The sequence below is a fragment of the Canis lupus genome, chromosome 24 (assembly GCF_003254725.2).
Source record: "Canis lupus dingo isolate Sandy chromosome 24, ASM325472v2, whole genome shotgun sequence".
Lineage (NCBI taxonomy): Eukaryota > Metazoa > Chordata > Mammalia > Carnivora > Canidae > Canis > Canis lupus.
In genome coordinates, this window is record NC_064266.1 from 27,353,133 (window position 1) to 27,478,749 (window position 125,617).

The 125,617-nt window shown below is 46.2% G+C and overlaps 2 protein-coding genes across 6 annotated transcripts; both read left to right on the top strand.

The window, feature by feature from the left end:
- The first annotated feature begins 725 nt into the window (after positions 1 to 725).
- On the top strand, positions 726 to 22,043 carry FAM83D (family with sequence similarity 83 member D). Its single transcript, XM_025470064.3, has 4 exons — positions 726 to 1,233; positions 13,060 to 13,227; positions 18,152 to 18,276; positions 20,629 to 22,043. Exons 1-4 carry the CDS (start codon positions 757 to 759, stop codon positions 21,611 to 21,613), a joined length of 1,755 nt encoding a protein of 584 aa, XP_025325849.1. The 5' UTR covers positions 726 to 756; the 3' UTR covers positions 21,614 to 22,043.
- Positions 22,044 to 27,643: 5,600 nt separating this feature from the next.
- DHX35 (DEAH-box helicase 35) lies at positions 27,644 to 92,585 on the top strand. Of its 5 annotated transcripts, none has more exons than XR_004808962.2 (22): positions 27,644 to 27,795; positions 32,250 to 32,383; positions 36,681 to 36,773; positions 43,915 to 43,992; positions 49,805 to 49,909; positions 51,994 to 52,055; positions 52,849 to 52,918; positions 55,083 to 55,142; positions 61,214 to 61,326; positions 62,258 to 62,354; positions 63,228 to 63,386; positions 65,060 to 65,270; positions 69,441 to 69,565; positions 72,302 to 72,356; positions 75,566 to 75,661; positions 77,331 to 77,425; positions 79,573 to 79,650; positions 81,020 to 81,149; positions 84,337 to 84,418; positions 86,298 to 86,369; positions 87,272 to 87,428; positions 87,603 to 87,714. XR_004808962.2 is itself a non-coding variant. In XM_025470066.3 (22 exons), the coding sequence occupies exons 1-22, from the start codon at positions 27,756 to 27,758 to the stop codon at positions 91,419 to 91,421; spliced, it is 2,112 nt and encodes a 703-aa protein (XP_025325851.1). In that variant the 5' UTR covers positions 27,644 to 27,755; the 3' UTR covers positions 91,422 to 92,585. The 5 variants fall into 5 exon arrangements, 4 of the variants coding, with proteins under 4 accessions (XP_025325851.1, XP_048956747.1, XP_048956746.1 ...); XM_025470066.3 differs by lacking the exon at positions 87,272 to 87,428 and adding an exon at positions 91,377 to 92,585; XM_049100790.1 differs by lacking the exon at positions 87,272 to 87,428 and adding an exon at positions 88,587 to 91,370.
- Positions 92,586 to 125,617: the final 33,032 nt, after the last annotated feature.

The following is a 125,617-nucleotide window of genomic DNA, read 5'->3' on the forward strand; positions in this document are numbered from 1 at the left end:
AAGTTAGGTGCTCCCTCAACCGCTGATCTTTAATTTTTTTTAATAGTTTTACATATTTCAGGCGTCCCTGAGGTCGTGAATTCAAGGCACAGATGGCATGGTTGCATTTTCTTTCCCCCAGCACTCGACAGTGGCCCAGATGCACGTGGAGAGTGGGGTTTAGGCGGGGTTGCGGGTATTGCCAGGCCAAAAACCTGATGGAATGAGAAAAGGGAAAGCTACCTGAAGGTGTGATCAGAGGAGAAGGTTTTAGGACGGGCGGGTATTTTCGGAAGGGGTTTCCAAATGACGAAAACGCGGGGGATGCGGCTCCGGGGCGGGGCACACACCCAAGCTCCGAGGGCCCAGGAGCCGCGCGGCCAGCAGGGGGCGCGCTAGGAGGGCGGGGGCCGGGCTCTCCGGCTTCCGTCCCGCCGCCCTGGGCAGCGCCGCCCCTGGGGCTCGGCTGACCCTGCAGAGCTCGGCTCCCCGCGGGCCCGCGGCGGGAACTACTGACGGAGACGGGGCGGGGTCTCCACGTTTCAATCCCACGCGGCGATTCACGCTCGAGAGCCGCCGCCGCCGCCGCCGCCGCCGCCGCCGCCGAGGCGGGGGCGGGGCCAGGCCGCGGGGCAGCCAATGGCAGGTCAGGGGGCGGGGCCGCCGGCACCGACAGCCAATGGGAGGGCCGGGCCGCGGGCCGGTTGGATTCAAAGGCGCGTATAAGGCGGCCCGCGGCCGGCGCCCGCCGACCCCGCGCATCCGTCCCGGGCCGCGATGGCTCAGCGCCGCGAGGGCCTGGACGAGCTGCCCGCCAGCTGCCTGTCGCCCTGCGGGCCGCCCAACCCGGCCGAGCTGTACAGCGAGGCGCGGCGCCTGGCGCTCGAGGAGCTGCTGGCGGGCGGCCCCGACGCCTTCGAGGCCTTCCTGCGGCGCGAGCGCCTCGGCCGCTTCCTGAGCCGCGAGGAGGTGCGCGCGGTCCTGCGGGCGGCCGAGGGGCCGGGCCGGGGCGGCGCGGCGGCGGGGCCCGAGGACTCCTTCGGCTCGTCGCTCGACTGCTCGTCCGGCACCTACTTCCCGGAGCAGTCGGACCTGGAGCCGCCGCCGCTGGAGCTCGGCTGGCCCGCCTTCTACCGGGGCGCCTACCGCGGCGCCACGCGCGTCGAGGCGCACTTCCAGCCCCGCGGCGCGGGCTCGGGCGGCCCCCACGGCTGCAAGGACGCGCTGCGCCAGCAGCTCCGCGCCGCGCGGGAGGTGAGCGCCCGCCTCGGGCCCCGGCGCGGGGGGCCCTCTCGGGGGCCCCCGACTCGACCCCGCCCCTTGGCTCACAGGGACATGGGGGAAGCCTCAGCCCGCAGGGACGGGAGCGGCGTCCGAGGTCCAGCTCCCGAGAGCCACATCCCGGGGGGCGGGGGGTGGGGGGGACTAGAACTACTCCCAGTTCTGCATTTCAGTTAAAACCGGAGACCGGATTGCTAATTTTCCTGGCCGGCAGCCAACGCCGGATCCCAGCTCCTAAGAGTTGCGTTCCCCAGGGAAGAAGTCCAGAAAGGTCGCACTCAGGACAACCGCGGCGGGCGTTGGCGTTGTCGCCAGCCACAGCTCCGGGTCCTACCCTGTAGAAAGCACACACGTTCCAGCGCTAACCTGAGAAGCCTGCCTCTTTCCCTCCGGCCGTAGGCCAGAGGAGGAATGGCCCTCTCTGTGAACGAGGGGGGCTGCCCCGGTTGGTGGTCTCCTAAAAAGCAGATAACCCTGCTTTGGGTCATCTCTCTTCACAGTGGGTTTTGGTGCTGTTGTCTGGAGTCTTACTGTGGGTGGGGTGGGCGGTCTGACTGCAGCAGGGTGCTGGGGACCCAGGGATCTGGGGGAAAGCGTGCAGCACGCGACGGTGGGGGGGGGGGCAGGGTGGGTGTGGCCGCAGCGCCTTAGTCCAGAGCCCTGTTCGCTGCCGCCCAGCTTGGCTGCCCACTGGCAGCGCCCATCTTCCTGGCTGTCAGCTGTGCCAGGGACACACGGGCAGGTAAAGCCCCAGGCCCCGGGCCTTGGTTACACTCAGCAGGGCACCTGCGGCTTAGGATCTCTGCATCCGGTCCGGGAACAAGCCCTGACTCTCACCAGGGTTCTGTGCTTTTCCTGACGGGGTTGCATTGGGTAGAAGGTAGCCTGGCTTAGTGCCTTGCCTTTGAGGGAGTAGGTGTGGTGGGTAGGCTGAAGGTCCTTTTGACATCGCAGATGCTTGACAAGATTAAAAAGATGGAGAAAGGCACGATGGTGGGGTGAATTTCTAGAGCTCGCTTCCAGGAGGAAAATTTGGGCACTTGGAAGTTAAAAGAATTATGAACAGATCTCCCCGTGAAAGAAGGAGGAATTGCCTTAACCTCTGGCCTAGCTCTACTTTTTATTGGCGGCAAAGGGGCCCTGGGGCTGAGGCCAGAGGGAAAACTCAACTCACGTGCTGGCCTTGGAAGGGGCTCGAGGCTGGTGCTCAGCCTCCCTTTGTTCTGAGGGCATTCTATAATACTGGCATTCCAGGTTAGGACCTCCTGCCCTGTTCTGTGCCGTAGTCTAGCGACATACTCATATCTTTAAGATTCTGTATTTGGAACCTGGGCGATTTTAGTGGAGAAAGGTGGTACGTTACCTTTAAATCTGATTGATACTGATATTTTCAGCATCTCTGCCAGGTGCCACACTGCTTGCTCATTCAGCACCTACTGGGTGTCGGATGCTGTGCCAGGGGCTGGGGCCACAGGTGAAGGGCATGATGCTTGCACTTGAGAGTTGACAGTCTGCTGATGGAATGGGTAAGGAAGTTGCTACAGACGGAAAGAAAGTGTCAGGTGAGGCGGTAACCTTGGAGTTGGGTCTAGAAGGATGCTGGGGGCTTGCCAGGCCAGAGGATAGAGACTGGCCCAGAAGGGTGAAAGGACACAGCAGCCAGGTTCCTCACAGCTGGAGCAGAGAGTATGTGAGCGTTAGTGGTAGAAGAGGAGGCTGAAGGGAGACCAGAGCCAGGGTTTGCCTGCTAAAGAGCAATGGGGAGCCACTGAAGGTTTTGACAGAGGAGTGTCATTAGATTGGTGTCCCTGAACAGTAATTCTGGTGGGGGCATGAGGGAGGATGGGTTAGAGAGGGCTGAGGCTGGTGTCTGGGGTGCTTGTAGGGAAGAGGGCACAAGGACCTACTGATAAGAGGGGGGTGCTAAGGCAGTGCTGGGCGGTTGGGTAGGGGAACAGTTTTAATAACAGGACTTGATCATTCAGTAGCCTGGGAGGGTGTTGAGGAATGGGGTAGGAGAATAGGCAAGGAGAAGACGGGAGAGGCAGAGTTGGGGAGGAGAGAGGTTTTTTAGCTTGGGTGGGCAGCGAGGCCACCAAGTTAGTCTACAGGAGAGAGCGAGACTGAGAGTTGGGACCAGGAGAGGAGTTGGCTTTGAGACATGCTAACCTTGAGGCCTCAGAGACCATCTCCTCTCTGCTCTCTAAATGCTCTCTGCTAAACAATGTTCCAAATAATTCCAGGGTAGGTGCACTTATCTCCACTCCACAGGCGATGGAGCCGAGGCATAGAGAAGTTGCCCCAAGGTCACAAAGCTAGGGAGAGACAGAGCCCGGATGCAAACTGAGGAACGGCAGCCCTTAGCCACTGACAGCCCCCACTTTCCGCCTTGTGCCAAGTGGAGATAAGGCACTGTCTCTGTCCTCAGGTGGACAGGCCCTATGGGGGTCAGAGGTAACTGCTAATCTGGTGGCTCGGCCAGTACTGCAGCTCTGGGTAGAGCTGTGCTTTGTGGACACAGGAGTGGCGCCGTCACTCTGGCCACATCCTTTGATGTACCTGTGGCAGCAAGGACAGTGAGGATGCAGGTCTTAGGCTGGTTCAGGATGAGACGAGAAGCCATTAGGCATCCGTGTCCTGATGGTGAAGGCACCTGCTGGTAGGATTGAGCACTTCTAGTGGGTCAATTTCTGTGCTAACCCCTTTACCAGGATTCTCCCATTTACCCTCTCGCCGCTAGGAGGAGGCCACATTAAGAAGAGACCCGGCAGTTAACTTGCCCAAGATCACAGGATTAGTAGGGGACAGATCTGGGCTCCAGCCTGCCTGCCTAGCTCTGGAGTCCGTGCTCATAACCACTGCTCCACACGGACTCCCTGCCATGCGGGAGGATTGGCACCTTGACAAGTTTCATGGCACCCTGACAAGTTTCAACAGGCCGAAGCTTCTTAGCAGTTTCTGAAGATCTGGACATTTTGTTTCCGCGATGCATGTCCTATAATCGGCAAAACGACTAGGGCAGTACTACTACTTCTGCACTTGTGGGGAAGAAGCCTGGAGTGGTCAGGATGCAGGCACTTGGGAAATGGTAGTGTCTAATCCTAGCTTTGCAGCCCGGACGGCCAGTTTTTGGATCCGTTTCGTCCTCACCCAGCACTCCTGCTGCATGTGGGGTGTCTGGCACAGTTGGCGGGGAGGGGAGAGGCGGGACAGAAGATGGCAAAACCGTTTGGGCGATTCCACCTGCCTTTCCACTCGGCGAGTTCTCGTCCCAGAGTAGGTGTGACTGGGGCTGTGAGTCGGCCAGGCCCTCCATTGGCTCAGTTTCTGTGCGCCTTTCAAAGTTTGGGCATTCCGCCACATGAGTGAGACACGGCGTTTAAAACACGCACGATGTATGTGCAGCGTGGCTTCTGAATGCAGGCTGACTACTGACCCGGTGCTCACTTGAGCTTCACCAAAGCTGGAGGAAATACTGCTTTGCATTTGAGAGCCAAGAGGTTGGCTTCCTAAGGAACGTTTAGAATAATTTGGAGCCGAACAAGATTTTTCCCTGACACACCTACTCTGGAGTCTTTCCCTGTACTCTACTGTGTTAGTTGATGAATCATTTTGTTCTTTGTCTCTGCTGCCATGTGAATTGGTGTGTGGCTGGACTCTGGCCCCTGTGAATCAGGTTGGAGTAGAGACTTTCCCTGGAAGTGCTGCATGCCCTCGATGGGCGATGGGTTTCTGCAGTGGTCCTTGAGGGGTATTTCTGGTTTTGAATGGGAGTTCCTGGGCAAAGCTCATCCTGCCAGGAGGTTCCACACCCCTCAGAGGCACGGTTCTTACCAGCTGCCTGTGTTCCAAAGAGGCCCTTGTGCAATGAGGCACCCTTGGGCATCCATTTGATAACCTGAGCATTAGTAGAAGCAGTGCGTGACGAAGCGTCCTGTCAGGAGGAGTAGCCGCTGAGAAATCTGTTGGAGGCCCCTGGTGTGCATGCGGATGTATCAGAATTTGGGCCCTCCTGATCTTGCTTAATGCTCCTCTGAGTTCCAGTAGAATCTGTCCGGTGTGATCAGTTCCTGTTCTGGATGCCCCAGTCAGCCCAGAGCAGGATTTCTCAATATTACTACTGTTGATATTTTGGATCAGATAATTCTTTGTCCTGGAGGGCTGTCCTGTGCATTGGATCCTGAGCAGCATCCCCGGCTGCTACCCACTAGATGCTGGAAACGCCATCCCCCGCCAATAGTCAGGATATTCAAGAAGTCTCCCTCCCAAGGAGGGATAGGGACCTATTGCTTAAAGGTTACAGAGTTTCTGTTTGGGGTGATGAAAAGGTTTTGGAAGCAGACCTGGTGATTGCACATGTTGTGAATGTAACTAATGCCACTGAAAATACCCTGAAAATCATGAGCATGGCAGATCTATCATATATTTTACCACAATTTAAAGAAATTGCCAAATGTCCCCTAGGGAAGGAAATTGCCCCTGGTTAAGAACCACTGGCCTGGAAAGTCTATCAGAGGCACAAATGTAGGATGTACCCCAGCAGACAGCATTGCTACTTTTTATCTCTTCTTTTGATTTTATGTATCAGGTGAAGGATTTTGGAATTGATGGCTTTCTTTCTTTCTTTCTTTCTTTCTTTCTTTTTCTTTCTTTCTTTCTTTCTCTTTCTTTCAAGTCTGGTGGTGGTAAAATACACCAAATTTACTATTTTTACCATGAAGTGGCATTAATTGTAGTCACATCTTTGCAGCCATGGCCACTGTCCACCTCAGGACTGTCATCTTCCCGTACTGAAGCTCTGTCTCCATTGCACAGTGACTCCCACCCCCTTCCCCTCAGCAGTGCAGCCACCCTTCTGCTCTGTCTGCTGTTATTCCTTCGTTCTTTTCTGATGTCTGTCACATAGCAGAGAAGCTGCAGGATCATCCTGGGTCCTTTGTGGATATGGGATCAGTTCTCTCACCCAAAAAAGTACTGAGTATGCAGGCTTTTGTAAAAATCCTGATGCAAGTGGTAGAGCCCGTGGAGGGGAATTTGGGAATATCCAGGAACATTTCAGTTGCATTTACCCATCGACTCTGCACCTGTGTGTCTGGTCCAGAGACACACCGGCAGAAGCATGAATAGACACGTGCAATAGGCTTTTTGTTTGTGGCACTATTTACAACAGTGAGAGACTGGAGGAGTGGAAGTAGAGGAGCAGGGAGTAAACTGACCCATCTGCGGGGTGGCCCTAGGAAAGGAGCTGTTCTATTTACTGTGACTGAGTGTCTAGAGCTGCAACAACCATTGACATCCCCATTGGCCATCTGTAGCTATTTCAATTTATATGAATTCAAATGAAATATGAAAAATCCGGTTCCTGTGTATCTTAGTTGTATTTCAAGCATTCAGTCTCTGCTGGTAGCTAGTGGCTACCGTGTGGATGGCACAGACAGAACATTTCTGTGGTCCCAGAAGGTTCTGTTGATCAGCACTGCTCTAGAATGTGGTGTATCACATGCTGCCTTTTACCTGCAGGGGGGACATGAACACACACATGTGTATACGTAATACACATCGTTGATGGTAAAGTACGTGTGTACATACGTAGGCATACTTATTTATATTTAGCAAAATGCAAGACCATCTAAGGACAGATCAAAGTCACTATCGTGATGGAGAAAGGAGGCACAGGGATGAGGATGGGGGGTAGGTGACTCTGGAAACACCCTGTTTTGTAGATCGGAGTTTGGAACCAGGTAAGTGCTTTCCATAAATAGAACATAAAGAGAACTCAGAACAATAGCCCCCTGAGTCCCCCCAACCCCTCTGGATGCTGCTGCTTTCTAAAAGCCTAGCTGGCCTAAGTACTTCATGCTGGAACACGCCGGAGGAGATGCAGCTGCCGGTGGGTCCGCGAGGGCAGGCGCTGCTCCCTGCCTGTCTGGAGAGGCGCGGTGCACACTGCGGACCTGGGCCATGCCAGCGCCTCCGTCCCGGTGCTTCTGTGGTTAGTTGTACGACTGCGGGGAAACACCACCCACACGCTAATTCCGGGTCGTGGTGGACATTTACTTTGTCACTTTGTTTCTAAACCCTGAAGATAATACCGAGTCACTTACACACTTTTCAAGAAATTTCAAGGAGGTGATATCTGTTCTATTTAAAACCTGTAATGAATGGGGAGAGCACGAGGGTGTCCAGAAGCATAGGTGGCAAGGGCACCGGGGGACCGAGGGAACTGGGTCTGAGTGGCACGTGGTCAGTGTGAAGTTCAGCAGCTGGGCTGTCGCCGGGCAGGCCGAGGCTCTCCGAGTGTGCACAGACCTGGGGTAGAACTCCACACATGTGGCTCACGTGCCCGTGCTTTCCGGCTGCGGTGGGAGGGGGGGAGACAGGTGTGGGAAGAAGGGGTGATGGACGGGAACTTCCCGCTTCTGGCAGAGGGAGAGCTGGAACGAGGGGCCCTACACCACCCAGCTAGAGGGCGCTGATCTCAGGGAGAACCACCTGCCTGGGGATAGTGGCAAAACTGGGGATCAGACTCACAAGCTGCCGTGTGAGGGCTTCCTGTGTGCTGGGGGCCGGCCGGGGTTCTCTCTGGGCTGAACCCGCGGCAGAGCCTCCAGAACAGGCTGTAGTATTTGCAGACAACAGAAGGAAGCAGAACTTAAGTATCTTGCCGGAGGGTCCATGGTGCTGGAAGGTGGAGGAGCCAGCACCCAAGTCTAGGTCCGCCTCTGCAGCCCGTTCACCCAATGCCTGTGTTCCCCAGGTTTCCTGATGAAGTGCATTCTCCGTTACTCGGCAGTACCACCTGCAGAGAGAAGGGGCTTCCCTTCTAGGGCTGGGGCTTCCAGGCTTCCTTAACATTCCTTCTGTGAACTATTTCGTGTCATTTGTCATCGTCTCCTGATGGGATCCATCCCATGTCCTTTGTGAAATACGGTACTGATCCTTTCAGGATGTATTCCGAGCTCTCAACCCCTTGGACACTAAACCTTAGACTTGTTTAGAATCCTATGTAATCTAACACTCTTAATAGGTGGCTCTGGAGTCGCCCAGACCTGGGCTGGGATTCCAGCTCCCGCCTTTGCTTAAGTGTGTCACTGTGAACAAGTTACCTAACCGCTCCAAGCTTTATTTTTCTCATCAGGAAACCAGAGATAATTACTGGGGTTTTGAAATCCCGAGATATCTCTTTAGAGCTTTTATGCAAGAAAGCCGATGGAAAAGCTTCCCAGATCATGTGAAAATGAACAGAAATGGTTTGTGCTCATCCCGAAGACTGAAAATAGCACGGTAGTTGCTGCTGTATAGCCGTGGATCACTGGGTCCCTTGGTTTAAATCACCAAGGGGTAGTTGGAGTGACCGGATGAGGGTTGTTACCTGTGAGCATGCTGTGGGACTTGACACAGGTGTGGCTGCTCTAGATGTGGCCGGAGAAGTGCCGGAACTGTAGGGTACTGGGTGACAGCTTCTGGCAGTGGGATGTTTCCTCCTTGCATATTACATAGTGACTGATTCGCACCGAGTTGCCAATGGGGATTGACCTTGAATAGACACTCAGAAGCCCCCCTTTTTAGAGCTTTCTAACCCTTAGAGGTTGGGCAGGCCCTTTACAGCACAGGCTGGGATAGTGACTGGGGTGGGGGGAAGGGCTTGATGGGCATGGGATGCCCACTTTCCAGATGTGTCTCTCCCTTGTCCATCCCATGTGATGTGTCAGGGAGTGGGAGCAATGGCTGGTTCCAAGTCCAGGTGTCCTTCCAGGGCCCAGCGACCTGCAGCAGGAAAGTAGCACCTAGGACACGAGTCTAGCCTTGGAAAGCAGGCACTCAGCTGGCCTGTGAATGAGTCCAGGCTGTTGCTGAGCTTGGTGGAGAGAGTGTCCGTTCAGAGGTTTGAGGGACCTCAGGTCTAGTGTAGTCTACGGGACTTGACTGCACGGGGCTGGAGTGGGGAGGTGATGGGGGAGTGGGGTGGGCTCTTCTCTGTTGCAAGCCTTCTGCTCTGGTAAGACAGGAGGGGATGGGTACAGGGAAGGTATGGAGAGAAATACCTCCATCCACCCTCTAAACACCTAGCGTTCAAATCCAATTATTTTCAACACGTACAGGAAAGGCTGGGCCTTTAAAACCAAACAAACCAATAGCTAATTGGATACGTACTCACCACCTAACAAAGGCGGTGTTTGTACATTTGTTTTGATAAGTGGTGAATCAAAGTCCAGTTTAGTAGGCGCCTTACTCTCTGGGCCCTGCTCCTGGGTCCCGGTTTCTAAGCCGGCCAGCTGGGCAGGGTTTCTCGGTCCCTTCCATGGGCAAGCTGGGTGCACGACCACCAGCCCCATGAGACTGGGCGTCCTCTGTGTCCCTCATCGGCCTGGCTTTCTTGAGGTCAGTGAATGAGCCTTGGCTCTGTCTTCCCTGAGCTTTGTCTTGTGAGCTCTGCACACAATCCTGTATGAGTACGTTCAGTCCTCTGAAGGTTTTACTGCTGCTCCCGATGCCTTCCATAGCCTTTCTCTCAGGCCTGTTGGGTGTTTTCTGTTTATGTGGAGATGAGTGTGCCTCTACCTCCCCCCAGCATACCCCCCCTCGCCTCCAGCCTGCATAGTCCGCTGCCGGGCTCTTTGCATGGGCTCCTTCCCTTCTCTGCAGCCCTTGTTGCTTCCTGCCTGGCCTGTCATGGAAGCCTCTACCACTGATTTTTCTTCCTTCAGCTGTGAGTCCTCCTAAACATTGCTGAATCTGAAAAATGAAAATATCTGAGTGCCTTCTGGGTTGTAGGAGATGGGGCCAGACCTCCAGCCTGCACCAACCTATCTTCTAGTAGCCACTACTGTTGGGTTCACCACTTCAAACTCCTTACTCTTTTTGGGGGGGTAGGATGGGGAGGGGCAGACGGAGAAAGAGAATCTTTGTGGAGCCTGACCCGGGGCTTGATCTCACAATCCTGAGATCATGACCTGAGCCGAAACCAAGAGTCAGGTGTTTGAGCCACCCAGGTGCCCCTGGAGCCCCTTACTCTTACATTTTTAAAAGATTTTTTATTCATTTGAGAGAGTGCATGAAAACACAAGCAGGGGGAAAGGGGAGAGGGAGACGCTGCTGAGCAGGGGGCCTGACGCAGGGCCCTGGGACCATGACCTGAGCCCAAGGCAGGTGCTTCACCGACTGAGCCCCCCATGCACCCCTCTTTACTCTTTTTTTTTTAAAGATGTATTTATTCATGAGAGACAGAGAGAGGCAGAGACACAGGCAGAGGGAGAAGCAGGCTCCCCACCAAGGGAGCCCAATGCAGGACTGGATCCCAGGATCACACCCTCAGCTGCGGAGCCACCCAGGCGTCCTCCTCTGCCCCCCCTCCCTTTTCTCTTTTTAAACCTCCCCCTCCATTGCCTGTTTGGTGATGACTCTGGTTGGCACTCAGGCCCTCCACCATCTGGCTCACCTGAAGGCCCCTCAGCCAGATCCTGCTGTTCCCTCTCACACATGTTCTCTGTTCTGGCCACACTGGCCCCTACCCCATCATTTCCTGCCTCTCCCTCTGCTGCCACATGGTTTTCTGCTCCATTGCCCTCCTCTTCACTTCTTCAGCTGTGAGTCCTCCTAAACATTGCTGAATCTGAAAAATAAAAATGTCCAAATTGGGTCCTTATTTGTGATTCAGCTCAAAGGCCCTCTTCTCCAGGAATCCTTCTTTGCTCTGGTAGACAATTGAGTACCTGTAGCACCTGCACCACAGCAAGGGAGGGGCCTCACTGTCTCCTCCTGTCCTCAAGTTCCCCTGATGAAATTGCCTCATTTTGCCTGCCTGCACCCCTTGTCCCCCCTTTGCAGATAAGTCTGGTATCTGTCAGATTCTTTATAGCTGTTTTTCTGCCTAGCCCGGGGTTTGGCTCACAGCAGACTCTGAAGAGGTGCTGGCTGCTTGATGGAGCACCTGCGTTATGCCTGAGCTAAGCCCTTTTCGTCTTTGTCTCATGTAATCCTCACGACAGCCCTTAGACGTAGATGCTGTTATTATCCATCTCTTCCAGAGGAGGAAACTGAGGCTCAGACAGCTGAAGAACTTGCCTAGGGTCACACAGCTAGTGTGCTCCAGAGCTTGGATTGATGCCCAGGCCTTTCTACCTTTGTCCACTATGTTAGATGACCTGGATACAACTCTGCATGGGGTGCCTAAAACCACATGGGAGGATGTAAACTTCTTTTAACGATTTAATTATTCATGAGAGACACAGAGAGAAGCAGAGACATAGGCAGAGGGAGAAGCAGACTCCTTGTGGGGAGCCTGTTGTGGAACTCCATCCCAGAACCCAGGATCACACCGTGAGCCTAAGGCAGGTGCTCAACCGCTGAGCTACCCAGACATCCCACGGAGGATGTAAACTTCTGATGATGCCACCAATTCAGAGAGAACACTGATTTTCAGGGCACCTGGCTGGGTTAGTCTGCAGAGTGTGCAACTCTCAATCTCAGGGTTGTGAGTTCAAGCCCCGTGGTGGGCATGGAGCCTACTTTAAAAAACAAAAAACAAAAAACACTTACTTTAAAAAATTGTGTCCGGGGGTTTTAGCCAAACCCTTCCCCAATAATAGCTCAACAGTTGGGGCTTCATCAACACTGGGGGGTGGGTGGGGTGGTGGGAAGCCGTGGGGAAGGCAGCCATAGAGAGAAATTGGTCTTTCCAGACTCCTCATAGCAGTGACTTTCCGGAAGCTGGCATTTCATGGTCCCTCATCCTGGTAGTGAGACTAGGATGTTGGAGAAAGACCAGAGAATCTCCTGTTTGTCTCTGTGTTGGTTCTTGAACACTCCCCTCCTTAAGGGATCATGGCTATCAGGTGCTGTCCTGAGTCCTCTGGGGGACACAGAGCTGAATCCATCCCATTCCAGGGCCTCCATTCCAGTAGGAGACGCGAGACCCATAAATAAATGCCTTAACGTTCAGAAAAGGAGTTAATGTCTGAAGACACACAAGTTTTCACTGTTGAAGTGAGGAGGAGGGAGACCCCCCTTCCAGCCCAGGCTGCTCCTAATGCTGGCTCAGGGAGCTGTCTCCTTGGCTCCAGGCCTTGGCTCAGGCCCTGGCTCTGGCTTGGTTTTCAGGGACTTGTACTAAGCCTACACACCACAGCCCTGCCAGGACTTCACTGAACGCCCCACTCTTAAACCTGCAGAGGGCATGATGAGAGGCTTGGCCCCTGGAGCAGCCTGTTCCCAGCAAGGAAAGCCAGGAGCTGGCAAATGCCTCCTGTGTTGAACTGTCTGGACGGCTCCTACCCTGGACTGGTGAAAGGAATCAATGAACAGATACTTGAGGGATCTTTTGTACCTTGCGCTTTATGTAACATAGTCATTTAATTCTGACCGTACACTTAGTTTGCAGACTCAGGGCCAGACGTTGGAAATAACTGTAATCTGCCTAGGGCTGCATGGCTCAGGCAGCTGTGAACTGTAGTCTGATGCTGAGTGTGGAAGATTGAGCAACAGGCATGAATGGAGATATGGTGTTAGGGACAAGAAAGGACTGGTCCGAGGCAGTGTGGAGGACAGTGGCTGGGAGGTGGTCCGGGGGTTAAGTTGAGCCAAGTCTGGATGTATAGGGTATGGTGGCCTGAGTGTCTTTGGAGATGGATGTATCCATGGTTGGGGACAAACCAGTAGTGCAGAAGGTGGGCAGGGGTGCTGTAGGGCAGGGGGTCTTTCCCGGCTCTGGGTTGGGCTCCAGAGTCTGGTCAGTAAGCTGTAAGCTGGTGTTCCCATGAGCTGACAGCTTGCTCTTCCCTATGTTGCCTCACTCTGTAGGTGATTGCGGTGGTGATGGATGTTTTCACGGACATTGACATCTTCAAGGACCTGCAGGAAATAAGTCGGAAACAGGGAGTCGCTGTCTACATCCTTCTGGACCAGGCTCTGCTCTCGCAGTTTTTGGATATGTGCATGGATCTGAAAGTGCATCCTGAGCAGGAGAAGGTTTGTGTTACACATTTCTAGTCTCCCCACAATCAGCAGTGACGACTGAATGTCTGAGACCTACACGGTCTATACGGTGGTGGGTGGGGGATCTCCATTCCAGAAGAGGCAGCTGAGGCCACGAGCAAAACCATATGCCTGAAATCTCACAGAAAAGAAACCCTAGGGTATGCAAGCTGGTGCAGCCACTCTGGAAAACAGTATGGAGGTTCCTAAAGAAGTTAAAAGTAGAGTTACCTTATGATCCAGCAATTACACTACTAGGGATTTACCCCAAAGATACAAATATAGTGATCTGAAGGGGCACCTGCACCCCAATGTTTATAGCAACAATGTCCACAATAGCCAAACTACGGAAAGAGCCCAGCTGTCCATCGACAGATGAATGGATAAGGAAGATGATATATATACAATGAAATATTACTTAGCCATCAAAAAAAAAAAAAGAAAAGAAATCTTGCCATTTGCAACAATGTGGTTGGAACTAGAGGGCATTATATAAGCGAAATAAGTCAGAGAAAGACAACTATCACATGATTTCACTTGTGGAATTTAAGAAACAAAACAGGAACATATGGGAAGGGAGGGAAAAATGATTAAATCAGACAGGAAGACACCATAAGAGATTATTTTTTTTAAGATTTTATTTATTCATTCATGAGAGACACAGAGAAAGAGGCAGAGATATAGGCAGAGGGAGAAGCAGCCTCCCTGCAAAGAGCCCAATGCAGGATTCGATCCGAGGACCCCAGGATCCTGGGGGATCCCAGGATCCCTGAGCCAAAGGCAGGTGCTCAACCACTGAGCCACCCAGAGGCCCCTATAAGAGACTTAATCATAGGAAACAAACTTAGAGTTGCTGGAGAGGAGGGGGTGGAGGGATATGTAACTGGGTGATGGGAATTAAGGAGGACATGTGATGTTATGAGCACTGGGTGTTATATGAGATGATGAATCACTGACCTCTATCTCTGAAACTAATAATATGCTATGTGTTGATTAAATTTAAATAAATTAAAAAAAATTACCACCACGACTAGGAAAAAAAAAGAAACCACAGAGTCAGGACTCAAACCTTGCCTTGCCCCTCGTGTCGTGCTCCCGCCTAACCAGGAGCTCAGTTCTTGGCAGCGTGAGGTGCCTGAAACATGCTGCTTTTGACAGAAGCAGGGGCAGGGCCACCACTGATAGAGCCCCTGCTTTGTTCTTGGCACTGTCCTAGGCTCCTGACAAATGCTCTGTGACTTAGTCCTCACGGCCACTCTGTTGGGGAAGTGGTGGCACAGAGAGTCCAGTGTCTATAATGAGAAAGGAGTGGGATAGGGTGGGTGGACCTGCCTGCCTCTAGTGCCACTGTTCCTGACCATGTCAGGTGCTGCCTGTCGGTTCTTGTTATTCCAAAATTAGGCTTAGGGCACCTGGGTGGCTCAGTCGGCTAAGCATCTGCTATAGCTTGGGTCAAGGTCCCCTGGTCCTGGGATAGAGCCGCTTGTGGGCCTTCTTGATGGGCCAGGAACCTGCTTCTCCTTCTCCCTGTCTCCCCCCTCATGCTATCTCTCTCAAATAAATAAATAAAATCTTAAAAAAAAAAAAAGGCTTTCTATGTCCTTTGCTCTGAGCATGAAAGTAATTTGAATTTAAGTAGTTAAATGTAAGCTTACATAAGTCAGCTAGCTTGTTCTCTGTAGTGGAAAGAGGCAAGAAAAATTATCATATTTGTTCTTCATCTTTTTAAATCAGGTATCTTAATGTGAGCCCTGATTTTGGGGCTTAATTCATCATTGGTTCGTCACCTTCTCTGAGCCACTTAAGTGTTCTGGAAATAAAGCAGTAAACAAACCAAACTAAGAATTTGGGCTTTGGCCACTGGCTACTTGCATAGTGGATGTCAGCCTGCCACCTTGGTATTATCAAGTAACTTGGTCTACAAAATTTGGCCATTTAACTTCTCCAAGAGTTTTTGGGGGTGGTTTTCCCTAATGAGGAACCTAAGGATTGGATTTAATTAGGTAGTTACTTGATGCTGCTGCTACAAAGCAAATTCATGGTGAAGGTAGAATTAGAGCTTGGAGCCAGAATGAAATGAGCCAGCCGTGTGACCCAGCAGTAGTTGAAACCAAAGGCCAGGTGGACTCCAGGAAAATGCACGTGAGCACAGAAAAAGCACATTATCATCCAGACTGTGACTGCTCTTACCCAGAGCCAGGGAAAGCAATGCAGGATGCCACCGTGGAACCCCGAGGCTCCCTGTCTGAAACTAAGGCTGTGTGTGCTATGTGTGCTAGCAGTGGGAAAATCACGGAGCGTCTCTGGCCACAGTTCTGATCGGGAGACTGGCTCCGAACCGTCTACTTGGCAGAAATCTAGCATTACCTACCGACTCAGTTGCACACTATTGATTGCTGCCCTCGGGAAGAGTCGAAGCAGGGTCTGTACCATTGGACTCAGTAATATTCATAGTGTCTTAACTACTTCCTAGAGAAGCACCGTCTTCTCTGGTGCTTCTCTCACTGGAGTATGTCTGCTGGGGAATCTGTACCCTCATCCAGGGGGGCTGACCTCCGCTGTGCCCCTGGCTCTGCAACTGGTTCTGAATGTCGAGTGTCCTGTCTGTAGGAACTTGGTCACATATTTGTGTGTAGACATGCAAAAGTGCTTTGGCCACAATCACAGAGGCCTGTACTATATTCAGGTAAGTGCCAAAGGGAAAGATGTACACAACCATGCCTAGCTACCCCCATAGTGATATTTTTTAATGCTTATAAAGCTTGGATCAGGAATCAGCCTCTCCTCCAGGAAGCCCCTCACCTTGCCCTCGCCTGCTCCAGTGTGTACCTCTATGGAAGTTCCTAGTTTGTTTAATTTTATTTTAAAATAATTTGATTGACAAAGGAGTTACAAATATAAGGAATTCCTTTTTTAAAAATTTGTTTTTTAAGTAGACACTATGTCCAACATGGGACTTGAACTCAACAACCCTGAGATCAAGAGTCACATGCTCTATCAACTGAGCCAGCCAGGTGCCCCCAAATATAGGGAATTTCCTGAATACTCTTTGCCCAAACTGTCTAAATATTAACATATTAACAAGCCTTCGTGTGAATTTCAAAATTGAGAAATAAATTTGATCTAATACTATTATCTCCTCTACAGACCTTACTGATCTCACTGATCATTCCACGAATACCCTTTATCTTGTCCAGGATCCAACCCAGGACCATATCCCCCATTGGGTTGTCATGTCTCCTTAGCATCCTCTCATCTGGAACTATTCCTCTGTCTTCCTTTGTCTTTTAGGGTGTTGATGCTCTTGAAGAACACTAGCCAGTGTTCTATAAAATTTGGGTTTGTCTGACATTGCCTCATGGCCAATTTCAGATTATTTGTTTTGATAAGACCACAGAAGTGATGTTATGTCATAGCATAGTGTTTTTGTTTTGTCTTTTGTTTGCATTTTGAAATAATGACAGATTCACTGAAGCTGCAAAGGTGATTGAGGTTTCCATGTTTCCTTCATCCAGTTTTCCCCAGCGGTTACATCTTATGTACCATAATACAAAATCAAAGGCTGGAAATTGGCATTGGTACAATGTGTGCCTAAAGTTCCATGCCATTTTATCACCTGTGGACATATGTGTACCACAATGCAGAACTGTTCTATCACAGTGATCTCCCTCTTGCTTCCATTATGGTCGCATCTCCTCCTCTCTCTGTGCCCTCCCCCCCATTTTTAACCCCTGGCAACTAGTAGTTTGTTCCTCATCTATAATTTTGTCATTTAGAGAATGTCCTCTAAATGGAATCATACAGTATGTGAGGTTTTTTTTTCAAGACATTTATTTTAGAGAGTGTACGTGTGCAAGAGGGGAAAGGGGCAGAAAGAGGAGAGAGAGAATCTGAAGCAGATTCTGTGTTGAGCACAGAGGTTGACATGGAGCTTGATCTCTCGATCCTGAGATCATGACCTGAGTCAAAACCAAGAGTCAGATGCTTAACCGACCGTACCACCCAGGCGCCCCTGTATGTGACCTTTGTAGATAGGCTTTCTTCATCCTGCACAGTACCTTGAGATCTACCCAAATTGTTGTGTGTATAGTAGCTTGTTGTTTCTACTGCTGAGTCGATACATGTGGTATGGTGGTAGCACACTTTGTTTAACCAGTCACTCACTGAAGGATTTGAGAGAATTAAATGAAAAATTTTAACATTTCCTTTGGATCATGTAGGATTTCTAAAGGTATATAGTTCCTATGGTACTGATTTGCTCCAAAGAATGCAGATGGTCTTGATATTTTACATACCATTGGATATAAGTTTCTGTGCATCCTTTGACGAGGGTAATTATGCCTACAGAGGCCCCGTGGGGCCCCAATGTATTGGTGCCCTTTTGGTAAACTTGTTCTTATAAGAGATGTGATATTGCTAATTAAGCCATGTGTGCTATGAGTGTTCAGCCTCGGAAGTCTTGTGTTAGGGCTTGTCCTGTTCTGTGGGGTACCTGGGGATGGGCTGTTATTCATTAACTGATGCTGTTAAATAAAAGGGCAGGGGAAATACCAGCTTAGCTTCTTTAAGCCTTTGTTAAAATGATACTTATTACTAGCATGTTTTCTTTGAGGATTTTATTCCCCACATTTTGTTTCAGAATCACTTCTTGGATTCTCTTGTGTCCTTTCCTCAAAAGTGAGTCTTCTATTGTGAGTCTCAAAAATCAATGTAAGCCAAGGGCACACAAGACAGACTCAGCCAAGTCGCATTACTGGGGTCACAAGCATGCCTGCTAGTGTGCCGGGTAGGCTGTTACTGAAGGGGACTGGGGGCCGCTCCTTTGCCAACGAGCGTGTCTGTTCAGGAATTGTAAACCAAGCCCTCTTAATCATTTGCTCACTGGATTGTTTCTTTTTCTCCCATTCCCTGCTGACAGCTGATGACTGTTCGGACCATTACTGGAAATACATACTATGCGAGGTCAGGAACTAAGATAGTTGGGCAGGTTCATGAAAAGTTCACGCTGATTGATGGCATTCGAGTGGCTACGGGCTCCTATAGGTAAGTCTCTAGCCTGCCCATGCTTGCTACTCTAACCTTTGGAGGAGGTATGTGCTATATAAAGGTAAAAATGGCTTTTCCCTCTCAATGGGAGCCTTTGTGGCCAAGCATTCTGATAGGTGTGTATCTGCGGGTGTTGAGTACATGAGTCAGAGCCTCCTCTTGCAGAAGGTGGTCTGGGTGTGGGGTCACCTGCCCTGCCCTATGGGCCACAAAACTAAAGTACAGACGTTGAAACTTGCCTGGAGACCCCCAGTGAACGAGTCCTTGATTCCAGCCTTGGTCAGGCCTATAGTGGGAGTCACTGGGGGTCACCAGTGACAGGAGCGGTCTCAAATTCTGTTCCTTGGGGCCTTTGACCATCCCCTACCCCTTGTCCCTGCTCACTTGTAGGTAGGGGCAGTCGCAGGCCTCGGCATCAGTGTGGAGGACAGCCGAAGCTGTCACCTTACCCTTAAATCCTTCACCTTCCTTCAAGCCTGGTAACCTAGTGCTTGGGTTTCAAAAGTCCTGGTCCCTGTTTCTGGCCCTACCTTTGAAGTCTCTCCTTGGCAGTAGCACTTTACAGCAGGGTGCTGGGAAGTTGAAGAGGGAGGAGATGAATGGTTAACACTGATCTCCAGAAGTGAAGACATACCATGTTTTCTTATGTGGTTCTGATGGTGGTGTGTCTGTGAGTGAGATTGGTGGAGTGCATGAGGTATGTCTTGAGTTTATAAAAGAAAAACTCCTTTAAAAAAACATGCATCTCTGGGTTATGATTATGTGTCAGCCCTGGGTAAAGGCAGACACGAAAAGAGTTGTGGAAGCTGAGACGGTTGGATCAAGAAACTTGCAATGCCTGTCTTTTCAGACAGTACTGTTGTTGCTCAGAGCAAAATTCACACTCTTCCTTGAGACCTCCTTTCATAAGACGTTTATAAATAACTGGAGGAAACTAGATTTTCACCCAAAATAGGCTTTATCTATGTTATGCAAACTTAGTCTTGAATGGTTTTTGGCTATTCTAAAATATATAAAAATTACATTACTCTCTATAAAAGAAATATGCTACCTATGAGGATGAGGATGGTAGCTTCTATTTGTTGAGAGCATTTCATGATCCTGGTGTTGGGTAGGTGTCTTGTTTGCATGATTGAGGGTTTTCAATTTCAACCCTCACTGAGGGTTTCCAAAAGAGTGTTTCTTCTAAGGCTTCGAAGGTCATTCTCAAGGTAGAATTGCATTAGCAGGGATCCTTGGTTGCCAGAGACAGAGATGATGCTATATTCTATGATCTCTCATTTAAAACATCCTATTCTTAATACAAACTTTTTTATCACTGGGGTGATTGCAAGTGTAGAAAGCTAGTTTGAACTACTTTATGCAAAGTAAAATTTATTGAGTCCCATAACTTGGAAGTGTAGAAAGGTGCAGTTGGTTTTCAGCTCGTCTTGACCTGGAGGGCATACATTTATCAGAATATTGTCCCCTGGCTCTGCTTTTCTCTAGCTGATCTTTATTCTCAGTCAGGCTATCCCTTTGAAGGCAAAGATCCAGGCTTACTTACATAGCCATTAGTAGCTATCTCCCAAAGAGAGAGACTTTCTTTCTGTTTGCATTGTCATCAGTCCTTGAAAAATTAGTTGGGGTGGGTAGGGTTTTGGTACTAGAGGAAGGAGAAGGGATGCTGGACAGGCAGGACCACTAATTCTGAATCAACAGTGTCATCCTTAGAAGGACAATATCATCTCCCTTTGGAAGTAGCAGTATTGGAGGAGCACTCTACTAGCCATTCTTTTTTTTTTTTTTTTTCTTAAGATTTAATTTATTTATTCAGGAGACACACACACACACACAGAGAGAGAGAGAGAGAAAGGCAGAGACACAGGCAGAGGGAGAAGCAGGCTCCATGCAGGGAGCCTAACGTGGACGATTCCGGGTCCCCAGGATCATACCCTGGGCTGAAGGTGGTGCTAAACCACTGAGCCACCAGGGCTGCTCTATGCTAGCCATTCTTAATGACTGGGGTCTAGTCTAGGGTCTACCACTAGCTTCCCATTGTGACATCACTAGCTAGTTTCCTCACTTCTAGTCCTTTCTAGTTTTTAGAAATCCTGAGGCTGAGGAGGTGTAGGTCTTAGTGTGTTGGTTAAACAGCTGGCCTTTTAACTTCTCTTAGTGCATACCTATGTTGTATACTGGAGTGAGGCCAGTTGGATTTACACTGCATGGTAGGTGTGCGCTGTCACCCAGCTGTGACTCCTGGAGCAGGATACCTGGGGTTTATTGTTCAGTTTGACAGTAAGTAAACCTAAAGAGATTGCTCATCCTTACCAGCTTCTCTTTGTTTGTTTTTAATCCTTAATTAAGTTTTACGTGGACAGATGGCAAATTAAATAGCAGTAACTTGGTCATCCTGTCTGGCCAAGTGGTTGAACACTTTGATCTGGAGTTCCGAATCCTGTACGCAGAGTCGAAGCCCATCAGCTCCAAGCTGCTCTCTGACTTCCAGATCAGTGGCAGGTTCGACCATCTAGTCGACCGGAAGCCCCTGGCTAAGGAGCTCACGTTGGGCGGCCTGCTGCGCCTGCGGCTGGCCCGGCTCTCAAGCACCCCCAAGAAGGCCGAGCTGGGGTATGAGGCGCCTGCTGAAGGCAAGGCAGAGGCCAGGCGCCATGATTCCGAGTCCTCTACTGTCAGTGACGAGGACCTCAATGGCCTCAGGGACAAACCAGAGGGCAGGAGGATGACCGAGGCCGCCACTCAGACGGAGCCAGGAGAGGAGGCACCAGCAGTGAGCAGGAGTGATGTGGCGACCCAGGCCAGCATGGCCACGGCGTGTGCGGGGACCCAGACCATGGTCACCACCAGGGCCGCGACCTCCCAAACCGTGGTTCGGTCCACGTCAGCCACCACCCAGACTGACGTGGACGAGAATGTTCTCTTTTCTCAGGGCACCCAGTCTAAAGAAGGATCACCAGTATCCAGGATGTCTGTGTCCAGATCTTCCAGCCTGAGGTCTTCCTCCTCTGTGTCTTCCCAGGGCTCAGTGGCCAGCTCACTGGGCTCCCAAGCATCCAGCAGAGCTGCTGACCTCGTCCCCTCTGGACATGCCAAGTTCTGGGGCACCCCTCACTTGGATCTGTGCTTACGAGACTCCTTTAGGAACTTGAATCAAGAGCGCCAGTTTCACTTTGCTGGCATCAGGTCCCGGCTCAACAACATGCTGTCCATGCTCTCCAGGAGAACCTTCCTGACTGAGAACTACCTTGGTTTTCATTCCGGAAATGTTACCAGAGCGTCGGTGAATCTGCTGGCTGTGAGAGATATCGCGTTGTATCCCACCTACCAGTGAAAGCTCAGCGTTCAGCCCTCTGGGTCCTCCAGGCACCCACCTTGACAGCTTGTTCCCTCGACCTTTGGTCACTCCGATGTTCTCTGAGTTCTATAAACTGCACATTATTTTACATGTTTTTATCCTATTTTTGTCACGTATAAACCAGGTGTTGGTTTTATGGTTGAAACACTATGGGTTTTCAGTTTCTTTGCACTATGATATTGATAACTCTTAAAGGGAGTGTTTAGGGTTCTCAGGTTAATTCAGGTAAGAGAGAAGATATGTTTTGTTTTGTTTTTTCTAGATTTGTGTGCTCTTCTGTTTTAGAGATTTGAACACCAATTTTTGTGATCAAAATCCTGCTTAGAAGACACCATATTGTCTGTCTTTTCTTTAAGATATCTATGTTCTTAGCATTAAATAAATATAAACAACCTTTGTGTGGTGACTGCTCGAGTATTATTTTTCCCATCTGATACTTTTCCCTTTAACCCTGGGGGTGTCACAAGTAAATGCATGAAATAGCTATTTTTGCAGGGTTTTTTTTTTTTAAATAGTGTTGGGATGGGGAAGAAGTAGATGATCCAAAGTGCTGAAAGAGAAAATACCCACCTAAAAGTTAGAAGACATAAAATTAAGTGTCAGGGTCGTGCCTTCCTTAGTGATAGGAATGTCAGTGTTACTGTTTAGTTCGAAGGAGGGAACTTGCCAGGAACTGCAGGTCTTTTCATGTGCTCTGCTTGTCTTTTCTTCAAGGAAAAACCTTGAGCTATTTAGACAAGAACCTTGGTTCTCTGCTTTTCTGTCCAAGGCGGCCTCATGTGCATTCCTGGATTCATCCCTGATATTAATTCTAGTGGCCCCATGGGCCTCATTTCATCAGATGGGTGTATTGACAATGATTTAGCAATCTAATATCCTGGAGCAGGGGCAGAAGAGGACACTGACAATTATCCCAGATTCCTGGTCCGGTGGCAGGCCATGCAACTGGTTTCTACACCCTGCTAATCAGGATCGGTATGGCTGGGGAATCCTGTTTTTGCCCAGTCTTGTTGGTGTGGACAGACCAAAGCACGAGAATTAAACGGTAGCTTCCTCCTCCTGATTTGGCCAAAGCAAAAGAGATCTGTAACAGGGAAGGGTGTTGTCTGCCACATAGGCACATGCTAATGCACCCAATTGTGAGCATGCCTGTGGGTTTTCATGTGTGCACCAGGCCTCCATTATGGTCACCAGGTTATTTGCTGGGTTCATGCCTTAATCTGGGCTGAGGCTGGCCAGACAACCGGTTCATGTCTGGGTGTAAACAACTTGGGCCTAAGCCTCACACAGGCATATTGTTGGTTGAAACCATTTGCAGATTGAAATAATTTCCTATGTTCTGTCTTTGACCTCACAGCAAAGTATCACTGGATAGCTGTTATTCCCGATAACCAGGCAAAGAAACTGAAGCTCAAATGAAGCGGCATATACTAGGTCACAAGGCTGATTAACAGTGATGCAGGCATTGAACACAGGTTTTCAGATTGTGAGTCCAGTACTTGGTTGTATGACTGTCTGTCTGCAGGGAGTGTGGAGGCATTACCGGGTGTACCTTGAGAAATGGCAGTTAATACACTGATGAACTGAGACATTGGGTGTAGAGATTTAAATAAACTTGGAAAAAAAATAAAGATGACCCTGTGAAGTATTCAGACAGAAACCTGATGATAAACCCTATGACGTTTCTCTGATGTGTGCCCAGACACTGATCCACCAGGACAGGTGTCTAAAGCTATGAATGAGTTTATATTAGGAATACTCTGTGATCATGGACCATGTACCTTATGTCAAATATATTCACATAAGCATTATTACACTAGTTTCACTGGTGCCTCATGCCTGGAAAGATACCCTAGTTTGCCAGGCAGAGTTTCAGTTTATGCCTGTGAGATCCCCCTTTCGGTCAGAGATATGTCCAGTTTGAACAGTTAAGCATACTATCATTCTACCTTGAAAGCACCTGGCAGGTCTGAACCCTCCCCAACTCATCCCAACTGTATAGATAGGCATTGTCTCTCCGACCAACATACAGAGACTCCCTGGTAGCCAAGTCTCTTTCCTGGTGGACCTCCATACCTCTATACTCAGTCCTTGCGGCTAAGTTACACTTTTGCTTATGCTAATACATGTGTGAACTTGCTCGTTTGTGTGTAAGCCAACAAACCAGACAGGTTTGCAGATGTTACAAGTTGCAGAGGGCTACACCTAGACCCAGGGGGGAAATCCCAGTGTCTTGTAATTCTGCAAAGGACTATTTCTTTTCAGGCTCGGGTAGAGCTCTCTCTGATCTGGCTTCATGGAGGAGATCCAAGGGCAGTTAGGATTCTTCTTAGGAAGTCAAGAGTCCTAGCGCAGAATTGAGCGGTGGTGTAATGGACATCTGTTATTTTTGCTTCCTTCATTGCATCTTTGCTAATTTCACTCTGAGATTTCCCTCTGAGGAACCTTCTGTTTGTAACTCTGGGTCTGTGTGGTTCCGGTGAAGCTGACCACACCTGACTTGGGGTGGAATGTGTGACCTAGGTTTAAGCCAGTCAGTATGTCCTATCCCACAGCCCTGGTGATTGGTTCAGGGATGGATATACGGTCAGTCAGATACTTTGGCTAGGGATTTTTCAGAAAGAGGCTTGATGCTAGGGATGTCAGCTGACGTAGCCATGTGACACTCATGTCAGTAGAAGGCAGAATGTTAATGTTCAGAAATGAGTCTTGATTATGTCCTATCTCTCCCGATGCAGCTGTGTCTCAGCTGTGAACTACTCTTGGACTTTTTAAATTGTACGAGCCATTTTTGCACAAGAGAGAACAGATTGGGTTTTCTATCACTTGTTATATAAAAGCCTTAATGGATATAAGGATGAAAACCCCTAAATCCTGTGCCTCCTAAAACATGGCCAACATGGTCAGACTGGAAATGTTTCAAAGCAGAAAGGAACAATTAACTACCATAGACACAGAGAAACTTCTTTAATGTATCCATGCAACATGATTTTGGGGAATATTATCTTTCATGAAAAACCAATTATCATTCTGAAGTTGTAAAATATACCCCCATGTAACAAAATGATCAGACTTTCAAGGACTTGTTTGCAATGAAGTGAGTAAATTCTGGATGCCATCTCAAGAAACAAGTTTTAATTTTAGAGTAGTTATTTTAGGTCAGTCTTTCTGAAAATAGTTAAGAAGGATAAGAGTCTATTAAGACCACTCCTAGTTTGTGACAATACAACCACCCTATCAGCATCTAGGTTACTAGGTGTTTTCTCTATAAAAGTCTGTGAGAGCAAAACAACCCTTTAAGGACCAGCCAAGCCCTGAGAATTTTCTGAGTCCAATGAACTAATTCTCATCTAGGACAGCTAAGCTCTGATGGTTTTAAATGGCCCATGTGGGTGAAAAACCACTGGCTTGGAGATTAGAAAGCCTGAATTCTAGTTTCAGTTCTGATATGAAACTTAGCTCATTGAGTCTGACCAAGTCCTTTTAAACTCCCTTTTAATGAGCCAAAGGGTTGTTTTTTTTTTTCTATAAAAAAGAATTTAGGCTAGACATTGACTAAAGTCTCCTCCAGCTTTTAAGATTATGATCCAGTAATTTGGGCATGGCCAATCTGCTGTCTCTTTAAAAGTAGGAAGACTTCTTCACATAAGTCAGAGTAATTTATAAGATATAGAAATAATAAAAAGTGGCATTCATTTCATTTTCCCTTGTATTCATGAATAAACCTCATTTTTTATACTTAAGCTGTTAGTGAAAAAAAAATATAGCCAGGGAGGATCAGTGTCATGAAGAATTAAAAATAATATATAAACCATGGTGTTCACATATACATTACTCAACAGGTACCAAATTTGTTATTGGGCTCTGAGTATGAATGTGACATGATCTTTGTCCTTAAGCTCCCCCACGCTAATAGTGGAGGCAGATGTAACTATAGTTCAACTAAAAGTTACCACAAAGGTGAGCACACAGGCCCTGAGTCTACAGAGGGGGAAGCCAGTGAATTTAGAGTATTCTTAGAGCTGCCCATGTAAGGGTATTTTAAGGATGAATGAAGATTTCCTGTCAGAGAGGTTATGTATTGAGCCCTATTATTATTATTTATTATTTATTATGGAAATAAAGGGGATATTTGGAAAATGAATGTATGCATGTAAATTCTGATCCCCCCCCGCCCCCATCCCGTGGATTTGCTGTATTTGAGTTAACCAGAGCCAACGTTGACTGAATGCTTATGTCATACCCTGTTAGGTATTTTACATGTGATCTCATTTAACAGAACCTTTGAAGACATTTTACAACTAAGATTAGATGACAGGTAGGCTCCAGGAAATGGCAGTTAGGATTCCAAATCATGTCTGCTTATCCCCAAAGCCCTTGATCTTTCCATAACTGTGCCATTACTCCTAAAGAATGCGGAGTTTTCTTCACAGCTGTAAAAAATGCATAAATTCTGAAGTGTCTCCCTTCTTTCCAAATGAGTTGTCTACCCATACAATATTTCCTCCCTTCTTTGGATTAGTGGAATCTTTCTCTAGCTTGTTGATTGGAAGAACCACCTGTGGAGCTTCCTACAAAATGCAGGTCTTGCATGCGCCTGGAGATTCTGACTCGGGATTGGATCAGGGTGTAAAATCTGTACTTTTTTTTTTTTTAAGGGTTTTATTTATTTATTTATTTATGAGAGACGCAGAGAGAGAGAGAGAGAGAGAGAGAGAGGCAGAGACAGAAGCAGGCTCCCTGGGGGAACCCGATGTGGGACTGGATCCCAAGACCCCAGGATCACGACCTGAGTCCAAGGCAGACGCTCAACCACTGGGCCACCCAGGTGCCTCTAGAATCTATTTTTAGAGTCCAGGGTGCTAAGCATGACACGATGGACCGCGGGGACACCTGCACCGCGATGTTTCTAGCAGCGATGTCCACAGCAGCCAAACTGTGGAAGGAGCCTCGGTGCCCATCGAAAGATGAATGGATAAAGAAGCTGTGGTCTATGTATACAATGGAATATTACTCAGCTATTAGAAACGACAAATGCCCACCATTTGCTTCAACGTGGATGGACCTGGAGGGTATTACGCTGAGTGAAGTAAGTCAATCGGAGAAGGACAAACATCATATGGTCTCATTCATTTGGGGAATATAAAAAATTAGTGAAAGGGAATAAAGGGAAAGGAGATAAAATGAGTGAAAATATCGGTGAGGGAGACAGAACACGAGAGACTCCTAACTCTGGGAAACGAACAAGGGGTGGTGGAAGGGGAGGTGGGCGGGGGGTGGGGGTGACTGGGGGACGGGCACTGAGGGGGGCACTTGGCGGGATGAGCCCTGGGGGTTATGCTCTATGTTGGCAAATCGAACTCCAATAAAAAATAAATAAATAATTTAAAAAAAAGAATCTATTTTTAGCAAGCACTGGGATCCTGGGCGCGGACTGGAGGAAACACCGGGTTAACGCCCTAGCCTAACTGGTGCGCCCATTTCCAGGCCTCCTACTCCCCCCCGTTTCTTCCCAGCTGATTTTCAGCATTCCCCTTAAGGCTCCGGGAGACTTCCATCCCCCTTCCCGCTGCTTTATTCGCTGCTAATAATAAACACTGCGGGTCATGGAGCACGCATGCATTCCCTCATTCTTCACCCTCGCCTCGGACAGGAGCTGCGGGAAGGGGCTGAACCTGCAGCACCGGGCGAACCCTGGGCCCCCGATAATCATTTGCTGGACCAGCAAACCCACGAGGTGGTTCCTATTCACCTTCATTTGCAAATAGGGAGATATGCAAAAAGGCGACAGTAAAGCTGGGACAGCCTGTAACGCAATCGGTATTTAGCGGTTAATCCGGGACGCCGCGGGCAGGCGCAGGACCCCCGCGCCCCCGAGGCTCGCCCCTCCGAGGTGCAGGGGCGCCCCGGGGAAGACCGCCGGGAACCCTGACGTCACACTATCCCCCCCAACATGGCGGGCGGTCACGTGGGCCAGGGGCGGGGCCGCAGCGCTCCGGGAGAGCCGGCGTAGGTCACGTGGCTCGGGGGACGCCGCCTCGCGGGCCACGCCCCCTGCCCCTCCGGGTGCTCCCGCGCCGCGGAGGGGTGGAGTCTCCTCGTGACCTTTCACCCCAGCATGGCTGCGCCCGTGGGACCGGTGAGGTTCTGGCGACCCGGTAAGGCCCCCTGGCCCACGCTGGGCAGATGCGGCGGCCTGACTCTGGTCCTGGCCCCGCCGCCGGCGCCCTGGGGCCTGCGGACCTGCCTGCGGGCCTGACCTCAGCGGGCTGCCCCCGCCGCCCGGACTGGTGGGCGGGCTCCGCGGCTCGGGCGCCCTCGGTGGTCGCGGCGGACTGCGGCGTGCGCACCCCGCCTGCGCGGGAACCCGTGGCCCGCGGCGTCGGCTCCCCCGGCCTCGTTTTCCTCCCTCGGGCTGCCGGCCCTGCCGGACGCTGGGAAAGCGCCGGGCGCCCGCGCGGGTCCGGTTCCCGCCGCTCGAGCCGCGCAGTCGGCGCTGCCTGGGTTCGACTCTGCGGCTCTGCCCTCCGAGGGAGCGGGGTTCCTTCGGGCAAGCCGCCTGGTTCTCGTGAGCCTTAGTCTCCTCACCTGTGAAATGGGTAGACTAAGAAGTGTCGTGTGGGCCTGGGAAGCGAACACGGCGCCTTGTCGGACCCAGAGAAAGCGCTCATGAAACGGGAAAGTATCTTACGTTGTTTTAGGGTGATTCTTGCCCATCCTGGGTGTCCGCCGGAAAATGACCACCCTCCTTCGTATGGGCTGCCGCCCACTTTCCCTCCGTCTGGCAAACACGAACGTTAGTCAAAACGCTTTGCCTGATTTAATTTCCCCATTAATCAGGATTTTATTGAATGTGTACTTACCAGGTCCTGTTAGATGCCTTACTTCCTCCCCTCCCCTGTGAAAACCCTTACGTTTCTTACCAGTTAACCAGCTTACCTTCTTCCACCACTTGCACTTCTGCAGACCTGGATGTGCAAAGTACATTGCAGCAAAAAATGAAATGAGACAGAGAAGGTAATACAAGGAAACCTTTTATTTATTTATTTTTAAAAATATTTTATTTATATATTTATTATTTCATCAGATACAGAGAGAGAGAGAGAGGCAGAGACCCAGGCAGAGGGAGAAGCAGGCTCCATGCAGGGAGCCCGATGCAGGACTCGATCCCGGGACCCCAGGACCACGACGAGGGCGGGAGGCAGATGCTAAACCGCTGAGCCATCCAGGCTGCCCCAAGGAAAACTTTTAAAGAGTATTTTAGAGTGATGCCCTGAATGCTAACCATACATATAAGTGATGTGGGAGATAAGCCAAAGCAAGGGATGCGTTCATTCTTTTTAAAAATCTGTAGTTTTCCACTTCATGACCGTTCTACTCAGTATTCCAGATTGTCAGCCAGGTATCCATGCTGAATTTTATTTACAGCCGGAACTAAGATCCCATTAGGTGATGAGATACTCTCTATTTTATTTATTCGAGCCTTTAATAACAGGTCAAAGTGTTAAGTATAATAAAGGCCTGAATGAATTGTTGCAAATTAGGACAGGGTACTATTTTGGTTAAAGAGCATGTGGTTACTTGAAGAGTTCTATTTAATTATTTAGTTCATTTGTTGAGGGTGTACTTAACTGAACACCTAACCTTGTGATCGAGAGGCAAATAGAGATGATCAGGCTGGGGCTCCGCTCTCAATATTTATTCTCTTTCTCAGTTTTAATGTGAATTTAGATGTCCTTGAGCTATTAAAACAAGGCAGAAAGAAGTGGTGGTAAGGAAGATAGGTTTATGAGTCAGACTGTAAAGCTGTCCTTGACTGCCATTTACTAACCTGGTGACTTGAGAAAGTCACTTGAGTACTCAGAGTCTCAGTGACCTCATCTGTAAATTGGCATAACAACACCTCCCCAAAGGATTGTTTTGAGGATTAAATGAGAATACATGTAAAGCTCTTAGTACTGGATACATGTTAACTATTAGAATTCCATAGAAGCCAACAGAAGAGAGGGAAAGATTGAATGTATGGATTGGCAATACTTCATAATGGTAGTGATGTTTTTGAGTGAACATTGAAGCACAAATAAGGCCCTGTTCCATGGAGAGGTAGGAGTATGGGATTCTGGGCAAAGGGTGTAGCATGAGCAAGGCAAAGTGGGATGTGTGTCTCGGGAATGTCCAAAAAACCAAAATAATTGAATAGCGAGATGTTGTTAAGTGATAGGGTATATTTTGGGGCAAAGCAGGCGATAACATTATTCTATTTCTATTTCATTATTTTAAAAAATGGTGATCATGATCCCACTACATTCACTTCATAATCCACTAATAGGGCAGCAGTTAAACTGAAAAACCGAGCTGAAAAAAATGAAAGTAGAAGGAATGCTGGGTGGGGGTGGTTGGGGAGTACAGCTGTCAGCCTTGTTTTGTAGATGGAGAAATGAAGGCATTACGGTTTGCAAGATTGCAAACTTGTTACTCCCTTAAGTATAGAGACTACTCCTGAGGGAAAGGGAACACTGGGCAATCAGAATGGATGGTGGGATGTAGTAGAGGGAAGCAGTACTGGTTTGGCTGAATGAAGTCTTATAAGGAGGAGACATGCTCTTTATTGACTGACAGTAGCTCTTGTAAAACATCTTATAACAAAATATACTGAGGTGGACTTGGCTGTAGGTTACAGACAGGGAGGGGTGGGGTAGTGAAGAAGACACCTGGATGTATTAAACCCTGGTGTGGGAGGAAGGAAGAGACCTTGCAGGAGTAATGCTAACATAGTCCAAACAGACTGTAAAGGTCTAAAACATTTTGGAAAGGAGGGAATTTGTGACAAAAACAGAGCTGATGAGGATGAGCTATTCTTTGCAGTATTTTTCTTGGGGAAGGGTTACAAGTAGTTATTAAGAATTGGCGGTAATAAGGGAAGAAAGAAAAGGAGACTTGCCTCTTTGAGCACAGGCTTTGTTCCAGGTCCTGTTCTATCTTTTATCTTGTTGAAAGGAAGGTCAGCATTTTGGCAAAAACAATACAGCAGTGCCCCACTTACCCGATTTTTGGCAATCTTGGACCTCTGGAACATAACTGTGTTCCTAGAAATAAATGGACAAAGAATCAGAGATCTGTGGCAATGACTAAACTTTGCCCTAGGGGGTCTATGGACCATAGACCTATGGGTCTATGACCATGGTCCATGGACCAATATGTTACATTTTGGTGTATTTTTCAGGAGAGGGAGTCCAGAGCCTTTATTAGATTTGCTGAAGGGATTAGGGACCTCCAAAAATGTAAAAATAAATCATCGGGCTAAAGTTGCTTGTCATAAAGCCCCTGTACTTTCACACGGCATCAGACTCTGAGTGCAGAAGGCCTGGGAGATGATAGTTTGGGGGTAATCATCCCTGTAGTGCCCCCAACAGAAGGCTCTGCAGCCAGTGTTTGAACTTCCAGGGAGGGTTTTTATGATTCACAAAGGCATTACACCCCAGTGCTGAATAGCTCTAGCTTTTGAAAAGCTTGTATCCATTGAATTCCAAGTCCTATATCACTTACTACTCTTAGTTCTGTCCAAGGGGCTACCCAAACCAGTTGGCATGAAAGTTACAGAAGCTGATCATAAAAATTGAACCCACGTTCCTCTGAAGGCATTTTCCTTCTCAGGCTAAAATCCATGGTACCTTAAAGACTTTTATATAATGGGATGTGGCTTCCCTATTCTTCACCATCCTGAGCACCAATTTGTCATTGTTGTTACCAAGCAGCTGTTGTGGAAAGCTCTTGTTTCATCTGCTCAGCACAGTGGTTTCTTGGAATAGTACTTCACACACCAGCGACTCTGGTTCTGTGATTCCAAATGGGGGCCGCTGTCTACTGCATCCCGCTCCACTGGCCATGGTTGGTTGGATCAGGCTGGACATTGGACCTAAGATGGAAGAAGAGAAGCCTTCTTTCCCGGCCTCCAGACCACACACACCCTGCCTCCCTCCCTCAGTCTTTTACTTTCTCCCTGCACTAAACTGTGTTCTTAGGAGGAGAAGTAAAAGAAGCAAGTAAGCGGCCCAAGGGTGTCGCTCTGAGGTATCTCTTGCGCTCTAGTCCTTGCGGATGTGAAGGGATGGTGGGAGGTTGTGAGCCTGAGCGGCCTTGATTCCAGCTCCTACTGAGAAGCCAAACTTAGAGGCGGAGAGGCACTGAGATGAGAAGGAGCAAGCCAAGGCAGCATCTGGGGGCCGGGGCCTTGCTGTCCTGCGGTAGTAGCACTTGTCCTCCACCTCAGCCAATTCCCAGTGGCTTTCTGTCACTTGTATTAGTAGTAATGAGTAGTAATATGTGGGGGCCAGACCTGAAAACTTGGTCCTCTGTAATACACCGTTATGTGCGGCCAACTTGGAGCCCAGTGGGACTCTCCTCTCTGTTCTTGCGGTGAAGCTTTTAGGGAAGATTTTTGTATTCTCCCCAGGTCCTTTCCTAGAGGCTTTCCTGAAGTTGAGTATCTCTTAGTAGTTTGAGGTAAAATGCATTGCTTGTGTTATGTCTTCGCCTTTGAATTTGTAATGTTTGCACATTTTTCTGTCCATTGGTTGCATCAGAGAATCTGAAAAAAGCATTTCTGTTACAGGGACAGAGGGACCAGGTGTCAGCATCTCTGAAGAGAGACAGAGTCTAGCTGAAAACTCTGCGACAACTGTTGTTTACAATCCCTACGCTGCCCTTTCTATAGAGCAGCAGAGGCAGAAGCTGCCTGTGTTCAAGGTACAGAGTGAACATGCGCGGTTGGTCGGCCTGAAGCCCGGTGCGGCGGCCTTAAACTTGGTACTGAAGTGAATAGTGTCTTCTTTACTCTTATCACTTCTGTAGAACACGGTGAGCTCAGAGCTGCCCTTCCGAGGGGATTAACTTCAAAATATGTGTGTGTTACTTAACCATATAAGTAAATCTCGAAAGTCCGTAACATTTTTTTTTGTTGGATGTTATGTATTGAAAAACTGGAAGGGGGATCCCTGGGTGGCGCAGCGGTTTAGCGCCTGCCTTTGGCTCAGGGCGTGATCCTGGAGACCCGGGATCGAATCCCACGTCGGGCTCCTGGTGCATGGAGCCTGCTTCTCCCTCTGCCTGTGTCTCTGCCTCTCTCTCTCTCTCTGTGTGACTATCATAAATAAATGAAAAAAAAATTAAAAAAAAAAAAAAAAAAAAAAAAAAGAAAAACTGGAAGGGATTGAATGTCATTCTTTTACCTCCTCTTTGCTTTCAATTATGGACAAATTTAAACATAGAGAAAAGTAGAGGAAATAGTACAACGAACGTCTATGCCTCCAGCTTCAACAGATTACCAACATTAGCTTGCTTTTTAAAGGCAATTTCTTTAAACAAGACGAATTGGGTAACCAAGGAGGTTTCTGTGGAAGAAGTTAACTCCCACTGGCATAGTGATGGCATTTGGATGCTTCTATATTGCATGCACACCCAGCACTTGATTTTATTGGTCTTATGGAATGGACGTATGTTCATCTCACAAGAGACCAAAGCATAAACTAGAATATGTTCATTTATAGCCGTAGTTCTCCAGTGCAGACGTACATGGTCCATGGACTTGCTTTCTCCCTGTTGCCAAGACCACATGGGAAGCCACATTGGAATCAGGAAGTGAGCTGTAGGCCAAAGGCCATTTAGATAGAGCTGAAGAATGTTTTTTTCATATAGCCCCCAATGAAAGGTAATGCACCTTCCCAGCCTCACGTGATGCCCCTGGAATGACCTCAGTAGGTATGGCCACCAGTACCTATGGCTCTCTCTCTTCTGGCCAGTGCTGGGGAAAAGCTGCCAAGTTCTTACGCTAAGGGAGTCCCTTTGTCTACACCATGTTAATTTCTCTTCTATTAATATGTGCTTTCTCCAAATGGATTTGAAACAGAATCCTTCTTAATTTAGCCAAGTCACCTTGATTAGAGTTTTATGAGGCTCCAGACATTTCAGTCATTCACTGAGTCTGGGTTTTTCCCTCAGGCAATTAGCCTTGTCCAGTATGTGTGAATGTAAACCAGTTTGGCCCTCAGGAGATAAGATTATAGGTTGACCATTGTTGCCTCACTGGTGAGGGACACAGTTTGAACTGTGGTGAAGTATCAAGATTCTGGAGTTAGACTTTAGAGTCCATACCCAAGCTCCGTTGTTTTTGTGCTATGTGACCTTGCTTCACCATCTGAGCTTCTGTGTTATCTCTAATATGGGACTAATAACACGTACCTCAGAGGATCATTAGGAGGCCCAGATGAGATAATCCACGTAGAGCATTTAGCAAGGTACCTGGCATATCGTAAATGTTTAAGTACACAGATAATTATTGTTTACTAAGTATTTAATTTTGGTCCTTTGACTTTTCTTCATCCTCCAACTGAACTTATGAGATACAATAAATGAAACACATGAAAAAGTAATCGAGATTTAACATATTGATGGAAATTAAAATGGTATGGGTTCTTGGTAAAAAGTAAAATGGAATTTAAGCATAGTTAGGCTCTCATGAGATATGAAAGATAAATCTAGAAGACAAAAAGGGTGAAAGTGACCCATTCATCAATCCTTCCTCCATTAAAACTAAAAGTAGCTTTAAAAACAAATTGAAACTAAAGGGGTGATATATATAATGTCAATCCCTGTTCCTTGCTGCCGTCACATGGCGGCCTTCTCCTCGACTGCCTCTGGTAGGCTGGCGTTCTTGCTGGGGCCTGGACACTGCTGTGCAAGGTGGTCCTCACACTCTTACACGCCGCCTCCCTGAAGGTTAGTCCCCTCTGCGCCACCAACCCTCCTCCATTTCCCTGCTGTTCATAGTCTCCAAACTGGAAATGTTGTCATGTCCCTCTTGAATGTCTCACCTTCTCTGTGTGCAGCCCTTTGTATCTAATATGTGAGGTGTGAATTACTGCCTTCAGTCTTCTGCTCAGTCTTGTATGCCACCGCCCGGTTTTCTCACAGCACTGACAGCCCATCCATCCAGACCTTGACTCTGCTTGCACGGCTTTCCATAGAGAAGCCCGGGCTACTCTAACTCATTTCCAAACCGCACCTAGAGCTTTTTGTGGGCTTTTGATGATGCCCCTGGCATAGAGTTTGTACTGTTTGCTTGTTTCCATCTTTCTTTTGCTGATGTCATTTCCCTTTCCTGGAATGCCTTGTCTCTTTCTGTCTGTAATCAGATTGTCTTTCAGGTTTTCCTTGACCATCTACCATCTATCTGTCTATCCATCCACCCACTGGTTGGATCTATCATTCACAGAATACCTGCAAAGATCTCAAACCTTTCACCTTTCCCTACCCAGAATGAAAGAAAGCACCAAGTCCAGGCAGCCTACAAAAAAGGGTTTAGACTGGTCAGCAGACCATCTGCAGCAGGATTTGCTGTGGGGGCTTGAGAAATGCAGGTTCCTGGGCTCCACCCTAATCCTATTGAATCAGAAACCCTGTGGGTAGGGCTAGGAATCTTCATTTTTAGCAAATATTCTAAGAGGGTTTCACACTAAGATGTGAGAACTATATATTTAGACCCCAAATAATGCCAAATTCAAAAACCCAAAGCATCCAACACCTTTATGAGCCAATTAGGCAGCATGTTCACTCTCCCAGTCCTCAGCACATTGTCAGTACCCAGTCAGACAGGCTGAGCAGTAGACAGAGTAAGGGGCCTTGGCAGGGTTTACTTCATCCCAGACCAGGCATTTATGGAATACTTTTATGACTTTCCAGACCGTCCGGTACATCTCTTAGCAAATGTAGGGACAAAAATACACTCTAAAGCTAAGCAGATAGAATGTTGGAATGATCTCTTGAATTTTTCTGCTCACACTAAAAGGGTAAAAAAAGAAGGCTCAGTTGAAATATAGATGTAACCTATAGGTGCTTTATTATGAACTTGGATTTATTTATTTAAAGATTTTATTTATTTGAGAGAGAGAGAGAGAGAGAGAGAACACAAGTTGGGGGAGGGACAGAAGGAGTGGGAGAAGCAGACTTCCCACTGAACAGGGAGTTGGATGTGGGGCTCCATCCCAGGACTCCAGGATCATGGCCTGAGCTGAAGGTAGACACTTAACTGACTGAGCCGCCCAGGTGCCCCTGAAATTAGATTTAGAGGTAGAGGCAACAGCATATTCTTTTGGCTTTTTTATTTTTCCCAGTTAATAAATGAACGACTTTATAATTAGATACAATGCATAATTTGTACAAAATGTAAAGGTCTTCTTCACACTCTTGCTCCTTGGCCACCCTCTTCTGCTCCTGGAAGTGGTACAATGACCAGTTTTTTGTTTTGTTTTATTTTCTGCAAGATAGCTTATACATAGCATATATGTGTCCTTTTTTTGAAAACTCAAATAGTGTATTATTTACTGTTTAGCATCGTACATTCCTCCCTTAACATATCTTGTTGACCATTCCATATCAAATAGACATTCGTTCTTTTTTTAAATTCAATTAATTAACATATAGTATATTATTAGTTTCAGAGGTAGAGTTCAGTGATTCATCAGTCTTATATAATATGCGTTGCTCATTATATCACATGCCCTTCTTAACGTCCATCACACAGCACATCCCCCCACACCCTCTTCTCTCTAGCAACTCTGTTTGTTTCCTATGGACATTTTTTATTTTTATACCTGTGTATATTCCATTAATGGAGTGTTTCATAACTGATTTATCACCCTGTTGATTGACATTTAGACTGAATTATTATAAAGAACACTTCAGTGAGTATGCTTGTATATATACCTCTTTGTTCATATGTATCATTAGTATGTTTGTAGTATAACTTCATATAGGTGAAAGTGTTGAATTAAAGGGTATGTGCATTGTATATTTTGGTAAATTATTGCTCTCAATTGCACTTGTTTCAGCTTATCTGGACACCAGCACTGCAAGTTAGAAATATATTTTGATAGTTCTTTTTAAAATTTACTTTGGAAAACAGCTCATCTCATAATGCTTAAATATCTTTGTTTAGGTCTTTTGAGAAAATGCATGGCTCTTTACAATGTATGGTTCTATTTTTCAGCTTAGGAATCATATATTGTACTTGGTAGAAAACTATCAGACAGTGGTGATTGTTGGAGAGACGGGATGTGGGAAAAGCACGCAGATCCCACAAGTGAGTATATACTTAAATGTGTCTTTGTACTTATATTTGGCTGGAAGGATTTTGTAACTTGAGAACTCTCTTTACTATAATTTGCTTTTTAAAGATCTTTTGTCGTAGAGAAAATATTCAATCCCACTAGATATTTTTTATTCAACTTTTGGTTCTTGTGATTGATTAGCTTCAAAGTAACATTCATTTTTGATTTATTATAATTCCAAAATAATGATTGAATAGCCAAGCTCTGAAAGGAACTGTGGGGATTCCTTCAAAGAGGTATAATGCCTGGTTTTTGTCCTCAAGTAGTCACAGTTGAAGAGGAGGGTGAAATGAATGACTGCTGCTCTAGCTGTAAATAAAAATGGAATACCAAAGAATCACATGGTGCTGTGGAAGGAGCCCCTATTATCAAGCAAACCTCTGCTTGTGTGGACAAATGTGAACAGAAGGATTGGGGGGAAGGGCCTTGTAAAAAAAATGACACTTGAAGTAGACTTTGAACAATCAGTGGGAGCTGGCTGGGAAGATACTCTCATCCAGGCAGTATTGTGGTCAGAGATACTGGGGTATGAGAAGGGTCTGGGACTCAGCAAGAATGGAAAGACAAGGTGAAGTCAAAGTTTGTCTTACGAGGCTTAACTTGGAGAGTGAAGAATGCTGTATAAGTGGTCAGGGATGAGAGTCATTGCAGATTTTTCTTTCCTTTTTAATGTAGATTTTTGCTGAAGTATGAAATGTATATCACAGATTATTTCTATCATAATTGTACAGTGTGATAAACTTTCAACAAGCGAATACATGTTACCAGCGCCCAGATCAAGAAATGGAACAGAACATTACCATAGCCCCAGAAGTCCTCTTGTGTCTCCTTCTGGTCTCTTGCCCTCTCTTTCTGCTTCCTATGCGACACACAAGGGTATCCCTTATTCTGGCTTCTAACACCATAGATTAGTTCTATTTTTGAACTTGTAGAAAGAGATAATATGGCTTCTTCTGCCCAACCCAATAATGGATTTAGGTTGTAGCCAAGACACAGTTATTTCTTAAAAGGTCCCTGGGTTATGTAATGTGCAGCTAGGGAGGGGTATGCAGTGGGAATGGACAGCAGTAGAGAAAGGACAACAGAGCACAGAGTGGCCTGGAGGGAGAACATTTGTGCAGGTGGTATCAAAACCCTAGCCAATTACTTAGCTTCTTGCAGAGACACACAGGACAAGGGCCATGTTGAATTACTGAGAGATTATCAGAGGGCAGTAATAATCATTACCACGATCATCATCAAACGGGTAATAAGTAAGTGCTACATAAAGTTGGCACTTAACACGTATTAATCTATTTAATCCTCAGTGACCCTGCGAGGCAGGTACTGATACTATCTGTTTGACAGTCGAAGATGTTAGAGAGCAGTGATGTGGAGGAGGGAACATAGAAAGTGAAAGATGGGCCATGTGAGGAGAGATGGTCTTAGTTTGTTTAGGAGTAAGTCTGTATGGTTATTCAGTCAGCTCAACATAACTATGTTATGTTAACAAAGAACCTGAAAATCTTGGTGGCATAAGAACACAAGGGTTTATTTCTTTCTCCTACCATGTGATCTTCTTGGGGTGATGACCCAAGATGACTGCTCCATATGGTCACTGAGGATGATGACCCAGCTCTTATCTGGAACTTGGGAGTCTTGGGGTAGATGGCAGGATTAAGAGATGGTTCAAGTTTTAGAGCTTGAGACTAGAAGTGGCACTTTTGCTCATGTTTCATTGGACAATGCTGGTTTCACTGCCAGGCCTGATAGCCTTGGGGTGGTAGTATGTGGAATCCTCCCACAGGGGTGGATGGCAGATATTTGGATCCGCAGTACAGTATAGCATAATGATCTGGTCATTTCCCCCAGCAAGGCTTAGCTGCCAGGGAACAGAGAGGGCCAGCTCAGGGGCAAGTCTAGGCAAAGAATGGCCTGGAGGTGAAAGAACAGGGCCTGAGGATCCAGCCTGGGCAATGTGGCAGCAAACAAAGGTGATTTTTTTTTTTTTTTCAATTTTGGAGGAATATTTAATAGGTTCACATGGTTTATTTTTTCAGAAAGATTTTATTTGTTCATGAGAGACACAGAAGGAGAGGCAGAGACATAGGCAGAGGGAGAAGCAGGCTCCCTACAAGGAGCCTGATACGGCACTTGTTCCTGGACCCTAGGATCATGCCCTCAGCCACAGGCAGACGCTCAACCGCTGAATCACCCAGGCATCCCAGTTCACATGGTTTAAAATCCCAAGAGATGTGAAAGAACATCAAAAGAGAAAGATCTCTCTTCTGCTGTATCTTCTGATGCTCATTTCCCTTATGCGGATATAATTGATGGTACTAGTTTCTCAGAGATTTTTCTCACTGTACTTACAAAAAAGTGTGTGTGTATCTTTTTTTAAAACACAAATAGGTAGCATCTATACATGCTTTAATGTACCTTGTTTTTTCTCCTACTCAGTGTATCATTTTTCAGTTACATAGATTGCACATAATTTATTTTGTTAATTCTTAGTTGATAGGCATTTAGGTTGTTCCCAGTTTTGTATTATCACGCTGATGCAGTGAGTCAATTTGCATATAATTTTGCACATATATGGGTATACTTGCAGAATCAGTACAGTAGTTATGGAGTTGCTGGATCAAAGGGCATATACGTTTGAATTTAATGACTTTTAAGGAACTTTTTTTTTTTTTTATAAGCCCTGTGGGTTTTTTTTTTTAATTTATTTTTTATTGGTGTTCAATTTACTAACATACAGAATAACCCCCAGTGCCCGTCACCCATTCACTCCCACCCCCCGCCCTCCTCCCCTTCTACCACCCCTAGTTCGTTTCCCAGAGTTAGCAGTCTTTACGTTCTGTCTCCCTTTCTGATATTTCCCACACATTTCTTCTCCCTTCCCTTATATTCCCTTTCACTATTATTTATATTCCCCAAATGAATGAGAACATATAATGTTTGTCCTTCTCCGACTGACTTACTTCACTCAGCATAATACCCTCCAGTTCCATCCACGTTGAAGCAAATGGTGGGTATTTGTCATTTCTAACAGCTGAGTAATATTCCATTGTATACATAAACCACATCTTCTTTATCCATTCATCTTTCGTTGGACACCGAGGCTCCTTCCACAGTTTGGCTATCGTGGCCATTGCTGCTATAAACATTGGGGTGCAGGTGTCCCGGCGTTTCACTGCATCTGTATCTTTGGGGTAAATCCCCAACAGTGCAATTGCTGGGTCGTAGGGCAGGTCTATTTTTAACTCTTTGAGGAACCTCCACACAGTTTTCCAGAGTAAGCCCTGTGTTTTTTGAATACATTCATATGGTACAAAATTCAAAAAGCACAGGAGAGTAAATGGTGAAGAGTGAATCTCCTGAGCTTTGCTGGTGAAATGGACTAGGTCATTGTGATAGATGATTATATTATTGGTCCGAATACCAGCCTCATCCTCCTTTCCTCACCACGCAGTTCCTCTTCTCTGAGACCAGCATAACTTCTTGTGACGCTAATTTGAGTTATGGCCTAGGAAAATTGGACAGGCTGAGGAGCTGAAGGTCACGGCAAGAATGTGGAGCAGGTTTTTCTCAACACACTGACTTGCTGGATTTATATAATATCTTTCCTTGGAAAAGTACTGCATGCTGAAGCACCAAACACCAGTTTTGAAATTTCACAAACTATTTGTGGAACCTAGATGATATTTTTTCCTAGAGCTCTGTCAAAACAATGGACTATGAAAATAAGCTCTTTGCTATAATTTTTATTAGTGCTGTTTTTGATGGAGTGCTTCCTTATCCCACTCCTTAATGAGAAGATCAGATTTGGTGACCCTTAAAAAGAGGAAAGATGGAATCCAGCATGACATCCACTGCCTTTTGATAGCAACACTATTCTTGCTTTTGCAGCATCTTTAAATTTCCATATGTCAGCAGTCATCAGCATGCAGGAGTCTGAATCACAGGTGTATCAAGGAGACTGGCTTTATGGGCAGCTTGTTTATTTTATGGGAGTTCTTTTTCTTTCGCTTACCACTGTTACTAAGAGAGTGACTGCAAGTATGTGTGTTTTATTTTGGATGGTAGAATTATGTGTCCTGGTTATGTGGCAGGGCTGTGGTTTGCCAAGCTTAAATCCCAGCTCTTAGATTTTTATCTGTGTCCTTGGACAAGTTATGTGATCTCTTTGCTTATCTCTAAATTGTTGATGATGCTGTTACCTTCCTTATAGGATTTGTTGTGAAGATTAGATGGGATGGGCTTATGCATGCAAGGTGCTCAGCATAGTTCCTAGCACCTAATAATGTCCGTGAATCTTAGCTATTATTTCTTGTAGCTCTGTTTTTGCATTTGTGTTGATTGGCATAGTTGGTAGTGTTTTGTGTATGTATTCAATACAAGAGAGAGAGAAACTTTACAGTTTTTATAGCAAAAAACCTACATCATCTAAAACATGTTGTTCCTTACAGTCATTTTTTTAAACTATTATTTCTAGCTAATTTTAGACTAACAGAAAAGCTGCAAAAATAGCACAGAATTCCCGTAAACCTCTCCCACCACTTCCCCTAGCACAGTAATCAAAAGCAGGGCATCACTATCGCTATAGTGCAGCGGCTGGACTACGGATCATATGCATCTCTTCAGTGTTCTCCCTGATGTCCTTTCATAGTTTTAAGATACTAGACCTCTTGTTGCAGGTTGCTGTTACTTCTCCCTAGTCTTCTCTAGGCTGGGAGAGTTTCCTCATTCTGTCCTCCTCATCTTTCATGACCTTGACGTTTTTGAAGAGTACTGGGCAGTTATTTGATAGGACACGTCTCAGTTTGGATTTGTGTGATATCTTCTCATGGGTAGGGTAGAATGAGCTGGTGCGATTTGAGAGAGAATACCACAGAAGTGGTGTGTCCTTCTCAGTGTACCCTATCACAGGATTTGAGATGCTGATGTCTGATCACTGCTGAGGTTAACCTTGGTTCAGGTGCCAGAATTTGCCTATAAAGTTACTGTCTTTCTCTTTGGAGTTGGTAAGTATCTTGGGTGGAGATATTTTCAGACTGAAGATCCTCCCCTTGCCTTCAAGTTTTTGCCTTCTCATTTTAGCTTTTCTCAGTGGATCTTGTCTGCAGCACTTACTCAGGAGTTTGCTTGATGCTTTTTTTCTTTCCCTTTTTCCTTCATTAAATGGATTCTTCTCTAAGGAAGAACTGTCTTTTCTCTGTCATTTATTTATTATTTATGTACCTCAATGCAGATTCATATATATATATTTTTTGTTCTGTGTGTTAAAATCCAATAATGTCTTTTTCAGTTTGTTTTTTGATCATTAGGAGCTCCTTTTTATTTAGGCTTTGTGTTCTTTCTAAAAGCCTCCATCCTTTTTTGAATGTATCCTTGCTTTCTAGTACTACAGACATTTCAGACTTGTCTTATATTTTCCCTGCACTAGCAGCCCTGGGATCAAACACTTCTCCAAGGAGCCCTGGTTCCTTTATTGGAGAATGGCACTTAGAAATCAAGAATTGGGTGCTAGGGTGCTCATTGCTACTGAAGTGTCATTGCTGTAAGTCTCAGTGGGCAGATTTAGGAAATACATATATATATATATATATAATGATTACTAATCCCTACATAAAAATATCTGTATGTCTATAGCAATCTGTATATGTATTACAAGCCATGAATTTATGCTGGTACTTCTTTTTTTAAAATATTTTATGTATTTATTCATGAGAGAACCACAGAGAGAGGCAGAGATGTAGGCACAGAGAAGCAGGTCTCTGGTGGGGACCTTACTTGGGACTTGATCCTGGGACCCCAGGATAACGCTCTGAGCCAAAGGCAAACGCTCAACCACTGAGCCACCCAGGCATCCCTATGCTGATACTTCTGATTGTAATTCAACACCATAGGGTTCGTTTTAGCCTTTCCTTATTTGTAACTTTTCTCCTACAGTGAGAAACTCAGTCTTCATTATTTACAGTATGTTAACTTAATTGTTGAATTCTAGTATGAACATAAAATAGTTTTAGAATTACCAACCATACCCCCATTTGGCTATTTACCAACATTTTACTAACTAGATCACAGTTCTCTGTCTTTGGCTTTACAGTCTCCAGTCCAGATACTGTTTTCCAGTTGCTTAGGTTCTGTCTCCCCCCAACCCCCTCAGCGTGATCCTGTAATTCATTTGTATTACAGAAAGGGCCATTTGTTAGCGTTTGTATTTTCTCTTGGTTTCTCTTCGCATACATCTTGGTTGGTTTTGCTTATGTTTTGGGCATTTGAAGAGCCGTGAAACACGACTGGCTCTAAGAGTCAGAGCTACCCAAAAACATCTACTCAGAGCATTATCACTTCCTCTTCATCCTCTGCTGCCCTGTTTCCATTTTTCTCCCAATCCTCCATAGACAATCATTCTCTTTAGTTTTTTCCTTTGTTTCTTTTGAATAAATGAGCAGGTACATGTAGTAGCATTTTTAACCTTCTTTTCCTGTTGTAAAATATATATTCATTGTGAAACAATATAGACATTATAAAAACATGTAACACTGATAGCCACTATTATCCACTTTGGATTTTAAAAATGTAACGATCAAATGACTATATAACAAATGAATATATATAGCAAATAAATGCATAAATCAGATAAATACAATTGAATTCTATGTGTATTAATATATGATAGCTATGTAAACATGTACAAAATCTAGTTATTTTTAATTAATCTAAAATGTTTTGTATGGTTGATATAAAACATTGAGTTGTCTCTGTATGTACTTTAAAATTATTCATTCTACAGATTTAGCACTGTTCCCTGTGGCCCATGGATAGTTTTTATTCCTTTAGGCGTCTCTAGTACCTGGAAATTTGTTAAGACTGGGGAGTCAGAATGTTGAATTTGGGCCTTGGATCTTTTGAATATCAGCTCTGATGTGAATGTAAGCAAGTTACCTAACATTTCCAAGCCTTAGATCCCTCATTTGCAAAATAATTTCCAAAATGTCTGCGAGGATAAGAACCATCTGGTACTAACTTTCTCAGGGATTCTAACATAATACAGGGTTATCTTGGGGGAAATTGTTTCTGGAGAAGTGGTGTCAGATGCATAATTAGGTGTGGTTTTATTTGCAGTATCTTGCAGAAGCTGGCTGGACTGCAGAGGGAAGAGTGGTGGGAGTGACCCAGCCTCGAAGAGTGGCTGCTGTTACAGTGAGTTTCTTTTCCATGTTGCAGAAATCTCCATCTGCGTCTTCTGTTTCAGTGACTTATTTTTTCTTGTTTCCTCAAAGCCCCAAGTGAATATGGCATGGCTCCTTAAGTGTTTAATCCTTCAGTTTATAAAGAACTCTGATGTACTTACTTTTGTAAAATCAATACCTGTACATCACAGATTTTTAAGTAGTAATAAAGTACAGAGGAAGTTAAAACAAAAATAATGAGAAAATGAAAATGTTACCAACCCAGCAAAAGCCTTGTGAACATTTGTGAACATCATCCCAAGCTTTACTCTTATATTCACATAAAAGTGAATGGTGCATTGGATGGGTAGTAGTAATTCTACAAAAATGATATGCCAGTGTACATTTGGTTTTGTTGAATTCCACAAAAGGGGAAACTGAAGTGAACAGGAGTAGTTACTGAACTTTGGAGAAATATTTGTTCACCACATGAAACTGTATGGAAGCTTGAAAACTAAGAAACAAGAATACAGAAAGCTTTAGGATGTTACTTGTTTTTGAAACTATTAAAGGTAGTTTCCTGCGGCAAAAGAGCAAAGGCACACTTAATTCTTTCTATATTTTCTCCCTCCATTTGTTATAGATGCAATGGTATGACTTATATTTCAAGGGTTATAAATAAAAGTTCTTTTCTGTAATCAAAACTCTGCAACTGATTAATTTTAGTTACATAGATCCAGTGTTTCTCACTAATTCTCTACCATGGTTTGCTAACCTTGACTGGCTCATCTTGCCTTATTTCTTAATGGACTGAATTTTATATTCAGTGCCTTAGAATGTTTGATTGTGGTCTTTGTTATGAAATTCTTTATTCACACTCTCTTTCCTGGGAGCTGTGCAGACATTGCTCACTGCCTTTTGACATGGAGAATCATATGCAGAAGTCTGAGTTCCAGTGGGCTTTCTCCCCACTTCTTTTCTGGCTCACTTTTCCGGCTTAGATGCTTGTAAGCTTGATTTTGTGCCAGGACATAACTTGATGCTGATTGTTCTGTCTCATTTTTTCCTAAATATGGAAGGACTTTCAGTCTTCAGGTTCTAATCTCAAGTTTTCTTCTGTTACATCTTGGCATATATTTTCTTTTTCCTAAGGACATCAATTGAGTGTGTATTAGATCTCCTTTGTCCGTTTTTAGTATTTATTATCATTTTTGGAATCATTTGCTCTTTCCCAATTTCTTTTCTAAGATGTCTCCAAGCTTGTCTACAATGTCCATGGTTGTTTTTAGGTAAATACATTTACCTATATTGTTTTATTTACCTATCTGTTTTAGTTCCTTTATATCTTTACCAGGGTCTCATAGTCACTTATTTGAGTGTCTTTTTTTTTTTTTAAAGAGAATAACTACAATACATTACAGATTTTAAAAGCTGATAATATTATAAGCATTTAAAAAAATCTAGAAAAAATAACAGCATATTTTATTAACTGCCTGACACATTCTTTTTTTTTTTTTATTTTTATTTTTTTTGATAGTGTGTGAGCAGGGTTTGGGGGGGGTGGAGAGAGAGAATCTTAAGCAGGTTCCATGCTCAGTGCAGAGCCCAATTTGGAGCTCAATTTCATGACCCTGAGATCTTGACCTGTGCCTAAACCAAGAGTTGGACGCTTAACCTACTGAGTCACACAGGTACTCCCTGCCTGACACATTTCTGTAACCTTTTTTTTTTCCTGAATTTGTTGGACTTTCCCATGGGCCCCCTCTTCACATGACAGTGTTTTTCTATTCTTTTCTTATGGAAAGAGTAGAGCAATATTTTAGTTGCCCCAGCTTAGTTGATTTAGATGTGCTTTTTATTCCGCTGTGGAAGAGTTTAACTTTATAACTGGTTGTTTGTAGCATTGTATAAATTTGAGGATTGTTCTCAAATTTGAGAAAAGCCTCTCAGGTGTCTGTCATATCCAAGCTCTGAGATTTGGGGGACCTCTGCAGGCTGGCTTCTGGCCTGTCCATTTCAGACCTTGTTTCTCCTTGACTCTACTTTGACTCTTTCTTCCTTAAACTGTTTATAGCTTAAGCTTGTAGTTTCTTTGAATCTGGATTCCTTTAGCTGAATTGCACTTGTTTCTCTGGAAAAATACTACTAATGTTTCTTTTTAAACTGCTATTTTCCTTGTGTTCCTGTCTTTCTTCTTGGTCAGCTTTACTACAGTGGCCTGGTGTTAGTACTTTGATAATAATTACTCATCTTTGAGTTGGGCCACTGATGGCTACAGCATTGTGAGGTTGTGCCGTATTAGCTAGTACACGGCTTGCTACCAAATCTCTTATCCTTCTTTGCTGGGGCAGGATGAGGATGAGGATCTGGAGGTGTACTCATTAGTGATCGTAGAGGTCTATAATGGCTCATGATACAATTCTTTGGGCTTTTCTTTAGGACTTGATACTTGCTTACTCCCTGCCTCTCCTTCAGTTCTTTCTCCCTTGCGGTTGTTTGCTATCAAAGTGGATCTTTGCAGTATCTTGCAGAAGCTGGCTGGACTGCAGAGGGAAGGGATCTCTTTTGAGACATTTCCTATGTCTTCTGGGCCTGCACACACTGTTGCTTCTTGTCTTCTTCTTTTTTTTTAATTTATTCATGAGACACACACACACACACACACACACACACACACACACACACACACAGAGGCAGAGACACAGGCAGAGGAGAAGCAAGCTCCATGCAGGGAGCCCGACGTGGGACTTGATCCCAGGTCTCCAGGATCAGGCCCTGGGCTGAAGGTGGTGCTAAACTGCTGAGCCACCCAGGCTGCCCTGCTTCTTCTTCTTCTTCTTCTTTTTTTTTTTAATTTATGATAGTCACAGAGAGAGAGAATGGCAGAGACACAGACAGAGGGAGAAGCAGGCTCCATGCACCGGGAGCCCGATGTGGGATTCGATCCGGGGTCTCCAGGATCGCACCCTGGGCCAAAGGCAGGCGCTAAACCGCTGCGCCACCCAGGGATCCCTGCTTCTTGTCTTCTTAAAGATTGTCTGTCCTGGCTGTTAGGGTGGTGATACCTACATTAAGAAAGCCAGAGGAGGCCGGAGCCTCTCTTCTGGAGTCAGACCTCACAGACCTCACAGGCAGCTGTGCTTCCTAGTTTATTGCTTGGGCTTGTGGCTCTTTCCTTCTTTCATTGAAGATGAAGGTTTTAGTCGATAATATTTTTAATTTTAATTTCTTTTCTTGTTTTAAATGAGCTCTCAGAGAGGGGGGGTACCAAAATAGAAATTATTGATAGACGTTATTCTAAGTCTTATGTGCATAAGTAAATATAGAGATAACAGTTGGGAAACTACACTGCAGTGTTTAGATTTAACCTTTTATGTCACCAGAAGATGACTCAGTTACTAAGAAATTAGAGTAATTTTTCCTGTTTGTAGTTGGGAATCTTAGCTCTTAACTTTGCATTTAGCTCCAAATGTGTAGCTATGGATAACATCCATGAAACCCCATGCCTTCTCTTGAAAAGAGCAAAGAGTGTATAAATTAACGGTGGAGTATTAATAGAGCTGTCAAGTTTGAGATGCTACATCTCAAAGAGTACTCTGTATGCAGACTAAACTCTGAAAACTGTCACAGAGCTTAAGAACAGATGGCATGAGACATTGCTTGATCTCCATGAGAGGTGCTTACTAATGAGCATGTTCGCTGGACTCACAGGGTCTAGGTTTGTCTTCCAGACCAGGCCCTTCCTTGACCTGTGACTCAAAACAAGCTCTAAACCTGTCTTATTTCAGTTTCTTTCTTTATAAAAATGAGGGTATCTTGCCTACCTCATGGGCTGCATGCATATTTAGTGAGATACATTTTGTGAAAACTTGGAGCATAGAACCTGCAGGTAGTAAGTGCTCAGTGAGTGGTTTTCTTTTTCTCTTGACCTCCCTCCCTGTAGTTATTTGCTTTGGTCAAATAGATAGTATTTATCCAGTCCAATTGATAAAGTTATGGGAGTAAAACTTAAATAGTAGAGGTAAAAATCTGTTAAATCTGTTAAAAAGCCAATAGATTATGACCTTTCAAGTGTCCAGTAGTGTAATCATACATAAAAAGGTAATAAAAGAGTTTGAAAATAAAATATATTTTATAGCAAATGTATATAAATAGTGAAATCATAAGAATAAATATGTTTGGCTTTTGTCTTACAAACCCATAAAATTTTTATGGAGAGGGTTGGTTCATTGTTACAAGCCTCTTTTCCCATAGCTCCTTGTAGCTCTATGTACACATTTTCTATCTGTACCATTTTCTGAGATTTATAGTATAATGATCCGTAGAGTTGAAATTGAAGCAATAACAAAATTTTTGCAGTGAAATCCTGGTTGGCAGGAAATAGAACCTACAGAGGTAGACCAATAATGTAGGACGAATTTCTGATTTCATAAGGTACTTTTAAAGACTGTGTGGTGTGGATCAGCTTCGTAATAACTGATTCTGTTTTGGCCTACCAGATCTGTGATTTGAGGCTTTTAGACAGAGTCACTTCTCATCCTCCTCTGCTCTTCAGTTTCTTGAACACCAGTGGCCAGATAACTCTTGGTGTGCTTGGCCTGGGAAGCTGAGTGCAGGGAGTCTCTGGGCTCCTGACCCTGGGGCTGTTGCAGCCCATTGGCAGTAGCAGGACAGTGCCTCAGGACACCTCCTGTGCCAGCCCATGTTCCAGACTCTGTGGAGAGGTGACCTCACCTGTGGAAGGGGGAGATCAGCTGCATGCCTCACATCGGGGACAGTGTGTCAGATCCCCAGGAAGCCTCTCTAATATGATTTTCCTTGAGATGTTTTCAGTTAGATAGTTTATGTAATAATGAACGTTAAACTCTATAGTTTCTTTTTACTGCTCTTCCACTTTGGTTTATTCATCATTTCAAATATGTTCTATTAATAAGTTGATAACCTTTGAATAGCCTTCTAGAGGTAGTAGGAGTTCTTGCCATTGGGTTTTGTTTTCTCTTTTTTGTGTTCACTTTTTATTTGTCATATATTGGTAAGTGAAAAATATATCTGTAATTTGTGGTCTTCGTAATATATTACTATGTATTTTGTTTTCTGCTTTTACTTTATTATATTAACTTGGATCCTTCATTAACTTTCTCATTCGTGTACCCCCTCTTTTCCTTTCTTTTATTTTTTAACCTTCATTCTTTTCTTTATGTCCCCTTTAAATGCTTTGGGTAGCTGGGGATCTGTTGCAAATTGTTTTAGGTTATCTGGCTCAGGAAACATCATTATTTTCCCTCCAAAGAGAAGATGACCTTGGCCCAGTATTGAATTTGATCATTTCTGTTCTCCTGCCTTTATGGTCCAGTGGAAGGTACTTTATTTTGAGGCACAAAGATGTGAAAATTTGTCCCCAGTTGGTTTGCTTTACTGGGATGAATCTTGTCATTTCTTTCTCTCTTTGCTTTGGCTGCCAGAAAATGCCGAGCTGAATTTGTGGTTCAACTGAAATAATTTGGCATATCTCTGTTTTAAAATTTTCTTATTGGCTTTGATCTTTTGAATTTTATCTGCCATATCTTTGGTTCTGATCTGTAACATCTTTATGTGATTCCATTCGTGTTGCTTATTGTTATACAATACTTAATTATTAAGTTAATAAGTTGCTCCAAGTCAGTTGTAGAAGGAGTGAGACACAAGTGAATAAGTCATGCTCGTTCTCTAATGACCTACTCTTTTTTTTTCTCATTCTCCACTGTGTTCACATACTTATTTAAAAAATGCTAGATTTTCCATAGTATGTGCTCTGTGCAGTAATTTCTATGTCTCTATTTTCAGCATGATCTTTCTTCCCAAAGGTTGCAGGGAGAGTAGCTGAGGAAAGGGGTGCAGTGCTGGGTCACGAGGTGGGCTACTGCATCCGCTTTGATGACTGCACCGATCCACTGGCCACGAGAATCAAGGTGAAGTGCTCACTCTGCTTTTCCTACCATGAACCAGGAAGATTATTTGGGGAGAATTAAAAACATGCAGCATCACTGCTCACCGGGACTCTGATACCAGGACAGAAAGTGTATGAAATCACCCTGCCCTCAGGGAGTTTAGCGTGAAGGGGAGGTACGGAGCTCTCTCAGAGAGTCCTTGAATTGTAGCCCAGAAGGGACTTTGGAAGGAATGTTGAGCTTTTGGTTCTACAGATGAAGAGGTTGAGGACCTGGAAGGTTGAATGACTTGCCTGAGATATGTGCCCATTGGTGGTAGAACCAAGACCGAAGGCTGTCCTTTCTTATGTGTTTTATGGTTTTTCCACCAATCCACATAGCTGTCAGAATTTAGAAACTTGCCTGTAAAAGACTTAAAAACAGGGACAAGGCAGTATAAATTGATAAAGCGTAGAATTCACAAATATTATTTTCATGAGTTAGAACTTTTCCATGTTTACATGATGGTGGATTTTACTTGGGTGTTCTTTGACCCAGTTGCTACTGTTGGACTGAGTAGTATCAGTAGTTATCAGTATATCATCAGGGGAGTGCCCGCCCTGGAGCGCAGTGCTGGAGTCGTTCTAACTAGATGGTACTGCAAAACAATGGAATGGAAACTGGTTATAAGAATCTCAGTTTCCTCTCAGTTTCCACAGAGGAAAGTTGAAAATAAACAGATGAACCAGACAAGGTAGTGATTTATAAAAATAGGAATCTTATTTTCCAAATTTTTGTATTTTGTTACCTTTGAGATTCATTTTGCTGGGTAAAGGGAATATTCTTCTGTACCATCAAATATCTTTAAAGTAGATAGTTTTTAGTGGCTTATATAACCAAATGGTTGTTTTTGAGTCTTTCACAAAAAGCTTTTGTATTTGATTTGGTCATCATTATAGGCGCTGTGCCCTTAAGTGGTGCCTGTCATTGGTAGCAGGTCCTCCTTCTCACTGCTGTATGTGTGGCAACTGGTACCAGGCCCAAGAACAATGTGATGGAAATGTAACCTGTTCTTAAAAGCGTAACAAAAAGTAGAAACACTAAGCTACAGCTTAGTGTGGGGAAGATGGTTAACATTGTTCAAGTACTGAGTTATTTTGGATGCAGTAATAACATGTTCCTGCTTATTTCTCAAGCATTTTATAAGCATTTATTAATCCTAAATAGTAATAGCTGATACTCCTTTTTTTTTTAAGGTGATTTATTTGAGGGAGAGTGTGCCTGTGCGGGTGAGCAGGAGTTGTGGGGTGGGGCACAGGGAGAGGGTGAGAGAGAATCTCAAGCAGACTGTCCATTGAACACAGAACCCAACATGGGGCTCAGTCCCACGACCCTGATATGAGTTGGCCACCTAACCGGCTGAGCTACCCAGTTGCCCAGCTGATCCTCTTAAATACTGTGTGCCTGGTCTTGTGCTGAACTTTGTATGTACTGTCTCTCTTAATTCCCACAATAACCTGCTGAGGTAGATACTTTTTTATTATTTCCATTTTACAAATGAGGACTCAGGCTCAGAGAGGGTAGGTAACTTGCCCAAGATTCACACAGCTAGTAAGAGGCAGAATGAGGATCTAGGTTCCCAGCCTACTGACACCACGGCCTCTGGTCTTAATCACAGCCCTGTCTGGCCTCCTTAAGATAATAGCAGTCAAAGCTTAAGTTAGGAACTTCAAGAGCTGCAGGTATGCAGTTTTTGAGATATTTTAAGAACAATGATCTCAGACTCATGGCCTTCCTTTGTGCAGATAAGAATTGTCTTCACTGCCTGTTTGTCCACAGTACCAGTAGTATAGGCCCAGAGAAAATGGGCTGAGCCAATGTTCAGATAGTAAATGCAGGTGGAATTCTGCAAAATTTGCAGGCCCCAGCTGAGAACCCCAACATGGAAGTTTTGTTTGTGAACAGTTCCATTGCTTGATCACTAAAGCGTTGGGGCATTTCCTCACAGAATTGTCTCGTCCACACACTGGTGAAGGTTGTATGCATTTGGTTACACTTGAACTTTTTGAAAAAATCATTGTTGTATAGTTGAATTATTTCTAAAATTTTGTGTTTTTGTTTTTTAGTTCCTTACTGATGGAATGTTGGTCAGGGAAATGATGGTTGATCCATTGTTAACAAAATATAGGTAAATGCATTTTTCCAATGATAACTTCCCTGAAGTTCCAAAAAAACCCAAGTAGATTGAGAAGCAGTTGTGTTAATAGCTGGAACTTAATGACTGCCTTCAGCTGCCCTAAAGCTTATCTGTTTATGTGGGCTCTTATGGCCTTTGTTGCTTTCTCAGAATTTACTAATAGTAAAAAATGGATACATTTAAATCCCTGTCATTATTTGAATAATCTGTTGACTTGTCATACTTATCTTTCCTCCGTTATGTCCCAGGATCGATAGTTACTGGACGGTGTTTGTGTAATGTGATATGCAGAGTCCAGATAGTTACTTACACTGTCTCCCTCTTTGTGTGTCATTATTCATGGCATTAACACTGTCCCAAACAGGCTATGTGATATTCTGGGAAAGGATGTTACATTTTTCCCGGGTACACACATGACACAGCTGTTCTCTGATGCTTAACAATCTTTGGAGGGGCCTTGTTCTGATTTTTATGTGCTCTCTGAGGTTATATGTTATATTGTAATTTAAAATCAGGTAATTAAGTCCTATTAGAATCCAACGTGGGTTGTAAAACTCTTTAAAGATAGCAGTAAATGTACTGTTTTCTTCACCAAGATATGTTGATGTCACCATTTTTATTACCTTAATACTTCCCTCCTTATCAAGGAGAAGTTACTTAGCTCTAATTTTAATACAAGGTATATTGCTCAGGGATTAGATATGCAGAAGTCCCTTTGATAATCTGGATGAGATTATGTGGGTGGTTTGTTTGATGCTCACCAAATCTTCCCTTTGATTCTTAGTGCCATCATGCTGGATGAAGCCCATGAGAGGACCTTATACACAGACATTGCCATTGGCTTGCTGAAAAAGGTGTGACTTTGCTGCCCAGACTTTTGTTTTTGTGTTTTTGTTTTATTTTACTGCTTGATTAGGAAAGTAATTGTAGCAATTTGGAAAATCCAATCAAATATGAAGGAAAAAATTAAAATGATCCATAATTCTGCCCATTCAGAGACAATCACTGGTGGAGTGTTGGTGTGTTTCTTCTGTTCTTTTTTTGCCTGTGTTTTTGAGTGTTAAATGCATCTGTTTTGGCTTAATAGGGATTGGACTGTATGTGCTAATTTGTATCTTGTATGTTTCCCTTAATATTAAGATCATTTTTCTGTGTCATTAAATGTTCCTTGAAGACATTATATTTAGTAGTGTCTATATAATCATATGTCTCTACCACAAAGTATTTGACTCCCTTACTGGTAAGCATTCGTATGGCTTCCAGATTTGAAATATTTTATTTTTTTTTAATTTTTAAATTTTTAAAAAAATTTATTTATTTATTTATTTGAGAGACAGAGAATAAGGGGAGGGGCAAAGAATGGGAGACAGAACAAGCAGGCCTTCCACTGAGTGGGGAGTCCAATGTGGGGCTCGATCCCAGGGCCCTGAGGTTGTGGCCTGAGTGGAAATCAAGAGTCAGATGCTTAGCTGACTGAGCCACCCAAGTGCCCCCACATTTGAAGTATTTTAAATAATATTGCAGTGAGCATCTTTGTAATGAAATCTATTGTATTTCTATTTTTTTAAAAATTTTTTTATTCAAACATACTACAGGGTAAGAGAAGGACTTAATGACCCCTCTGTGCCCATCATCTGTATTCAACTATTACAACTCATGGCCAGTCTTGTTTCAGCTGTACCTTTTCCCTTCCTGTATTTTCTGATTGTTTTCTTTGGATATATTCCCAATCACAGGAGTCTAGAATGAGGGGGTAGAGCAGAGTAATTAAAGGCATGGACTCTGGGTCAGAGTGCCTGGGTTCAAAATCTGGCTCTGCTGAGTTTACTCATCTCTAAAATGGGGATGATAGAAGTCTCTACATCTGTGCTAGTATACTTTTCTGTATGGCAGCCACTAGCCACCTATGGCTAGTTAGTTTCAATTAATTAAAGTAGAATAAGATTAAAAATGCAGTTCCTCTGTTGCTTTGGCTAAATTTCAAGAGTTCTGTAACCACACATGGCTAGTGGCTAGTGCACTGGGCAAAACTTCTCCGTCACTGGACTCTCTTGGACAGAGCTACTCTAGATCCTAGTTTTATTATGGGACTCAAATAAGATCACGTAAAATTTTTAGGATGGAACCTAAGGGTCACAAAGAGACTATGAAGTCTCACCTTTGTACAAATTAGAGAAAGATGCCCACACTAGGAGGCTGCCCACAGCCAGGGGAGGGGAGGGTGTTCTGGACTTCAGATGCCTCTGGCCTCTTCAGCCAGGCATCTTTGTGCAGCACATATATGACACAGCTGTATGCGGAGACCAGGGAATGGCACATAACTTAGTGTATGTTAGTTGCCATTGTTCTTGTTGTTTTCATTATTTCATTCTTTGGCCAAAGATTTATACTTTTGATACTTAGGAGGGATTTTCCCACCTGCTTATTATCCTCCCAGGAACAGTCTAATAAGAGGCTTATTTCACTGAATCTTTGCCAGTGTGATAGATGAAAAAGTAATGTCATTTTTATTATATATTTTTGCTATAGTTTATATGATCATTTCTTCTCTGCCTGTTGATCATTTCTTTCTTTGAATAACTGTTAAGATGTTTTGTCAGTATTTCTGTCTCAGTGTTATTATCACTTACTGTTTGTTTGCTTTTAATGTACTTCTCATGCTTCAACTGGGTGTATGTAGATTCTGACTATCCAGAGACCCAGGTATCAGGAAGAAATGGTTTTACTTTTGTTAAATTCAAATTTAATTCTTAAAGCTCCTTTATTCTTTTTATAGAAACATTTTTTTTAGCTTTTTATTTTGGAAAAATTTACTACTTAAACTATTAGAATAGTGTAATGACCCACCTTTTTACCTGTGACTTTAACTTTTGGTCAGTCTTGTTTCATCTATAAGCTCCCTGACTGACCCCTCAAAAACACACACACTAATTTACTCTGAAGTAAATTGCAGGTACCAAACTGTATCTTCTGTACGTATCACCCTGTTTTATTGTTTCCTAATGCCTTCTTTTTTAGATTCAGAGAAAGCGAGGGGATCTTCGACTGCTTGTGGCTTCAGCCACTCTGGATGCAGAGGTACGAGCATTTCCCACTTCACCCGGCTGCCCCCTGTAAGCACTGGAAGTATTGGACATATCCTTGTGACATACCTCTAGCAAGAGCTTATCTCTGACAGAATGGCCTACCTACCTTATGGGGCCATCTGATGTCCTAGATTCCATATGATCAGAGGATACTCCTTTTTAGCTTGTGGGTAGAAATTAGCCTGTAATTAATTGAGTTCATAATTACCTACTTGTCTTGTTTCTCTACATACTGTGTTTCTTCCCACATAGGCAGTTTCCTTTTATTACTTTTTTTCAGTATGTTATATTGCTGAAATTTATTTATGACTGTAGCATTTAGGTTGAGATTTTTTGGTGTGCAATTGAAATTTTCCCTGCATATATAATTTACATGTTATAATTTTCATGGCTCATTTTACATTATTTTTCTCTCTTACCAGTTAATATTTTAGTTCAAAACAGCAGTTCAACTCAAATAATTTTGACTACTTGTTTTATATAAATATGTGTATAAATATAAATATATGAATATATATACATACATGCTCAGTGCCATGCTGGCTACAGGTGATTCATAACCCTCCCTGACTTCTTGGGAAGCAGACACATAAATAGATGTTTACAGATCAGTATGTCAGGGTGCTGAGACAGCCACAGAGGGGTCTGCTTAAGTCTAGCTGGCTGGAGGATGTCTGGGAGCTTTCACAGAGGTCAGATATTCCATTTGGGTTCAAAAGATGCATGGAAGTCTGCCAGTTGTGCAGGGCTGGGAAGGTTGTCCTAAACATGCACCGAGCCACAGGGGTGTGAAACCATGCATCCCAGGGGCTCGGAGGCAAGTGCAGGTGGGAGTCTTACCTTGCTTGCAAGGTGTGTGGGGGACAGTCTCTGCCCTCCAGTCATTTCTCTTGTCACCTCTCTGACTTCATCTACATCCAGTCTCTCCCATGCTGCTTATATTCTAGTCTCACTATTCCTCAGAAAAACCCAAGTACGCTTTTACTCTGGGGAGGACCCTCTCTAGACCCTTATCCCGTATGTTCTCATGGCTCTTCCCTCATTTCAGTGCAGTCCTGACCATGTATTCTCCACTCAGAGAGGCCTTTCCTGACTACCCCCGACTAAAATAGGGCCCTGCTGCCCTGCATCATCTTAGTCTGCTGCTTCTGATGTGGTTAGCACTTACTACTACCTACATTACATGCAGAGCTAGATGTTTGTTCATCGTGTGTCTCCCATCAGTAAAATAGAAGCTCTGTGAAGACTGGGACTTTGAGTGTCTTACTCATTATTTTTTCTTTCACCTAAAACAATGTCTAAACAGTCTAAATCTACTGTCTACCACAGAGTAGATGCTTTTAGGTTCAATGAATTTTGATAGGATGGGAAGCAATGGAAGATTAAAATGGAGAGGTAGGTAGGTGTCAGGTGATAGAAGGCCTTACAGACCATAGAAAGGAGGAAGAATCTACCCTATACCCAGTTGGGAGTGCTGGGATGGCATGAAGTGTAGCAGTGACTTGATCATTTGAGTTCTAGAAAGATCATTCTGGGTGCTGTGTAGAAGAGACGAGAGTAGATGTGGAGATACCAGGCAGCAGGCCATTTCTGTCATCCAGCTGAGATATGAAAAGGGCCTGGCTCCTAGTCTCCCTGTAGGTCTCCGGGGATGCAGAACAACTTGGAAAGAGAAAAAATTCGGCGTGGCTAAGAGGAGTGTCTGTGTGTAGCTTGGTTGGTTTCTTGGACCTTCTCATAGAGCTCTAAGAGTGTGTTGTTTTCTGTTTGCACATGATAACCTTTGGGCCAAAGCTCTTTGCTTGCCTCTTGAATTACTTCTCACCCCCGTAAGCCATGGCACCCGCTGGAACGCTGGTTTGATAGCTATACCTAGCCTCACCTCCCACCATCGCCTCCATGTCCCCGTGGCACAGGGCATCTTCCTCTCTTTTACCTCTTTCATCAAACCTCCCCTCTTTTTTAAAAATTATTTCTAACAGTTTTTATTGTTTGAAAATTATCATGTCCAAGTCTTTTCTTAGAATCATTAATATTTGTCACTTCAAATATCCTTTCATTGTCTTTTGGTGTGGCACAGAGATTTAAAAAAAGGGCTTCTTTCCATGGTATAGATAGACTTTCTGGAAGTAGTAGTTTTTTTCAAGTGGGAAAGTGGAGTGTAGGAAACTTGCTGTGGTCTGTAAGTGCTCTGACGCACAGCATGCTGGGCCTTCAGCAGTCATCAGCTGGGCCTTCACTCCTTCTTCACCCATCCTTGTACACTGCCTCCCCTGGGAGGGGGGAAGTGAGGCCCATGTGTGTATAGGTGTGCATGTGTGTGTGTAGGTGTCCGTGTGTGTGGTGGGGGGACCCAGTGGGCAGGAGTTTGTCCTGTGTGACTGAGGGTATGTGTTGTGGGGGTGGGAGTCCCCACCTGAGAGTAAGAGAGTGAGGGAAAGCAGTGGGCTGAGGTGGGTGAGAGAGGATAGTGGAGATGGCAGGGTGTGGCTTGGGCAGTGTCGGACGTGGAGGCCCAGAAGTGCCACACCCCTTTCCTGGCACCCCAGCTTCTAGGTCTGTGGGTGGTACACTAATTCTGAGCCCCACTGCCTGGAGGGATAGATGCCCTCTGCTCTCGTTTCGCTCAGGGCCCAGGGTGTGACCCAGCCTTGTGGTAAAGACACCAGTGATGGTGGCTAGGAGGCAGAGGTGGAATATGACTGGGCCAATCACATCATTGCCTTGATTAGGTTAGCTGCTTTGTTAATGTAAGCCTAATTATGTGAGCAGTTATAGAACACAATCAGATATAATTGTGAAGTATTAATTGACCATTATATCACAAGCTCTTGTTTTTCTTTTGCTTCCATCCACATGCCAGAAAATAGGGTTGCTGAGAATTCCTGCAGGTTTTTTTGTCATTGGTCCAGCTTCTTGGAGAGAGACTAATTTCTCTTTCCAGATTCTTAGAGAAGAGATAGGGGATCAGCTGGGGTCCTCCTCTGGACCCATCTGCATGGACCAAGGACTATTGGCCCAGGGTGGATGTGTTGTGTAGACATGGCTGTTGGGAACCCACTTCTATGGGTCAGGTCTGAGTAGCTACCAGGGAAGGAAGCTAGCTGGTGAGCCGGGGAGATGGCCCAACAGATGTCCACATCATTTACATTCTGTTTCATTGACTGTCCTCTTGCTTTTTGTCATTTTATGTTCCTTGTTGTGGGTCTGGGTCAGTGTGCGCCCACCTCGTTGAAATCTGGCTCATATTCTCCTTTCCTGGTGCGGTGGACTCACCTTCACCTCACTCTTGCTGTTCCTTCATTCTGCCCATAAGGTGTATGCCACTGATTGCTCTCTAGCTTGTAGTTTTCTGTATGTATTTTATATTTCCAGGTAAAGATAAAAGATAAATATCTTAAGGACAAAGATCTCACACTTTCTTAGTAAATGCTGAATTTATTTCTTGAAGGTAACTTCCTGTCTTTTGTATTCAGCACCACATAGTCAAGAATGAGGTGTTGCATCCTCCCTGTTCTGCTTGCCTTCTTGGTAACATGCAGCTCTGTTCAATCAAGTCGTTCTTAAAGTCCTCCTTCTCTCTCTGCAGCTTCTGGATACCTATCGTCTCCCCTTTCTCCTGCCTCCCTGAGACTTCCCCCTCAGATTCCTCTGCTGGCTGGTCTTCCTCCTCATGGCTGCCTTCCTCCATGGCCCCTTGGTTCAGCCGACACTTTGTGCTGGTGGCCAGCTTGACTGTGATCCTGTGCTCCAGCCGGAGTTGTTAGCAGCTGGTCACCAGCTGCCCAGACTCACAGCCCTGTGAGGCTTGTGGCTTTTGGCTTCTCTATGGCAGTCCCTCTCTCATTGAGGTCATTCAGGCTCAAGACTTACTTTGCTTTGGAAGGTGTTATCCCTGACAAAGAAGAAACTCCATCCTCCCCAGCGTGCATATGCGTGCGCTCTTGCTCACTGACTGCCCAGCCCCGTCACTCATACCTCTGGTAGGCTTCACTTTCACCGGGCCCCTGCCGAGTGAAATCAAGTGCTTTCATTCTCTCCTCTGAGCTATTCCAGTACCTTCCTGAATTAGCTTGCCTCCACTCTCTTATTGCCCCTGCCCTCCTCCAAAGTGGCCACTTGAGCCAGGCATCCAGAACACAGGTCTGAGGATGTCATGCCCATCCTCACTGCCCTTGTCTAGCTCATCAGATGAAGTGCCCATGTAGCATGACATTCGGGCCCCTTCAGAGTGATAGATAGCATGATCACTTCCTGAGTACACATTCTAGGCCAGACCTGTGCTGACTGCAGGCCCACATAGGGTAGATAGCGATTTGTCCTTCTGTAGATGAGAGAACAACTCAGAGTGGGGCTGGCCTGCCCTGGACCTTGGGCTCTTTCCTTTGTTGGTGAGCCCTTTATATCTTAGTCTGCATTCTGCTGTCAGCCATAGAAGGGTTGTCTCTTCTTCGTAGCCAGTATAGTCCTCCTCATCCCTCCAGGCTTTGCCAGGGGGTACTGCTTCCTCCATGAAGCTGCTTAGCGTTGACCTTCATTCTGAATAACTTACAGGTTTTTCTGGTCATGTAGTCATTCTGCCTTGGTTTGTATTTTGATTGGTTCCTCATATGCCCATCCCCCCTGGATTATTCACTCTTTTGGGGTGTAGAGGAGCAGTCTTTTCTCACTTGTTTGTGTATCACATCATAGGGCACAGGAGGGCTGAAGTCACTTGATCCAAAAGGGAAGCGAAGAGTAGTGCCATGGAGTTCTTCATAGCACAGCATGGTTCTTGTGTTGGCATGGAGCACTTTTATGTCTGTGCTTACTCTTCTCAGATACAACTTTGAGGTCAGCGTATAGCATCCTATAGCATCCCACTATTCTGTAGTTCAATCCAATCAACTCTTGTAGAAGGGCTCCTCCATATCCATTGCTCTGTATGCGAAGCAGTCCTCAGTGTACCCTGGCTTCCAGTGTCCAGGGCAGGCACCAGCATGGTCAGTAAAGATACATGAGGAATAAAGGAGTCAGGACTTGTGTTCTCCTAGCCAGACCTCCTAGGATAATGAAAAGTAATGCCCAGCCAGGGTTCAGGGATCAGACTGGAATATCATTGGGTGGGAATCGGATGACATACTTGACCCAACAGGATTTCCATGTCCCTCTGCCACTGACACAGCAGCTCCCCCTCAGGCACTCACTGCCAGCTTCTCTGTGTATCTCAGGTCAGATTTCATGAGAAGGGATCATCAGTGGTATCTTCCTGGCCCATTTTTGGCCAGAGCTCTTGTGCCAGGCCTACTTATAAACTGCGAGTCTGGTAGTCAAGTGCCATGGGAGAAGATGTAGCCACCTCTGTTGGAGGAGCTGCCAGGAGCTACCTCTCTTCACAGTGTACTGTGGGAGTGCTGGAGAAGTGTGTAATGGATGACTTCCCCCCTAAAAGTGTTGTGCTAACTCCCCTAGGGCATGGAAAGATAGAGAAGACACTGTCCTTGCCAAAACTGTTCCTGCCTAAAATTTGGGAAGGTTATAATAAATATATATCTGTAACTGTAACACTAGGATCATAGCTAGTGTTTGTAGAAATATAAAGTTTCTTTGTAAATTGATAAATTTACAAAGAATATAAATTCTTTGTAAATTGATAATCAGATATGTGCTTTTCAGATTAGAGCTATACATCAACCTGATTTAAACTGTATTTAATTTGAATCACACCTTTGGACCCAATTTTTTGTTAAATAAAATACAGGGGATAAAAATAAGTAATGCCATAGTTATAGGTGGACCCAGATGTATTGGTGAGTAACAGAGTTTTGAAATCTAACCTTTATTATTTTTTATCAAAGTTCAGTAAAGAGTCTGTCGTTGAAATGTGATTCCTCAAAATTACAATAATAAAAATAGGATTTTTGGTAGTTATTTTGTAACCGATAGTCTGTGTTATATCCAATCTCTACTACCCAACCCCTGCTCTGTCAGTTTTATATTATTTTCTTTCTTTATGTAACAACAAATCATTTTTTTTGAGAGAAATGAAGTGTCCTTTTTTTTTTTTTTTTTTTTTTTAAATAGAAATTCCGGGATTTCTTTAATCAGAATGAAACCAGTGACCCAACAAGGGATACATGTGTGATCCTTACAGTAGAAGGGCGAACATTTCCAGTGGATATCTTTTATCTACAAAGGTTTGATGATACTTTATTTTTAACGATGATGATTAGCAAACGGGGCCTGAGCTATGGAATGTGAAGCCACTGTATCTACTCGTAGCCTCAAGGGCAATATGCCGGGCTGCTGAGAGGAGCATGTTTTGTGTCTCCTGTCTGAGAGGATGTTCTGGAATCCTGCTCAATATCACGCTGAATGCGTTTTGAAACTCTTGACACCGAAGTGCCAATTTCTAAGTCTGTGGCCAGTAGCTCAGTTCGAAAGAGCAAAGTGGTAACAGGATTATAGGGAGGAGGCTTGATAATCTTCAGAACTGAGGTTTACAAGGCTACCTGTCTATGAGGGCAACAGTGATGATTTGAATCATTTGGTTCTTAGTGCTCTACATTAGCAAGGGGGCCTGGTTGACATGGTTGGGAGGAACCCCCTTAGATAGGAAGGGACCATCCTAATTCCTATACCTAGTCACCAGACAGACAAAGACCAGAAGCCTGGTACAGTGGTTGATAAATCCAGAGCGTTATGGGTCTAACTTCTGAGTTTCTCACTGGATAACATATCCATTAGCTCTGAACACTCTACTCAGACATGCTGCCAGTGATTAGGAGGGAAAGTGGAAAGAGTATGAGATTGAGCACTGGGACCACAGCCCCCAACTTTCATTGACCAGGCCTCTTTGCTTGCTAAAGATAGCACTTTTATTTGCATGGGTTTTTATTTCTTTGCAAATAAAGCACTTTTTGCGGTATACATGTAATTATGGATTACTTTTGAATACTGCCTTTAAAAAAAAAGAAAAAAGGAAATGAATGTTTATTTATTCATGTACTGTTTACATGCCAGGCAGGCCCAGACTAACTTTCATGAGGCTTTGCTGCCAGATTGTTAGTGTAATTTATAATTAATGAGTATGTTCTAGTGATGAATGTATCTCATACATCTTTTCAGTCCTGTTCCAGATTATATCAAATCAACTGTAGAAACTGTGATGAAAATTCACCAGACAGAGGGAGATGGAGACATCCTAGCATTTCTGACTGGCCAGGTAATTCTACTGGAATTTTCTCTGATGAACAGACACGTTAAGGCAGCACCAAAATTTAACAAAGGCCTATTACTTTACTTGGCCATTCATTTCATGTTTTATTGTATTTTGTGATTACTTAATTGCGTAGAAAATTGTTTGGATTGATGTCATTCATCTACTGACTAGCTTGTCAGGGAATCATTAGTTCCCACCTGTTCTGTCTGCAGAGGATTCGATATACTTTAGATTCATTAGTTGATTCCAAAGTAAACGATGCAGTCAATGGGCTGTTGTGTTTACCACGATGAAGTGTTGCGTTAGGTACATTTTGTGCATGTGTGTTACTCCTGCAAGCCTCTTTCCCAGTGATGCTGCTCATCCTGGAGGTGGTAAGTGGGCACATCTCTGGAAAGACAACTGAACAAACCAGAGTGCTCACTTACGGTCAGAGTGCTGTTCAGAACCACCCTCCAGTCATAATCTTTTCCACCATCAACACTTTCCACGGTAGAGTAATCTTTTCTGGGGAAAGCTTATAGCGATTTTATATGTCACAGCTTGTCTATATGTATGATATGCTTTGTTTGCCACAGTACATGAAAGCTGAGTAAAATAGTCCTTGGTTTTGTTTATTGGGAGCTCTTCTGTTCACCGCAGATAGTATAGATTTTAGTAATGAATCTGACACTTGGAAATTTTCACCCCATAGACACCACTGTTCAGTAGCATTTGATTAAAAACCACCCCAGAGCAGAGTGTGATTACACTGGAAATCGTGAATCTGATCGCAATTAAAATTCTTATCCCAGCTTTCATTTTCTTTCAAGTCTGATAAAATGACATGCTTCAGATTGATCTCGGGTTTTTTTGTCCCTGGTTCAATGTTTTTAGGAAGAGGTGGAAACTGTTGTGTCTATGCTGATCGAGCAGGCTCGGGCGCTAGGTCGAACTGGGATGAAGAGACACCTCCGAGTTCTCCCCATGTACGCAGGACTGCCTTCCTTTGAGCAAATGAAAGTGTTTGAAAGGGTGTCCCGCAGTGTCAGAAAGGTGAGACTAGCCCAGTGACCAGGGCTGTTTGCTGCCAGCTGTCATGCTGGGGCCCCTTCCCTATGCACTAGGAGGATTTTTTTTTTTTAATTGAAGTGAAACTTTCTAAATAAAGTTTCTTTAAGACCTTTAGGTCAATGCTTCTGCGCAATAAATCTAAAAGCACACAATAAATAGTATATTGCAGAGATTTCTAAACCTGCCTCACAGAAGTAGTTATTACAGCAAGTGATTTCTCTTTGCCTCTTTACTGTCTGCTCAGTATTTCCCCATGGCATAATACTGGCTTGGCTTAAATGACCATCTAGGTGAATTGTGATCAGTCCGGAACAATAGAGAAGTTACTACAAATGGTACCGGTTAACCTATAGAGCCAAATTTACATCAATTAATTCAAGGTGTGGCTGAAAAATATTTAGCCTTGAAATTGGGTTGGGGAAGGGTATGATGAGAAGCACTTGTTGGAAGGAGCCAGCAGGCAGCCAGTCTGTATCCTGGTTATCATCCCCTGGGCCTTACTTGGCTTTCCTTCCCATTAGATGAGGAAGGCACAGAACTGGCCCCAAACCAGCTTATTGTAGCTGTTTATCAGCAGGTGGCAGAGAGTAAGTAGGGGGAGGGGTGGTCTGAGGATCCCATTCTCAATTTGGACTACTTAGAAGAAGGTGCTCAGCCTCATGCCATTGAGATTCAGTACCTCATCTGCCCAGTCAAACGTGAACTGTGGCCAACCGTTCAGGAAGCCCGGATTCTGTGCCTGGGTTACTCTGTGTCTGGATGAGTGACTTAACTTCAAGCCCCATTTTTTTCAATGGTGAAACATAAATAAGAACTTTTGACCAGTGGTTTTCTAGTATAAATTCTTAAATGTCTACTATATGAAAATGGTCGGAAGATTTTTATAAAATGCCAGATGTAAAAGTGCCTTTAATAAGTTCTAAATGCGGACGCCTGGGTGGCTCAGTGGTTGAGCATCTGCCTGTGGCTCAGGGCATGATCCTGGGGTACAGGCTCAAGTCCCACATCGAGCTCCCTGGGAGGAGCCTGCTTCTGCCTCTGCCTCTCTCTGTGTGTCTCTCATGAATAAATAAATAAATAAAATCTTTTTAAAAAAGTTCTAAATGCTATCTATACTCACAGACTCTGGGGGAACAGGGGCCTTGTGTTTCTTGCTCATCATACATCCCCAGCACCTTGAACGGTGCCTGCAGAGTACAGACCCTCAGGAAATAGTTGAGGTGTGAGTGAGTGAATGAATAAAGATGTTCAAGGTGATGATTTCCTTTAGTTGTACAGAAGGCAAAAACAAACATTTGCTGAGCATTTATTATGGACCAAGCACCAGGCTGTACTTGTATTTCACGTTTGATGCCCCCCCCCCCCCCCCCCCCCCGCCCAGGAAGGCTGTAGATATACATGTAGATGTGAGACTGCAGGAATTTAAATAATTTGTCCAAAGTCCTTATGGACCACCTTACACCTTAGGGAGAATTCAAACCCGGGACCCCCTGGCCCTAAAACTCCTGTTTTTTTCCAGCATATTCAGCTGCCTCTTATAGATTCTACATTGTTGGAAATATCTTTAATAGATCTTTGAGGATTTTGAGTAGTTTTTTAAAAGCGAAAAGAACCAAACATCTTCTCTTTTTACTTTTCTTGCTGTGGGGACTTAGGTGATAGTGGCCACCAATGTGGCCGAAACCTCCATTACAATCAGCGGGATTGTGTATGTGATCGACTGTGGCTTTGTGAAGCTCCGTGCCTATAATCCCAGGACAGCCATTGAGTGCTTGGTGGTGGCCCCAGTGTCCCAGGCGTCAGCCAACCAGCGCGCGGGGCGTGCTGGCCGCAGCCGCTCAGGAAAATGTTACCGCCTTTATACAGGTTAGTGTGGCGCTCCTTCAGGGCTGTTGACTTTCTCATGGTTAGCCTGAGCCCTGGAGAGCATCAGGATGGTTCCCCTCATGGGCAGAACTGCACATAAAATCCAGACCCCCTCACGAGGCCCTCTGTCCTTTGCCCCTGCTACTTTCTTCAGTCTAAACGAAGCAGTTCTCTGCTGCTGCTCTCATTGGCCAAGGCTGGCCCACGAGTCCCGTTACTGCCATTCCCATTCCAACTTGATGTCTAGGTGTAGACCTGCCCAGTGTAGATCTATAGCCCTGTGACCCTGTAGCCTGGGCCACGTGTCTCAGGTCCTGTCTTTCCTTTCCCTCAGCTTAACATGGTGCTTTCTTATTTTGGGAAGAACAAGAAATCCTGACTCCTGTTGGGTCTCACAGTGGGTTCCATCTTGCCTCTGGTTCAGAGCATCTTTGCAGAGCGAAAATGGCGGGTTCTCTCCTGAGACCACTGATAGAAAGCAGATAGTTGTTCAGCTCCTGCTCTCTGCCAGGCGCCATGTTAGGCTTTAAAAGAGCAAGATAAAGTTATGATAAAGACCATCCCAGCCCTTCAGAAACTTTCTCTCTAGCTTTAAGGCAGCCTTGCCTTTGACAGTGATATGTCCAGAGCTACTTTCTCTTTCTCTTTGTGGGTAATGGCACTGAGATTTCTCCTCACTTGTCCAGACTTAATTTTCACATCATTTTTAATCCTCTTGCTCTGTCCAGCATCCATCTGCACTCACTTCCCAGATCCTAGGGTTTTGTTATTTGTCTCTTTTTTCCTTCTGATAACCATCACCTTGTTCAGTCCTTGACTCTGTTCTTTCTTGTAGCGAATGTTTACAGAACACTGCTGTAAACCAGCCTTTGTGCCGGGGTTTGGAGATCTTGGGCTAGGTGAGACGTAATCTGTGGGCACATGGTGGAGAGCCAGGTAGTGGAGGCAACCCCGCAAACAGATCGGCATGGTATAGCATGAGAGGATTCCCATTCCGGAATGAGCCTTGAAAGCAGAGGGCAGGGAGTTACGCCACCGGGGAGGGCTTCACACTTGAGTATTTGTGCTTGATCTTATTGCCCACCCAGTGGTTATCTGGGGGAAGGGATAGCACCAAGCAAAGGGAATGGAATGTACAGGTACTTGGTAGGGAGGAAGTGGGTGGGTAAGGATGTCCATGGGAGGCGGGGGAGTTGGAGCCTGAGGCCTGAGCATCTTACTGAAGGTGCTAAGGAGGAATGATGGGAGAGGAAAGAGAGAACCAAGGTTAAAAGGCATCCAGAAATTTGGGGAAGAGAAAACAGATGTTTTGAGGTGGAATTCATATAACATAAAATTAACTTTTATTTATTTATAAAGATTGTATTTATTTATTTGAGAGAGAGAAAGGTCATGAGCAAGAGAGAGCCAGCACAAGCAGGGGGAGGGGCGTAGGGAGCAGCAGACTCTCCGCTGAGCAGGGAGCCCAACATGGGGCTTGATCCCAGGTCCCCAGTATCATGACCTGAGCCGAAGGCAGATGCTTAACCAAATGAGCCACTCAGGCACCCCTAAAATGAACCATTTTAAATCAAACCATTCAGTGGGATTTAATTACATTCACAACATGTATCACTGCCTCTGTCTAGTTTCAGAATATTTCCCTCACTCCGTGCCCATTGAAGCAGTTTCTCCGCAGTTCTCCCTGCCTCCCAGCAACCACCAGTCTATTCTGTCTCCATGGATTTATCTGTTTGGGATATTTCATATAAATGGGATCATACACTATGTGACCTTTTGTGTCTGGCTTCTTTTATTTAGCATAATGAATGCTAAATGTTTTCCAGGTTTGTCTCTGTTGTGTTAGTACTTCATTCTTTTTTTTTTTTTTTTAATGAGAGAAAGGGAGGGTAGGGGCAGAGGGAGAGAGAGAATCTCAAGCAGGCTCCACACCTAGTGCAGAGCCCAACATGGGACTGGATCTCTGGACATGAGCCATGTCCTGAGCCAAAATCAAGAATTGGCCACTCAACTGACTGAGCCAACCTGAGTGCCCCAGTACTTCATTCTTTTTTATGGTTGACTAGGATTCTATGGATGGATAAGCCACAATTTTTTTTATTTATTGGCTGATTACTTCTACCTTTTGCCTTTTGTGGATAGTTGCTACTATGAAAATGTGTGTTTTGAGTACCTGTTTTTAATTCTTTTGGGCATATACCTGGGAGTGGAATTGTGGAGTCATACAGTAATTCTATGTTGGATTCTTTTTGAAGAACTTAGGCGATTTTTAAAGAGGAAATGACCAGCATTATCTTATGCACCAAAGAAATAAAGTACAGAATGCAGCCTAAAGACAGGTAGGTAGATTTGGTTGAAAAGTTACTGGCTCTGTCGCAGGAGCAGTTTTGGTGGAGTGGGGTTGGGTAGGGTTCACCCCCAGTAATGGGGCGCACTGTCCTCCAGCCTCTAGGCTTTCTTGGTTGACTGGCTTCCATGAGCTTTCAGAGTGTAACTCTGAGCAGAGTGCTGTCTGCTTAGTCCCTTAACTTTCCCAGAACCCTCCAGGACTTTTCCTAGCTCATGTTCTCCCACTGTCCACACAGCTGCCCTACACTGCATCCCAGCTGCACTCTGCTCTTCCTGAACATACTTTCTGTTTTCCTACATCTGCATCTCGTATCTTTGATACCTTCCTTGGGCTGTTCCCTCTGCCCAGCAGATCCCCCTTATCCTTCACATCCTTCTCTCAAATGGTAGTTCCCTCATGAAGCAACCTCAAATGCTTTTTGCAGTGACTATGCTTCCTGCTTCCCTGAGCCTCCATTCCCTTCACTGGGTCTCCGCCTTGGAGGTTACTGTTTCTGGTCTTGGTCCTAGGCCCTTTCATATCACTGAAGCTTCTGGAAGCTGCACCTGCAGCTCCTGACCCAGGGCGTGACACACTTGGGTCCTCAGTAGAGTCTAATGGAATGTCATGAACTCGTGGGCAGCACTGGCCTTATGTGAGTGGCTTCTCAGCAGGTTTGTCCTCGTTACTGAGAACTTTGCTTCTCCCTCTGTCAGAAGTATGCTTGGAAAATGTGGTTATCCTACCAAAATGCCTTCCCCAAAATGCTCTTAAAATTCAAAGGGAGTATCCCATGTGGAACTTTCTGCTGTTGCCTGTTCTTCAGCACCTCCCAGTTAGACCTGTGCCTTTGGCCATTTGTACCAGTCTGTCCACGGAACACTGGTTGTCTGTTCACTCATAACCTTTTTGAAAAAATCTTCAGTGATAGTGCTGTTTCTTCTTGATACTTGTTGTTTTCTTTCTCTAGTTAACTAAAGCCTTATGATCTACATGGGGTTGGTCCATTCTAGTGCTAAGGTGGGTGAGCACATTTAAAATGTTGACTGATGTGAGAGGGATTTTTGTGGGCGGAGCATCTTCTATATAATCCGTAAGCTTTCTGGTTATGTACAAAAGTGATTTAATCCCTTCTTTCCCTCCTCCCCCTGCCCTGTTTGCCAGGCTTTTATGAAAAGGCCTCCCAAAGTTTCTTCCTCTCTTCCCCCATTCCTGCCCCTCCCATCTTGGCACCTCTGTATCTTGTGTGCTTTTTCCTATTGGAAGTCATCTTTTATTCCTGATGGGGCATGCAAGCATTCATTGATCTGCTTGGGACATTATCAGATTCTGAGTATGATGCATGCCTGGCTCGTTGGTTTTAAAAGTTAGATTTGGACAATTTTTGCTCTTTGTACGATTTGGTCATTTGTTATGTTCTGGTTACCATTTTGGTGATTTACTTTGAGATTGTTCTTTATTTGTATGTGCGGTTCTTGCCTTCTAGACTTAGTGCAACCCCAGGCAGGGGTAGTGGTGCCTAGGTGCCAGTAGTGGTCCAACACATACTTCTTTCTTTGATTTCATGTTTTGCTGACAAAAAGCGTGTTAAAAAAGCATTCTAAAGTAAGAGAACAGATTTTTATAAAGATACATTATTTATAAAGATATAAACTGCTAAGATACTTTTTAAATAGAATGGTCTTTTCTAAATATGAAACAACTTTGTGTTGTGATGTCATATGCATCTGATTTTAGAGTCTTAGAGCCTCTCATTAGAGAAGGAAAACTGTCCGTTGGGCATAATGATTGTGTTTGATTGTGGCATTTGACCCCAAACAGTTCTGATTTCTTATCCTCAGAGGAAGCCTTTGACAAGCTGCCTCAATGCACTGTCCCTGAGATGCAGCGTAGCAATTTGGCACCTGTCATCCTACAGCTGAAAGCACTAGGGATCGACAATGTCCTCAGGTTCCACTTCATGTCGGTAAGTCCTACCTTCTGTCTGGAATGCCCGTGGGCAAATGTCAGGACGTTAGATGAAGCACATCGTCCCCCTCTCCACCCCCCTTAGTTCGTGTGTCATGTACCCACTCAGCACCAGGCCCTGTGCAGGGTATGGGGGAGTAGAGCCCGACAGGGGAGACACAATTCCTGTTCTTATCTGCTGGGGGGTGACAAGTAAGTGGGTAATTGCTGTGCATGGGCCCAGTGCTCTGAGAGACAGAGGAGGGGCCTCCAGCTCAGTCAGTCTTGTGCAAAGTGAGACTTGAAATCCAGGTAGGATTTCACCAGGTCAGGAGGGTGGGGGGATCCAGGACAGCAAGTGTGCATAGGTGCCTACCTGAGGGAATATCACAGGTAGGGGAGCCAGGAGGGCTTTGGTAGAGCTGTGGGGGATGTCCTCGTGGCTGATCTCCTTTCTGCTCATTTCCTGGGGGCAGGTTTCCGGGAGTGGAGTTATAAGGTCAAAGAGCTATAGTCATTTTGTACATCCTTGATGTGTGGCCAGATTGCTTTACCAGTGTAAGCTCCAGCAGTGCGTGCTGCCTGTCTCACTGTGCGTGTGTCATGCCATGTTATTTTCTTTTAGAGTTTTGCTAATTTGATTGATGTCAGGAGGGAGAAAGGCAGGAAGGGAAAAATATCTGTCCCTTATTGTTTGATTTCTCCAAAGACTTTTAAAAAACTCCATTTATTGTCCACTTTATATTTCTTCTGAGTTGTTAAGCCCTTTATCTGTTAGAATTAGTGTTTATTGTGATTTTTAAGAGCCCTTTAATTATTAAAGACATTAACCTTTGTCTATAGTATTTCTTGCAACTGGTTTTTCTAGTTGTTTGTATTTTACTGGTTTTTTAAAATTTGTTTTTTTAAATGTGCAGACATTGTAAATATTTCCACAGTAAAATCTTTCTGTTTGTGATTTCTTATTATTTCTGTCCTTATAAAGCACTTTCCTGCATCTTGGTCAGTTAGTAAACATTCAGTCATATTTTCTTCTTGAATTTTTATGATTTGAAGGTTAACTCTTGTTCTGTCCCAACTGCATTGTTATGTGGTATGACAAGCCTGGATGCTCAGATAGTAAAGTCCCTAATATTATATATGTCATGATGAACTAGGTGAATGAAGGAATAGAAAATATCAGTCTCTCTCCCAAAGAAAACAACTGTGTGTTTATCATAAGTATGGAAAAAAATACCCTCTTTGATTATTGGTGTATGCAAGAAATTACAGAGAAGATAAGTAATATATGCAAATTAAAAGCTTTAAGAAAATCCTCCCATCTAAGATGCAAGAAAACATGTAATGGCAAAAATGACATATCAGCATCTTGAGAACTGCAGAGCTTTTCAAGCATCATTTGGAATAAATCAAATATCCACTGAAAAAAGAGCTAAAGGAAAGGAAGCAGCACAAAAGAGACATTGGAATGTGGCTTCTCTAGAAGAGAAGTAAGTACAGATTGAAATAGGTGTTAGGTACCACTTCACATTAGTTAAGTGATCAAACAGGCAGTAAAATGAGAAAGTCCAAAGCCGACAGTTTGGGAAAGCAGTTTCATACTCCACTTCAGTCCTGGAGGGCTTTCTGACATTATTTTATGAACTGTAGAAATGCCTGATATTTCTTCTCAGGGAAATTTCTCCTGAAAAAATAATTTAAAAGAAGAAGAAAACTTACATGTATGATCATGTTTATAGTATCATTGTATATTAAATTTTGAAATGGAATAATGAAATCATAAACTTTTGGACAACTGAAGTATGAGGAAAATACATACAAATTCATTTTCATATATTCCCTTCTGGTTATTTTCTCCCAAAACTGTGGTATTTTTATTTTTATCTTTTTATAGTTGAAATCACAGGGCACATATAATTTTGTTTATTTAGCAGTGTTAGTTATAGTAGCAAAGAACAGAAAACAACTCAGTTACCCAGGAGGAAGACAGTTGTGCATTTTATGGATTATGACCTTATTGGAATATTATGCAGCTATCCCAAGTAGTCACTGTAAAGTTTCTCTGGTTAAACAAAACAAAATTAAACAAAACAGTGAAAACAGAAAACCATACGAAAAAAACAAACTGAAGTAGACATATACAGTCCTTCCAACTATGTTCATACATAATGTTTGCATATGGTCCCAAATCAGATGAGGCCAGAGAGAAATACTGTGTGTTTGGGTGAAAATACTGGGAATGTGATTTAGATCCAGAGAATCAGACTGAAGGTCACAATAGCAGCTTTGCTTAACTTCAGATTGCCTAGTGTTCTCTATTTTCAGAAATTCGGATCCTGTGTATGTCATTTGCCCTCTATGGGCAAGGCCTGGCACTGGGGTCTGAGAGGTACAGAATTACCCACCAGGGTTGCTGCAATGGAAGATTGAGACTGTGAAGGAAAAAATCAGAAGTGTCTGATGAGAGTGTAGGAAAACAGGGAGGTTGTTCAAAGAAGGGACCCATCATTTCTGGTGGAGGGGAGCATGAGGGAGGGCTCCAAGGGGCAGTGTTTAAATCAAGCTGTGATTGAAGACCAAGTAGTACTACGGATACTGAGAAGGAGAGGAAGGGCATTTGGGGCACCAATGTGAGTACAAGCATGGAGTCTGGGAGCTATGGGGCACATAAGAGGGGAGAGTGGATTTGGGCAAGAATAGTCACATTTTATGTCTGTTATCTGAGGAAATTAGGAGGATTTTTATGTTTTTACAGCCCCCTCCGGCCCAGTCGATGGTTCAAGCGTTGGAGTTACTCTATGCTCTGGGAGGTATGCCTGTCTTACGTGTTCTCTGATCTACTTATTATTAGATGGTATTGGTTAGATTGTATTCACGTTAGGGCTCTTAGTATCTTCAGAGATGGGACTGGTTCTCTGCATATGTATGATGCTCTTAACAACTCTGAAGCTTTATCAAAATAAAGAGATGGGACCATAATTAGATTAATAGTACATGAAGTCCAGTTATGACAGTGAATTCATAAAGCATGTTGGGACATCAGGAGCTATTAATAACCATCACTGGAGCCACACTCCTGAAAGATATCTAGAAGATTCCCTAAGAGTACGTCAGATGTTACTTCTCTAGGCCTTTTTCTCAGTCCCTCCACCCCATCCCGAAATTTCTGGCTCAGTGTTTTCTCCCTGTTTCCCCCCCTCATTCCATTCCTGGAATTCCCTGTGAAGAATTGGGTCAATGACCAGCCTATGGAATTCTTTGGGGCAAGGAAACACCAAGCTATAAAGGAACCTGTAGTCTCTTGTTTAAAAATGTAGTTTTTACTTTAAGAAAGAGAGAACTGTAGTCTGAATTCATCTGTTTAGGAAGTACCTATCTTTGCTGCAGATGTTGCCCCAAGTGAACAGAATGTCTGGTTTGGTGGTAGGTTTTGATAGAGGTTTTGTCCTTTGAGATTGTTTTGTTTTTAACTTTTTTGTTGAGGCATAATTCACATACCATATAGTTTACCCATTTAAAGCATATAGTTCAGTGGTTTTTAATGTATTCACAGGGTTGTGCCACCATCACCCCAAGTTTAGAATGTTTAAAACCGTTTTATCACCTAAGAAAAAAAATCCTGTACCCATGGGTGCTCACTCCCCACTCCCTTTCCCCTCTTCCCAACCCCAGGCAACTACTGACCTAATCTCTTTCTTTGTAGACTTGCCTGTTTCGGACATTTCACATAAACAGGATCATATAATCTGTGGTCTTTTGCAATTGGCTTCTTTCATTCAGCACGATGTTTTCAAGAGTCATCCGTGTTATAGAGTGTGTTGATACTCATACCTTTTTATTGCTGACTAATAAAGCATTGCTTGGATGAGATATGCCACGTATTATCCTTATCCATTGAGCAATTGATGGACATTGGGGTTGTTTACCCTTTTTGGCTAAATAAAGCTGCTGTAAACATTTACGCGCTAATTCTTGGTGGACATTCCTACCAGCAGTGTATGAGGGTTCCCCTTGCTTCAGATGATAGCAAGTTGTTATCTGTCTTCTGCGTTAATAGGCATCCTAGAGGAAATGAAGTGGTATCTCATGGATTTGATTTGCATTTCTCTAATGACTAGTAATGTTAAACACTTTTTCATGTGTATTGGCCACTCATAAATCTTCTTTGGAGAAATGTCTGTTCAAATCCTTTGCTCATTTTTACTTGGGGGTACTGTCTTTTTTTATTACTGAGTTGGAAGAGTTCTTTATGTGTTCTGGGTGTAAGTTTCTTTTCAGATCTGTGATTTGTGAATACTTCTTCCATTCTGTGGGTTGGCTTTTCACCTTTCTTGATGATAATTGTTTGTAGTACAAAAGTTTTAAGTTTTCACATAGTTCAGTATATGTATTCTGTTGCTTGTGCTTTTGGTGTCTTGTCTAAGAAACCATTGCCCAACCTCTCTATGGAGATCTCTCTTAGGTTTTCTTTGAAAAGTTTTTATAGTTTCAGTCCTTATATTTAGTAAGTCCGTGATCCATTTTTGAGTAAATTTTTTTGTATGGGGATCCCTGGGTGGCGCAGCGGCTTGGCGCCTGCCTTTGGCCCAGGGCGCAATCCTGGAGACCCGGGATCGAGTCCCACATCGGGCTCCCGGTGCAGGGAGCCTGCTTCTCCCTCTGCCTGTGTCTCTGCCTCTCTCTCTCTCTCTCTCTCTCTCTCTGTGTGGCTATCATAAATAAATTTAAAAAAATTAAAAAATTTTTGTATGGGGTCCATTTTCATTCATTACATTTGTGATACTTCCCTGCAAAAGAATAGCCAATTACTGATGTAGGATCATCAGTGATTAAAAGGCCTTTAGGTGAGTCTGTGTCAAGTCAGCCCGGAGTGCATGTGTGCCAGAATAGGTTCCTGTCCCTGTTCTTAAGCATGTAGTAGGACCCTGAAAGGAAAGTGTCATGGAATAGTCTGTAATGAGTAGGGGAGAACATTGACTACCTAGAAGTTTTTCTTTTCTTTTTTTTTTTTTTTTTTAAAGATTTTATTTATTTATTCTTGAGACAGAGAGAGGCAGGGAGAGAGACAGAGACACAGGAGAGGGAGAAGCAGGCTCCATGCAGGGAGCCTGACGTGGGACTGGATCCCTGGTCTCCAGGATCTGGCCCCACGCTGAAGGCGGTGCTAAACCGCTAAGCTACCGGGGCTGCCCAGAAGTTTTTCATTTGGATTGATTTGCCTCTAATCCAACAGAATGAAAGTTAAAATATTTTCTAATTCTTCACTGCCCTAAGTAAGCTGGAAAAGGCAGAGGAATTAAGGCACCTGACTTAATTTATAGTTACAAGCTGAATTATCACCTTTCAAGAGATGATTATATGGGAACAGAAGAGAAATTACCTTTCCTGTCTTACTCTGAGCTCTGCAGCATGTTTTTTAATGGCATACCTTGGGAATAGTCTGAATGGCAATAAAGTAGTAGTCAGCATCTTGGGAATCCCATACCTGGATATTGGTTAGTGGTGAAGAGGCAAGGAGAGATGTGGGGAATTGGAATCTGCCCTGTTCAGTAAACTGCCCAGGAGGCAGTTGGATGAATGGTTCTGGTGTTGGCATCCAAGAGAGATCTGGGCAAACATTTAGATTCCCAGTCCCTGGCCTTGTAATTGCTCTCATAGTGTGAGAGGATCAGAGGTTATGGGATACCATTCTGGAACATCTGTGCTTGGAAGGAGCAGTGTCTGGGCTGGGTGAGAGGAATGGGGAGTGAGAGGAGGTTGCAGGGCCATTTCCTTGGAATGAAGTTCTTAAATAGAAGCTATTGGAAGTATCAGTTTTTCAAAATTGGGTATTCAGAAGCTCAGAGGCGGTCTTTTCTTCTTTTAATTTAATAGCATTCTGATGTAAGATTGAGTTTGGTAGCATGATTCATCTTTTTGGACAACTTTTCTAACGTACATCATCGTTTATCCTCCTGATAACTGTCTATCTTCCAACACCTTAGTTCACGCCTTCTGATTTTTGTTGTTCCTACGGCAGGTCTAGACAAAGACTGTCGCTTAACTGAACCACTTGGCATGAGAGTTGCGGAGTTTCCTTTGAATCCCATGTTTGCAAAAATGCTGCTCGAATCAGGTATGTGGAGACCAACAGTTCTCGTAGATTCTGTCAGAGGATTACTTCTTGAATTTTGTGTGCCCTAGGGAAGGGGGCACGATATATTCTGAGCAGTGAAGGAGCTAATGCTGTCTGATTTGGGGCATGTTGTTAACTGGAGATTCTGTGTCAGTCACCATTAAACACTTTTTGTTTGTTTCCTGGGGAACTAGAACTGATGCCTGATTTGTTTTGTTTTGTTTTTTTGAAACTGGGAAGTTTTTTTATTTTTTATTTTTTTAATTATGGTAAAAAATACATGAAATGTACCATTTTACCATTTTCAACTGTACAGTTCTGCGGCATTAAGTACACTCACATTGTCGTTCAGGCCTTATCACAATCCATTTCCAGAACTTTTCATCTTTTCAAACTGAAACTCTGTCCCCATTAAACACCAACTCCCCATTCCCTCTTACCTCCAAGCCCTGCAGCCATCCTCTTACTCTGTCCCCATGAATTTGATGATTCTGGGAACCTCCCTTTAGCAGAATCTTACAATATTTGTTCTTTTGTGACAGATTGATTTCACTTGACATACTGTCTTCTGAGGTTCATTCATGTTGTAGCATATGTCAGAATGCCCTTTTTAAAGGCTGAATAGTATTTTGCTGTGTGTACGTACTGCCCATCTGCTGATGGACACTTGGCGTTGCTTCCACCTGCCAAGTATTGTGAATAAGGTTGCTGTGAGCATTGGCATACAAGCATTTGTTGGAGTACCGGCTTTCGCTTCTTTGCTGGATCATCAAATAATTCTGCGTTTAATTTTTTGAGGACTCCTCATTCTGTTTTCCACAGAGGCCACAGTGCTTTGTATTCCAGCCACCAGCACCCAGGAGTCCCACCTTCCCTGACACCTTCAGATGTTTGTGAGGAGATGAGTAAGGGGTAAAAGTTTACGAGCTAGAGGTTGAGTCAGAATCATAGAGTATAGTTTATGTGTCCCCCCGGCCCCCCACCACTCCTACCAGGAAAGGAAATGAGAATTTTTTTCTTGTTTTCGGCTTTTATATTCATTAGCAGTTTACAGAGCTGTACTTCAGACTAAGTATATAAGAGTCAGCTTTAAACACCCAGATGACCTTAGGCTTACATTGAGAAACAGGACTCTTAACTTTGGGGCTGGGGGAGCATATCAGCCAGGAGGCAGGAAACTATGGGAAGGAGGATGGGCAGTGCAGTTTGCTCACTGTCCAGTGCCCTGAAGCGCCCATGACTGCAGCCCTTGTGCCAGGTATGAGCAGCCACTGTCTGCAAAGTGCTTCTCTGGTCGGGTGTGTCTTGGACTTGCTAGGTCAGGTGAGCCCTGCTGAGAGGGAGGCCACCCCAGAGAGGGGTCCAAGAGGAGAGAGACTGCAGAAGGGACACAACCCCCCACTGTGGTACACAGCGAGAGTCCTCGATGTCCCAACTGCTGAGTGCAATAGCATCTCCTTTCTCAGAGTCCTCCTGGGCCTCTGTTCATCTGGGCCACATATGGACATTACAGCAGGGTAAAGTGTTCATATATGATGAACTCGAACAGTCAAACTGTGTATAAATACATGACCTTCGTTTGTAGTATGGTGTAAGGAAAATAACAAAATGTCTTTCACTCCTCGTTGACAATACATGTTTGAAATCAGACATGCTCTTTGTTTTATAGGAAATTTTGGCTGTTCTCAGGAAATTCTAAGCATTGCAGCCATGATGCAAATCCAGAATATCTTTGTGGTCCCCGGAAATCAGAAGTCTCAGGCGGTAGGTCTTTTCCCCCAAGCTGTTCATACCAGTCTCTTTCACTGTGGGCTCTCCTTATTGAAACTGTCTGGGAACCACCAATGACAGGGCTGTGCGAATGGAATCCACTTGCATTCTGCGTGTTTGTCATGTTCTGGACACTCTGCCAGACGTTTTATGTGCCTCGTGTTCCCTTGTGTCTTCACCATAAACTTGGGAGGTAAAAACTATTCTCATCATTTTTAGAGATGAAGGCACAGAAATGTTAGGTAACTCATTTGTGATGGCCCAGCCTTGGGGCAATTGCGTTGCACAGTCCAGAGCCCCCAGTCTTAACCATGCCCTCTTCACTTCCTCATAAGGGAAACAGGCCTTTAGGTGCCTCTGGGAAGAGACCTGGGTGGCACCCTCATGGCATAAGGAGTCTTGCCTGGGCACAGCAGGTTAATTTTGGTGGTGGTGGTGGTAGAGGGGTACTCCAAGCTAAGAGATGGCCACCTGAGGCCCTGGCACCAGAGACCACTGATGGCGTGATTGCAGGGGGTGGGGCGGGGGTGAGAGTATGGGAGGGGTGTGTGGAGAAATCAGGCTATGAAACACACCCTGGATGCAAGGTGTGCTGACAGAGGCAGGCAAGTGTGAGGTCAGGGCTGGTTGTCACAGGAAGAGTAGAGAGTGGCAGCCTTGCACATGTAGGAGCTGAGCTGGGATGTGTGGTTGGGGGAGAGACTTTCTTAGGGGTAGTTGTCCTCTGCCCTCAGAGTCATAACTTGATAGATTATATCTTCCTGCTTCTGTCCCTGGTGAGTTTGTCCATTTTTTCCACTGTTTTTTGGTGGTTGTTTTTTTAAAAATTTTATTTATTCATGAGAGACATACAGAGAATGGCAGAGACATAGGCAGAGGGAGAAACAGACTCCCTGTGGGGAGCCCGATGTGAGACTTGATCCCAGAATCCCGGGATCACAGCTTGAGCCAAAGGCAGATGCTCAACCACTGAGCCACTCAGGTGCTCTGCATTTGCTTCTCTATTAGTCCTTCTGATGGTCCTCCCTTAGCACAGGCCGACTCATTTTCAATATGAGGAACCTGAAGTCCCACCCACTGCCTGGAACTGCAGCATGTCCCCTCCACGGTCCAGCCTCTCCCCTGCTTTGCTTTCCTCTAGCACTTCTGCTACCTGCTGTACCATATATGTGGCTTGTTTGTTTGGTTTTTGCCTCCACCACTGTTTATTCACTGTTACATCCCAAATGCTTAGAATAGCGCCTGGCCTCTAATGCACAGGAGACACCTGTTAACGAAGAAATGAATGGAAGGCAGGAAGGTGGGTAGGTAGGCTGGTTAATTATGTGGTATTTGATACAAGGAGAAAATTCTAGAGATACTAAGTATATTTGTGTGCTTCTGTGCTTATCATGTGTGCTGTTCCTCAAACTCACTACAGCGGGCAGCCCAGCCCCGTGGCTCAGCGGTTTAGCACCTGCCTTCGGCCCAGGGCGTGATCCTGGAGACCCGGGATCAAGTCCCACGTCAGGCTCCCAGCATGGAGACTGCTTCTCCCTCTGCCTGTGTCTCTGCCTCTCACTCTGTCTCTCATGAGTAAATAAAAACTTAAACAAACAAACAAACACCTCACTGGAACAGGGTGGTATTGCCCAGGATCATACAGAAGGGAAAATGGAGGGACAAGATCTGAGAGGATTGTGCGGCTGGTGGTAGCTTCCGACTACAGTGTCTACCATGTGCCAGATAGCTGGCCCCCTGCCCTCTCGGAACCTTACGTTCTCCTGGGAGCTGGGGCTGGTGGGGTGGGTTGGGGGGTAGTTCTTCTGAGAGAGATGGTATTGACTGGATAGAGGATAGAGGAGGGAAGACCCAAGGACACTAACATTTTCTTGTATCTCTGGCTGGTATTACAGTGAATCATCTTAATCCTGCAGCAGTCTTGATAGGTTTAATATCCTGATTTTATAGATAAGGAAGTTGAGGCTGAGAAAGGGTACATTACCAATCTGAGGTTTTTAGGAAATGGTGGAGCTGGAACTGGTACAGAGCAGGTGTCTGTGACTCTGCAAGCCACAAGCCATTCCGTGTAATGTTACCTCCCTGTACCAGAGGCTCACAGGAGTCGGCTGTGAGAATAAATGTTGTTTTATTCTTTCCAGATTCGAGTACACCGCAAATTTGCTGTGGAGGAGGGTGATCATCTCACTATGCTCAATGTGTATGAAGCATTTATCAAAGTAAGCACAGTTAGCCCTCGAAAGGCCCATTCAGTCACTCGAGGTGTGAGGATTCCAGAAATTCAGTTTATAAAGGAATGGCTGAGAGACCTCTGTAGTTTCCCATTAGATTATTGCCAGTACTTCTGACCCACTGGGGTTGGGGTGGGGGGTGGAGGGGCTGCCTGAGTCTGTGGTATGATTTTGCCTGGAAGGACACAGGAGTTACTCCTGACTGTCCCCTACCTGGAGACTTGGCCTGCTGGCAATGTGCTGACGGCTTGGCCAGGGACCTGGCTGTGAGAGGGGTGTGCAGTGAGGACCTGCATCTGCTCACATGCCCTACCCGTATTTAGCTAAATGCAGTGTTGATTTTTTTTATATTCTTAACATTTTGTAAAACTAAGCAAATGATACGGCTTAAAATTCTCACTAAAAATTGCTGAAAATTTCAGAGAGCTTTAAAAATGATAAAAACCATAAGAAACCTCTTATATAGCAGAAAGGGTGAGAGGGGGAAATTAGATATTTCAGATTTCAGTATCTTGTATTCGTTCCCTTAAATACTCTCTTAGAAGAGGAGAAATACTAAATTTTTGTTTCACCAGAGATCTAAGGGAGTTTATTCAGTTATTGAACAGTTTTCAGTAAAACCTCATCTCTTACTGAGAACATGGATTATGAGTTACAGCAGTTAAAATTCATTTGCGTAAGTGCAGCATTCTATCTTTAATCTGAAGCTTGCTCTGCTGCTGGAAGGCAGATACATGTTTACACCGTGTTAGTGGATAGTTGCCTTCTTGGAGAATCTTCTGTGAATTACATTTTCTTATTTAAAATGCCTTCCTGTCTGGCTTAGAATTTCAGAGGTACATCCCCACAGCAGTAATTTAAGACATAATGATCCACTTAAGAATGTAGGATAAAATTAAGCACTGTTGATAGACAAATCATACTTTGGGGATTAAATAATAATAATTTGTGAATTATTTCTAAATTGGCAAGTGTCTTGCTCACCTGTAGTCTCACAGAATGGTGAACTCAAAGAAAGTTGATTTACAAAGTTAATTTACCAAGACCCACAGGGAAGTGGTTCTTATTGATGACTTGCCAGTCGGTTGGGTATTTCAGATTGAAAACAACTCTGCTTGTCAGTATGTTCTCCTTTGCCTTTTGGCGCAGGGAGTGAGATGGAAGAGCAGATGGTATGGTATGCATGAGGGTCAGCATCTGTCTAGGGAGATGGGGCAGGAAGGGGCTTGTTAAGATGGGAAGATCTTCCCCACTGAGTAACCAAAGGGGAGAAAGAGGAAACTGCCTGGTAGTGTAGCCACGGTTGAAAACTTGTCTGCATTTTTCTCACTCCCCCTCTGTCTCGGTTGCCCTGCAGCACAATAAAAACTCCCAATGGTGTCAAGAACATTTCCTGAATTACAAGGGTCTCATCAGAGCTGCAACAGTGCGAGAGCAGTTGAAGAAGCTTCTTGTCAAATTCCAAGTGCCCAAGAAATCAAGTGAAGGTAAGAGCAAACCACCACACCTGGTGATGCTGCATCCTGTGCTGTTCACTTGCATTCCTCAACGGTCCGTGCAGGGCTGTGTGAGTCCACACAGTGTGCTCTGTACCTACGCCGGGCTCACACAGAATTGCCCATGCTGGTGAAAAGCTGAGCATGTAAAAGTAGCATGTGTTTTCCATGGAGGTCCATTTTTATTTCTGAGGGCTGTTCTTAGTAAAAAAAAAAAAAAAAAAGAAATTTACAAGCCCTGACAAGACATCAGGATTATTAACATTTACATTATTGCATGTTACATAGCTAATTTCCCCATGTAGACTTTGCAAGACATATTACTTTTGTAAAAGGACAGTATTTATGGCTATTCCATATAAAGTGTGTTTTATTTTCAAATGCAGACATTACTAATCAAGTCTGTGTGTTAAGCCTCAACAGTCCCTGGGGTAAGACAGGAGTGCTGTATAAGACAGGGTCTCTGGCTTCTGGCAGTGACTATTGCCACCATTAATTGAGGACATCATGGCAGGGTTTCTACAAATATTCCCTCACTTAATTGCCCACTCTGTGAGATGTAGGGTGATACTGTCCTCATTTTACAGATAAGTTGTAAAATCTTAGGGAGAAATTCAGTGGAGTTGAGGACAACACAGCTGATTCAGCTGAGCCAGTTCTGTGTGGCTCATAGCCTGTGCTTTTGAGGAGGTGACCCATCTGCTCATTTCACTCAGCCATTGCCCAGTGAGTGCCTGCTGCGTGCCAGGTGCCCTGCCACCCTCTATGCCCTGAGTACTTGCTAGCACCCCATTAACACCTAAAGTAGGCCTGCAAGTGTGCCAGTGTTTCCATGTGTGAGTTCATTTAATGCTCACCCTAATCCAGTGATATGTGCCACTTGTATCCAGTTTATAGATGAGATCAATGGGTGAAGAGGCAAAGAAGAACTTGCTAAAGGTCACATAGTGCGTGTGTAGTGGAATCAGAACTTGAACTCAGGCAGTTTCATTCCTGCCATTTCACCCTTATTTTTGTCTCTGTCCTAAGGGCAAGCGATTACAAAATGGTGAAGACATGGTTCTGATTCTGAGGACAGTGAAGGGAGGGATTCATGTAGATAGAGTGTTACAGTGTGAGGTCATCGGTTCTCTTCCAAGTTAGAGGAGTAGACCCTTCCATACGTGAGGTAGACAGAGGTGGCAGATGTAGTAGGAATGCAGGGAGGTGGGAACCTAGTGGGGTTGGGCCTGGGAGGCCACATAGCAGGCCTTGAGATGCGGTCCAGTCCAGCAGCCTGGTTACACTAAGGAGTACAGGGCAGGGGTCTGTGGAGACAGGTGCGTGGGGTGAGGGACATATTAGATGCTCACAATATTAATGAATGAAGAAGCTCACTGGAGAGGGGAGAATTGAAACCAGAGTGGGTAAAGTTGGTGTCATTGATAGAAGCGAGAAGCTTCCAAAGTCAGCTGACTAGGGAGAAGCTGATCTAGTGCTTGTCGCCTAACAGACAGATGGCAGCCTTACTTCTACATCTGTGTTTCTTAACCTGTTTTTCATTATCAACCTCTCGCTCAGGAGAAAAGTGACATTAAATTTAAGTTCTTCCTAAGGAGAGAAATTAAACATGAAAGGAAATAAGATTTCATAAGGTAGGGGTGAGCCTTGGTAGGCCATACCATTGCAGTTTCTAAGATTCCCCTCTTCCTTGCCCCCAAGAGCCAATTTTCATCCCTTGGAAGCAGTGTCTCCCTGATAAGAATGTATGTTCTATATAGGAGTTTCTATCAGGTAGCAGTTGGAGAGAAGAGATTGAATCTTGGATCAGATTGTGGTTAGAAATGTAGATTTGAGATTTATCATATCTGTTCTGTGCTGAGAAGCAATAGAGAAAATCATAGAAATAATAAATTATGTAGAAACTTAAAATTTCTGAATATTAAAGAAAAAGCAAATAGTGAAAATATTTTTAGCATAGATGAGAAATTAAAAACTTTGTCACAGGATGAGTTCATTTAACATGCTTATAAAAAATACTAGTTTTCAAGTTGACAAATGGGCAAAGGAACAGAAAACTCACAAAAGAAGAAATATAGATAGCAATTGATCAACATACAGTAGAAGAAGGCATGCCTTTTTGCCATAACATTGCCAGTAAGAACATGGTGAAACTGACACTCTCATGCACCGTTGATGGTTTTGTAAATTACACCACCTTTCGGGAACTTACTTACCAATACACTGTATTTCATTGGATCTAAGATGCCATCATTTTTTTTAAAACTTATGTTTTATTTACTTATTAAATATTTTATTTATTCATGAGCGACATACAGAGAGAGGCAGAGACATAGAGGGAGAAGCAGGCTCCTTGCAGAGAGCCCAGTGCGGGACTCAATCCCAGGACCCTGGGATCAGGACCTGAGCCAAAGAGACACTCAGCCACTGAGCCTCCAGGCGTCCCTAAGATGCCATCATTTGTAGGGCATGCCATTATTTTATGTACCACTAAGAAAAAAGTACTGCCAGTTACAATTACAAAATGCTGTCCTGATCTCAGTAAGTTAAAGGGGAAAAAAAGAGTGAGTCTTAGAATTGATGGAATGTAAAAAATAAAAATAAAAAATTGATGGAATGTGGCATGTTGTAAGCCACATCCATGACATTATCCTTTGCATAATCATATAGAATGTATCCTTTGGAAATCATTTAATAAATGGTTGGGCTCTATCCTTGGAAGATGTTTACTGTAGCAATACAGACACCAATTAAAATGGGACATTCGAAAAATTGTGAAGAATTATGTGCTGTAGCTTCTAACCACAGAAATAACTTTGTGATGTACGTATGGGAGAACCATTAAGATTTTCTCCTAAAAAAGGAGTTTTGGGATCATTGGCCAGCCTATGGTGTACTCCCTTGGGTTCTGGTGCCCGGCTTTGGTCTTGTCACCTGTGGCCTGGGGAGTTGGGGCATCCCAAGGTAAAGGAACAATCCAGCATGGTTCTCTCAACAGCTGTAGGTGGTGCCAATGCAGGCACCCAGCCCCGGGAGGCATGGGGCTGGGGCTGGTTCGGGGAGGTTTGCAAGGCGGCTCAAAGCAGTCTGGGGTGGGGCCTCAGAGCACAGGCCTGAGCACACAGAGCATTGGGGAGGCAAGGGGCTCACCCGTCACTCTGTTTGCTACCTTGTATAGGTGATCCAGATCCAGTCCTGAGGTGCATTGTTTCAGGATTCTTTGCAAATGCAGCACGGTTTCATTCTACTGGAGCTTATAGGTAACATACTTCATGGAGTCATTTGCTAAAAGGAGAAATCTTAAAGATGATCTCTACCCCATTAGAAAGCTGATGTGCTCAAAGAGTACAGAAATTAAATTAAATAAATTCTCTTTATCTCCTGCCTCCTTCCAAAGATGAGTTGAAGTTTACTACATAGCTTTCAGCATCATATCTTACTTGATGGACATGATTCTCAAATATTCAGCTCATCCCTATGTTGTAGAAGGATGATATAATTATAAGTCTGGAGGCTGGAAATATTTCCATTCTAATTACCAGAACAATAGAACTGGAAGAGACCTTTCTTGGAGAAACTACCCTGGCCTTCGGTAGTTCATTTTGTTTTTAGAGACCTGTGGGACTGAGGCCACTGCCTACCCGGTAGGTAGGTTGTGGCCACAATTGCTGTATTTGGATGTTGGCAAGTGTTTCTTCATGTGCTGCATGTGCCTCCTGCTACAGATCACAGCCCGTTTCTTCCAGTTCCACTTTCTGGACAGAAAATCACTGGTCACTAAAACCCTCCTAATAACCTCAGGACCTTGGCTCATTCTGGTCCACTTCACCTGAGCCTTTTAAACGTGCATCTGTTCTTTCATATGGGAGCAGTCCAAAGGCTTCCTCCCCAGCTTTTCTTTGCATTTTCTCCATATATTATTTTGTCATTAGCTTTTTCCCCTTAGAAAATACTATGTTCCTATTTTCTGAGGGGAAGTTGGCCACAGTGTTCCCTGTCCTGGATGCTGGGCTTTGTGAAGGAGTCCAGAGTTTCACTGAGCTTTCTTGTTCGCCTTTTGGCAGCCAGGTCTCTTACATCTAATATCCTGGTAGCTCTTTGAACCTCAGTGTAGCATTTTACCTTTACCTCTAGTATGTTCTGTTTGTTACTCCAGGCCAAGTATTCTAGCTCCTCAGGGCCATGACAGTGTTGCCCATCCTGAGCTCCCCCTCTCAAATGTTTATGGCAACTCTGGAGAGGCCTGTGAGGGTCTGCAGTGAGTCCTGTAATTTTGTTGTCCTTTTGATTCCCCCACTTGCCTCAAGGGTATATTAGCAAGCAGTTTGTACTAGCATTAAGAAAATTCTTTCACTAGAGTCCTTAAAAAAATATGGGCTACATGACAGGCTTCATGGTCTGCCAGTCCCTTTGAGGCAAAAGCTCCGTGTCGATCCGCTCAGGCCACCTGGTAGCACAGCAGGACCCTGGCGTGCTGGTTTTATCACAGAGCAGGAGATGAGCTCACTCATGGTGCTCGAAGCACTTCCCTGACACACAGGTCCCTGGCATCCACAGGAACATCCCATACTCAGGGTTTGGGCAGCAACATCCTAATCTGTTTATTATGCTCTCTTGTGATCTGATCTTACTGATAGTTGTGTGTTCGGTAATGAGTTTTTGAATTAAATTGAATCACATCTGAGTTGAAATTTGAAATGTTATCTCAGAGACATGGATCGTCCAATACTGAGCTTTCTTTTCCCTGTTATTTTGTCTCCCCATAGCCTTTATCTTTACTATTTAACTTTGTTTAATAGAAAATTTTTACAGAAGTAACTGTATATATTATTTCTATCCCTGAGGAAACTGTTTTGAAAGAGAACGTATGGAAGATAAACATGAACATGAGTATGAGCAGAGCAGTAAATTTTTCATGTTTTTTCCTAAATGGCGACATTCTGTTTTTCTCCTCTTTTCTGGATGACTTGTTCTTGACTTTTGGGGTGGCAGTGGGTGAGGGGTCCACCAGCACACTAGAGAAGATGGAGAGAATAGTTCTTTTGAGTGAAGCGCTACCCGCATGCATTTTTGGATAATAGGAGACACATCTGTGGGAGAGTATTTTAGACTGACTTCAGATAAAATTCTGTTTGCAAGGACTATCCGTGACGATCATGAATTACATATCCACCCTGCCTCGGTCCTCTACGCAGAGAAGCCGCCTCGCTGGTAAGCCACGACCTGCTTCTGAGCAAGACTGAAGAACGGATAGAATAAAGACCTCTCCTGCCTGAATATGCAGAGTATTTGCTCCTCTATCATAAAAGTTAGGGCTGAGGGATCCCTGGGTGGCGCAGCGGTTTGGCGCCTGCCTTTGGCCCAGGGCGCGATCCTGGAGACCCGGGATCGAATCCCACGTCGGGCTACCGGTGCATGGAGCCTGCTTCTCCCTCTACCTGTGTCTTTGCCTCCCTCTCTCTCTCTGTAACTATCATAAAAAAAAAAAACAAAAAAAAAACTTTAAAGAGGAAAGCAGACCTTGGTTCTAGATCTTTTCCCAAGGGTTTGCTGACTTTGGGTTGACTAATTTGGGAGTTGCTTAATTTGGGAGACTTCTTTTTTCTGCTTCATTCTCAAGGATCCCTGAAGGGCAAAGAGAGCATGGCTGAACAGAGCCAGTCCTGAGGCAGCCCCATTACCTTAGGGTGGCAAAGGGAGCACTCTTCTCTTGCTTCTGTAGAGGCCCCCTCCCTTGCACTGACCTTCAGTAGCTGGTCATTTGTTGGCTTCAAGGAGCACATGGTGGCAGAGTGGCCGGGATGTGTATAGTTAGTTGTTAGGAAAGCCCTGAATCAGCACTTTAGATATCTCAGAAACGGGTATCTATCCAATACACAAACTCTAAAATCTGAGAATTTGAAATTATCTTCTTGTCTCTTTGGTGTCTTTTTACCTCAGCCTCAGGCAAGGCCCTCCTCCTTTTTTCCCATAAGTAGAGGTATAATTTATTTACAGTGAGAATATTGACAACTGAGTACACTTATGTAACCCACGTTCCAAATAAGATATATATTTCCATCTCTAAAAAGTTCCCTTGTGTCTCTTTACAGTTAATTTCCATCCCTTTTCAGAATCAGGCAAGCCAGCCTTTGCTTGTATTTCTACATTTTCTAATAAAGTCCGTGCTCTGTTGAGAGTTCCATACGTGCAGACTGAGAATCCAGAAAGGTCCTGCACTGCTAAAGGAGATGTTCTAGAAGTCCTGTCAGACTGGGTCTCCCCTCTAAGGTAACACACTCTTGGCTACCGCTCAGGTCGTGAGGCACAAGTGCATTTGTTCACTGTAGTCCCTGGCACACAGAGTAGGTACTGGGGAAAGGGGAAAGCTCACCAGCTCTGCTTGCTGTGGTTCTGGATTCTCACCATAAAGTATAGGAAATTCTTGTTTTCTCCTGGTTTCAGGGTTATCTACAATGAAGTTATACAGACCTCCAAGTATTACATGAGAGATGTGACTGCTATCGAATCCGCTTGGCTGTTGGAGCTGGCTCCACACTTCTATCAACAAGGAACGGTAGGAGTGAATAGAGACTATCTGTCAAACCACCTCTTAGCTGCTTCTTCATATTTTTAAGTACAGACCAATTCTCCAGTTTCAAGCCCTAAATTTATTGCCGCCAATAGTGTGTGGAGTGGAAAGGCCACTTCCATATCCCTACCCCATTCTGTGTGAAAGCACTATAGCATTTGCTCATAGTGAAGTGCATTTAGAAACAAATCTCCAACTTACAAGACAAAAAGAATGTATTTTTGGCTTTTCCTCTCTCCCTCTGCTTTTCTTTCTTCAAAAGAAATTATATCACACTTTGGACCATGTTCACAAGGAGTGGCACAAATATTCTCTGATGAAGATTGCCTCACAAAGAACATAAAGAGGTGTGCAAGCTTACACCCAGGGTGGTTTACACAGTAGTAGGTGGTGACGCTGAGCATTGGCATTCCTGTGTATACCCTTCTTCCATGGCAGGCTCATGGGCATGACCAGCAGGAGATGCAGTTTTGTTTTCTTTATTTTCACACACAAAAACTTGGTGTATTCATTGGAATGCCTGGGGAAGTCTATATATTCTTCTAACAAGATCTTTAATTGGTGCTTATATTTGGAAGGCTGGCAGGAAAACAGGTAAATCAGAGTTCAGAAGCTTCCATTGACTCATTCTGTTTGGTCTGCGTCATGTTTTTAATTGGAGTGTTCAGTGCAATCACATGTCATGCAATTATTGATATGGTTGGATTGAAGCCTGCCATCTTGCTGATTGTGTTCTGTAGTGTGAATTAGTTCTTTTTCTTTTTTTTTTTTTTTTTACTGCTTATCCTCTTTGTTGCCCATTGCCCGAAAACAGTTGCTTTAGATACTTTGTTCAGTTATATTACTCTTTACCCTAGAAAACAAAGTCCAGACCTTTACTTCATCAGGGCTGTAACCAGACTGCAATGTTTTCAACCCCAAATTTGGATTGATGGATGCATTTAAAAATTGGGAGATTCTACAGTAAATAAGGGTTTCAGATTTCTCTTAAAAGAAATGGTAAGTCTGCCAGTGCAAGGGGTGCCTGTTGGCTCAGTTAAGCGCCTGCCTTCAGCTCAGGTCGTGATCTCAGGGTCCTGGGCTCGAGTCCCGCATCGGGCTCCCTTCTCAGTGAGGAGTCTGCTTCTCCCTCTCTCTTTGCTCTTCATCTCTGCCTGTGCTCTCTCTCTTGTTTTGTTCTCTCTCAAATAAGTAAAATCTTTAAAAAAAGAAAGTCAGTCTGCCACACTGGGCCTGCATTACTGCTTGGCAGCAATCAGCAGGGGCTGAGGGACGGCTGCTGGCTGTGAATAATGCTGTCCGGGTGCCACAGCCGTGTTTCACTTGTTTGCTTCACTTGTTTGACTCCTGCAAACATTTGACATGTGGCCCTGTAAATGGAAGGCTCTTCTCATCCCTCCAGTGTCAGGGGAAATTGTCTTTTTAAAACCTTCTTAAAGTATATAATTGTATCCAATCAAATGAAAACTATTTCAAGCCTCTACAGTTCTTCACATATCCTCATACCAATACTTCAGTTAGATATGAGATCAGCCGCAGGCACCTATAAAAATTCAGAGTATGTTGTCTGTGCTGTGTTGAAGGGCTGGAAGGGCTGACAAGAACACAAGTGAGAATGTCTTTCCCCTCACAACCCCTTGAGTGGAAAACAGCAGACTTCAGAAGTCCAGACAAGTGAGGAGAACTGCCAGCCAGAAACTGAGGAGAATAATACAGTTGGGTAGTGCTGGTGGTTCAAGTCGGGGGATGCGAGCATGAGAGGGGGTTAACCCAAAGTTGTCGTGGATCCATTCAGACTCTCAGAGAACAGAAGCTGAGTCATTTTCCCTTCTCAGTTCAAAATCTTAGTTCAGGCCCACCAAGTTAGAGCAGATAGTCCCAGAAGTTCGAAGACAATGACAATCCCAGATTTCTGCATTAGTCTCTTCTCTCCAAATACCTGTCATCCAGCTTATTGACTTACTCAGATCACTGCATAAGATCAGAGTATTTTTAGAGATGCCTGGATCTTACAAGTCATCTGCTGTCACAGTTTCACTGTATAGGCGAGGGCCCCAAAACCCCTCAAGAACTGTGGCCCCTTACCTAAAACAATCCAAAGGTACTTCTGTTCACTTGTGCAGAGTGAATGGATTTCCCCAAGAGCTGTAGAAGTCTCCAGTGGCTGCCCATGCATGATAGATGGTCCTTTGTCAAACACATGCCCCTGCCTACTGGCCTCAGAAGGTCCCTGCCTCTGCTCCTGGCACCTTTGGTAGCTTTCCATTGCTGTTTGCAGAATGTCACTCACCCTGTACAGAGGCCTGAAATGGTCCAGAGTCGGCTGTGTTTACATTCAGCATTCTTCTCAGAAATGAGCACCAAAAATGGTCGTGTGCATGGGCATGATGACATCAGCCCCATTCCCAAGCTAGGGCCACGAGTGTCTAACATTAGTTGGAGGGGTCCTCTTGGGTAAAGTGTGGGGAGGAAGGAGATGACAAATTCAGCAAGACCCCAGCTAGAGGGAACAGGGTGACCTGCTCAGAGGTTCTCCTTCCAGGCCCAAAGTGTTGTGTCCTGATTCTCAGAGGTGTCCTTGGGATCTAGGAAAAACCCTCTTAACCAGGGCCTTTGCAGGAACTGTACTTGTCCTTTTTTCAGTATGCGTGGTTGGAAAGAGACTTCTTGCTGCTCTATGGGACTTGTGTCCCATTCACTCCGTCAGCAGTACAGGTACTTCATGGTGTGTTCTGTCTCTAATTCAGCCCACGTTCTTCTAGGGCCCGTGGTTCCCCACCAGCAGTGGCCTTGCTGTCTCAGCCCACGTGGGTGTGCAGGTGTTGGGCACTGAGCCTGTTGGGGACCGGCAGTCAGGCCGGGAGTTCCTCATGTGAAGATCCTACTGTGTGTTAGGGTGACATAGAGAGATCCTTGATTCAAAGCTTCTGTTCACATACTCTGCACTAAATGCGTGTTTTAGGATTTCTAGCACTTCCACCCTTCATCTTAGGACGTGAAGTGTAATGGTATCCCTAAATCCTATTACCTGGTGCCTGTGGTTATGATGTTATGCATCGTGTGCTGTTCATACTGTTAGGGAGCTCTGTTTTCTGAAAGGAAAATGTGGTACTGGGAGGACACCTCCTGGGTGTCTCTCCTGCACATGTGCTTGACAGGGGAGTCTGTGAGGGCAGCGCCCCGAGCACATGTACCTGCATGTGGAGATGTGTGCTGGGATGCTGGATCCCCTTGTCCCGATGGAGAGGCTACCTTTCCTTGACCATTCACAAGAAATTCATGGAAACGTGAGGTGATGTCCAGCCCAAGCCCCAGTCCCTTGAGCACAGGGTTTGGCTGTGGTGCTGTCCTGGGGCCTGGGGTGCAGGGAAAGTATGTCCCATTGCCACCTTCCCGCAGGGCCCTACGTGACCAGGGTTGGCTGTGGCGGGCTGGGGCCTGGGCTGCTGGACCTTACTGAAGGGCCATCGCTTTGGTTGGTCACTCTGGCTCTCTCCCACCACACTGCTTATTGAGGGGCACAGCATCTCCCCAGAGTGTGGGAACCAGAGAGCAGCGCTGGTTGGGTCATTTATGTGAGGGTTATGTTGAAGTCCAGTCTCTCTGCTGAGTGATCCCTAACTCTGATGGCTTCTCTTCTCTTGCAGCACCTGTCCCTCAAAGCCAAAAGGGCCAAGGTCCAGGACCAGTGAGCGGAGCTCGGCCACCACCGCAGGGGGCTTGGCGCCCTCTCCTCCATGCTGCGGGTCCCCGGCCCTGGGTGGTGAGCTGGCCTCGGCTCACGTGGAATCTTTGTGGCTCTGAAGTGGGCCATAGCCCGTTCATCAGCCCCTTCCTTCCTGCTCCCCTTGGCATCTGCATTCCTTGCTGGGATCCCGGGGGAGTTTGTGCATGGGCAGGCATCCTGCTGCGCTGCACCCAGGCGGAGCGGCTCACTCAGCACCCCCGCTGACCCAGCATGCCACTTCCAGCAGGCACACGGTTCTGGCCCAGCTTCATGGGGCACGTGGAGGATAGCCAGCCACTGCAGGCTGAAGCGCTGTGCAGGCTGGACGGGGCGGGGGGTGCCGGGCAGGCTCTGCTTTCCCTGGCGAGGCCACAGCTGCACTGACCAGTAAAGTCTGCTGCCGGCTGTGAACAGGCGCGTGTCTGAGGACGGATGAGACCAGGCTGCGGTTTCTGCCAGAATCACTGAGGGGCATGTGTGGCGGGCACAGGGGCTCCCAAACCAAGCAGCTTCTGTTTTCCCTCTGCACCGTGACCTTGTGTGTCTGTGGCAGGAGACTTTGCAAGGCTTGGTGACCGACAGGACTCGTGTGCACTGCTCTTTGTTAGCAAAGGGTTTCTGTCTCTTGCAGCGGGGCTTGGCTTTCTCTTCACATTGACACCACATCCTGATGCCATGAGCTGAGCACTAGTGAGTTCGCCAGCTCACACCCTGGCCAGAACCCTCTGTCACAGGAATTCACAACAGTTAGAGGCTCTAAGCTTCTGTAGCTCAGGAACATAACTTGTATATTTGTTTTTTTGTTTCTTTGTGTGGGTTCGGTGAGAACCTGGGGCGGCCCTCCCAGCAGGCTCTGGTTCTACTGTCGCCCCAGGGTGGCTTTGCTGGGATGATGTTTGCGTTTCAACACAGGACCGATGCAGGTTTTCCTCTTACTGTTTCAATGACTTTTATTTTAAAAACACGTAGCTTGAAATTTTATTTTTGTACTGATCTTAGTTTGGATGTGCCACTTTGGCACCAAACATGTATGTCATTTTTATTTCCATTTTGTAAACATGTAAATAATAGTGATAACTTGTTAATAATAGTAAACCTTTGTACCTCAAGTAAATGTGTTCCCTCCCTACTCGTGTTATTCGTGGTCTGTATTTTTGTTTTGTTTTGTTTTTATTTATTCATGAGGGACACAGAGAGAGAGAGACAGAGACACAGGCAGAGGGAGAAGCAGGCTCCATGCAGGGAGCCCGACATGGGACTCGATCCCGGGTCTCCAGGATCACACCCTGGGCCTACGGCAGGCACTAAACCGCTGAGCCATCTGGGCTGCCCTGTGGTCTATATTTTAAGATGGTCCAGTGGATTCTTCTGAGGGAGGCCTGGACTTGATGCCCCAGAGGTACAGTGGCTTTTGAGGTTCCGTGGACACAAGGAGCCTCATCAAGCAAGATCACTGCGACCATACGCCCTCTAGACTCATGAGAGTAAATGGTGGGAAACATCACCCACCATTTAAATAAAGTTTAAATAAAGTCCAAAAGCGGTGCTACTTTTTGCCAGTTTCTGATTGGGATCTTTCCATAGAAAAGTCAAACATTTATTTTTGTGAAGTCTGAATTTAGGACCATGGCTAATGGTGATAAGCTGCTGTAGGAGTGGGAGGAGGAAAGGCTTACAGGACCCGCACCCTCTGGGCTGAGACTGGAGATCCAAAGTGGGAGAGCAAACAAGTGGTGACGGGCGAAGGGGGTGTGCACAGACTGAAGGGAGCATGGGGTCACTGGCCGCCTCTGCCTGAGTGCCTGGCTCCAAGCCTCTGCCCCTGGAGCCTCCACCTCTTGCAGGGCAGCCATTCAGGGTGGAGAGGGGCCCTCACTGTGGGAGGCAGCAGCCACAGAGGCCCGGCCCGGCCGAAGGTCCCCTTCCCGCATCTACAAGCACGCAGCCTTGCTAGTCGGTCGTGCCCCCGCCGGCTTCAGAGAGCTGGGACCGCGGCCAGCACGGCCGGACTGCCAGGCAGCCCAGGACTGTCCCTGCTCCACGTAGCTCCACGCAAGCCAGTTTCCTCAGGCCCACATCAGGCTTTCAGGTGTTTTTGTTGACATTCCCAATAGCATTGCAGTGTCTTTGACACCAGGTGCTGAGGTGAGGGGGTGGAGGGGAGTTTGTGCTGGAAGCAGGGTGGAGGTGGTGGTGACCTGTAGGGCCGAGCTAGAGCTGCTCTGCTGGTAGCTCTTTCCTGGAGCCGTCTCCCCGAGGGTGGGCCGGTGCTGCTTGCTGACTTGGTCAGTCAGCAAACGCTTGGGCCCCGGGGCTGTGGGCTGGTGGCAAGTGACTGTGCTGGCAGACGAGAGCCACCCAGTGGGAGGCACCGTGGAGGCCAGGGTGGCGGAGGCCAGGGTGGCATCTAGAAGAGGCTTCCCCACAAGACCCTTTCCTGGTGAATATGGATTGTGCTCATATTCCACCCTGCAACGTCCCCACTGAATGTTTCACTTTGGCTGCGAACTTGGGATGCACGGGCCCCAGCTCTGCGCTCCAGCGTACGGCTGTCAGATGTCAGCATAGCCTGTGACCTTCCCCCTGGTGGGTCGGGTGCCGCCATTCAGTCTGGGGTCCCCTGGCCATCTAGTCCGTACTCAGCTGCGCTTTGCAGGACCCGGTGCCGACGGGCTGGTCAGTGACATCGTGGGGTCACGTGGCGGTGTTTTCCTGACTGCCCTTCCAACATGGGGAACATGCAGTAGTGCACGTTTCTGAAAGCTTAAGTTAGTCTGTAAAAGTCTTTCCCTTAGTCTTTTGCGTGTGTGCCAAATGTTTTTCTTTTGGAAAATGGTGGTGATAATTAGATGGTACTTTGGAAATGTTTTCCTTGGAAAAATAAAGTTCCAACAATCTTACATCAGCCTCCCCATTAAAAGATAATTCAAGACAAAAATGGAAACTGGTTGAAGAGATCCCCAAGGCCGGGGCCCCTCGGGTTATGGGCCACGCAGACCGTAGGCCTGCTGGCGACGTCGGCATCCAGCAGCGCAGCCCTAGGGGAGTGCCTCTGCCTTGCCAAGCTGCTGACTTTCTCGTGAACTTTGCAGCAGCTGGGAGACTACCTGTCTTTACATAATTGGAAAGATTCAAGTTAGCGGGTCTCAGCCTCCACATCCCTTACCTCACCTTCAGATAAGATCAGATATTTTCCACGCTCCAGTGACTCATCTGGATTTTTCCTTAGCCTTCCGACTCGTGCTGCAACAGGATGGTGGAACTCTGGATTCCCTGTCCATTTAATCTTGCTGTCATTGAACCTGGAAGTGGCCAATGCCAAGAGTACACAAGGAACTCCTACAAATCAACATTTCACATGCAGCTGGCCACTTTGGGTGAGCAGCTGGAGGGTGTGCATGACAGGGCTTGTCCCGGGTCCCCTGGATCATTGCTCCCTCTGGCAAACCAGCATGACGTTCCACTATCTGGTGAATCACAGAGCTGTTACCCTGTGCACTCCTGGGTGGTACCAAGCTTGTCCACACAGGCTGTCTCCTTGCTGGCAGAAGAGGTCCCAGTGCAGCCTTGGGGGCTGTGTGGCCTCGGCACCCCCTGGCTTCTACTGAAAGCAGTGAGCAGGCCGGGGAGGCCGGGGCGTTCACGAGGGAGTCGGTGTGGTGACCGGGGCCCAGTGGTGGTGCCCCAGAATCTCCAGAGCCGGGCAAAGGCCCAGCACAGCTGCCCCCAGGGCTTGTCTGCTGACCTTGGCTTGGACAGCGGCTCTGAATACAGAAGAGGTCCGGGCCAGGCTCCTCAGTGGCCCCAGACTCATGGGACAAACACATGATCTAAAAGTAGCTCAGGCTCCTGCCTCCTGCTGCCTCACCTCTGGGCTCCAAGGGCCCTGATGGCAGGATTGGCCAAGGACTTACCGATCGGCCTTCAGCGGGCTTATTTTAGCCTTTTCTTTCCTTCCCACTTCTTTCTGTTTTGAAGTACAGTGAGGTCTGCTTAGTATCTGCTGTTACTGCGTTTACTCTTATCTCTTACTGCTTTGTTTCCACTTGTGCATGTGTTTTGTCCTTTTAATCTTCACCTCTCTGACTTCTGCATCTTTTTCCCCTTTTTACCATGAAATTGGAAAAAGAATACAGACGTGTTGGAACTGCTTCATTTTTATACTCCTTTTTGTTTTTTTTTAAGAATTGTTTTTACCTTAACCTTGATTTTAGCTTCTTGATCTTTTTTATGCTTTGCTGATTTGTTTCTAGCTTTTATTTTGTACTTTTAGGTACAAAAAGAAACCTCAGTTAAGTTTTTGTTTTTGTTCTGTCAATATTTTCTTCCATTATTTTTCTCGTTTTAATATTATTAGTTTTAAACTCACCCAGACAATTTGCTTTCCATTTCATTTCCTCTCTGTTACCCACCTTCTTTTATATCTTAGTCTGTTTAATTTGTTTTCATGGTTGGCAAGAGGCCTAACTGTAGGTGTGAGAGCTGAGAGAAGATGTTTGCAGTGGTTGAAACCAGAAAAGGATGAACTGCCAAGAGTACACCAGGAACTTGTACAAATCAACAATAAAAAGACAACCCCAATAGAAAAATTGGGTAAAGGGATTGAGCAGTTTATAGAAGCAGACCCCAAAGTCTACCAAGCCTGTGAAGAGATGTTCAAACTCAATCATCAGAGGAACAAAAACTAAGCAAGTAGGTAGCTTTTTGTACCCCTCAGATTAGCAAAAAGTGCAAAGGTGGGTAATGCCGAGTGTCGGCAGAGATGCGGGGACCACATTGCAGTGTTGGTGTGGCCGTCGTGGAGAACCAGCAGGCACAGCTCATTAAGTGAAGTCTGTGCATGCCCCACAGTCCAGAAATTATACGTCTGGGTAAACGTTCCCAACACAGTGATTGCCCGGGTGCATAAGCAGGCATGTGTAAGGATGCTCACTGCAGGGTGAATGTGGTGGGAGGGGTGGTAGTGATGGAGGAGATTGGGGTGGGGTGGGGCCCGGGGGAGGGATGAGTCATGTTCCTCACCAGGAGAATGGGAGAATGTTCTGGGAAAAGTCAGTGGCAAGCACTGACTACAGGGTACTACAGAGCAGTTTCAAGCTGCAGACAACACACAAACATGGACCTTAACAATAGCTGAGTGAACAAAGCAAGAAATAGATGCGACAGCATCATTTACAGACACTAAAAATAACGTGCACAGGAAACAATACAATGTTTGCAAAAATGTACAGATGTGCATTAAAAGGGGAGGATTAACAAGCCCAAAAGGCTTGTTGGGGGAGGATAGATAGGAGTGAGGAATGAGGGTGAAAGAAAATTAACAAATGAGACAGGACAGGATGGAGGAAGGAGCCTCAGGTGTTCATCTTCCAGAGACCTGGATCTGAGGGCATTTATCCTCAGGTTTCAAGGTCTGAGGCAGGTTTACCTGTGGCCCAGATAGGCAGGGGTTATGTGAGGTTGGCCACACCTAAGTGTATTCCTAGTGAACCTGCTGTGGGACTCCGAGCTCCTGTCCGTGCAGGAGTCGCTTCTGTCCTGAATGGCGACGCTCTGACGAACCCCATGGAAGGTCCTGATGTTCACATTCCCCGTCACAGCGCGTTTGTACCGAGATATCCGTTCTCATTGTGATGACCTACTCTGCATGTCCCACGGTGGAACTGACTGGCAACGTGAAGACCAGCATCAGCAATAGGCCTTGTGTGACCACCAAGGGGTGAGAAGCATGTAGCCTCAGCCTCGTGGTCCCTTTTAGTATGAATGAATTTTCTGGAGAAGTCCTCCCCAGACTTAGGCAGAGACAGAGTGCTGGAATGGGGATGGTAGCTCGTGTGATTTATCTGGACAAAGTTCATCCGTGTCTCCGAGACAGGAACTCGTCGGACAGATTACATCATTGTGAGGCCTTCCTGCTGGTCAGCATCCTTAAGATGAAATTTATGCTTTCAACCCACAGGGACTGTCGTCCCTCCATTGCAGCTCTTGACACTCTGCTTCCAGAGCCTTCGTACTCTCAGAGCTGGCCTGGATCATTATGAGGCTAAAACGAGCAGGGTATGCCAAGGCTTCTTGTCTCCTGACCGTTGGCTTCCTTGTCACTTAGAACCAGTTTAATTAGTGCTGGTGTCTGGTTTTCCAAGAATTGCCTTGTGGAGGGGTGGGGGGTGGGGGGGGAAATCTGGGCCAGGTTAGGGAGGCAACATGCAAATTGGAAGAGGCCACCAGGGATCTTATTAAATTTAAGTCTCACTCTAAACTTTTTATTGCTTGAGGAAAGGGTGTTATAAATCATCCTAGCCTGGGCTGCAGACTCAGAAGGAGGGCAGATTCTGGAACAGTTAGCTGTCCCAGTGGTGAGCGGGGTCATGAAAACCCAGCTTCTAGGGAAACAGGGCGGGTTTCCTGCTCCCAGATTTATAAATCAAGGTCAGCTCCCCTGAACTGTGACGATGCCTGGCCCAGTTCTGAGTGGGTCCAGATGGAGTAAAATTTTTACATTTGATTTTTGCCAATTGATTAGTGCATCATTCCAGCCAGAACTGGGATTAAAGACCCCCGCATCCCAGTGCCCCCTCCTGGCTGCTCTCCTGCTTCCCAAACAGGTGAGACTCTGACAGCCCCTGGGTGTGGGCTTGCAGGCCACAAGGACACACACCAGTGACAGCACCACTGGATGTCTCCCAGGTGGTGGAGGCAAGAGCATTGAAATCTGAGTCACAAGACCTGGATTTAAAAAGCAGCGACCAAAGCCCTTTATTGAGGTATAATTTATATATGATGGAGGCATTCATTTTAATTAGATAATTCAATGAATTTTGACAGATATACCACAGATGACTGCCTAAGTCTGGTATAAAACATTTCCATCCAAAACTTTCCTCATGATCTATGATCTTGCATTGTCAACTTTACCCCTGCTGCAGCCCCCAGCCTCACTATTCTGCTTTCTACGAATACAAAGTACTACGAATTACCTTTGCTTTTTCTAGAATTTCGTATCAATGGAGTCATTTGCATCTGGAGAAGACCAGGTTTGAGCCCCAGTGCCACAAAAAGAGAGCGATGGGAACCTTGGCAAGATGCAGTTCCTGTCTTTGCCTCAGTTTCCTTGTCTGTAAATCGAGTATAACAATAACTTGGAGCATTCACTCAATCACGTGTGCGCCGTTGCCAAGGCTGGCCCCAAGGTGGTGGTGGGCCCGGAGCCACTTCAGTCCCACTGTGTCCCAGAGTCCCCCTGCTGCCCCATGCTGCCACACCTATCCTAGCCTCTCCTGATCTCAGATCCTGCACTGCCTTACAAAAGACACCCAGGAAGACTGGGATGAAGCGATGAGCTCCCACGCCTACCCCCAGATGGGCAGAGGCAGCCAGAGCCTGAGCAGAGGGCAGGGATATGTCTGGAGGTGTCCATAGAGGCCTGACCTGGGGTCCCCCTGGCCTTAGGGACACTGAGGCTCCCCTAGGAGAGAGTAGGCAAAGGCATGAGGGGCTGCAGGATATTCCAGGTGAATGGTGACACCAGGGACAGAACCACACACTCACTCAGATCTACCCAGAAGCAAACCTAGTGGACACCCCCGGGCCCTACATGGTAAGACACACACATCCTACACACCCAAAAAAACTTTCAGATCAGAGAACTGCACACACACAGGCATAACCCAATGTTCAAATATGTATTGATCATCTTCTGTGTCCCAGGCTCCAGGAGATGCAGTCCTGAACACAGCCAAGCCCCTGCTCCCCTGAAGCTCACGTTGCTGGGAGATGATCCCTTATTTAGGCTGCACCCCATCCTCAGCCGGCGTATGGAGGGTCCTCAGTGTGGCCCTGGATCCGTCAGGTGGATCGAGTCCTCTTCTGCGCAGCTTCTGAGGCTGCAGAATGGGGCTGCACCGCCCTCTGCTGGCCATATAGTGGCAGTGACTCCCCAGATGGGGCGGTCCCGCCTGGCTCCTTGCTGAGGGGCAGGGTGCTTTGGTCCTTTGCTCCTGGCAGCCTGGCGTAGTAACAACTATGGAGGGCGGGGGGTGGGGGGGGGTGGCTGTGTGTGTCTGTGTGAAGACCTCTTCCCCTGTGCCCTGAGCTCCTTGTTATTTCCTGCCTTCCCCACCCCCCTTCCCTGCAATACTGTAGCCAGGGCACAGGGGTGCAAGACCACCGGGCTCTGGGGCACCCAAACAGCCCGGGTTCAGTCACTCTCTGCTGACCAAATCCAAAGGCAGAGAAATGAGTGGTAGTGAAACAAGAAAGAAACTTATTTCAGTGAAGCCAAAGATTGTCTCCGAAGCGCTGAAAATACATTCAGGTTTATATAAGGAAAATGTGGGACAAATGTCTGTGGGTATGTGCAGGTGGGCAGTGAAGGTCAGACCCATCATTGTCTTGGGGTCAGTCCCGCAGGGTGTTGCTGGTTCTGGGCAGTTCTTACTGCTTGAGGAGGTCATTTGGTTCCCATTAGGGGATGCTTTGCCTTCAGGGTCTTTTGCCTGAGTTAAAAGATAAGCTAGAAAGGAGAACTTCCTCAGAAAGTTTGAGGTCAAAATGAAGGTAGTTGGAGTCCTCTTTCAGTACCTGGATTTGAAGAGATCCAAATCATGAAGGTGTCTGAGCTGTCTCCTGCAGCACCCCCGTCCCATGGCACCATCCTCACGGCCCCCAGCTCTAGCAGTTGGTTCAGGGAATCCTTCCTCAGCCATCTTCCGTCCAGCAGGATGGAGGGACCCACATCCAGCTGAAGAAGGCCAAGTACCTGCGGCCTGATGCTGGGGAGGCCCGCCAGTAGGTCTAGGCTCCAGCCGATAGCCCAGTGGAGCCCAGCCTCAGCCATCACAGTCCGGGACAAGGATGCACGTGACGATGTATGTCATCTTGAAGCCTCCAGCCTGAAATTGTCCAGGACCCAACCGTCCGAATCATCTGAGCTCAGCTGAGGCCCCAGACATCCTGGGGCAGAGACAAGCCATCCCCCTTGTGCCCTTGTACAGATTCCTGGCCCACAGGATCTGGGGGGCATTCTCTTGCCACCGAGTTTCAGGGTGGATTGTTCCGCAGCACCATGCCAGTCTACCACACGACAGGCTGCATGGGCTTCTGAAGCCTGATCTGGAAATGGAACCCACCTTGGTAATGCTGTTTCCTTGGAAGAATGGCCCCCTCCGCCTTTTCTAGCTAACCATCCTGGGGGCCTGGGGGCCTCCATCCCCTGTGATTCCTCAGGGGGTCCGTGACACTCACCTGGTCTCTCCATGTTCTGTCATTTTTGGACCTGCCAGACCTGTTTATTCTAAAGGGAAAGCAATGTTTTATGCAACAACCATTTTGCCTGCAGGGTCCGGAGCGGAGGAGCTGACACACTGGGACTTGGCATTGCACAAAGTGTCAGGCACATGGGGTGGGGTTGGAAGTGGACCCCCGGGGAAGGGAACGTCGAGGACGACGTTTCGGGGACACTGAGGCTCAAAAGGCCACGGCCTTGCCCAAGGAGGATGCAGCTGGTTGGGCCCACACCCCAGGCCTGCCTGGGTGCTCGGGGAGCCGAGTCCCTGCAGGAGGTCCAGGAGGGCACTGTCACTGGGAGCCCCCGGTGCAGGCAGAGGCGGCGCTGAGCGCGGCAGCCGGCAGGGGGCGCCGGCGCTCTGCGTTTGTGCCTCCAGGACAAACCTGTCCAGCCTTGGGTCCTGCGTGCACCTGGTGCCCAGAGCCCCCCAGACCCATGTCCCCTCTGTCCCCCCTGCCCCCACACCCTGCGCACGCTCGCTCTCCACCAGGCCCCCAGCTGGGCCTGGCCCGAGCGCCCTGGAATGCAAGGAGCCTCCCTGCACCGCCCATGTCAGCCCCGGCCTCTGCCCACTGTGCTCAGGCCTCCGTCTGACCCACCAGGTCCTTCAATCCTGACCACCTCCTGGAGGAAGGCATGAGTCTCCCCAGTTTGCAGGTCTGGTATATGATAATAATAATAACAACAGAAATGAAATGATGCCAGCTCAACTTTATGGAGCTCTAATTACGGACTTGGCTGCTCAGGGACTTTCAGGGCAGAGTCAGAGCAGGCAGGGGAGGCACGTAGAGCCAGCCCCCGGAAGTGGCCACCCTCCTAGCCCCCTGCTCTACCATCAGGGACCTTGCAGGCCTGAGGCGGGAGGAAGAGAAGATGTGCCAGAGTAAATCTGAGCGGCCAGAAGGGTGTCCAAAGCATGAGGCCGCCTTATATCTGCATTTCCGTCCATTGCAACCATCCTTCCCACGGCCTTGAGTGGCCACGATGCCTAGCTCACCGCCCAGGAACAGGAGGACTAGCACCTACCAGGACGCATTGCCCCAGGTGACAGCGCTCAGAGCTACAGCCTGATCCAGGAGCTGTGTCCATCTCTACCGGGGCCGTGAGGTTGAGACCATGGTCACAGCTTGGCCCCATCCCGGTCCAGGCTCCGGGCTACTGGAGAGCAGCCAGTGGGGTGCTCCACATGGTGGGAAAGTACTTCTCTGGCATAAGGTAGTGTGGCCTGGTGGTTAAGTGCCTGGTTTCAGAGCCACAAGGGCCCGAGTTCAACTCCTGTTGTCACCAACCTGCCAGCCGTGGGCCTTGGGCATGATTTTTCAAACCCCTGCCTCAGTTTCCTTGTCTTTAAAATGATGATGATAATAATAGTGTACTGTATCTGTGTTAATCAGGCTATTTATTTTTTGGGTTTTATGATGCTTTGACATCCTGGAGCTTTGCAGGCCTGGTAGGGACTGTCCCTCCCAGCACTTGCCAATTTCTAGAGATAGTAGGCAGTTTGCCTGGAGCATGCCTTTCATATGCAAACAGACCAACCAGAGCCCATACCCCAGCCTTCAGCCTTTTTCTGAAACGCAAACGAGTGTGGTCCGGCTCCACATCAGCCCAGGGCCAGCACAGGTGCCGCCCAGCTAGGGGCAGCCCTGATAGTCTGCAGCCTGCAAAGTTATTCAGACTGACCAGTCCTAAACTGCCGACCTTGCCTTGCCCATTCCTTCCTGTGAAAACCACAACAAATCCTCTGGTCCAGGCTCCCCCCTGGTGCCCGCTTGCCGAGGCCTCTGCTCTTCTCCAGGGGGCCCTCCCTGGTGTCCCTAGCTCCTTGCTCTTCCCAATTGTCAGTAAAAGTCTCTTTTTTCAAGACCGTTGTCATCTTACTCTACTCGATTACAACAAAATCCCAAGTACATTTTAGAACAATGGCGTGAGTTTGTTGCAGGAATCAGATGACTTAACTTTTCTGAAGTGCTTACAACGTGACTGTTTAGCTGTTAAACAAGGAGTACCCGTAATGAGGACATCTCCTCTGTGCGGTTGGTACCAACGGCCTCCCTCTGGGTGACTCTGAGCACGCATGCATCGTGAGAAGCAGCCAGTGCCAGGTGCCTGGGACAAGGTCAGCCAAGTGCTCCCGTGCTTGGCAGGAGCGCTGAACGTCCAAGCTGCCTGTGAGTGCCAGGCAAGGAGGGCTCTAGAAGCCACCAGGGGAGACTGCCCCCCAACCCCTGCCATTTGGCTGCAGGGACTAAATCCCCAATCAGGGTCTCTGGCAATACCTCCCACCCCTGCCCTCCTGTCCCCCCACCCCTGAGAGCCCTCAGCTCAAGTGGGGAGATTGTCCATTGATTATTACGTCTAATGATAATACAAAGTGCTTCCAGTGACCAGGCACTGTGTTGTTAGCACTTTGTATCCATTCTCAAACTTTTTAGCCTCAGGAGCTCCTTATACTCTTAAACATTACTGAGGATCTCAGAATTCTTGCTACTGTGGGTCATATGTACCGTGTGAAGAGTTAAAACTGAGAAACGATAACCATATTGGTTTATAATTTATTTAAAATCACAATAATAAATGCATTACATGTTAACATAAACATCTTACAGAAAATAACTACATTTCCTAACACAAAAAATGTAGGGAGAAGGCAGTGTGGCATTGTTTCACATTTTTGCAAATCTCTATCACGTCAGGCTTCATAGAAAACAGCTGCGTTTTCCTAGCTGCGTTTGCATTCAAGTTTTTGAGATCTCACATGTCATGTAGTCCATGGATCACTCCACTGAGTGTTAAAAAAAAATCTTTCACTGAGAGCAAAAATGACAAATAGCATCTTCATATTATTATGAACATATATGAGCATTATTATGAACATATTATTATGAGCATATTATTCATTATTATGAAGTTTTTTTTTATTTTTTATTTTTTATTATGAAGTTTTAATGGTAATGGACACTCGGGGAGGGTCTCAGGGAACTGCAGAAGTCCCCAGATCATACTTTGGAAACTGCTGCCTTATATACTCCCTGAGTAGGTTCTCATATGGCCCAGCTTTCCAAGTGATGCACCGAGGCCCAGGGGGTTGAAGGGACTTGCCCAAGGTCATGCAGCGGGGGTTCAAAGTCGGGCCACCTGGAGAAGGGGGTGGTTACTGAGAAAGGACCTCAGCGTTGGTGTCCGTGGCCCTAGCGCTCAGCCCTGAGAGTCAGGGTAGGGGCTGGACACAGACAGAGACAGGCAGGCTGAGCCGGCGGGAAGGAGAGTGGGGTCTGTAGTGGGGGGGCTGGGAAGGGGCCCCGGGGGGGATCAGTTAGTCACCAAGTGGTCCCGGTGACAGGGCTGGAGATGGCAGCTGGCGGCGGATGCAGCCTCCGGCTAGAAAATCAATAGGCGATCAGCGGTCCAGGGGCACCGCTGTTCATCAGGTGCGTGGAGACGCAGGCACGGGGGTGGGGGGCCCGGAGGAAATATCACTGACCCCCGGCAGGATTGATCAAACAGCCAGACACCCAAGGCCAAACTCACTAATAAAGTGAGACGTTCAGCTAAGCCAGGCGACTGCTGGCTGAAGGTCTTAAAAAAACCGCTTAGCTGGGGACTTCTTGCTAAACTGTCTTTGTTTCTTGAGGCCAGTGGGAGGGAGGGCTGGCTGGGGCGAGGCCTGGCTTGGCTGCTGTTTGGCCAGCGTTTCTTGACCCGACTGCTGGTCTGGTCAGTGGAACCCGGGAGCCCACGGGGCGTGTGTGCGTGTGAGTGTGTGTCTGGGCGTGTGCACTCGCTGAAGCTCACACTGTTTACCCACAACCTGTGTGTGGGCACATGCGCACACACTACAGCCAGCATGGCAAGCACATCCCATGGTCATGCGACACGCATGCACACATGTGGATTTGCACATGGATGCAAAAATGTGCCTTGCATGTGTGCCTCCGTGTGCTCGGACTACAGCTCACACCACTTGCATTTGGGGGAGGAGCATGTGTGCTTGTGGGTTAAACTCTTCATTTTTTCCTCGAACATCACCACTTCCTCTGCCTGTAGCTCCAAAGATGCAACACTTGTAATGACAGTCATGGTTATTACGGGGCGAGGGGAGGGGCAAGTGGGGATTGGGAAATTGTATCTGAAAGGCTGAGATGTACAGTAGAGAGAGAGACTGTGCGTGTGGACGTGGAAAGGAAGAAGGAGAGGAGAAAATTGGGAGGGTGTGTGGGTGGGCGGTAAAGAGTGTTTTGGCCAGGAGTTGAGAGAGAGGAGTTTGGGGACCGGGAGGGGTGCTAGGGTAGCTGCTTGGGGAGAAAGTCAAAGGATAAAAGGATGTGCAAATGGCATACTAAGAAGTGGTGTGAGGGAGGGGTAGTGCTTTTGGCATCCTTTGACCCCCCCTGGGGATGGGAGCAGATAAGGAGTCGGATGACCTCCAGGAACCTTCTGAGTGTTGGACTGTGTTTTGTTTAATGTGCCGCCATACTGAGAACCGGGCTTGTGGGACAGCGGATTTATTTGGGTTAAATAATGAACTCAGGGACTCCTGGGAGGCTCAGTGGTTGAGCATCTGCTTTCAGCTCAGGTCATGATCCTGGGATCCTGAGATCGAGTCCCACGTCGGGCTCCCTGCATGGAGCCTGCTTCTCCCTCTGCCTGTGTCTCTGCCTCTCTCTCCATGTCTCTCATGAGTAAATAAATAAAATCTTAAAAAAATAATGAAATCATTCACATTGAGGCTCACATTTTATGGGACGCCTTTGTGGCACAGAGAGTGTACCAAGACCTTTCCATGTGTCCTCTCCTACTAGCCCTCAGCCCTCAGGGATGGGAATTACTTTTATTTCCATTTTCTAGATGGGTTCATTGTTGCTCAGAGGTATAATCACTTGCTTAAGTCATGGGCCAGCAAGGGGTGGGCCTGGAATTTACTGCTGCTGCTCGGTCGTTATTTCAGAGTCCTTGAGGGGTACAGTGTGGATGCCCAGGGACCCAGTAGGTAGACCAAGTCTACATCTGGAGGAGGGGGCATTTCTCATCCTTGTACCTTGCCCTGAATTCAGAGAGCAGGATGCTGGTGTGAAGGGCAGAGCATTTGACTTGCACACCATTCAGACCCTTCAATCAGGAATTACAGCCTGTCCCACCTTTGGCCCCTTCATCCCAGAGCCCCCAGATGGGCCCCATCTTCTTGGGTATTGCTGAAGGCCATGTGGGTGCAGAGGAGGGTGTTGGGAGGACCCTCTGTGCTCTGGTAGCTGACTTTAACTAACATGTGTAGGACTCAAACCCTGCAGCTATGGGGGTTTTATAAAAGCATAGAACAGATTCACTGGGGGATCTAAATAAACCATGGGAGAAATGTAGAATCACATGATCTCAAAATATGGTCCTTGGACCACCTGTGTTGATGAACAAAGGGATAACTGGGTCCCTCCCAGACTTGCTTAACCAGAATCTCTGTGGCTGGGACTGGGCCATGGATCTGTATTTAAAAGACCGTCTTGAATAATCACTGTGAACATTCTTTTTTTTTTTTTTTCTTTTTTAAAAAATATTTCATTTATTTATTCATGAGAGACACAAAGAGAGAGAGGCAGAGACACAGGCAGAGGGAGAAGCAGGCTCCATGCAGGGAGCCCGACATGGGACTCGATCCCGGGACCCTAGGATCACGCCCTGGGCTGAAGGCAGACACTTAACGGCTGAGTCACCCAGGTGTCCCACACTGTGGACATTCTAATTTGACCTTTGCACTTGCTCTTCTTTAGGTGACGTGCTGTCCCTCAGGGCTCCCTTGGCTCACACTTGGACTCCTTTAGGAACAGATGTGATCTTCCTGGGGATATCTCTCCTGCCCGTCTTACCTAAAATAACACTCTTTCATTCTCAATCCCCTTACCTGGCTTTATGATTTATTATTTATTTTCACTGTATGGATGGCTAGCTAAAACTTTATATATAAATAAATTATACACAGCAGGATGTATCATGCATTATGTTTTATATGTCACATGGTGTATTCACATTTATGATCTTTTCATCTGTCCTTGCCTGTCAAGAGTTTGGGAATGGGAAGGCCTACAAGTCAACTGTCTGTAACTACATTGTCCACAGGCACATCTCACGGAATTAAAAAATGATAAAACAGACGTAGGTGAGAGTCTCAGGTCTTGGCTCCCTTCAGGCCAGTGTGTACAGGATTGGAGAGATAAAGAAAGAAAACCATTTTCTGCCTCTTTGTCAGACATTTGGTTTTGTTTTTGTTTTCCGTAGGTTTCTACTAAATCATGATTTCCAAATATAACTATAAATATAGATTATAAATTCAGAGAGAACAAGATGATGACAACTTTGTGAAAAATATGTGTGTATATACACATATGTACGTGTAGGCATACCTCATTTTACTTCAAAGGGGATAGAACAGACTTGAGCTTTTGCCATCTGAAGGATGGTACGAAGATAGGCTATCTTTTGGCAAAATAAAGAACTTGGAGGATGTATTGGCTTAAGTAATGGAGCTCCCAAAGATACGTTGGCCTGGAACTTGTGAATGTGATCTGCTATGGTCTAAATGTTTATATCCGCCCCCCAAATTCATGTTGAAATCCTAACCCCCAAAGGTGATGGTATGAGAAGGTGGGGCCCTTGGGAGGTCATTCGGGTAGAGCCCTTCTGAATGGGATCAGTGGCCTCCTGAAAGAGACCGCACAGAGCTCCCCACCCCTTCTACCATGTGAGGACATAGCAAAAAGATGCTGGCTATAAACTCAGGAAGAAGGCCCTCACGTGACTTTGCTTAGCACCTTGATCTTGAGCTTCTGGCCTCCTGAACCGTGAGAAACAAATTTCTATTGTTTGTAAGCTACTCGGTCTGTAGTGTTTTGTTAATGGCAGCCCGAATGGAGGAATATATAACCTTATCTGGGAGAGGACCTTTGGAGATGTAGTAGAAGGCAAGGATCTCAAGATAAGATCACTCTGGATTATCTGGGTGGGCTCTTAATCCTGTGGCCAGTGTCCTAATAGGAAGAGAAAAACAGAGGAGGAGAAACACAGAGGAGAAAGGCATGGGAAGACAATGGTGCAGATTGTAGTGAGGCATCCAGAAGCCAAGGAATCCTAAAGATCCCCGGCAGCTGCTAGAAGCTTGGAGAAGCCTGGAACAGACAGATTCTCCCTCAGGCGCTCCAGAAGAAACCAATCCTGCAACACCTTGCCTTCACACTGGCCTCTAGAACTGTGGGAGAATTATTTTCTGTTGTTTTAAACCATCATGTTTTGGGTAATTTGTTATGTCAGCCCTAGGAACATGGGTGGGGGTGGGTTGGGTAGGATGCTGTTCTGGAGGAAATGAGTCTTGGTATGTGAAAGGGGGTTGCGCTCACTCTGTGCGTTCCTGGAGGAAGGTGGAACTTAAGGATATCTGGCTTCCAGCTCCTGATGACCAACGAGGACTTTCTATACCCAGGGGGTTCAGGATGGAACGGGCTGTGCTGAGAAGGAAGGAGCTCTCCATCACTGATGGAGCCAGAAGGGAGTTAAAGCATCAGTTATGTTGTTGAACTTGGCAGCCTTGAGGTGTTCCCGAGCCCTAAGAATCTAGGCATTGGTGCAAAAAAGGAGGTAAAAAAAGCCTGATTGTTGACAGAGAACCAAGAGTAGACGCCCAGCTTGGTGTCTGGGAGCCTGGGAGTTGGAGAAGGTGGCTGGAAGAGAAATGGGTCTGTGGCAGAGGAGGATGCTGAGCTTGGCTGCTGGACGGGCAGTGGCATCTCCCACCTCAGTGAACCTCAGTGAGCCTCACTGACCGTCCTGCAGTGCCCCGTCCCACTATCTTCTGATAAAGTCTCCCGTGTGGATGTTGCCTTGGACGTGATGTTCACAAACCCCAAAGGAACAGCATCTCTCACTGAGCCCCAGTATTTTCCCAGCCAAGAAGCTGATTCCAAGTTCATTAACACGGCTTCGATATTCTCTTCCCCTTCGGTGCCAGGAGCTGGTGTGGACAGAATTCGTAATGTCACGGACTGATGCGTGTAACGGATTGCTTGGTCGTAAAGGAAGGATCTGAATTTTGTTTTGAGTGTCCCTTTCGGATTGGCAGGGGATGTTGGCGTGGGTGTGGGGAAACAGCACACTTACCTGTTCATCTGGGGAGCACGAACAGGCATAGGTCTTACACAGAAAGGTTTGAAAATGCCATTGAGGTACAAAATGTGAGCGGTGGTTTGGGATTCTTAGTCTTCAAAACTCGGCTGGGCAGGAAATACAAGTTTTGGTTATTTTTTTCATGAACTTGGTTTCTGTCTCAGTACCTCCTGCTCCCTTTCACATACCTTTCACCCTCTGGCAGGTAATGAAATCAAACTCATTCAAGATGAACAACAACAAAAGAATAATTCAAGATGAACTCACCACTTGAGAGGCTTCTCAGCCAATTAAAATTTCTCCTCTTGGGATCCCTGGGTGGCGCAGCGGTTTGGTGCCTGCCTTTGGCCCAGGGCGCGATCCTGGAGACCCGGGATCGAATCCCACATCGGGCTCCCGGTGCATGGAGCCTGCTTCTCCCTCTGCCTGTGTCTCTGCCTCTCTCTCTCTCTCTCTCTCTCTGTGACTATCATAAATAAATAAAAATTAAAAAAAAAAAATTTAAAAAAAAAAAATTTCTCCTCTTACCAATTTTTCCTGGGCAGGGAGGGTGCTGCACTTGGGGGTGGTAGGTGCTTATGTGGTAGGTCCTTGCTGGGTCATGAGCCCTCATTCCCAATGCTGTCCTTGGAGGTGCCTATGGACTTGCCCTGGATTTGTTGGCTGCATTTGCTCATCGCCACATGATGCTGAGAGCTCCTTGTGGTGTCTTAGCTCACTTCTCTGAACTTTTCAGAACCACAGAGACATTCTGAGTGGCAAGAATGTTGTGGTTTGGGGCTGTGTATCTCCCTCTGCTATTGTTGCTGGCGTGACGAGGGGTGCAGGTGGCAAGGGGGTCCAGGTCACCTCCACTGTCAGATCCCCAGTCTCATCTGAGGTACCAGTGCTCCTTCCCCGTCCTATACCTAGCACGAACCCTGAGCAGGTGCCACATGATACCTTTTCCTGGAGGCTGTCAGCATCAGTGTCTTACTCTCCACCTCCCCAACTCTCCAAGTCTTCCTGGTTTTAATTCCCTCTTTGCAGGAAGGACGGCTCCTTCTGCACACACTCTTCTGAATCTTACATCTTAAACCTAAAAGCCAGAATTTCTCTGGCTTTGCTCTGTTCTCTTCTGTTCCATTCGCTCCCCGCAACCCCCCCGCCCCCCCGTGGTAGCCTGGTGCCTGAATGGGGAGAGGGCAAAAAGCAACAGGATTGACATGACATTTGGCCTTTGTGTTCCACTGTTCTGAAATATCTAGAAGAGGCAAAATCACAGAGACAGAAGGTGGATTAGAGGTTGGGTTGGGAGAGGGGAATGGGGAGTTACTGCTTAAAGGGTACAGAGTTCTGTGTGGGGTGGCAAAAACACTTTCGGAGCCGGATATTGGTGATGGTGGCACAATGACACCGACGTACTAAACGCCACTGAGTTGTACACTTAGAAATGGCCAAGATAGCACATGTTACATTATACATAGTTCACAATAAAAATAAGCAATACTGGGGCGCCTGGGTGGCTCAGTTGGTCGGGCGCCTGCCTTCAGCTCAGGTCATGATCCCAGGGTCCCAGGATCGAGCCCCACATGGGGCTCCCTGCTCAGCGGGGAGCCTGCTTCTCCTTCTCCCTCTGCTGTACCTCCTGCTTGTGTTCTCTCTCTCTTGCTCACTCTATCTGTCAAATAAATAAATAAAATCTTTAAAAAAATAAGTAAAAGAAAACAAAAAACAGGGCAGAAAAATCCAATCTTGATTCATACTTGACAACAGCTTTCTGACCCCAAGCAGATGTTGCACTTGGGGAACTGAGTCTAGGGAAAGCCCTGCCAAGGTGTACAGGGTCGCAGGTGAGGAGGCAGGTTGCGGGCCAGCCTGTGCCAAGTGAGCCACTGGGGACAGTGTGCGTATCCATGGGGGGCCGGGGGCGCTGAATCCTGGTGGAGCCACACTCAGGAGGCTGTGTGTGCAGCAGGAGAAAGACCGAGCCCGGCTCCCAGCAGGCGTCCACACGAAAGAGGCCCAGGATGCGGCGTCTGGGGAGCAGGGTCGTGTGCGCCGTTAGTGCCCTGCTTGTGCAGAAACACCCCTACGTACGCAACCGGGATGCACTTGCTCCATGTGTGAGGTAAAGGCAGTGTTAACTCCCTCCTGCCCTCCTCCCTTCTCTCTCTCTACCAAAGGTTTCATTTACCCCCACTGAGCTTTTTCCTTTCTTTTTTTTTTAAAGATTTTATTCATGAGAGACACACAGAGAGAGAGGCAGAGACACAGGCAGAGGGAGAAGCAGGCTCCATGCAGGGAGCCCGACATGGGACTCGATCCCGGGTCTCCAGGATCAGGTCCTGGGCTGAAGGCAGTGCTAAACTGCTGAGCCAAGCGGGCTGCCCTCTTTCGGTGGGCTTCTATTCTCCCATCCCTGAAGTGCATGATAATCTTTGCTCTTTTCTTTTAACATTAAAAAAAATCACAATTAATAGCTCACATACAGAAAAGAGAGTAAAATGTTTGGTTTAACGCAGGCGTATAAAGCAAACACGCGGGAACCCAACGCCCAGGGACCCAACACCCAGGTCAAGAAGTCAAACCTTGCTAACACCCTAACGTTCTTCTCTTGAGTTAATTTCTCCGAGACGTAACTGCTATGCTTCGTGTTATAGGAATCGACACTGGTTTGTTTGTTTGTTTAATCTTTGGGGGGACTATTTCAAAAAATCTGTTCTTAAGCTTTTATTTTAATTCCAGTTAGTTAACGTACGGTGTAATATTAGTTTCAGGTGTGCACTATAGTGATTCAACACTTCCATAGGACACCCAGTGCTCATCACAGGTGCCCTCCTTAAATCCCCATCCTCCATTTCCCCAATCCCCCCAGCCACCTCCCCTCTGTGACCATCAGTATAATATGTTCTTTATTGTAAGAGCCTGTTCTGGACTTGCCTCTCTCTCTTCTCTTTCCCGCTTTACTCATTTTGTTTCGTTTTTTAAGTTCCACCTGTAAGTGAAATCATATGGTATTTGTCTTTGACTGACTTATTTTTGCTTAGCGTAATACTCTAGCTCCACCCACGTTGCTGCAAATGGCAAGATTTCATTCTTTCTGATGGCTGAGTAATAGTCCATTGTATATATAGACTACGTCATCCTTATCCATTTATTACCGGTGAACACTTGGGCTGCTTCCGTTATCTTGGCTATTGTAGATGACGCTGCTATAACTATCAGGGTGCACGTATCCCTTTGAATTCGTGTTTTAGCATTCTTTGAGTAAATACCCAGTAGTGCAATTACTGGGTCAAAGGGTATCTATCTTTAACTTCTTGAGGAAGCTCCACACTGTTTTTCAGAGTGGCTGCACTGGTTTGCATGCCCAACAACAATGCACGAAGGTTGGACAATAATTTTATTTTATTTATTTATTTTTTAAATTTTTTTGGGGGGGCAATAATTTTAGATTGACAAGATAATTGCAGAAAGAATACTGAGAGTTCCTTTATACCCCTCACCCAGCTTGCTTTCTTTCTTTCTTTTCTTTCTTTCTTTCTTTCTTTCTTTCTTTCTTTCTTTCTTTCTTTCTTTCTTTCTTTTTCTTCTTTCTTTCTTTCTTAAAATATTTTATTTATTTATTCATGAGAGATACACAGAGAGAGAGGCAGAGACACAGGCAGAAGGAGAAGCAGGCTCCCTGCAGAAAGCCCAATGTGGAACTCGATCCCAGGACCCTGGGATCCCGACTTGAGCCAAAGGCAGATGCTCAACCACTGAGCCACCCAGGTGTCCCCCAGCTTCCTTTCTAGATGACATCTTCCATAGGCACGATGTGTGGACCCAGTGAAGGGCATCACGTTGGAACAATGCCATCAACTCAGCTATAGGTGTTATTTCAATACTTTTCCCACTAATGTTCATTTTTGGTTCCGGGATCCAGCCTAACATCCTGCATTGCATTTGGTTGTTGTGTCTCCTTGGTCTCCTCCAGTCTTTGAAAGTTTCTCAGTCTTTTCTTATCCTTCATAACCTTGACCCTTGTGAAGAGGACTGGTCAGAAATTTTGTAGAATCCTTGCTTTTCTTTATGAAAAAGAGTTCCTTTCCTAAGTATGTATCCTTGAACATCATAGTTGAGTTTGGCCTGTTTTGGATTTTACATCAGTGGAATTCCATCATGTATATTCTTTTATGTCTAGCTTCCTTCTTTAACTGCATGTTTGGGGGATTCATCTGTGTTTTTGTGTGTAGTCACGGTTTTCTTTCTTTCTTTCTTTCTTTCTTTCTTTCTTTCTTTCTTTCTTTCTTTTCTTCTTCTTTCTTTCTTTCTTTCTTTCTTTCTTCTTTCTCTTTCTTCTTTCTTTCTTTCTTTCTTTCTTTCTTTCTTCTTTCTCTTTCTTCTTTCTTTCTTTCTTTCTTTCTTTCTTTCTTTCTTTCTTTCTTTCTTTCTTTCTTTTAAAAATATTTTATTTATTTATTTGTGAGAGACACAGAGAGAGAGGCAGAGACATAGGCAGAGGAGAAGCAGGCTCCATGCAGGGAACCCGATGTGGGACTCAATCCCCAGACCAGGGATCGCACCCTGAGCCAAAGGCAGATGCCCAATCACTGAGCCACTTAGGCGTCCCACGGTTCTTTTTCTGTGCTGAATATTATTCCGCTGTCTGGCTATAGGGTACTGTAATTGTAACAAGACAATGGCTGTAATTGAAGCATTTTGCATTCGATGGGCTTAGGGGTTATTTCCAGTTTGGGGCGACTGCAAACAATTATTCCAGGAGCATTCTTACTACAGGTCTCCCAAAGTACCCAGACCACACTTCTGTAGGGCAAGTTTCCAGGAAAGGACGTCTGGATCACACTGTCTGCATATCTTCAACCTGACGGGGCAAAGCCAGACTGTTTTCCAAAGTGGTTGCACCCACTTACAGCCCGAGCTGCAGTCCCCGAGCATTCCCAGTGCACCACACGGCTGGCTGGTTTTTGAAATTGAATTGAATGAATCAAGGTCCTGGTGGGAAAGAGAAGTACATGAAATGCTTAGAAGAGCGGCAGGGCTTAATTTTGGAGAATCTAATAAAGAGACTATTTAGAGGCAGGTGGGCTGTCCAGGCACCAGGCACTAGTGACCGCAGGGGAGCTGTCACACCCCAGGCTGTGCCCCAGCCAGGAGACAGGAGAGGAAGTGGGCGCTCCCAGGAGCTGTGGGTGCAGAGCCATGCTTCTCCGCTAGTTTTCCTCACTGCCCAGGTGTAGGTTGATCTGTGCTCCCCTTCCCACCTCCCATCTGTTCAAGCTGATCTGTGACCTTATTTGGAAATAGGGTCTTTGCAGATGGAATCGAGTTAGGGTGAGATCTGTATGAGTCACTTGGATTGCTCTAACAAAAGCACAAAAAGACCACAGCAGACATTTACCTCTAGCAGTTCTGGAGGTGAAAAGTCCAAAATCAGGGTGATGGCAGATTTGGTGTGTGGTGAGGGCTCACTTCTTGGGTTGTAGATGGCAGCCTCCTGGCTGTGTATGCACATGGAGAGACAGGGAGAGATTACTCAGTCTTCCTCTTCTGATAAGGATACTAATCCCCTCTTGACCTAAGCTGGACCTAAGTACTTCCCAGAGATCTCACTTCCCAACACCATCCCGTCGGACATTGGGCTTCCCTGTAGGGCTTGCTGGAGGACACAAACATTCTTCTGTAACAAGCTATACTGGATTGGGGTGGACCCTCATCCAACGATCGGTGTCCTTCTAGGACATAGAAACACAGGGAGCGGAGCAGGGGCCAGAGGGATGGTCCCACCAGCTGAGGCACGCCAGGAGAGGCAAGGAAGGAGTCTCCCTAGAGCCTTCAGAACAAGTGTGGTCCTGCGGACACCAGGCTTCCAGACTCCTGGCCTTCAGAAAGGAGAGAGGAGACCCTTCAGTTGTTCAGTGTGGCTTTGTTATGGCAACCTAGGAAATAAATGCACCGCTTCCCAGCAAGGAGACTTTTGAGACATTTGTTTTCCCCAATGACTCCCACATTGTCCCGGTGAAATATCAATGCCATGGATATACTTACTGTGTGTCTGTTTTTGTGCTGTGGCTCTTTTTTGGAGTGTGGGGTCACAAACCATTGTCACAAGTGAGGTTTTTGCTCCCTGAGAACCTTTGGGTGCAACCAAAGGTGCAACCTTGGGTGTGTCACTGCCCCTCTCTTGAGCCCAAAGGGCCTGGGGTGGGGGCAGGGAGCAGACAGACAGACCAAGGGGAAGGCAGAGGTGGAGCTGGAGCATGGACCCCTCTCTGATCCCCCCACTGCCCCTTGGTTTCCTGCCAGGGCCTCCTGCTGGCCTGGGGAAGGGCCCTCAGGGTGCCACCCTGCTTCCTGGGGCCAAGCAGGGCCGGGGGTGGGGTGCGGAGACGGATGGGAGGGAGATGCACACAGGCAACCAGCGGCTGTGACTGGTTCACAGCCCCCATTCCAGTCCATCAGGGAGTCAGGAGTCCACCCTCCCCTGGGAATGTACTCGACCCTCCCCAACCCACCGGCTGACAGGGGACAGTGGGATGGGAAGATGGGCCCTTTCGATATTCCTGAACGGTGTGGTCATGTGACGACGGGCAGCGCTGTGCCAAGCCAGGGCCCTGAGGTGACGGCAGTTAGGGTCCTGTTAGGTCTCATCCTGGGCACTCCCCGGCCCTCCCTGCCAGGGTGCAGCTCTCTCTCCTCTTCCTCTGCCTCCTCCTCTGGGAGCCTTGGAGCCCTAACCCTCCAGACCATCCAGTTCTATCATCCGTAAGGAGTGTGTACAGAAAGGCAGAAAACAGGAAGGAGATTAGTGTCTTAGGGATTACAAGAGGCAATAAGGGTGTCATAGATAAAAGAGTTTGGATTCTGGGCCAGACTCCCTGGGTTTGGATCCTGGTTGTGCTACTTGTTGGACTCTGTGCCTCAACTTTCTTCTCTGAAAAATGGGAGTATAATAGTGTCTACCTTATAGGGTTATTGGGAATACTAGGTGAGCTCATGGACATGAAGTGCTTGGAACAGTGTGCGGCGCATCGCGAGTGCTGTGTAGGATGAGCTACTCTGCTGCAGGGTGTCATGCCTGTAGAAAGGGCCAGAGTATTGATCTCAGGGGAGGAGAGCTGGGCTAACAAGAGAGAGACTTTCACTTTTTATTTTATATTCTTTCCTATTATTTACATTTTTAAAAAACAAGCATTTAGTACATAAAATAATGGTTTAAAGTATTTTTCTTAAAAATTTTAACTCTTTGGAAGCAAAAGATAGGCATTTGAAAAAAAATGATAAGATTTGCACCATTTAATGTCGAATATAAGACGTGACAGGTCTTCATCAATCTCCCTTTCACTGCATGTGTGCTTCAAAAGAAAAATTTATGAGTGTGCCTGGGATTGGGGTTGGACTTGCCTGGTCCCCTAGAGCCAAGATTCTCGAAACTTCTGCTGGACATGCGCAGGGGCTGAACCCTGGCCTGCAGCTCCCCACACCCACCCCTTGTGGGCTTCCCAAGGCTCCCAGCCTCCCAGCACCTGCCCTGGTTGCCAGGGAAACGGCCCTTTATTGAGTGGAGCCATCCCCAACTCAGCCCAGTGATTTGTCCTTGTCTAATTATTATTACTCTTTGCATTTTCCCTTTGGATGAGTAATGGGGGAGGGTCGGAGGGTGGGAGGGCACAGGAGCCGAGGAGCAGTGATTTGTGGGGTCGGCAGCTCATCTTTGAGAGGAGGACATTCATCTTTCTGGAAGCAGAAAACAGCCAATGGAGACAAATTCAACAGTTTCCGTGTGGATCGGTTTGTGTGTTCACACACTGGTCGGGAGTCACCCACCTGGAATGTGTGTGCACGTGGATGTGTGCAAGGATGTGTGCATGGTGCCTGCAGAGCCAGCAGACCCCTTGTGGCCATGAGACCGGGGGTGTGTGTGGTTATCGTGGTCTCACTGCACGGCTCGCGAAGCTATGTGTGCATGCACCTGTGTGTGCCTGCTTGTGCGTGCACCCTTCCTACCGTGCTTTCTGAACTAGGCGTACCTGGTTGCCTGCATTCGTGTGGTAGCGTGTGGGGGTGCACGTTGCAGACAAAGCAAGGAACAGCTGCCTGTGCATGCCCATCAGCACGGGCACACGTCGGCTACATCGCTAGCAAACCTGCGTGTGTCAGTGTGTACTGTTTTCACACACGGCTTGTCCTCAGAGGCTGGAGGCTGGCTGCTTGCCTGCGTGCGAATCTGCTGTACACGTTGTTAGGAGAACCCAAAAAACAGGCCCTTCTGTCGGGGTGCTGCCCCTGTGCCAGAGACCCCTGAGATGCAGACAGAGGCGTTGAATAGGTTCGCACACTTCACCTTTGGGTGGCTGGGATAGATCGCAAAAACATTCTCACTCCTTTGCTTCTGCTTGAATGCACGTCCGTTGCATGTGACTTCGTGGTTTCTCCTAATGGAAGGTGAAGTGTGTTTCCCCGCCCCCTTGAACCCGCTGGACTTGAGACTTGGCTTTGGACACAGTGACGTGGAAGGGGCGGCAAACCTGTCCCCAGCCGAGGCCTCTGGATGCCTGGTAGCTTCCACTGGCCGTCTCAGGACAGCTGCCACACGAACAAGCCTGAGCCAGGCCGCCGGGGCCGAGGGGCCCTGGAGGCCAGACGCAGAGGAACCCAGTTACCCCAGCTGAGGCCGTCCTAGATCGTCTCATAGCCACGGTCCCTGCGGACCCAGGAGAGGCCCAGCCCAGGCCAGCAGAGCTGACCGCAGGGGCGCGAGTGGGCACAGCTGGCCCACGGGCCCGTGAGCAAGAGTGGCTGTTTTAGGTCTTTGGGGATCAGCGGGATCTGCTATGCAGCCTTGCGGTGGCCATACACACCTGCTGAGAAGTAGAAGGCCGGTCTGGGCACATCGCCGGCTACCCCCACGGAAGCGTCCACGGCACGTAGGCACACGGCATGGGTAGCTCTGGGCACCAGGATTACTAGTGAGTTACCTATTGCTGTGCAAGAAGTTATCCCCCGATTAGGAGGCTTAACTCCGCAAACAGTTATCTCAGCGGTCCCGTGGGTGGGAGATTAGGGCAGGGCTCCCCCGGATGCCTCTCGTGAGCTCACCGGCAGCCTCCGTGGGCTGAGGGCTCCTCCTCCCTGGGAGCCTGAGGATCCCCGCCCCTCCTCACCTTCAGGCACACTGTCCGGAGCCCGGGTTGGGAGGTCCTAAGCAGGGGAGGGGGGGCTTCCTTTCCAGGCAAAGTGGCCTCAGCTCCAGGACTCAGGAGAAACAGATGCTGGTGTCTGTCAAAAAGCAGACACACGGGGATCCCTGGGTGGCTCAGCGGTTTAGCACCTGCCTTTGGTCCAGGGCGTGATCCTGGAGTCCCGGGATCGAGTCCCACGTCGGGCTCCCGGCATGGGGCCTGCTTCTCCCTCCTCCTGTGTCTCTGCCTCTCAGTCTCTTTCTATGTCTATCATAAATAAATAAATAAATAAATAAATAAATAAATAAATAAATAAATCTTAAAAAAAAAAAAAAAAAGCAGACACACGTGGATGCTCATAGCAGCTTTATCTGTAATAACCCCAACTGGAAAACAGTCCTAAGGTCTATCAACAGTAGGATGGCTAAACGGTGGCCGGTTCATTCACCGGAATGCTACGCAGCAGTGAAAATGAAGTACTGCCACACGCAGCGCGATGAATCTCATGGACATAATGTCGAGCCGAACAAGCCAGAAACAAAAGGTGCTAAGCTGTGTGAGTACATTTGTGTCAGCTTCCCAAAGCAGGCCATGTAATCTATGGCCGGAAAGTGGGAAAGCGTTTACTCTCTAAGGGGTGGGGACGTAGGGCTGCAAGAAGGTGTGAGGGATTTGGAGTATGGGTACCCCCAAAGGGCATCCCCCCTTAGATCCGAGTGCTGGTTTCACTGATGAGTCACTTTGGGAAACTGCACATAGCTTTTGCCCTTTTCTCTATGTAAGCTGTACTTGGATAAAAATGTGCAGGACAAAAAGCCACACTAGAGAGAATAAAACAGTGGGGTGCTGGGGCGTGGTGGGACAGGGAAGGTGACAGGTGGCGCTGGCTGGTGCATCAGCAGGGACTAGCTCACGCTAGGGCTGTCAGGGCAGATTAAGATTGCTGGAACAGGGACGCCTGGGTGGCTCAGTGGTTGAGCATCTGCCTTTGGCTCAAGGTGTGATCCGGGGTCCTGGGATCGAGTCCCGCATCGGGTTCCCTGTAGGGAGCCTGCTTCTCCCTCTGATTGTGTCTCTTCCTCTCTCTTTGTATCTCTCATGAATAAATAAATAAAATTTTAAAAAGTTGCTGGAACATTCCTGGGAGCAGTGGATGGGGGGTGGGTGATGTGTAACAGGCAAATACCAATACCATGTTTCTTTTCTTTTCTTTTTTAAATACCATGTTTCGACTTTCCTATCAGGAAGCTCACCCTGGAGCATCAGGGACCAGGGTGGAAGCTGGGAGACGGGTTAGGGAGTCCAGGAAAGAGGACAGAGGTGTGTGCTCCCGGGACGCAGTGGGGACCGGGAGAAATGCGGGATTCTGGGAGACATCTGTGAAGTCGAGCTGGAGGGAGTAATGTGGGGGCTGGGGGAGGAGACGGCGCAGGAGGAATTAACGAGATGGCATCTCTTCTGCAAAGTTCACTGAGGATAACGAGCACCCCTGGCATTTGACTAACGAGTGTAGGGGCTTTAGTCCCCGGTCTGGGGTTGGGAGGCTGGCTCCCAGGAGCTGCTGACACCTGCGCACTGAGCTTCCAGAAGGCAGGCAGGGCCTTGGCGGCGGAGAGGTGGCTTTCGAGAAGAGTGCCAGAGTGTGTCCCCTTCACTGTCTCTCTAGGAAGCTGGGCTTCCTTGGACTCTAGGGGGACAGCCCATGTTCCACTCTTCTCCCCCAGCCCTGACTTATTCAGATCATCTCTCAGGACTGATCCCTGCCCCCCACCTCCTCTGCGCCCCTCATCTCTGCCCTTTGCTTCAGTCCTGTTCTGCTTTGCTCCCAAGCTCTGAACTCTGTACTGTCAGGTTGTTGTTGACTTATATAACTATGCTATCTAGAGATAGGTCCGCCTTCAGGAAGGGCTGGATCCAGGGCTTTGACCAGTGGCATCGGGAATCTGCCCTGCTTCACCTGTCACTGCTTCCTTCCTTTCTCTGTTCTTCTCTGTCAAAATGGCTACTAGAGGGCGAGACTGACACCTTCCCTGTTCAGCAACCCAGGGCAGAGACGATTTTTAAAATTTCAGCATAGTTCCAGAAACTTTCCCAGGACTGACTCTGCGAGTGTGTGAACCATGAGTCAGACAGAGTGTGCAACCTACCCAGCCAGGCATGTGTAAGTGCTCACACGGAAGGTGTGCTGGGTCATGAGGCCCAGGCTCAAACCACATGACATCTCATAGAACCGGTGCTGGAGCCAGACAGAGCAAAGAGGGATGGAAGTGGGCAGGCTGACCTCACCCTGTCCCTGCCTTCCTGCCAGTGTCCCTGACTTCCAGGATCGGGAGCTCACCCACGAACACAGCCTCCTGTTTGCCCTGACACCTTTCTTTGGTTGATTGTCTGGAGTAGGAAATTTTGCATTAGGCTCCTCAAGCCCTGTTCGCATCCCAGCTACCAAGGAGCACCGTATTAGGGATCTCCAGAGAAGCAGAGATGGGATGCGTATATATGGCTAATTTATATATGATATGTGCATATAATATATAAAGACATTTATTATAAGGAACTGGTTCACACTATTATGTAGGCTGATAAGTTGCAGGATCTACAGGCTGAATGTGTAAGCTGGAGCCCTAGGAGAGCCCATGGGGTAGTTCCAGTCTGAAGATCAGCAGGCTCAAGCCCCAGGAAGAGACACTATTTCAGTTCGAGTCTGAAGGCAGGAGAAAAGCTGATGTCCCAGTCCCAAGGCCATCGGGCAGGAAGAATTCTTGTTTATATGGGGGAAGGTCAGCCTTTTTGTTCTGTTCAGGCCTTCACCTGATCGGATGAGGCCCACCCACACTAGGGAGGTCAATTAGCTCTACTCAGTTTACCAGTTCAAATGTTAAGTGAGAAACACCCAGAATGCTGTTTGGCCAGGTGTCTGGGTGCTCTATGGCTCAGCCAAGTTGATACAAAGAATTAACCACTGAAGATACCAAGAAGGTTAGCTCTGACTCTATAAGGCCAGGTCTGAGACAGGCCGGAGGGCTGGGCTGAGTCGGAACGCTGACAGGACATCCTCTGTGCCCAGAACAACCTTCATGACCACCTCTGAGCAGGTTGTATGGCGGCTCATTTGCCTGTATCTCACCCCTAAATAATGTCTTTATTTTTATCAAGGCCTAAGTGGAGAGCTGGGGGGCCCAAGGAAGGCCTGTTTCTAGATTTTCTGCATGTGCCTCAGCATTGTCAGCCATCTCGCCCCTGTTCTGTGTGCCAGGGAAGGCTGAGCCCCCTGAACCATGATCCTGGGGCTCCCTGCAGTCTGGCTTCTGGGGTTAGAAGGACTGCTCCTTCCTGTACCTGTGGCCCCCCTCATGGGGGTGCTGCTCCCACCTCTTCTCACCCCTCAGGTGCAGGGACCAGAAGGGCTCTTGCTGACTCCACTGTATGTCTGGCGCCCTCACTCCTGCCCACACCCCTGTCCGCCTTCCCCTCATCATGTCTCCTCAGAATCCCAGTGGAGTGTGCTGAGGACAGGCTTCCTCTGGAGAGCCAAGCTGGGGAGAAGGTCGTGGCCTGTGGGGGGCTGTTCCCCTCCTGCCTGCACCCCAGGCATGGCCATGTGTGTTAGTGCTTTCTACTCTGGAAAACCCTCTAATCAGCCCCACATTTTAAACTAATCTCACCCCCCTGCATTGTGATGATGAACTGGAGCCGGACCTGAGCCTTGGTCACCTCCTTCTTCTTCTTTTTCTTTCTTCTTCTTCTTCTTTTTCTTTCTTTCTTTCTTCTTCTTCTTCTTCTTCTTCTTCTTCTTCTTCTTCTTCTTCTTCTTTCTTCTTCTCCTTCTCCTTCTTTCTCCTTCTCCTTCTCCTTCTCTTCCTCCTCCTCCTCCTTCTTGTTCTTCTTTTTTAACATTTCATTTATTTATGCATGAGAGACACAGAGAGAGAGGCAGAGACACAGGCAGAGGGAGAAGCAGGCTCCCTGTGGGGAGCCTGATGTGGGACTTGATCCCAGGACCCTGGGATCACACCCTAAGCCAAAGGCTGACACTCAATCACTGAGCCACCCAGGCTTGGGTCATCTTCCTTTTTCACTACCTCTTGTTAGTTGTGTGACTTGGCACAAGTCAAGCCGGGTGAAATTTCTGAGCCTCACCCACCTCATCTCTAAAGAGGGCATCACAACACATTCCCAGAGGCCCTTCTCCAGAGCTTACTTTATTTGACGTAAGACAGAGGACTCTGTCTTTGGAGAGAATTAAGTTTGGCCGCTCACTCACTCGCTCACTCACTCAGGGACCACTCTCTGGGTGCCAGACTGTGTGTTTGACTCTTATCCATCAGGTTGGAAGCAATTTCTTTCCCTTTTTTCCTGTCTTCCATCTAAGGATTAAAAAAAAATCAACTTTATTGAGGCACGATTTACATAAAATAAAACGCATATACTTTATTTATTTTTAAAATATTTTATTTATTTATTTATTTAGAGTGTGCATATGGGCGAGTGGGGTGGAGGTGCCGGGAGGGACAGAGGGAGAGAGAGAGGGAATCCCAAGCAGGTTCCAAGCTGAGCACAGAGCCCAGCATGGGGCTGGATCCAAGGACCCTGAGATCATAACCTGAGCCAAAATAAAGAGTCGGATGGTTCACTGAGCCACCCAGGCACTCCTGAACGCATACATTTTATGTTTATAGGTTAGTGACTTTTAACTTTTATAATGTATACAGCTGTGTAACCTCCACACAGTCAAGGCAGAGAACATCTCCATGACTCTGGAAGGTTCCCTGGACCCCTTCGTGCAACCTCCCAACCACCGCCTCACCCTCAAACAACTGCTGATCTGATTTCAATCACTTTGCCTCAGCTTAAGTTTTCATTTACTTTTATTTTTGCTGGTACGATTCTTCTTCCTCTTTTGCTTTGGGGCACACACCCCCTGGGTAAAAACAAGGCACATTTTTCTACCATCTCCCTTCTCAAACTGTTGTGGATAATGGCCAGATACAGCACAACTGTGCACCTACACACATCTACACACACATGCACACACACACGCAATACACACATTTGCGCATGCACTCACACATATATTTTAGGTCGAGGAAACTTTTGTGAGGCTCAAAGAGACTTAAACCAAGATAAGGCAAAAACCATAGTTCTGTTTTTTATCAAAACCCGTCATGTTAGGGACGCCTGGGTGGCTCAGTGGTGCAGCGTCTGCCTCTGGCTCAGGTTGTGAACCCAGGATCTGGGATTGAGTCCCACATCAGGCTCCCCACAGGGAGCGTGCTTCTCCCTCTGCCTCTGTCTCTACCTCCCTGTGTCTCTCATGAATAAATAAATAGAATCTTTAAAAAAAAAAAGAAAAAATCCCTTCATGTTAGTGCACACACACACACACACACACGCACACACATGCGCACAGCCCCTGAAGCCAAGAACCATTTGCTATCACCTTCTGCTCCCCTGTCAGAGTCGGAGCAAGAAGAGAAAAATCGGAATTCTTGCCCTGTCTCAAAAGTAAAAGGGACAAATTAGTTTCTTGTCACTGCACTGCAATAAATACGTTGTCATTTTCATCCCCCAGTGAATCATGGTCTCCATTTCTCCCGTAACTATTATACAGTCTGCTGGCACTATATCATTTTTTGGTAATTTTATTTTCACCAATTGTTTTATGAAATTTTTGAGTTTTATGGACACTAAAACAAATCTAGCCTGCGAGTGTTATAGTCCTTTAAATCATCGGCAGGAAATCTCAAGGTTCCTCCAGACTGTGGCGGAAGGAGGCTTTAGGGAAGAAAGATTGCCCCTAGCTTATAAACTGAGCAAAAACCCAGAGATAAGTTTGTAAAAGGGACATAGATCACGACGGGTGAGAACCAGGGTGTAAAACATCTTCCAGCTCAGCTCCTCCAAGAATAAAAATGGACTTTTATTTAGCAGAAACACTAAAGTAGTAGGAGGGAAGGAACACATGTTTCTGCCCCAACAGCCCGGATTTCCCTCTGAGCCTGTGTGAGCCCCACGCCAGCTCTTCACCGCTGGGGAGGACAGCCCAGGTTAGGGACCCCCTCAGGGCCGCTGAGCATGTCTCCCCTTGCAGATGTCAAAGTCACATCCCTGTGGCGACCAGTGAAAAAGGTGATGAAAATAGATTCTAAAACACATGTTAAAAAAAAACAAACCCGACAAGATGAGAATAGCTAAATCGATTTGGAAAAAGCTGGCCTTACCAAGTATTAAAATGCATTATAAAGCTACAATAATAAAACCAGTATGTTACTGGCGTAAGACTAGATGGACAAATCAATGAAATGAAATAGATAGCCCTGAATAAGAACTGGGTGTGTGAAAAATGAAAGGTCACGTACCAGCAGAAGAGGGATGGATTATTCAGTAAATGCTACCTGTAAATCTGGTTATTTGGAAAACAGTCAATTTAGAATTTCATCTCATTCTAGAGTCCAAAAAAATAAAAACTAGGTGGTTGAAATGGTTGAAGGTAAAAAATAAAACAATAAAAGTCTAGAAGAAACTATAAAAAGAGAATTATTTGATCTCTAGCTGAGGAGGGTTTATCCTTGACCTTGAGTAGAACTGCCAAGGAAGAGGATGGACAGATTGAGCTTTGAAGACATTTATATGCCTATATTTTCAAGACATAGCCCCCAAATAAAGGTCAAAAGTCAAAGCGACAAAATGTTTTTTGACATATGTGACAGCAAAGGTTAATGTCTGTAAATTCATAAAGAAGATCACTGGCACGTAATAGAATAGGCAAAGGATAAAATCATATAGTGCATTGAAGAAGAAAGCATAAAGAACATTTCCAACCATAATAGTTGTGATGGTTAATTTTGTGTCAGTTTGACTGGGCCATGGACTTCCCAAGACATGGTCAAAGATTATTCTGGAGTGTGTCTGTGAGGGTGTTTCTGATGAGATTAACATTTGAATTGGTAGAGTAAAGCAGATTGCCTTTCCCAATGTGGGTGGGCCTCATCCAATCAGTTGAAGGCCTGAATGGAATGAAAAGGCTGACTCTCCAATGAGTAGGAGAGAACATCTGGCTGACAGCCTTTGAGCTGGGAAATATGTCTCCCCCCTCCTCCCCTTCCACCTTTGGACTTAAACTAAAATACTGGCTTTTCTTGGGTCTTGAGCCTGCTGGCTTTCAGACTAGAACTACACCATTGGCTTTCTTGGGGCTCCAACGGGCTGACTGCAGATCTTGGGACCTGTCAGCCTCCATAATCATGTGGGCCAATTCCTTATAATAAATCCTGTTTTATTTTATTTATTTATTTTTTTAAAATAAAGATTTTATTTATTTATTTATTTAAATAAAGATTTTATTTATTTATTCATGAGCGACACAGAGAGAGGGGCAGAGACACAGGCAGAGGGAGAAGCAGGCTCCATGCAAGGAGCCTGATGCGGGACTCGATCCCAGGAATCCAGGATCAGGACCCGAACCAAAGGCAGACGCTCAACCGCTGAGCCACCCAGGTGTCCCATAAGTCTTGTTTTATATGTATTTCCATATCCTATCGGTTCTATTTCTCAGGACAACACTGA

Excerpts from the sequence above, each read along its gene's own strand:
- FAM83D (XM_025470064.3), top strand. The coding sequence starts at position 757 with ATGGCTCAGCGCCGCGAGGGCCTGGACGAGCTGCCCGCCAGCTGCCTG. Across the intron at positions 1,234-13,059 it reads AGCTCCGCGCCGCGCGGGAG|GTGATTGCGGTGGTGATGGA; the intron begins GTGAGCGCCCGC and ends CTCACTCTGTAG. Across the intron at positions 13,228-18,151 it reads TGCATCCTGAGCAGGAGAAG|CTGATGACTGTTCGGACCAT; the intron begins GTTTGTGTTACA and ends CCCTGCTGACAG.
- DHX35 (XM_049100789.1), top strand. The coding sequence starts at position 27,756 with ATGGCTGCGCCCGTGGGACCGGTGAGGTTCTGGCGACCCG. Across the intron at positions 36,774-43,914 it reads AAAGCACGCAGATCCCACAA|TATCTTGCAGAAGCTGGCTG; the intron begins GTGAGTATATAC and ends TTTTATTTGCAG. Across the intron at positions 84,419-86,297 it reads CATTCTACTGGAGCTTATAG|GACTATCCGTGACGATCATG; the intron begins GTAACATACTTC and ends TCTGTTTGCAAG.